Source organism: Bufo bufo, chromosome 4, assembly GCF_905171765.1.
Source record: "Bufo bufo chromosome 4, aBufBuf1.1, whole genome shotgun sequence".
Lineage (NCBI taxonomy): Eukaryota > Metazoa > Chordata > Amphibia > Anura > Bufonidae > Bufo > Bufo bufo.
The window spans coordinates 595,003,800-595,147,978 of record NC_053392.1 but is presented as its reverse complement, the minus strand read 5'-3'; the positions used below and the strand labels follow the sequence as shown (position 1 = coordinate 595,147,978).

Here is a 144,179-nt window from a genome sequence, read left to right as displayed (position 1 = left end):
CAGTCGCAAATGGCAACAAGACTAAAAAGTCTTGTCGCCATCTGCAAATTTTAAGGCGCATTGGTGACCATTTTGGTCGCCATCTGGAGCCCTGTGCCCCATGGTGGCTCTGCCCTAAGGCTCTTTCCAGTTCCTAATAATTCAGAAGTGTTAGTGAGAGGGTTCATAGAAGTTTGAAGTATAGGTGATAACCTCAACTTTATGATCAATACTGTAGGACACACGGAAGTGGCAACAATTGTGTGCTAGTAAACAGACCCTCATAGAAACTATGTGCCCCCCAAATTGTCACCAGTATCTGACAGTGGAATGAGTCATCAGTAGCCAGTGAAGGATTGTAATCTGTGAGTCTTCTCTGCTTTATGTAGTGGTTACTACTCACCTGGGTGGTTATCTGGGGGAATGTCCTCTATGATCTGCTCATCACTCCTCATATATGTATCTTCAGCCTTAATATTGGTCAGATCTTTACCCAGATTCAAAAGCTGTGAAACAAATATTTTAACAATCAGCAGACTGATGGAGAAGTCGTGTAGAAGTGTCCAATGTTCCCACTAACTTCCCTCTCTTTCTGCCCAGTGGTTCCGGCTGCTGAAATAACACTGTCCTGCCACAGGCTGAGGTCTGCCCCATGCTGATAATGGCACTCTGTCCATAAGCCATGCACACACACGCTCTTAAAGGGCCAGCATTAGAGCACCCTAATCTCTCCTAGTCAGGGGAAGGTGTCAGAGCAATAGGTTCTAATAAGCTAATTTCATGCAAATTTGTCCCAATAGCTCATTTGCTTGTGCTGTGTACAGACTTCTGAATTTGGCCCTCTGCTGCTTGACCTGACCCTTGCCTAATCTTTGTTCTGACCCTGAGCTGCCCGCCCTAACATCAGATTGTTTATCAGACTACGTATACTCTGCCTTTCCTGACCTTGGCCTAGCCCTACCTATGGTTCTGCCGGATCCACACCGGTGTCTCTTGAACCCCGAGGGTCAGCAGTCACTTGTACAGAGACTACATACAGAGGTAGCAGTCTGATGGTTTCCCTGCAGCACAGTCCATAGATAATACGGTTAGGGGTAGCCCCAAGTCGAATGTGTTCAAGAGACACAGTGGATACACATCTGATTTGGTTCTTTATCTGACACAAATATCTCCCTGCAGGTCTTTTGTACATATCCAACCTTTTGGTTCATTATTTCAACCAGCAGTCTCCACAGCCAGAAAACTGTGAGAAGATTCAGATGACATGTAATGTCCATGGTCAGCTATAATCCTGTCATCTTCACCTTCCACGTTGTAAACGTTTGAAACATATAATACTGGTAAGAAAACAAGACTAAAGATCTTCACAGCCTTCTATAGATCATAGGGAACATTTCATGAGACTTTATTTCTATCTACCTGATCATCCTGTGGGACATTGTGATGTTCTTCTAAATCGTCTTGCAGACGAAGAGGACTGGGACGTCTCTCCGGTGTTGTTCTCTCTTTCTTAACTATGGGAAACAGATCCCGTGACTAAATTAATTTCTTTACACACAAATTACAGAATGTGTGTATTTAGCCATGTCTATTACCTGGTGGCTCATAATCCTCCATCATGACATGCTTGTATACATCTTTGTTTCCTTCTAAATACTCCCTCTCCTCCATGGAGAAATAGACGGCGACATCCTGACACCTTATAGGAACCTGACAACAGAATGATACAGTCACCCAGATCCCTTCATAGTGTTACTGTATAATGTCCCGTCATCCCCAGCGATGTCACCTCTCCAGTCAGCAGCTCAATGATCTTGTTGGCGAGTTTTAGGATCTTCTCTCTATGGACTTTCTCATGTATCAGAAGATAAGGTGTCGGCCCAGTGATTGGGCTCAGGATTCCTCCCCGTCCTTCAGGTACCGGGGTCTGACAATGCTCACTAGAGGTCTTCTTCACTACTGTGTATTCCTAGTTATGGAAAGACGCAGTAATAAATATCACTCCATACATCTCCAGAGTCCCTCACCTCTCCGGTCATGTCCATCTGTTAGTAACACAGAGAAGATGATGTAATGTGACATCATCAGAATCTCTCACCTCTCCAGTTAGCAGGAGGAGGATCTCTAGGGTGAGATTTATTATACTCTCTGCCATCTTGTCCCCATCCCTATCCATCGCTGATGGGTCAACCAGGAGAATGATCTTATATAGGAGATATACGCTGAGCGGATTCTATATTGTAGGAACCTGAATGGAAAGAAGATGAGCCTATGTAAAATCATACAAAATACCATATAAAAATATAATTACTGGAGATAAGAAGAGGAAACACTGGAGGAAAGTGTATCAATGCAGATCCTCCATGTTTCAGGTGAAAGCATGTCACACCTTCATATTACCACTATAGACAATTACAGGTCACAGCGGTAATACCAGTATAAAGCTGTAATCTGGTAGATCACTTCATAGATCTAGAGCTCAGACTGCCCTAGTCCTATCAGTTGGGATCACAAGAATTAAACCCAAATACAGATGGTCTTGGAGCTATTAACAAAATATATACAGTACAGACCAAAAGTTTGGACACACCTTCTCATTCAAAGAGTTTTCTTTATTTTCATGACTATGAAGGCATCAAAACTATGAATTAACACATGTGGAATTATATACATAACAAACAAGTGTGAAACAACTGAAAATATGTCATATTCTAGGTTCTTCAAAGTAGCCACCTTTTGCTTTGATTACTGCTTTGCACACTCTTGGCATTCTCTTGATGAGCTTCAAGAGGTAGTCCCCTGAAATGGTCTTCCAACAGTCTTGAAGGAGTTCCCAGAGATGCTTAGCACTTGTTGGCCCTTTTGCCTTCACTCTGCGGTCCAGCTCACCCCAAACCATCTCGATTAGGTTCAGGTCCGGTGACTGTGGAGGCCAGGTCATCTGGCGCAGCACCCCATCACTCTCCTTCATGGTCAAATAGCCCTTACTTTCAAAGTTTTCCCAATTTTTCGGCTGACTGATTGACCTTCATTTCTTAAAGTAATGATGGCCACTCGTTTTTCTTTACTTAGCTGCTTTTTTCTTGCCATAATACAAATTCTAACAGTCTATTCAGTAGGACTATCAGCTGTGTATCCACCTGACTTCTCCTCAACGCCACTGATGGTCCCAACCCCATTTATAAGGCAAGAAATCCCACTTATTAAACCTGACAGGGCACACCTGTGAAGTGAAAACCATTTCAGGGGACTACCTCTTGAAGCTCATCAAGAGAATGCCAAGAGTGTGCAAAGCAGTAATCAAAGCAAAAGGTGGCTACTTTGAAGAACCTAGAAAATGACATATTTTCAGTTGTTTCACACTTGTTTGTTATGTATATAATTCATAGTTTTGATGCCTTCATAGTCATGAAAATAAAGAAAACTTTGAATGAGAAGGTGTGTCCAAACTTTTGGTCTGTACTGTATACAATCCTCACCAACTAGTATCTTTAAAGTTTTTGTGCCCAACCAGGTTCTGGGCACAAGAAATTTTAAAACACCAGTTATGTATTCAAATTATTGAAATGTAGTCCTTCCGCCCACTTTGATGCCAGTTATTGCGTCCAGAACCTGCTTGGGTCCAGGCTGAACTGAGATGAGTGGGGGCGTCACCCGCTGTATGCCGACGGTGTGAGATCAGCGGCCCAAAGTCATTTAACCCTTTAAATCACACTCTTATGTCCACTTTGATGCCCATTCGTGTTCCAGTCATTTCTGTGGCCAAGCTGCTTTCAGCTGATTTGTCCTCTTTTCTTGAACTAATGTTCCCCACAAAACCTCCCTGACTGTAAACCTGTCCCTAATCCTGACCCCCACAGGAGACCGCACAGAACATGGAGAGGACGCCCCGCAGCCCAGCACACAGGACACTTACCTGAACCTTACTTATCACCACCGCCTATCTCAGAGTCACATAACCTCATCACATGACCTAAATCTCTCAAGAGCCCATACATTCTAGGCTTTACGAAGAGGAAAGTTTAGTGGGATAAAGGACCTTTTAATATGTCATGACCATGTGATCCTGTGTGGGAGGAGTCAGGCTCCAGGCTGTGTTGCTGGAGGAGGTGAAGGACCTGGGATGATGTTATGACCATGTGACCATGTGTGGGAGGAGTCAGGATCCTTGTGGTGCTGTTGTTAAGTGGTAAAGGACCTGTGATGATGTCATGACCAAGTAATCTTGGGAGAAGCCTCAAACTGCGGCCCTCCAGCTGTTGTAAAACTACAACTCCCACAATGCCCTGCTGTAGGCTGATACCTGTAGGCTGTTCGGGCATGCTGGGAGTTGTAGTTTTGCAACAGCTGGAGGGCCGCAGTTTGAGGATGCCTGTCTTACGTTCTAACAAGAATCACAATAATGGGGTATTTCTGCCCCTGTGTACTGGATAGATGGAATTCTTAATTTATTTAAATAGTCACCCTGAGCCTACATAAGGACATCTAGCCCCTCCTACCTTGTGTTTTTTTTCTGTCCTGTGTTGACTTGTACAGATGTTTTTTGCTTTGACTATTGGTTTCTTGTTATATTTCAATTTTTTTTTCGCACTATGATGATTGTTTTGGGGGGTGTAGAAGCAAGTCTAAGTGCCCTTTGGCATTTTTGACATGTTGGTTGGAGGCCCTTCATTTTCAGCATTTCTTAGATAAGTATTTTCCTAAGAAGATCAATATTGTAAGAAGATGAATTTTCTTCTGTGTGTATGTCTGCATTTGTATTCTTAAAAATCATTCTGGGAACTGGGGGGGGGGGGGGTCATTTATCAAACAGAAATACGGCTAAATTAGGCAGGTCTAAAAAAGGGGGCGAGGTGTGGGCGCCTGTTTTAGTAATAGAAAATGGTCTAAATGTAAGCCAGCTAGAAACACTTGAACACATTAACTACTAAATATCCACACTGTATATATATATATATAAATAATAATAACAAAATACAGGTCCCAATAAGATGTTACTCTTTGTTTAATTCCCACTAATCCCCCTGTATCGTTTTATTCCCATTAGTTCCTCCATATATTTTTATATATATATAAAAATAAAAAAATGTGAAAATCCATATATAAAAAAAAAACATCTATGTATTTATCTATTTATTTTATTTGTATATTTATTGATCTATTAATTTATTATGGCTTATTACAGCACATTAATTAACATAGTACTCGAAGTAGTAAAGTACATTAGACCTAAGGTCATGACGTTTAATCCTTTAATGGTATTGCGTATAAATAATCATAGAACTCAAGAACCCCAAATCACAACCCCTCTCACACCATCTCAGACCCTTATCTTATTGTATTTCTCTCTGTACATCTTCTCATAACGTGCATAGATCCCATGACTACCATTGTATTTCTACACTCACATGATCACACAGGGGAACCACATATACGGTATACAAAAATATGAAAATGAGAAAAAAATTGAAAAAAAACGAGGCAAACTATTAGGTTATTTTATTTCACTTTTTACACATCGTCTTTGAATTCGAAACAAACCTCCCCCCAAAAAAAGCCACCACAATGACTTTTTTTTTTAAGAGGCTCTTTTATATGCCCCAACAACAAATTTAAACACTATTTTCCTGATAAAGACGTGATAAACTGAGACCGAGCAACCAAGGAAACCTTATAGGCCGGAAAATGAACATGTGTTCCAGCTTGGAACGCACCACCACCGAAATCCAATTTCCGGACCTGCGCACAGGCCGCCGAGTCACTCCAGGAAGAAGCGCTATACTCAAAGTTCCTGGGCATGCGCACGAGATAGAGATGCGTTCCAGACTGACACGTAATAAAATGGCCCCCACAATCACCAGATCTCCACCCAATAGAGCATCTTTGGGATGTGGTGGAACGGGAGCTTCGAGCCCTGGATGTGCATCCCTCAAATCTCCATCAACTGCAAGATGCTATCCTATCATATGGGCCAACATTTCTAAAGAATGCTATCAGCACCTTGTTGTATCAATGCCACTTAGAATTAAGGCAGTTCTGAAGGCAAAAGGGGGTCCAACACCGTATTAGTATGGTGTTCCTAATAATTCTTTAGGTGAGTGTATAGTCCCATGTAAAGAACATCATCCCCTCCCTAACCGCCTTCAACATACAGCCCCATGTAAATAACATTACCCCTCAACATTGAGTCCTGTGTAAATAATATCACTCCCTTCCACAGCCGCCTTCAACATATAGTCTCATGTAAATAACATCACCCTGCCCTAGCAACCTCCAACATGCATTCCCATGTAAATAACATCACCCCTTCAATTTTCAGTCCCATGTAAATAACTTCTCTCCCTTCAGCCCTAACATACAGTCCCAGTTAAATAACCACAACTCTCAGCATTGCTCTGCCTCTCCCTTCCCTTACCTCTCCTCATGTAGCAGCTTCTTCCCAGGACTTCTCTTCACTGCTGAGCCGTCCTCTCCTGCACTGGGCACATGATGATGACATCATCGCAGGTCCTTTTCAGCTACTGCATTTAGAACTGATCACATGTAGTGTTGAGCGAACTTGTGTTTTAAGTTCGGCGTCTAAAGTTCGGGTTCGGGTTATCGAAGAATCGCGTTATGGATCCATAACGCGATTCTTCAATAACCCGAACTTTAGACGCCAAACTTAAAACACAAGTTCGCTCAACACTAATCACATGACCTGTGATGTCACCACAGGTCCTTCAGCTCTTGCAGGACATTAGATTCAATTGTATTGCTGTCCTGAGGAGGGCAATACAGTTATATCTAACAGGCAGGCAGGACATTCGGGGCCTGGGACAAAACATCAGGGGCCCAGGCCCGAATGTTTTAACCTGTCATCCAGCAACAAGCACAGCAGAACCTGGTCATGTGATTAATGACTCCTCCTACACTTGATCACATGATTATGATGTCATCACAGGTCCTTTACCTCCTCCAGCAACACAGCCTGGAGCCTGACTCCTCCCACACAGGATCACATGCTCATGTCATCATGAAAGGTCTTATAGCCCACTAGTCCCTTTCGGTAATGCCTAGAATGTATGGGCTCCAGAGAGCTTTCGGTCACGTAACGAGGTTAGTCTAAGACATGTGGTGGTGAAAAGTAACGTTCAGGTAAGTTTATTTTATGCACTTATATAGCGCTATTATATTCCGCAGCGTTTTACAGATTAGCATCAGGCTGTCCCCAATGGGTCTCACAATCTAAGGTCCCTCTCAGTAGGTACCCGGAGGAGACCAGAGAACCTGGAGGAAATCACACAAACACGGGGAGAACATACAAACTCCATGCAGATGTTCTCCTCTGTGTTGGGGCTATGGTACTTATAACTCCATGTTCTGTGCGGTCTCTTGTGTGGGTTAGAATTAGGAACAGGTTTAGAGTAAGGCTACCGCCCCTAATGTATACCAATATAAAATGCCCCCATAACTGCTTCTAGGGGGCCCTCTGCGGGTGTGCCACTGATTGGTGCAACCCCTCCCCCATACGTGTTGTATTCAGCAGGGCAGGTAGGTGTGTAGTCACCGCCATTGTCTGTCAGGATTAATGGCGCAGAGGTGTCATTAACCCCTTCACCTCCAGCTCTCTGCTCTAGGGTTATCGCTGGGTCACTATTCACACCAGGAGGCAGTTAAAGGGGCTCTCTGAGCACAAACCTCCTGGGAATATTATCTCGATGGTGTACGGCGGGATGAGTTTTATACCGCAGCCGTTATCTACGTGCTATATGGCGGAATTATTTTTTTACTGTGCGATGGACGGAGATGAAGTTGGTTCCTTATTCATCAGTTTTTCATTCATTCGTAAAACTCTAGAGAGACAGATAATCAGTTTCTTGTATTTACTAGACATTGAATGAACAGGATAAGTGGGGAGTTTATGTTACTATGGCGAGTAAAAGCTGTAAATGTCGTTGCGCGCTGTAGTTATGGCGAAACTTGTGACTTTTTGGACTTCCCGTCACTTTTGAAAAGTAGTGTTGCGAGGGCAGGGAGGGGTCTGTCTATATTCATGCCAGTTTTCTGACATAAAGATGGAAGGCATTGGTGTTGCGTCCGTTTTTTCACTGACGACTGATACTAAATGCTTTGAAAATTTAATTTTCAGCTGAGTAACATCTGTGAATTATGGATGACACACAGATGGCAAAAACGGACACGTGGACCAACCGCAGATCGTTCACAGACATCTTCACGGATTAAATAAGGACGCTTTTTTCATAGACATAATACTGAAACGGAAATGTCAATGAGGCCTAATTCACACCCAGTGTTCGGTCAGTGATTTCCATCAGTTATCGTGAGCAAAAACCAGATGCAGATCTTTCCATTATAACTTATCTCAGTGGAGGCTTCCCTACTGGTTTTAACTCGCCATTAGCGCTCATGCACATAACCGTATTTTCTTTCCGCGTCCGTTTTTTTTGGGCGGAACCATTCATTTCAATGGGTCCACAAAAAAAAACAGAAGTGACTCCGTGTGCATTCCGCTTCCGTATGTCCGTTCCGACAAAATATAGAACATGTGGTATTCTTGTCTGTTTTGCGGACAAGGACAGGCATTGTTACAATGGATCCATAAAAATAACGGATGCAATACGGATGTCACAAGGATGTCATCTGTTTTTTTTTTTTGGATCCGTGTTTTGCGGACTGTGTGAACTTAGCCTAAGAACTCTTTCACACGAGCGAGTTTTCCGTCAGAGTGCGATGCGTGAAGCAAACACTCATCATCTGGACTGAATCCTGACCCATTCATTTCATTGGGTCTGTGCACATGAGTTTTTCATGCATCATTCCTGCGTTCAGGAAAAATCGCAGCATGTTCTATAGGGCTTATTAGCATGACCATATGTATTTTGCGGTCCGCAAAAAACGGATTCGCATAAAATACGGATGACGTCTGTGTGCATTCCGTATTTTGTAGAACGGAACAGCTGGCCCCTACTGGAACAGTCGTATCCTTATCGGTAACGCGGACAATAATAGGATAAGTTCTATTTTTTTACGGAACGGACATACGGAAACGGAAAGCACACGGAGTAACTTAGTTTTTTTTTCAGACCCGTTGAAATGAATGGTTCCGCATACAGTCAGCAAAAAATAACTAAACTGAATGAACACAGAAAGAAAATACATTCGTGTGCCTGAACCCATATTCTGAGTTTTTCACGCAGCCCTGGCTCCATAGAAGTGAATGGGGCTTAGGTGAAAAATGTATCGCATCCGGATACAATGGGGGGAATTTATCATGAGGGGAAAATTTGAAGTCAGTTTTGCTTGAGTCTGGGTCGGAGTACTTTATGCCACATTTTTCAAATGTTTCATGTTACTTGATAAATTTGTCTTAGGGCTTATTCACACAACCGTGGTTTGGGTTCCGCATCCGAGCTGCATTTTTTGCGGCTCGGGTGGGGACCCATTCACATCAATGGGGCCGCAAAAGATGCTGAAAGCATTCCGTGTGCTGTCCGCATCCGTTGCTCCGTTCCGTGGCCCCGCAAAAATCATGAGTCATGTACTATTCTTGGCTGTTTTGCGGACAAGAATAGGCATTTCTATAAAGGGCCGTCCGTTCCGTTCCGCAATTTGCGGAAGGCACACGGGCAACATCCGTGTTTTGCGGATCCGCAATGTGTGAACAAGCCCTTATCTTTAGACCGAACACTTTTGTCTAGAGACGCTCCTCCAGTTTTCCTCCTCCTGGAGAGAGACTGCGATCTCAATGATAAATCTGGAGCGGAAACTCATTAACATAACTAACCACACCCACTTTCCACCCACATTACAAAACTGGAGTGAATGGTGTAAAAATGCAAAAATTCGCAAAATTTTGCGCCTACTCTTACGTTTTGTGCAAGAGAGTGCAAAAAGTCGCAAAAGCCCTGTTTTTGCGACTTTTTGAATCCAGAATTCTGGAGTGAAGGTATGAAAAATCAGGGCCAATGTATTTTTCACTGATGGTTGCAAGGAGGCATTTATTATTCAGTTTTCTTCACGCGGATGAAAAACGCATCAAAAACTGATTGCACTCACAGGGAAAAAACTGAAACATTGAATGCAATGTTTCGGACAAAAACTGACTGAACTTGCGTGCAAAACTATCTGATTTTTCCTGCACAGACCCTGAGAGAATTGTTTGTGTAAAATGACACATAAACAATGAATCTATTATATCAGTACTGCTTGACCGTTATCGACTTGGGGCCCTCGCAATCGATTTAGGTACAAATGCACATTGTCATTGCAACACCGCAAATGTATAAAGCAATGTGCTAATATATTATACAAATCTTATTTTAACTTAATCGATGTAATTGTCCTTGTGTAACGTGATATTAGTCGCTATAAGGTTAGTTGTACTGTCACTTACTTGTTCCTGCCGGATATGACTGTTCATATCAGAACGTTGATGTATAATACAAAGCCGTTGCACACGTTTCTTAAAGTGGTGGTCTCACTAAAGCAGATTACATTTATCATGGCACTTACTTATGTATTGTAACTTTGCTGGCTTGATTCTTTTTTCCATCACATTATTCACTGCTTGTTTCCATGGATACGACCACCCTGCAATCCATCAGTGGTGGTCGTGCTTGAAAACAATAGGAAAAAGGTCTGGCATCTCTGGTGGCTGGGTCCATGTTAGTGGAGGTAGGTCAGTGCTTTTTGCTATAGTGTGCAAGCACGACCACTGATAAAAAGGCGTCGGCCTAGAATAAAGCTCTCATGTCCTCTTTTCTCATGTACGTTGTCTCCTCTTATGTCCCCCTTCCTTATGTACATTGTGTCCTCTGATGTCCCCCTTCCTTATGTTCGCCGTCTCCTCTCGTGTCTCCCTTCCTTATGTACGCCGTCTCCTCTCATGTCCCCATTCTCATTTTCCCCTTCCTTATGTATACTGTGTTCTCTCATGTCCTCCTTCCTTATGTACGCTGTCTCCTCTCATGTCCCCCTTTTTTATGTACGCCGTCTCCTCTCATGTCTCCTTCCTTATGTACGCCGTCTCTTCTCATGTCTCCTTCCTTATGTATGCCGTCTCCTCTCATGTCTCCTTCCTTATGTACGCCGTCTCTTCTCATGTCTCCTTCCTTATGTACGCTTCCTTATGTACATTCTTTATGTATGTCGTCCTCTCATGTCCCCCTTCCTTATGTATGTTGTGTCCTCTCATGTCCCCCTTCTCATTTTCCCCTTCCTTATGTATACTGTGTTCTCTCATGTGCTCTCATGTCCTCCTTCCTTATGTACACTATCTCCTCTCATGTCCCCCTTTTTTATGTACGCCGTCTCCTCTCATGTCTCCTTCCTTATGTACGCCGTCCCTTCTCATGTCTCCTTCCTTATGTACGCTTCCTTATGTACATTCTTTATGTATGTCGTCCTCTCATGTCCCCCTTCCTTATGTATGTTGTGTCCTCTCATGTCCCCCTTCTCATTTTCCCCTTCCTTATGTACACTGTGTTCTCTCATGTCACCATTCCTTATGTATGTCGTCTCCTCTCATGTCCCCCTTCCTTATGTTCGCTGTCTCTGTATATATGTTTGTCCCTATTTGTCTGCTGTGCTCCATCGTGGTAACTTAGCTGAAGGGAGCTATGAATCCTGGTAAGGTTTGCTCACTACTTCTCCCCTGTGGGGGTAAAACTGTCCTATCAGAAGAGAGGAGGCAGTTACCGGGGAGATAAGATGCTGTGGTGAGGAGATGGATCTGGATGTGAGGAGACGGGGGAGTCCTGACTAGATTACAGCTGATCTTCAGTGATGGAGGAGCTGAGGGGAAGACTATAGAGCTGTACATGAATATTGGAAATAGCAGCTGAAGGAGAGAAGCCATTATTGAAAAAAGGGAAGACCAGTGACTGGGAACTGAGGAGAAGCGATACAAGGGAATGAGACGCTCAGCCATATATACCTGTACAGTGAGGCTGATGCCAGGATAGAGAAATTACCTCAGTTCTGCTCTTTATAATTTTTCTTTGTGTAAGCCGTGTACCGGGGTGGGGTTTCCAGAATACAGTGAAGTCACAAACAAGGAAAACAACTCCACCACCAGCTTTTGGCAAGATAGAATTTTACTTAAACGTGGTAATGAACACAACCACAAATGCTGGGAACACACAATAAATTTACATAAACCCAGCCCGAAGGCTGAGACCCTTGCAGCACGGTGCCCTCCGATGGATGCAGGAGTAAAGCGGGGTAATTTACCTACTGGCGGGCATGGCTAAACCACCAAACTTTACCTGTTATTACCCCAAAAAAGCAAGAATAACTGCATGGGTGTGTGGTGCGGGCTAGCCTGCGGTGCAGCACAACAGCTTACAAAGCTCTACTGTATTCACCCTCCCATAACTGGTCTTGTAGAACGTGCCTAAGTATTCCTTCTGAGCAAAACGCCAGCCTGGCTTGAGTTTGTGGGAAACTTATCAGCTCTCCAGTAGTGTTGATCACGAATATTCGAATTTCGAATTTTTATCGCGAATATAGGTAGTTCGAAAATTCGCGTAAATTTCGAATATAGTTATATATATTCGAAATTTCGAATATTCGAATTTTTTTTCGATTATTATTATTTTTTTTTTTATCAGTACACATGATCCCTCACTGCTTCTAGCTTGTGGGCCAATAAGAAGGCTGCAATATACTTGACTTTAGGAGTAGTAGTGTTTGCGAATTTTGCTCTATATTCTTTTTTTTTTTATATATTCGCTATATTGCTATATATTCTTGTTTTAGAATATTACGAATATTTGAAAAAACTAAGTTATAGCAATATAGAGAATATTCCAAAAAAATCAAATAGAGCAATTTAGCTAATATAGTGATATAATCTTCTTTGTCTAATAGTTGTAAGTTGAAAAATTCGCAATAAAAAATTCGAATCCGAAAATTCGAATTCCGAAAATTCGCATATTACACAATCATTACCTTTCCGATTTTTTGAGTAAAAAAAAATCGTGAATTTGCGAATTTTTGACGAATATTCTAAAAATTATTCGCGAAATATCGCGAATTCGAATATGACCCCTGCCGCTCATCACTACTCTCCAGTGTGAAATGTCACTTTAAAGTTATGGAGTCCTTGCAATGAACAATAACAACACTTGTGGCCTGACACAAACAGACACCCTAACTAATTAACTACACTACTATTAACTGGTCTCAGTCTCTAGGCGCCAACACTGGGATGAGGTGTGTGCACGATCTTACTGACCAGAGTCTGCCTCCGCTGGTGACTCTGAACTGAACAAATGCCTCTCCAACAAGCATGCGGTGCCGCAGTGTATGTAGCTTTGCTCCTCAGCTCTCATCAGTGTTCCTGGAAGCAATCCTTGTTCCTCTGGACAGGATCAGGGTCTTGGACACAATCCGCTTCACTTAGCTGCCACTCTGGTCACTGAGGTAGGCTCTCACACCTGGATGCTGTCAGATCCTCTACTGACAGTTCCTCAGTTTTAGCTCCCTCTAAGATGGCTGCTCTCTTTCTCTTGCTCTCCAGGCTCTGTGTAACCCCACCTCTCATGAATATGGACATATATGCAGTCTGTAGCTGTGTTTAGGAAACAGTAGCATCTTGTGGCCAAACAGCAGAATGTCAGTCCAGATCATTTAATTTAATCTACACAAACAGTGTTCAGACAAGGAGAGCTGTTTCCCCATCTCACATTTGGATAAACCGTTTTGTTGGAAGCCTTCATATAGTGACTGAATGTGAATAAAAGTCAGTCAGATTGTCAGTACTTCTTCAGTAAAGGGGTCTTTAATGTATAATAATCACCACAGAATCGCAATACCACTGCGACCTGTAATTGTCTATAGTGGTAATATGAAGGTGTGACATGCTTTGACCTGAAATATGAATAAACTGGCTAGATAAGATATTCAACATCTACGCTTTATTATGTCCTCCAATGTTTCCTCGTCTCTTCTCCAGTAAATGTATTTTTATATAGTATTTTGTATGATTTTACATCGGCTCATCTTCTTTCCATTCAGGCTCCTACAATATAGTATCCTCTCAGGGTATATCTCCTATATAAGATCATTCTCCTGATTGACCCATCAAGGATGGATAGGGACAGGGACAAGATGTCAGAGAGTATAATAAATCTTACCCTAGAGATCCTCTTTCGACTTACTGGACAGGTGAGAGATTCTGATGATGTCACATTACATCATCTTATCTATGTTACTAACAGATGGACATGACTGGAGAGGTGAGGGACTCTGGAGATGTATGGAGTGATATTTATTACTGTGTCTCTCTATAATTAGGAATACACAGTAGAGAAGAAGACCTCTAGTGAGCATTGTCAGGCCCCTGCGTTTGAAGGACGGAGAGGAATCCTGGGCCCAATATCTAGGCCGATACCTCACATCCTGATACATGAGAAAGTCAACAGAGAGAAGATCCTAGAGCTCACCAGCAAGATTATTGAGCTGCTGACTGGAGAGGTGACATCGCTGGGAATGCAGGAACATTATACAGTAACACTATGAAAGGATCTCGGTAATGACTGTATCATTCTGTTGTCAGGTCCCTATAAGGTGTCAGGATGTTGCCGTCTATTTCTCCATCCAGGAGTGGGAGTATTTAGAAGGACACAAAGATCTATACAAGCACGTCCTGATGGAGGATCACCGCCCCTTCACATCATCAGGTAATAGACATGACTAAATATACAGTCAGGTCCATAAATATTGGGACATTGACACAATTCCAACATTTTTGGCTCTATACACCACCACAATGGATTTGAAATTAAACGAACAAGATGTGCTTTAACTGCAGACTGTCAGCTTTAATTTGAGGGTATTTACATCCAAATCAGGTGAACGGTGTAGGAATTACAACAGTTTGCATATGTGCCTCCCACTTGTTGAGGAACCAAAAGTAATGGGACAGAATAATAATCATAAATCAAACTTTCACTTTTTAATACTTGGTTGCAAATCCTTTGCAGTCAATTACAGCCTGAAGTCTGGAACGCATAGACATCACCAGACGCTGGGTTTCCTCCCTGGTGATGCTCTGCCAGGGCTCTACTGCAACTGTCTTCAGTTCCTGCTTGTTCTTGGGGCATTTTCCCTTCAGTTTTGTCTTCAGCAAGTGAAATGCATGCTCAATCGGATTCAGGTCCGGTGATTGACTTGGCCATTGCATAACATTCCATTTCTTTCCCTTAAAAAACTCTTTGGTTGGTTCTGCAGTATGCTTTGGGTCATTGTCCATCTGCACTGTGAAGCGCCATCCAATGAGTTCTGAAGCATTTGGCTGAAAATGAGCAGATAATATTGCCCGAAACACTTCAGAATTCATTCTGCTGCTTTTTGTCAGCAGTCACATGATCAATAAATACAAGAGAACCAGTTTCATTGGCAGCCATACATCCCCACGCCATGACACTACCACCACCATGCTTCACTGATGAGGTGGTATGCTTAGGATCATCAGCAGTTCCTTTCATTCTCCATACTCTTGTCTTCCCATCACTCTGGTACAAGTTGATCTTGTTCTCATCTGTCCATAGGATGTTGTTCAAGAACTGTGAAGGCTTTTTCAGATGTCGTTTGGCAAACTCTAATCTGGCCTTCCTGTTTTTGAGGCTCACCAATGGTTTACATCTTGTGGTGAACCCTCTGTATTCACTCTGGTGAAGTCTTCTCTTGATTGTTGACTTTGACACACATACACCTACCTCCTGGAGAGTGTTCTTTATCTGGCCAACTGTTGTGAAGGGTGTTTTCTTCACCAGGGAAAGAATTCTTCAGTCATCCACCACAGTTGTTTTCAGTGGTCTTCCGGGTCTTTTGGTGTTGCTGAGCTCTCCGGTGCGTTCCTTCTTTTTAAGAATGTTCCAAACAGTTGTTTTGGCCATGCCTAATGTTTTTGCTATCTCTCTGATGGGTTTGTTTTGTTTTTTTCAGCCTAATGATGGCTTGCTTCACTGATGGTGACAGCTCTTTGGATCTCATCTTGAGAGTTGACCGCAACAGATTCCAAATGCAAATAGCACACTTGAAATGAACTCTGGACCTTTTATCTGCTCATTGTAATTGGGATAATGAGGCAATAACACACACCTGGCCATGGAACAGCTGAGAAGCCAATTGTCCCATTACATTTGGTCCCTTAACAAGTGGGAGGCACATATGCAAACTGTTGTAATTCCTACACCGTTCACCTGATTTGGATGTAAATACCCTCAAATTAAAGCTGACAGTCTGCAGTTAAAGCACATCTTGTTTGTTTCATTTCAAATGGTGGTGGTGTATAGAGCCAAAAATGTTAGAATTGTGTCAATGTCCCAATATTTATGGACCAGACTGTACATGCCCCTTCATTATTTACAGTATATGTAAGGAATGAATTCAGTCACTGTATGTTTTTCCTACAGTTAAAGAAGAGAGAACAATGCCGGAAAGATGTCCCAGTCCTCTTCTTCCACAGGATGGTTCAGAAGAACATCACAATGTCCCACAGGATGATCAGGTAGATGGAAATAAGGTATCGTGTAAGGTTTCTTATGATCTGTAGAAGGGGTGTGCAGATCTTGTGTTCACTCTTGTTTTATCCAACAGTATTTTATCTTTTATCCTTGTATAATGAGAAAGGTGGACATGGCCGTGTAAGATGGTGAATTATTACTACTAATTGTAATTATTAATATTGATAAGCACCACTTGTAGCTCAGGGTTTCCCTAGTATTCCCTACCTTTCCCCTGTATAAACGTACGTTCTGTTTCCTATCACTTTGCACAGTGAATCACAACATGGTGTAAAATAATGTGTTGTCTAACAAAATAATCCTACACAATTACCTATTACACAGTACACTTATTTTACACAATATGCTTTGGTATAAAATATATATTTACCCAGTAAAATTCTGCCTGTCTATGTACACATTTTATGTCTCTATATATCTGCACATTCTATCTATCTATCTATCTAGCTATCTATCTACACATTTTATCTATCTATATACATATAGGCAAAGATAATTAGATTGTAAATGTCTTGGAACACTTTTTCCTTTACAGGCACGATTACAGCTGACCATAGACATTACATAGTCATGGTTAGAATAAGGAATCAACAGGTTGGATTTATGCAAGAGAACTGCATATATTTTGCTCATCTAAAACATTCCACATGACTTCTCTACAACTGTCTGCTGACCTTTACTATATTTGTTTCACAGCTTTTGAACAATATTAAGGCTGAAGATACATATGTGAGGGGTGATGAGCAGATCATAGAGGACTTTCCCACAGATTACCACCTAGGTGAGTAGTAACCACTAAATAATGCAGAGAAGACACAGATTCTACTCATTCACGGTTTACGGATTATCAGGGGCAAACTGGCCATAGACCCCACAGGGAAACGTCTTGGTGGGCTGATGACAAGTGGGCCACCTGAGTCCTCATCATGGTTGCCAGCAAGCTAACTGATGATCTGATGCTCCTAGACTTAATTAAAGCTGAGAATATTAAGTACATATGACATTGGTGGTGCCACCTACTTGTGTTGGCTCTTCTTTCTGTGAAGTTGGACCCGCCTACAACATGGGGTCACTTTCATTGTTTTCCAGTCCGCCCCTGCTGATTACTCATTCCACTGTCAACTACTGGTGGCAGTTTGGCAGGCATAAACTTGACAGTTTCCCTTTACTAGCACAGCATTGTTACCACTACACAGGGTCCCAAAGTATTGAACAGAAGCTTCTAACTGCTATGAACCCTCTTTCAGTAGTACTTAGAGGATTCACTTACACGTCATAATTTTGGGAAATTGAAAAGCCTTACGGCATAGCGACTACGGGGGCAGGTTGAGCAATCATAATAAAAAGGACCTCAACTAAGCATTGCAGCTGCCTGTCAATATAGATATCAGAATGTCTTGGCATAAAGAAGTAATTACAGGAAATAATATCCCCAGTGGTCAGTGACAACTTACTGGCCATTTTGCTAACCCCCTGATGCTAATGACTTCAGTCCTTTCCCCCACCCTTTTCTGGGGCACTTTATATGGTGCTCCAAATTATCTGATGGCAGCTGTCTAATAGCGGTCCCCTTGTTGACTCTTCGGGTGAGCACTTCTACATTTACCTTACACTGTATGTTATCGAGGTCCTAGACATAAATTCTAAACTCACTGGTGCCCTAGGTTCCTCATCCAAACAGGGGGGACCATTTATTCAGTATTGCATTCACCTATGGATTACATTAAATAGTACAAAATTCTTAAATGAAAACCTAACTTTTATTATTCCAATAAAAAATATTTCTCGTCTGTGTCATTGGCGGACACAGCAAAGACCTTGGGTATAGCTGTTGCCACTAGGAGGCGGACACTAAGCAAAAAGTGTTCAATTCTCCCACCAGCTATACCCCTTCCTGTGGGCACTGAGCTAACTGACATCTGCTCTGCAGGTCTTTTAACACAAAACAAACTAACCACCTACCTGGAACCAGGGTGGAATTATTTTGTGGAGGACCACCAAATCCTCCACTGCCCACCAGCTGTGGGCCTTCAATGCCCCTGTCTCTGGTCCTACCCCACCAAAGGGAGCAACCTGGGAGGCTGAAGGACCCTGCTAGACTCAAGGCTGAACAAGTCACTCGTCTTCTGGGAACGGAAGTTAGGTGAGTATGTAAGACACCCCCTCTCCAATACCTCGGTCCATCCATGCACACCATGTTTCCTCTGTAGCTGGCCGGGGCACTACTATCCCCATCAAGCCTTCCCTTCTGTACCTTTTATGTGTTACCGGCCCCAGCATACTGTTCTCTTCCTAGATGCAGTGCAATCTTTTCCTAGGTCCACTGCTGGCAGACCGGGGCTCGTGTTTCTCCTGGTCTGCACATGTTACAGACGCCCCCCTCCTCCCATCCCCTCAGGCTCGTCCTCTCTCTGGCCTCACCGCATTCCTTCTGTCGCATAGAAGCGGCGCTTCATCAACTGGCAGGAAGCCGGTTTCCGACGGTCGTTTCTCCGACCATGGTAAGCCTGACGCCACCTTCCATTTCCGATCTGACTGGCACTTCCTTTACTTCCGGCTTGGTGGCCCTCACTTCTGGCTGGCATGCAGCTCTACTCCAGCCCCTGGCTTCATCTTTCAGTAGGCCATGGCGCATCATCAGCGTTTCTTCCCACTTCATATGCTCCTCCCAGGGGGGATGTGGCCTTCCGCAGCCACCAACCACAGCTCAGTGCACCAAGGCTTCCTCCTTGGATTGGCCTGGATATCTGCCTCCACCTCCGTTCCGGCTCCTCCTCTTCATCCTCCTGGCTTGGATGAAGACACACGTGCTCTGACCTGCTCCTGAGACCCTTGGTTCTTCAAACGGGTAGGCTCCGCTCTTGGCAGCACCTCTTAACCATCTATATCTCTCCTGTAGGGTCTTGACTCATTTTGTTAGGTGAAGGCTGTTTATTCTGGGTTCGTCGTCCTCACTATTCACTTTTACAAAGTTCTATAGGGTGCATACCTTCGCATCCTCCGAAGCGGCTCTTGGCCACAGGGTGCTGCAAACAACGGTGCCTTGACAGTATCCACAATTCTACAGTATTCGCTTATCTTCTAACCCTTAGGGACTGCTCTAGAACGTCCCAAGGTCTTTGCTGTGTCCCCCAATGACACTGAAACAAAACTGAGAATATGTATCAGATTTTACCAAAACAGCAAGCTATATTGTCAGCAGATAACCCCAGTTGTGTGTAAATTAATTGGGACATGGAGGTGAAAGTCATTGATACTCATTGAGATGGTCTTTGTATTTTTTAAACTTTTTACCTTCTGATGTGGAGATTGATATCACTCCCTAAAAGCGCTCCAAAATTATTACTTTGAAAGAAAATACTAAAATGCCCGTTCTGGAACTCTCAAAAGTAGTTGGTGTGGGGAAATCAAATGTTTCAAGAATTGTAAAACTAGATAAAGTGTTGAGTCCAAAAGAAACTTTGAGGAAAGCACACTGTGAAAGAAACAGGAAGACTACTCCACGAGATGATGCTCCAATTTAAAGAATAAGTATCAAGAATCCTCAAAAGACATGCAAGGATATCAAGAGAAATAGTATCACATGGGGTTGGTGTCCATGCCTCATGGCTATAGGGTTAGACAACCTGTCAAGAAGAAACTTTTAACTGCCACATCAAGAAGTATCACTTGTCATGTACAAAGAAACATCAAGATTGAATTGCGAAATTGTTTTTTTTCCCCCTGATTTAACGCACTTTGAAGTGCATGGGCATAGATGAAGGTTAGTTTGTCACTCGCCTGGAGATCCTCTTCATCCTGACCACATCAAACATGCACCAAAACACCCACTCCATCCCATTAGGGACATAATGAACATTTAAAGGCTATAGGCAATTTTACTCATGTTGGGCTAAAAATAATTTTTTGAATTGGTCTTTATTAATTGATTTCAGCAATTTTTGTTATACATGCGGTTAAACCCCAATATATTTGCAAACTGTCCTTCTTGAGCTCCTTCAACTGACACACTCATGTGAAGCCTTTCTGATCTCCTGATCTTATAAACGCTCATTATAGCTAAACTATTATCAAACTAATAAAAATATGGCTAAGGCCCCTTTCACACGAGCAAGTCCCACGCATCAGACTTGCAGGGTGTGTCAGGGAGAGCACCCGTCCTGACCTCCCAGCACTGATGGGGTTGCATGGCATTATATTGATTTATGATGCCATGTAACCCTTACAGTTCTGGAATGTATTGGATAACACTTAAGGGTTACATGGCATCATAAATCAATATAATGCTATGTGACCCTGTCAATGCTGGGAGGTCAGGACGGGAGCTGCTGCATACTCACGCTGCGAGTCGGATGCTTGGGACTCACTCACCTGAAAGGGGCCTAAAGCCCCTATCACACCTGCAGATAATCGCTTTGTATGAACACTTGTCAGCAACAGTCTGGCAGTGTAATACCGCCGCCGATTACCCGATGAATGAGCAAACTCGTTCATCAGGCAATCAGCATCTTTCAGCATGCTGAAATATCACAATTTGCTAGTGGCAGATAACTAGACAGCATGGGGGGCGAGTGATGGCATGATGATCGCTCCTCCCCATTCTGTGGAGGAGATCGCTGCATGTAATAGCAGCAGTCTCCTCCGATAGCAAGCAGGCGATTACTGGAAAGGAACGCTTCCCTCCCAACAATCGTCTGCAGAATCTGCATGCGTAACAGGGGCCTTAAATAAGTGGTTATAAGATCAGGAGATCAAAGATTAGGCTTTACATGAGCCATGGAATGCAGGGAGGACATTCTGCAAATGGACTGATTTAATTTAATATATTGCAAAAACTGCTGAAAAATTGTAATAAATACCAATTCACAATTTTATATTTTAGCCCAAAATTTGTAAAATGCAATCATAAAATTGCCCTGAAGGTCAGGAGGGAGCATTCTGTCTACACATGTAGCACAAAGGAAGGCAGGAAGCTTGGGCCACAGTTTTCCCCTCCAAGGAACCTGAGCCTCTACAGTAAGGGAAGAGGTAACTGCTTACTATATGTGCCTGCTATGTGTGTGTATAGAAGAGACTGTATGAGTGTGTGTGTATAGGAGACGATGGGTATGTGCTTGCACAGAAGGATGTATCCTCTCTCCTGTTTGGCTTAGGCCAGGTGGAAGTTACGGTAGTTGTACAATCATCAATTAATGATAGAGGTTTGTTAGGTATCATTTTAAATAGCTGCAAGTAACCCATCCTAGAATGTCAGTAGGACGAGTTGCATCCACTTGCAGGGCTTCCTGGGAGGTGGTCGGGACCACTCTACAAACTGCGCTTGGAGCCTTACTACACACCGCCTTCTCTTTACGTTGCTCAGCTTTCCAAGATGGCATCATTACAATCTGCTGTAGAGTAGGAACTCTTCTCTACAATAGATAAGACATTTATAAAGCTGGAATTCATCCTACCCAATGAAGCCATATCTTGTTTGATCGTGTCTAGTAAGGGAACAAGGGAACTTAGTTAAGTTGATATAACCGTGATATTGATAGTGGGATGGCTACTCTTAGATTTTGAATGTTTAAGGGAGTGGAGAGCATGGGCTGGGATGTTCAATGGGAGTATTTGAGATTTTGTCTCATTCACCTTGTAGTAGATAGGCGACCATATTCTTTGATTAAAGAAAGTGCGGTTGGTAAAGCTTTCTGCGGAGAGAGGATAGGGTCAGAAGTACATCATCTGTATATAGGGATATGCAGTGCTGTCTGTCCCCAATATGGAATCCTGAGATTTCTGGGTGTAGTCTGATTGCCTGAGCGAAGGGCTCTATAGCTAAGATGAAGATCAGAGGTGAAAGGGGGCACCCCTGACTCGTGCCATTTGTTAAATAAAACGGTGACGATAAGGCACCGTTTAAGAATACTATTGCCGAAGGTTTGGAGTATAAAGCCCTTGTAGCAGTGATAAAGGATTCTCCCAGTCCCATGGTCTCCAAAACCGAGAAGGCGAACGACCAGTTCAGGCAGTCGAATACCTTCTCGGCCTCAAGAGTCACCAGCAAGGTCCCCTCCCCTCTCCGATTGATGTAGTCAATCAGATTTAGGGCACGATGGGTGTTATCTGTAATTTGTCGGCCCTTGACAAAACCTGTTTGGTCCTGATCTATCAGGAGAGGCAAGACCGCTGACAGTCTGGTAGCTAAAATCTTGGCGTATATTTTAAAATCTGTATTAAGCAGAGAAATGGGACGGAAATTTTGAGGCTTGACAGGAGGCTTGCCGGGCTTTCGTGAGGCCACTGTCGTCACTTCAAGCATTTCATTAGGGAAGGATGCTTCTTGAAAGGCTTTGTTAAATCCTGACGTTAGGTGAGGTACCAAAGGTTCTTAAAAGGTTTTTAAATAAAGATTGGAGAGACCGTCTGGGCCTGAAGTTTTGTGCAAGGGGAGGGAATTAATTGTTTTGGCCACTTCAGCCTGGGATATGGGAGCAGACAGAAGTTTGCTTTGTTGGGAGGATAGCGATGGGAGATTTAGATTATTCAAATATGCGCAAATATCTGGAGTGGGTGCTATATACGTTTCAGCTGAATTCTGCAGATTATATAGTGTCGAATAATACTCCACAAACTGATCTGCTATTGCTGTCGGGTCATATAACTTACAACCAGTGGTAGAGTGGATAATATAGGGGATTCTGGACTTTGCCGCGCGTAATTTAAGGCGACGGGCGAGCAATTGTCCAGCCTTGTTATCCTGGGCATAGTAGCGGGCTTTTATTGATCTCAAGTTTTTCTCGTAGTTAAAGAGAAGGCACTCCTTAAGTTGTGTGGGAGTGAATTTATGTGGCCCTATCTGAGGAGAAGGATTTTTTGTTTGTTTGGCTAGTTGAGAGAGGATATTTAGCATTTTTTATTCTCTCTGCTTTCTCACCTTGTGGCCTAGTTTGATAAAGATGCCCCTGATAAAGGCCTTGTGGGTGTTCCACAAACTGTAGGGACTTGAGACTGAATTACTATTTAAGCTGTAATCTTCAGTGAGAGCTTTGGCGAACTCAGCTTTGTGAACCGTATTCGAGATAAGGGCTACAACCCCATAGGGTATCTCTAATATTTTAAGTTTCTTGGACAGAGTGGGATACGCAGACCACTTAATCACTCCTGGTGGATTTTGTAACTAGCTGTAAGAGTGATCTACATACTAGGAATAAATCAATGCGTGAATATGTCTTATATACAGGTGAAAAGAAGGAATAATCTCGTTCAGAGGCATGTTGGAGTCTCCAGATGTCGTACAGCTCTTCACGACTCAACAAAGGAGAGAGGGTACGATACTTGAGGTGGAGTCTACCTCCGCATCGGGCACTAGGTTGAAGTAACCACATAAGATTCAAGGGGTTCTGCACTTTGTTTAAACTGATTATCTATCCTCTGGATAGATCATCAGCATCTGATCGGTGGGGGTCCGACACCCGGGACCCCCGCTGATCAGCTGTTTGAGAAGGCAACGGCGCTCCAGCAGCGCCGCGGCCTTCTCACTGTTTACCGCCGGCCCAGTGACGTTACTACTAGTATCAACTGGCCTGGGCGGGGCTAAGCTCCATTCAAGTGAACAGAGCTTAGCCGCGCTCAGGCAAGTTGATACAACTCGTGACATCACTGGGCCGGCGGTAAACAGTGAGAAGGCCGCGGCGCTGATCGGCGGGGGTCCCGGGTGTCGGACCCCCGCCGATCAGATGCTGATGATCTATCCAGAGGATAGATCATCAGTTTAAACAAACTGCAGAACCCCTTTAAATAGCCTTTTATTATTTTCTCAACCTTAGCTTTATTAAGGAAATGAATTTGATGTTTGGTGCATAAATGGCAGCTATAGTGTATGAAATGTTTATACTTCATGCAATGATGATGCATCTGCCATTCACATATGATATAATGGTATTGGGTCAAAAAGCAATAGAGTTGCTGAAGGCAAGAATAACACCCCTCTGCTTTTTACGGAAGTGAGACTGAACGACATGTGGGTATAAATGTTGACGAATCCTATGGGCATCCTTAGTGACAACATGTTACTCCTCTGCACATAATATGTCTGCTTTTAACTCCTTAAGGACCGGGCTCATTTTCACCTTAAGAACCAGGCAATTTTTTGCCAATCTGACCAGTGTCACTTTATGTGGTGATAACTTTAAAACGCTTTAACTTATCCAGGCCATTCTGAGATTGTTTTTCGTCACATATTGTACTTCATGACACTGGTAAAATGGAGTAAAAAAAAATAATTTTTATATATAAAAAAATACCAAATTTGCCAAAAAGTTTGAAATTTGAAAAATTTGCACATTTCCAAGTTTCAATTTCTCTACTTCTATAATACATAGTAATACCTACAAAAATAGTTATTACTTTACATTCCCCATATGTCTACTTCATTTGGATCATTTTGGGAATGATATTTTATTTTTTGGGGATGTTACAAGGCTTAGAAGTTTAGAAGCAAATCTTGAAATTTTTCAGAAATTTTCAAAAAAACACTTTTTAAGGACCAGTTTAGGTCTGAAGTCACTTTGTGAGGCTTACATAATAGAAACCACCCACAAATGACCCCATTCTAGAAACTACACCCCTCAAGGTATTCAAAACTGATTTTAAAAACTGTTAACCATTTAGGTTTTCCAGAATAATTAAGGGAAAATAGAGATACAATTTAAAAATTTCACTTTTATTGCAGATTTTCCATATTAATAATTTTTTTTCCAGTTACAAAGCAAGGGTTAACAGCCAAACAAGGCTCAATATTTATGGCTCTGATTCTGTAGTTTACAAAAACACCCCATATGTGGTCGTAAACCGCTGTACGGGCACACGGCAGGGCGCAGAAGGAAAGGAATGCCATACGGTTTTTGGAAGGCAGATTTTGCTGGACTGTTTTTTTGACACCATGTCCCATTTGAAACCCCCCTGATGCACCCCTAGAGTAGAAACTCCAAAAAAGTGACCCCATTTTAGAAACTACAGGATAGGGTGGCAGTTTTGTTGGTACTAGTTTAGGGTACATATGATTTTTGGTTGCTCTATATTACACTTTTTGTGAGGCAAGGTAACAAGAAATAGCTGTTTTGGCACTGTTTTTATTTTTTGTTATTTACAACATTTATCTGACAGGTTAGATCATGTGGTATTTTTATAGACCAGGTTGTCACGGACACGGCGATACCTAATATGTATACTTTTTTTTTATTTATGTAAGTTTTACACAATGATTTCATTTAAAAAATAAATAAATCATGTTTTAGTGTTTCCATAGTCTGAGAGCCATAGTTTTTTCAGTTTTTAGGCGATTATCGTGACGGTTTGATTGGAACTATTTTGGGGTGCGTATGACTTTTTGATCGCTTGCTATTACACTTTTTTGTGATGTAAGTTGACAAAAATTGTTTTATTTAGCACAGTTTTTATTTTTTACGGTGTTCATCTGAGGGGTTAGGGCATGTGATATTTTTATAGAGCCGGTCGATACTGACACGGCGATACCTAATATGTATACTTTTTATTTATTTATGTAAGTTTTACACAATAACAGCTTTTTTAAAACAAAAAAAATTATGTTTTAGGGTCTCCATATTCTGAGCCATAGTTTTTTTATTTTTGGAGTGATTGTCTCAGGTAGGGGCTCATTTTTTGCGGGATGAGGTGACGGTTAGATTGGTACTATTTTGGTGGGCATACGCCTTTTTGATCGCTTGCTGTTGTACTTTTTGTGATGTAAGGTGACAAAAAAATTGTTTATTTAGGACAGTTTTTATTTTTTATTTTTTACAGTGTTCATCTGAGGGGTTAGGTCATGTGATATGTTTATACAGCCGGTCGATATGGACGCAGCGATTCCTAATATGTCTACTTTTTTTTCCCTTCCTATTTTTTACCAATTTTTTTAACTTTATTTGGGGAAAATGACATTTTTGTTTATTTTTACTTGAAACTTTAAATTTTTTTGGAGGAAATTTTTTTTTTACTTTATTTTTTGTCCCACTTTGTGACTTCAACTTTTGGGGGTCTAATCCCTTTTACAATGCATTCCAATACTTCTGTATTGGAATGCATTGGCTTTATGAGTAATACAGTGTGTATTACTCATACAGCTTCCGGCCTGTGAGATATAGGGGGCTGGATCTCACAGGCTCGTCACCGGAAGGCAGCGCCGATGCCTAAGGAATGTCATCGGGTCCCCCCTACAGCCGCATGGGGACCTGATGGCACCGCCGCACGCAACCTATAGTAAAAGCCGCAAACCGCAAGTCTGAATTGACCTGCGGTTTGAGGCGATCGCCGTCACGGGGGGGGGGGGGGTTACGGGACCCCCCCCGCGCATTGACCCAAGGTGCCTGCTCAATGATTTGAGCAGGCACCTTGTTCCGATCACCGCCTGCCGGGCGGCGGTGATCGGAAAAACACGTGACATACCGGTACATCATGTGTCCTTAAGTACGGGGACATCATGCCGTACCGGTACGTCATGTGTCCGGAAGAGGTTAAATGTGTCGCCTAAGACCATAAGTTGGAGCGCTTTTGAGGGTTATTTAGGCCCCTAGCATTTAAGGAAACTATATTAAGAACCATGAGGAATTCTGTAAAAGCATAAGTTGTTGATCTGACATGTAGGGCTAACTGTTATGAGCCAGCCACACCACCACATCCCATCATCATGTATGCCTCCAAGACTGTGAAGTGAGAAATAGTTAGAAAACATACAAAATGAACTCAAAGAACAGGTAAAACGAGAAAATGAAATGGACCAAAGAAGGTCAAAAACCGGAGTATACTCAGTTACCCCAAGGGGGGTATGTAATCTGGACTTTTTTTTTGGGGGGGGGGGGGGGGGGGGGAGTCCTGGTTGATACTAGTCACTGAGAAAAGACTCCATGGCACCTTAGGAAATTTTCCATATCAATGTTTGGTTCCCCTCTTGGCACTTACAGTATGCCATTCCGGTTCCAGATGATGTAGGGGGGGATGGTGAGTTTCTTCTGGGGATGAGACTGGAATGTTCCACCACCCCAATAAATGACGACCCTCATCAATGGAGGCAATGCTGTGTTGCTTGACGTTATGGTTGATAATCAGCTTCACAGGGAAGCCCCACATACATGATTTTATGATCCCTCAGAGAAATGGTGACAGGAGCCAGCAAACGCCTCTGGCGCAGTGTGGCAGAAGATAAATCAACATAGAGTTTCACCGACTGATAAGGTGCTGGCAGCTCTGGGAGTTGACGGGCCGCTGACAAAACAGTCTCTTTGGTCTTATAGAAATGGATCCTGGTTAGAGTTTCTCTAGGAGCTGTTTCTGGTAGGTGTCTTGGTTTAGGGATCCTATGAGCCCGATCAATAATCAAATCGTGAGTGGAACAAGAGGGTAGGAGCTTTTGCATGAGGGATTTTAGATAGTTTGTGAGATCAGCGGGCCCAATATCCTCCGGGATCCCCCTGAACTTAATATTATAATATTATTCTGCCTGGAGCGATCTTCTAGGTCGTTTTCCTTAGCTTTAATGCGGTCAATGTCACTGGAAATTTCCTCCTAGTTATCTATAAGCTGATTGTGGGAGACAGCAAACTCTTCCATTTTAGACTCCACGTGAGAGAGTCTGGAGTCTAAGCCTGTGATGGAGGATTTTAGTGGTACTAGTAGTGAAGAAAAGTCCCTGTGTAGTGCTGTGCTGAACACTATCAACATATTTTTCAGAAGGGTGCCTGAAGTAGGGGGTATCAGAGGTGATAAACTCCTGCAGTGCAGTTGAGATATAGTCAGTGGCCGGGGACCCTGGGCTCACCTCTTCTAACATTGTCTGAAGTCCGGATCGCTGTTTCGCAGGGCTCTTCACTACAGGGGAAGATGGCGCCCGCATTCCCACGTGGTCTTGGGAAGGAGAGGCCCCGACCGTGCCCGCACTGTTCGATCCTCCAGCAGCAGGACTGGGGCTAGCAGGTGAGTAGCGCTGCTGGTTGGCGCTCAGAAGAACTTCACGATGCCCTGGTGGAGAGGGTGCATGGACCGCTACAGTGTGAGGTGAGGGTGGGTCATACGCGGCTAAGACAGGTGGCGCTGCATCCACGCCATTCTCAAAGTAAAACTTGAGCCTGCTTTGCTTTGCATGGGATGTCTTCCCCCTCGGCATCTTAGGCAGGCTTAGCTGAGGAACCAGGCACAGTTAACAGCGGTTATGCGGTGGGGGAGAGGGGAATTAGCTGTGGTAATGTCAGGTTGTGACGGAGCTAAAGGTTCATGCGGCCATCTCGTTCGGCTGCCAGTATATAATATATTTGATAGATGACTTTCAATATCAATTCCTCTGGTGGACCCCAGTCCGACACTGGTTACACTTGTTCCAAAGCTGTGACTCCTTTTGTACATGACCATACTGCTCCTCTGCTCTGGTGTGTTCTGTGCTACAGTGCATGTAACTGTCAGTGTGAGATGGACACCACCTAATATCTCTGACTCACAGATCACTTCATGATTCTCCACTGAGCATTTCACTAGAACAGTAGGGCGATGGACACACTGAAACATGAACCTATGAAGATGCTGGCTTCAACACAAGAGTGGAAAATACAAATGATCAGCCTGGTGACCCAACATGGTCCACCACGGTCAGAAAGTAGTTTAATTTTTATCCATGCCTTTTAATTTGAATGTTTATCAATATAAGGTTAAAGGGGTTGTGCAAGAATGGGGTTTTTGTCAAACCCTCCATTCTGCCGGACCTGCAAAGGGAAGATCACTTACCTGCTTCCCAGCGCAGAGTCCCTGCTCCTACTTCTCCTGGCTTGCGCTGTGCTCCAGCAATGTCAACATCTGGTTTGGCAGCTCCAGTGTCAGAAGAAGGAGCTGGAAGCCAACGCTGGGAAGCAAGTTAGTGAGCTTCCCTTTGCAGGTCCAGCAGAATGAGGGGGGGGGGGGGATCCATTCTTACACAATCCCTTTATTATTAATTTTAAATAATATAACTTTAATCAGATTTATTCTTGGCAGATGACTGTACTGGGAACTCAGAGAAACATCTGATATCCTTAGATTTTAAAGCAGATTATTTTGGTGTCAGAGAAGATACACATGAAGAGCATGCCATTATCCCAGATGTACCCTCAGACTTTCACAGCAAAGATCTATCATCAAAACCTTTGGATAGGTTTCAATCCTCTGATTTATCACAGACTGTTAAGCAGAATAAAAGACACAGAAGTGTTCAACATCAAAAAACTCACACAGGAAAGAAGACCATTTCATGCTCAGAATGTGGAAAACATTTTAACTATAAATCAAAACTTGTTAAACATCAGAGCATTCACACAGGGGAGAAGCCATTTTCTTGTTCAGAATGTGGAAAAAGCTTTCTTCAGAAATTTGATCTTCGTAAGCATCAGAGAATTCACACAGGGGAGAAGCCATTTTCATGCTCAGAATGTGGAAAAAGTTTTCACCGAAAATCACATCTTCTTTACCATCAGAGAATTCACACAGGGGAGAAGCCATTTTCTTGTTCAGAATGTGGAAAAAGCTTTCTTCAGAAATCTGATCTTCGCAAGCATCAGAGAATTCACACAGGGGAGAAGCCATTTTCATGCTCAGAATGTGGAAAAAGTTTTAACCAGAAATCAAATCTTGTTAAACATAAGAGAATTCACACGGGGGAGAAAAAATTTTCATGTTCAGAATGTGGAAAAAGTTATTACCAGAAATCGGATCTTCATAAGCATCATCGAATTCACACAGGGGAGAAACCATTTTTATGTTCAGAATGTGGTAAAAGTTTCCCCCAGAAATCAGATCTTCTTCAGCATCAGAGAATGCACACAGGGAAGAAACCATTTTTATGCTCAGAATGTGGGAAAAGTTTTCACAGAAAATCACATCTTCTTAACCATCAGAGAATTCATAGAGGGGAGAAGCCATTTTCCTGTTCAGAATGTGGAAAATGTTTTAACCATAAATCAAATCTTGTTAAACATCAGAGAATTCACACAGGGGAGAAACTATGTTCATGTGCAGAATGTGGGAAAAAGTTTCAACAGAGATTGGATTTTAGTAAGCATAGGAGCACTCACACAGGGAGGAAACAATTTTTATGCTCAGACTGTGGGAAATGTTTTCGCCGGAAATAACCAATTCCTGATCAAAGAATTCACACAGGGGAGAATCCATTTTAATGCTCAGATTGTGAAAAAACATGTTATCCATAAATCAGATGTTGTTCTACATCACAGAATTCACACAGGGGAGAAGCCATTTTCCTGTTCAGAAGGTGGTAGACATTTTAAATCACATCTTGTTAAACATGAGAAAATTTACACAGGGGAGAAGCCATATTCATGTTTAGAATGTGGATAATGTGGGAAAAGATGACTTTATCACATAAGAAAATTTACACAGGTCGAAGCCATTTTTGTGCTCAGGATTGCTCCTAGAGGCTAAATTTGCATAAAATAAAAGTTCGCTTTTCACAAAAAATGAGGCAGCTAGAAAGAAGGGACAAAGACTGTTGGCTTCAGCTGATATTAGCACATGTCTAAAGTCAGCCAGTTTAATAACCATGTTCCTGATGGCAAAAGCCTTTTAACTTCACAATTCGTTATTTCATTCTGGAGAAAAAGTACTTTTACTCCATATACAGATGAGCAGTTAAGGCTAAATGCACACGATCAGGATTGTGTGCAGATTTTCAGCGTGGATTTGCGTGCAGAAAATCCGCATCGTAGGTCATGTACATTGTATTCTATGAGAATTTGAAATTCTCAATGCACACGATGCAGGTTTTTTCCACGCAGATTTTGACTTGCGGTGTGGATTTTAAAATCCGCAGCATGTCAATTTTATTTTATTTTTCCTGACCGGATTTTCTTCATTCACTTAGTAAAATCCGCACCAAATTCGCATGCAAATCCACACCAATTGATGCGGATTGACCGCATGGATTTGTCTGCAAACACTTGAGGATTTCAGTGCGGATTCTCTGCACATGAATCCTTAACGTGTGCATGTACCCTAAAGGGGTTGTTCACTTTAGCAAATAGCATTTATTATGTAAATAAAGTTAATACAAGGCACTTACTAATGTATTGTTATTATCCATATTGCTTCATTTTTCCATTACATTATACATTGATTATTTCCATGCAATGCAAAAGTGAATCCAGCCAGTAAAGGAAGCAATATGAATAATAACAATACGTTAGTGTCTTGTATTAACTTTCTCTACATGATAAATTACACTTCCTGAAGTGACACAACCCCTTTAAAGGAGTTATCTGTCACTAACAAATATTCCCCTGTACGCTGGGCCCCTCATACTGATTCTACTTACCTGGTTCCCCCCTCCCCTCGCTACTCCTGGTCCCCGCACCGACGCTGCTGCTTCTCCCCGTGCACAGATTAAAACATCCAGTGTCGGGGGGGAGCAGGGGAGTGTTTAGACCCCGCCCTCGGTGCACTTCACTGCTTGGTTGCAAAAAGATTAAGGCTACGTCTACACGACGACATTTGTCGCGCGTCATTTTGTTGCACTAATCTCGCGCGACAATATTTATAATGGCAGTCTATGGTGTCGCACTGCAACATGCTGCGACTGCGACGCAACAGTCGCAGAAAATCCATTCGAGATGGATTTTTCTGCGACTGTTGCATCGCAGTCGCAGCATGTTGCATGTTGCAGTGCGACACCATAGACTGCTATTATAAATATTGTCGCGCGACAAATGTTGCAGTGTAGTTGTGCCCTATTTGTCGCGCGACAAATGTCGTCGTGTAGACGTAGCCTAAAAGTACTTTTTCTCCAAAATGAAGCAATGGATTGAAAATTGAAAGGTATCATTAGATTCACCTGAGCTAGTCTTACAAGGCCATGTGCCGGGTTTACCAGTGAATTTCCTGCTGACAGACTGCCTTTAAAGAATTCAGCAGGAAAGTAATCACATTTTTAATCAACAAATAATACAAGATAAAAAAAAAAAGTTACCGTCAAAGGCCTCATGCACACGACGGGGTTCCGTTGTTCCGTGATCCGTTTTTGTTTCCGTGTGTCTTCCTTGATTTTTGGAGGATCACCAGACATGAAAAGTGAAAAAAAAAAATCTAAGTCAAGTTTGCCTTGCAAATGATAGGGAAAAAAACGGACGCGGACGACAATCTTGTGTACCTCCGTGTTTTTTCACGGACCCATTGACTTGAATGGGTCCGCGAACCGTTGTCTGTGAAAAAAATAGGACTGGTCCTATTTTTTTGACGTACTGGAAACACGGATCACGGACGTGGATGACAAACGGTGCATTATCCGAGTTTTCAACGGACCCATTGAAAGTCAATGGGTCCGCAGAAAATCACGGAAAACGGAACAACGGACACGGAACACAACAAAGGTCATGTGCATGAGGCCAAAATCACATGTCATCCAAGAGAGAGGGAAATTAGCTAACTGGCTATTAAGTCTGCCTACACATGATGCGATCCTGGCAGTGGGATTTGCCTGCAGCTCACCGCTAATTGCTGGGATGCATCTGTTTCAAATGACATGTATAAGCGCTCCCTGGCAATTATCAATGAGCCGCATGCATATCCTGTTGCTGAGGTGACATTAAAACACTAAATACGATCCAGATAACGCACCTATATGTCCACCATATGCAGAGAATATTTTCCATTGAAGGCAATGTGTCACCAGGATTTTGCTTCCCTTTCTAAGAGGCCATGCAGGGTCACTTACTTTGTTTCCTATAGTAGTTTTCTTAACCCTTACGTGCACCGTGACATATAGTTATGTCATGGCGCACAGTAAGGAGTGTGGCGCACGCTGACGCGCTGAGCCTGCTCTATACATGGTGGGGACTGGTTGTCTAATAAAGCCGGCACCCAGCCTCCGTGACTGGGATTGGCGACTATGCGATCCTGGTCATTAAATCCCTCAGCTGCCTTAGTTAATTGTGACTACTAGGGATGAGCGAACTTCAAGTTTTGAAGTTTGGGTTCGGGTATATGCTGAATTGCGTTATGTATGCGGTTACCACGGAGCAGAACACAATTCCATGACGGAATGTTTTTAGAGGCATTCCATCATAATAGAAGTCTATGGCCAGCACAACGGGTCCAGTGGTTAACATTGATGACCTATCGTCAGGATAGGTCATCAATATCTGATCGGCGGGTGTCAGACACCCGGCACCTCCACTGATCAGCTGTGAGGCGAGGAGGAGGCGGAGCACCAGTGGAGCTTTGGCGTAGTGTTATTGCACTTGAATGGAGCAGCTACTTGTATTACAATGCACTTCCGAGACGAAGTGCAGTGTCATTAAGAGGAAGAGGCCCTCACATATGGGGCACCATCTCTTCAAACAGCTGATCAGACATTGATGACCCATCAGTATTAACCGCTTGATAACCCATTTAAAAGAAGAGAAATTCAAATTTTGAAAATTGTAAATTTTACAAAATTTTCTGTAAATTTGGGATTTTTTTTTATAAATGGTAATAACATATCGCCCGAAATTTACCCCTAACATTAAGTATGATGTGTCATGTAAATACAGTCTTGATGGAATAAGTAAAAGCATTCCAAATGTACTTATTGCCACTGATAAGTGCATGTCAGATTTTAAAAATGGCGCTTCGACATTTGGTTCAAACTGGCTTTAGCTGGACGGGGTTACTATAACGTGTGGGCATCAGTTAAACAATAATATCATGTTATATTAACTACTGATTGTACAACAGCTGATCTTATTCCACATTATGCGTCCCCATCATACTGTATTATCACTTTCACCACTTATTGCTGCTCCATGTTAACGGTTTACACCATAGGCGACTATACCAATAATTATACTTTCCTGGCATAAGTTATTGGATACACGTTGGTGCAGATACTCCTGGACATATATTTCTGATACTGCCTTAAAATAGGTTTTCAAAGTCCGCACAGTGCTTTAGAAAAGTGATAGATTTATGTATTACAGATGCATTGGGTATGTGTATGCATGTTTGAGTAATGCATATATATAAGTAATTTCTTGGTGCTTCATGGTAACAAATCGATATATTTTTTTTTTCTTCCTGAAATGGCAGCTACACGTGTTACAAAGTGAAAGTAAAACGCTCATGAATCCCTGATCACCCATAAGGCCATGCAGACAGCCAATCAGCAGCTAGCCAGTCCCTGTGAAGTCATAGCCCTTTAAAAGCCTCATCCCACGTGATCTCCATCATTTTACAGTGAAGTGAGCATAGGGACAGGAGTGACCAGCGCTAGGGTTGGTGTGGAATATTGGATAGTGAGACTGCAGGGACAGTGTAGGGAGAATGCAGGGACAGTGTGTCCCCCCTTGGTTAATAGATAAGTAATTGTATTACACCTTGAATCTCAAATTGGGGTGATTAAGCTGTCTAATACTACTGCTATAGGGGTGTCCATATTGTTTTATAGATAATCATTTCTATTATGCCTTGAATCTCAGATAGGGGTGAGTATGTTAACACCACTGCTATTTGTTTATGCCCCTTGGTTAATATATAAGTAATTCTATTACGCCTTGAATCTCAAATTAGGGTGAAAAAGCGGTCTACTGCTATTGGGGTGTCCACAATGTTTTATAGATAAGTAATAGCAACATAGCAGCCTATTAGAGGGGCATAGTCTCACTGCGATAGTAATAGCCACACACCAGCACACAGAGGATGGGACCCCAGTAATTGCTATGCATCTTTAGCTGAGTTCATTGTAACACCATGTAAAGGAGGGCCACAGTATCACATAACATTGTGTGGTTCTCTATCGGTGTTCTCTTTGTTCTAGTATTGGTGGAGACAGCGTGCCACTTTAGGAGTATACTCACCTTGTTATGCCACCCACTCTGTAATGCGTCTATATCAGCGTACGGTTTTGGGATAATCCAGATATCTAGAATGTTCCGCTGTCCTACACATTATCTGCCTATCCTCACCCAGCTAACCTGAATGGTTGGAACCCCCTCCTTTAACCACTTCAGCCCCCAGTGCTTAAACACCCTGAAAGACCAGGCCACTTTTTACACTTCTGACCTACACTACTTTCACCGTTTATTGCTCGGTCATGCAACTTACCACCCAAATGAATTTTACCTCCTTTTCTTCTCACTAATAGAGCTTTCATTTGGTGGTATTTCATTGCTGCTGACATTTTTACTTTTTTTGTTATTAATCGAAATTTAACGATTTTTTTGCAAAAAAATGACATTTTTCACTTTCAGTTGTAAAATTTTGCAAAAAAAACGAGATTCATATAGAAATTTTGCTCTAAATTTATAGTTCTACATGTCTTTGATAAAAAAAAAAATGTTTTGGTAAAAAAAAAATGGTTTGGGTAAAAGTTATAGCGTTTACAAACTATGGTACAAAAATGTGAATTTCCGCTTTTTGAAGCAGCTCTGACTTTCTGAGCACCTGTCATGTTTCCTGAGGTTCTACAATGCCCAGACAGTACAAACACCCCACAAATGACCCCATTTCGGAAAGTACACACCCTAAGGTATTCGCTGATGGGCATAGTGAGTTCATAGAACTTTTTATTTTTTGTCACAAGTTAGCGGAAAATGATGATTTCTTTTTTTTTTTTCTTACAAAGTCTCATATTCCACTAACTTGTGACAAAAAATAAAAACTTCTATGAACTCACTATGCCCATCACGAAATACCTTGGGGTCTCTTCTTTCCAAAATGGGGTCACTTGTGGGGTAGTTATACTGCCCTGGCATTCTAGGGGCCCAAATGTGTGGTAAGGAGTTTGAAATCAAATTCTGTAAAAAATGACCTGTGAAATCCGAAAGGTGCTCTTTGGAATATGGGCCCCTTTGCCCACCTAGGCTGCAAAAAAGTGTCACACATCTGGTATCTCCGTACTCAGGAGAAGGTGGGGAATGTGTTTTGGGGTGTCTTTTTACATATACCCATGCTGGGTGAGATAAATATCTTGGTCAAATGCCAACTTTGTATAAAAAAATGGGAAAAGTTGTCTTTTGCCAAGATATTTCTCTCACCCAGCATGGGTATATGTAAAATGACACCCCAAAACACATTCCCCACCTTCTCCTGAGTACGGAGATACCAGATGTGTGACACTTTTTTGCAGCCTAGGTGGGCAAAGGGGCCCATATTCCAAAGAGCACCTTTCGGATTTCACAGGTCATTTTTTACAGAATTTGATTTCAAACTCCTTACCACACATTTGGGCCCCTAGAATGCCAGGGCAGTATAACTACCCCACAAGTGACCCCATTTTGGAAAGAAGACACCCCAAGGTATTCCGTGAGGGGCATGGCAAGTTCCTAGAATTTTTTTTTTTTTGTCACAAGTTAGTGGAAAATGATGATTTTTTTTTTTTTTTTTTTCATACAAAGTCTCATATTCCACTAACTTGTGACAAAAAATAAAAACTTCCATGAACTCACTATGCCCATCAGCGAATACCTTGGGGTCTCTTCTTTCCAAAATGGGGTCACTTGTGGGGTAGTTATACTGCCCTGGCATTCTAGGGGCCCAAATGTGTGGTAAGGAGTTTGAAATCAAATTCTGTAAAAAATGACCTGTGAAATCCGAAAGGTGCTCTTTGGAATATGGGCCCCTTTGCCCACCTAGGCTGCAAAAAAGTGTCACACATCTGGTATCGCCGTACTCAGGAGAAGGTGGGGAATGTGTTTTGGGGTGTCATTTTACATATACCCATGCTGGGTGAGATAAATATCTTGGTCAAATGCCAACTTTGTATAAAAAAATGGGAAAAGTTGTCTTTTGCCAAGATATTTCTCTCACCCAGCATGGGTATATGTAAAATGACACCCCAAAACACATTCCCCACCTTCTCCTGAGTACGGCGATACCAGATGTGTGACACTTTTTTGCAGCCTAGGTGGGCAAAGGGGCCCATATTCCAAAGAGCACCTTTCGGATTTCACAGGTCATTTTTTACAGAATTTGATTTCAAACTCCTTACCACACATTTGGGCCCCTAGAATGCCAGGGCAGTATAACTACCCCACAAGTGACCCCATTTTGGAAAGAAGAGACCCCAAGGTATTCGCTGATGGGCATAGTGAGTTCATGGAAGTTTTTATTTTTTGTCACAAGTTAGTGGAATATGAGACTTTGTATGAAAAAAAAAATCATCATTTTCCACTAACTTGTGACAAAAAATAAAAAATTCTAGGAACTCGCCATGCCCCTCACGGAATACCTTGGGGTGTCTTCTTTCCAAAATGGGGTCACTTGTGGGGTAGTTATACTGCCCTGGCATTTTCCAGGGGCCCTAATGTGTGGTAAGTAGGTAAATGACCTGTGAAATCCTAAAGGTGCTCTTTGGAATATGGGCCCCTTTGCCCACCTAGGCTGCAAAAAAGTGTCACACATGTGGTATCGCCGTATTCAGGAGAAGTTGGGGAATGTGTTTTGGGGTGTCATTTTACATATACCCTTGCTGGGTGAGAGAAATATCTTGGCAAAAGACAACTTTTCCCATTTTTTTATACAAAGTTGGCATTTGACCAAGATATTTCTCTCACCCAGCATGGGTATATGTAAAATGACACCCCAAAACACATTCCCCAACTTCTCCTGAGTACGGCGATACCAGATGTGTGACACTTTTTTGCAGCCTAGATGCGCAAAGGTGCCCAAATTCCTTTTAGGAGGGCATTTTTAGACATTTGGATACCAGACTTCTTCTCACGCTTTGGGGCCCCTAGAATGCCAGGGCAGTATAAATACCCCACATGTGACCCCATTTTGGAAATAAGACACCCCAAGGTATTCAATGAGGGGCATGGCGAGTTCATAGAAATTTTTTTTTTTTGGCACAAGCTAGCGGAAATTGATATTTTTAATTTTTTTCTCACAAAGTCTCCCTTTCCGCTAACTTGGGACAAAAATTTCAATCTTTCATGGACTCAATATGCCCCTCACGGAATACCTGGGGGTGTCTTCTTTCCGAAATGGGGTCACATGTGGGGTATTTATACTGCCCTGGCATTCTAGGGGCCCTAAAGCGTGAGAAGAAGTCTGGAATATAAATGTCTAAAAAAATTTACGCATTTGGATTCCGTGAGGGGTATGGGGAGTTCATGTGAGATTTTATTTTTTGACACAAGTTAGTGGAATATGAGACTTTGTAAGAAAAAAAAAAAATAATTCCGCTAACTTGGGCCAAAAAAATGTCTGAATGGAGCCTTACAGAGGGTGATCAATGACAGGGGTGGTGATCAATGACAGGGGTGGTGATCAATGACAGGGGTGGTGATCAATAACAGGGGGGGTGATCAATGACAGGGGGGTGATCAGGGAGTCTATATGGGGTGATCACCAGTGTCATTGATCATGCCCCTGTAAGGCTTCATTCAGACGTCCGGATGCGTTTTGCGGATCGGATCCATCTATCAGTGCATCCGTAAAAATCATGCGGACATCTGAATGGAGCTTTACAGGGGGGTAATCAATGACAGGGGGGTAATCAATGAAAGGGGGGTGATCAGGGAGTCTATATGGGGTGATAACCACAGTCATTGATCACGCCCCTGTAAGGCTTCATTCAGACGTCCGGATGCGTTTTGCGGATCCGATCCATCTATCAGTGGATCCGTAAAAATCATGCGGACGTCTGAATGGAGCTTTACAGGGGGTTGATCAATGACAGGGGGGTAATCAATGACAGGGGGGTGATCAGGGAGTCTATATGGGGTGATCAGGGGTGATCAGGGGCTAATAAGGGGTTAATAAGTGACGGGGGGGGGGGGGGTGTAGTGTAGTGTAGTGGTGCTTGGTGCTACTTTACTGAGCTACCTGTGTCCTCTGGTGGTCGATCCAAACAAAGGGGACCACCAGAGGACCAGGTAGCAGGTATATTAGGCGCTGTTATCAAAACAGCGTCTAATATACCTGTTAGGGGTTAAAAAAAACACATCTCCAGCCTGCCATCGAACGATCGCCGCTGGCAGGCTGGAGATCAACTCTCCTACCTTCCGTTCCTGTGAGCGCGCGCGCCTGTGTGCGCGCGTTCACAGGAAATCTCGGCCATCGCGAGATGACGCATATATGCGTGACTCTGCGCAGGGCTGCCACCTCCGGAACGCGATCCTGCGTTAGGCGGTCCGGAGGTGGTTAAAAAAAAAAAAAACATATTTAGAAATAAGCTGTTTGTTATTTTACTTAATATGCCTACTGAAGAAACCAGCCAGCAGCAGCACATGGGTCAGAACCTGAACCAGCAGGTGGTGGCATAATTGGAGTGCACCCTGTCACCCCAGATCCAAGATCCCCTGGACTACTGGGCATCCAAACTTGAATTGTGGCCGCAACTGGCCGAGTTTGCCCTGGACAAGCCTTCCTGCCCTACCAGTAATGTGGCAGCAGAGCGGGTGTTTAGTGCGGTGGGGAGCATATTTACCCCAAAGAGAACTCTCCTTTTAACACAAACTGCAGGGAGATTAACGTTTAGAAAGATGAATCGGGCATGGATCAGCCAGGATTTCGACACAGCGGTGCCTGATGCATCAGACTTGATCATTCTGGCAGTAATGTTCTGACTGTAGTGTCTTGCTACACCAAAACATTGTGAAAAATGGCCCATTACTACTGGCCACGTGCTTCACTATTCTGATGCAGCCACCCGTTTGATGTCACATATCTGCTGCCACCGCCTTGTGCTGTTACTGCCACTTCTGTTTCCCCCTCCCCACTCTGACTGACCACTATGTTGACTCCTCATGCTGTTGCCACCCTCACCACTCTGTAACTGGGCCACTGTGTTCACTCCTCATGCTGTTGCCAGCCTGACCACTCTGTGACTGGGCCACTATGATGACTCCTCTCGCTGTTGCCACCCTCAGGATGTGATCATGATTTGGAAGCCAAAAGCAGGAGTTGGTCCAAAACACAGAAGACATGCAAATATTCCTTCACATGTCATCTCTGTTTTGGATCCACTCCTGTGTTTGCCTTACCAGTACTGATCAAATGCTGATGCAAAAAACGGACCAAATGCTGAGTGCTTGATAGAGGCCATTAAAGTCCTGCATGTCGGACTTCTTTATCCTCTGAGTAAAACCAATGTCAGACGCACATGGCCCAAACTCATGCAAATTGAGTATGAGGCCTGTATCCCATGGTCAGCATTTAGCATGAGGATTTGATCATGATTTGGAAGCCAAAAGCAGGAGTGGGTCCAAAACACGGAAGACATGCAAATCCTGTTTTTGCCTTCCCAGTACTGATCAATTACTGAACAAATACCGAGCATGTGAAGGTGGATGCTCAAAAGACAGGATCCGTTTTTTGTTTTTTTTTGGTTCTTCTGAAGGACCAGAAGAAGGGAAAAATAAACTGTTACATCCACATAAATGACACCAACTCCACTCTGTCATGGGGTCACTACTTGTATCGGTGTTCTCAAGCATTCTATGTGAAAACAGGAGATGGTGTAAAATGAGACAGCTCTTTCACTCTACACTGGAATTTGAGTAGGTAACGCAATAACTTATCTATCAATCAATGTGGACACCTCACGATTTGGTCGAATCAATGTGTAACACACAAGGTTCTCTAGCAATTTATGTGGAAACAGAAGACTGTGTAAAATGAGACTGCTCTACGGTAGAATCTTGGGCCACCGCGTGGTTAAGTACATTATACCTGACGCAAACATTGACCTGTAAGGTTAAGTTCACACTTCAGTTATTTGGTCAGTTAATTCCAGCAGTTACTGTATGGTTAGCCAAAATCAGGAGCCAATCCTACTCTCAGATAAGGTATCCTGAAAAGATCTGACCCGTAACTGACCAAATAAGTGTGTACTGAGCCTAATAGTGATGCACGCCAATAAGCACATCTATATTCTTTATGTGACCTGCCTATCATGCTGACACACAGTGTCACTACCAGAACAGACTAGCTATGCATGTTGCTGCAATGCACAGTGATCTACACTGACATACACTCTCCCTGCAGGCCGGGATAAAGCTGATCTAATGCTTTTCATTATGAATTAATTCGGAGAAAAAGAAAAAATTCTGAAAATTTAGCAAAGTGTCCGAATCTCTAGTATTGCATGTATAACGTGGATACAACTATAAATCTTAAAGGGAACCTGTCACCGGGATTTTGGGTATAGAGCTGAGGACATGGGTTGCTAGATGGCCACTAGCACATCCGCAATATCCAGTCCCCATAGCTCTGTGTGCTTTTATTGTGTAAAAAAACCGATTTGATACATATGCAAATCATATCTTACTTGTGTGACCAGAGAAGAGTCATATTTTCAAGCTCTGACTCATCTCAGGTTAATTTGCATATGTATCAAACCGTTTTTTTATACACAATAAAAGCACACAGAGCTATGGGGACTGGGTATTGCGGATGTGCTAAAGGCCATCTAGCAACCCATGTCCTCAGCTCTATACCCAAAATCCCGGTGACAGGTTCCCTTTAAAGCGGTTGTCCGCTTTTTCTTTTTTTATATACTGATGACCTATCCTCAGGACAGGTCGTCAATATCAGATCGGCAAGGTCAGACTCCTGGCACCCCCGCCGATCAGCTGTTTGAAGAGAAAGCAGTACTTGTACAAGAGCTGCCTTCTCTTCATTGTTTTCCTGCTCCTGGCTCCTTCCTATTCACTTGAACAGATCTTATTACTTAATCTGATATTGATGACCTATCCTGAGGATATCATCAGATTGATGACCGATCCTGAGGATAGGCCAAACAAAATCGATGGCAGCATGTCCTTCAACGATTTCTCTAATATTCAAAACGAGTCCATAGAAAATGTACGAAAAGTGCCAAAGATTGTGCAACGTTTGGACTATAACATAATCTTTCTCTGTTATAGTCAAACCGTTGAACGATCTTTTGCACTTTTTGATTGATCCTTGATGGATATGCTGCCATCGATTTTGTTTGGATTATCTAAGGGTACTTTCACACTAGCATTTTTCTTTTCCGGCATAGAGTTCCGTCACAGGGGCTCAATACCGGAAAAGAACTGATCAGGCATATCCCCATGCATTCTGAATAGAGAGTAAGGCTGTGTTCACACGAGTGAGATTTCCGCGCGGGTGCAATGCGTGAGGTGAACGCATTGCACCCGCACTGAATCCGGACCCATTCACTTCTATGGGGCTGTGCACATGAGCGGTGATTTTCACGCATTACTTGTGCATTGTGTGAAAATCGCAGCAAGCTCTATATCAGGGGTACTCAACTAGTTTTATTAAAGGTCCACATACCTGGGTCTGCAGTCAGGTGAAGGTCCGAGCTGAACGCCAACAGTAAAGATGCCATGCGATCATGTGATACATGCGCGTGGGGCGCTCTGACGTTATAGTGGAGCGCCCCGGGTAAGTCCCAGAATTAGTAATGGCCACATTAGTGCCCCAGTAAGAATAATGTCCCCATTAGTGCCCCCAGTAAGAGTATTGCCCCCATTAGTGCCCCCCCATTAATAATAATTTGCATTCACCTGGCTGCGGTGAACATTCGCTGCTGACTGCAAGCTCAGGACCGGTGCTCCAACGTGATGACGTCTTGTAGGTCCTGTCCTGAGCTTCTAGTCAGCAGGGAGTGTTCTCCACAGCGTGAGCAAATGGAGGTGGAGGTACCGTAATATATATATTTTTTTACTAGCACAAGTAGCGGTGGAGGTAAAGGCTGTACTAATGGGCGTTCCATGATGGAAGCGCTCATTAGTAAGGGTACTTTCACACTTGCAGCAGGACGGATCCGACAGGCTGCTCACCCTGTCAGATCCATCTTGCCACTACTTCGCCGTGCCGCTGCTCTGTGCCCATTGACTATAATGGGGATGGGGGCAGAGTTACGGCGCAGCACGGTGAGAGGCCGCCAGACTAAAAGTACTACATGTCCGACTTTTTCGTCTGGCGGCCCCCTCAATATAATAAACATTGGTGGCGCAGTGCGCCCCCCTCAATATAATAAACATTGGTGGCGCAGTGCGCCCCCCTCAAAATAATAAACATTGGTGGCGCAGTGCGCCCCCCCATCACCCCAGTATAATAAACATTGGTGGCGCAGTGTGCCCCCCCATCACCCCAGTATAATAAACATTGGTGGCGCAGTGCGCCCCCCCTCAATATAATAAACATTGGTGGCGCAGTGTGCCCCCCAATATAATAAACATTGGTGGCGCAGTGTGCCCCCAATATAATAAACATTGGTGGCGCAGTGCGCCCCCCCTCAAAATAATAAACATTGGTGGCGCAGTGCGCCCCCCCCCCCCCCACCCCAGTATAATAAACATTGGTGGCGCAGTGCGCCCCCCTCAAAATAATAAACATTGGTGGCGCAGTGTGCCCCCCCATCACCCCAGTATAATAAACATTGGTGGCGCAGTGCGCCCCCCCAATATAATAAACATTGGTGGCGCAGTGTGCCCCCCAATATAATAAACATTGGTGGCGCAGTGTGCCCCCCAATATAATAAACATTGGTGGCGCAGTGCGCCCCCCCTCAAAATAATAAACATTGGTGGCGCAGTGCGCACCCCCATCACCCCAGTATAATAAACATTGGTGGCGCAGTGCGCCCCCCCATCACCCCAGTATAATAAACATTGGTGGCGCAGTGCGCCCCCCCAATATAATAAACATTGGTGGCGCAGTGGGCAGTGCCAATGAGGGTTAAAAAATAATTTACTCACCTCCTCCAGTTGATCGCTTAACTGCCGGTCTCCAGTTCTTACTTCTTTCTTCAGGACCTGTGGTGACATCACTGAGCTCATCACATGATCCATCACCATGGTAATGGGCCATGTGATGAGCTCAGTGACGTCACCACAGGTCCTGAAGTAAGAACTGGAGACCGGCAGTTACGCGATCAACTGGAGGAGGTGAGTTAATTTTCTTTTATTATTTTTAACCCTCATTGGCACTTCCCACTGAGCCACCAATGTTTATTATAATGGGGAAGGGGGGGGGGGCGCACTGTGCCACCAATGTTTCTTATACAAATACAGGAGGCGGGTGCTGGAATCAAATAGCCGGCACCCGACCTTTGTGACAGGGGGCTACGATCAGCTACAATTAACCCCTCAGGTACCGCACCTGTAGGGTTAACTCAACTGCAGCTGATCGCAGCCCCCTGTCACAGAGGTCGGGTGCCGGCTATTTGATTCCAGCACCCGCCTCCTGTATTTGTAATACAGGTCAGTTTTCTTCATTGGTGGCGCAGTGACCACAGCCCCTCCCCTCCTCCTCCTCCTGCCTCTTCTTATTGGCAGCGGCGGGGGCAGCAGCAGCACAGGGGGGAGGGAGAGACTCCTCCTGCGCTGATGAGAACTATCAGCTCCTGTGCCCGTCGCTGTATTGAGCAGAGCTGCCAGAGTGTGCAGGAGGAGGAGCGCTACATGTGGAGGAAGCCCTGTCTCACTGCGCTGTGGGACAGGCGGAAGTGCGCCGGTAAGCTCCTCCTCCTGCACGGCACAGTGTGCAGGAGAGGAGCAGCGCTCTGAAGGATGGCCGGGGTCCGGACAACTGGCGGCCGCGGTCCGTATTTGGACCGCGGTCCGCCAGTTGAGTACCCCTGCTCTATATTATGCGTTTATCACGTTGATAAAGAAGTGAATGGGGCTGCGTGAAAATCGCAAGCAAGTGCGGATGCGGTGCGATTTTCACGCATGGTTGCTAAGATGACAATCTATTCACTGTATTATTTTCTCTTATAACATGGTTATAAGGGAAAATAATAGCATTCTTTAATACAGAATGCTTAGTAGAAGGTCAATTGAGGGTTAAAAAAGAAAAAAAAATTAACTCACCTCCTCCTCTTGATCGCGTAGTTGCCGATCTCTTCTTACTTCTTTAATCATGAGCTGCCGGCTAAAGGACCTGTGGTGACGTCACATCACATGGTCCAATCACATGGTCCATCACCGTGGTGATGGACCATGGGATTGGACCATGTGATGAGCTCAGTGACGTCACCACAGGTCCTGAAGAAAGAACAGGAGACCGGCAGCTACGCGATCAATTGGAGGAGGTGAGTTAATTTTATTTTTTTAACCCTCAATTGACCTTCTACTAAGCATTCTGTATTAAAGAATGCTATCATTTTCCCTTACAACCATGTTATAAGGGAAAATAATTACATCTACACAACCTTGAACCCAAACCTGAACTTCAGTGAAGAAGTTCGGGTCTGGGTACCACATTCAGTTTTTTATCACGCGCGTGCAAAACGCATTGCACCTACGCGATAAAAACTGAACAACGGAACGCAATCGCAGTCAAAACTGACTGTAATTGGGTACCTACTTGCGTGGGTTTGCCGCAATGCACCCGGGACGCATCCTGAGCCAAAACGTGAAACCCGTGTGAACTCAGCCTAATCCGTTCAGGATGCATCAGGATGTCTTCAGTTCAGTCATTGTGACTGATCAGGCAAAAGATAAAACCGCAACATGCTACGGTTTTATCTCCGGCGAAAAATGAAAAATTTTTACCCATAGGAATGCCGGATCAGTCCTTCCGGTCTGCGCATGTGAAAAAAGATACAAGACAGATCCATCTGTCCGCATGACAAGCGGAGAGACGGATCCGTTCTCGCAATGCATTTGTGAGGCAGATCCACATCTGGATGCGCCTCACAAATGCTTTCAGTGACATCCATATCGGCAGATCCGGCAGGCAGTTCCGACGACGGAACTGCTTGCCGGATCACACTGCCGCAAGTGTGAAAGTAGCCTAAGGAGCAAACGTAGAGGATCGGTGGTTGCTGACTGGCTGGGCATTCCGAAGGAGGTCTGGAAAGTATACTAGTGCTACTCTCACACTGCTTTTTCTACGATCCTGAGGATAGGTCATCAATATATATAAAAAAAAAAAAAAAGCAGACAACCCCTTTAAATGTCACTGTATGGTATCTGAAGAGACATCTGTTCTGTGGATACATCCTGAGCATATCTATTAGAGCCCATAAATATGATATGAACAGAGCATTATAAGTACAGTACATGCCGCTATTATTTATATGTATGTGGTACAATAACATGGTTAGCACTCCAGCTCTTAACTCAAATTTCTTAACTCATCGTGTTATCTTGAGACAAAAGCAATTGAAGGTGTTTGCTTAGATAAAACAACTTAGAAATCTCAGAAAAAAGGAGTGTTAACTCCTTCATCCGTATACTACATACAGTATGTGAGATAGATAGAAGGTGGGCTTTCAGTATCAGTTTCTCTGGTGGGTCCAGTGTACCCCAGTCCGACACTGGTTACACTTGTTCCAAAGCCGTGACTCCTTTGTACATGACCATACTGCTCCTCTCCTCTGGTAGGTAAAGTATATGTATCCGTCAGTGTGTGAGAGACGGACACAACACATTTCACTAGAACAGTAGGGCGATGGACACACTGAAATGTGAACCTATGAAGATGCTGGCTTCAACACAAGAGTGGAAAATACAAGTGAACAGCCTGGTGACCTAACATCATCATCTACTGGTCTAATGTTAGATTGTGATCTGTTTTTCCACCACGGTCAGCAAACAATTGAATTTAACTCCACACCTTGAAATTTGTATAATAATGTTATAAAATATCACTATAAGGTTAAAAAGGGGTTTTGCAAGAATGGGGGGGTTTGTCAAACTCCTGCATTCTGCCGCACCTGCAAAGGGAAGATCACTTACCTGCTTCCCGTCGCAGGCTCCCTGCTCCTCCTCCGCTGGGCTCCAGCATTATCAACATTCAGTTTTGCATTGCCACAGCAAATTACAGGCAGCGGGGGCTTCAGGCTTCCCTTGTGACCACTTTTCATGACACAAGGGGCGCCTGACACTGCCGCATCCTGTGTTTGGCTGCTGCAGTGTCGGGCTTCGCTTGCATCATGACAAAAGGTCACATGATCGCCTGACACCACTGCCTGTGATTGGCTGTGTTAATGTCAAACTGGATGTTGACATCGCTGGAGCCCAGCGGAGCAGCACAGGCTAGAAGGAGGAGCGGGGAGCTTGCACCAGGAAGAAAGCTTCCTTTTGCAGGTCCAGCAAAATGGATGGGAAGAGCGGGTTGCCAAAATGCTCCCATGCACAACCCCTTTAAGGTTATATTAAAACTTACTAATAATAGATTCATTTTTGGCAGATGACTGTATCGGAAGCTCAGAGAAACATCTGATATCTTTAATTATTAAAGAAGATGATTGTGGTGGCACAGAAGATACACATGAAGAGCATGCAATTACCTCAGATGTATCCTCAGCTTTTCATAGCAAAGATCTATCATCTGATCCTTTGGATGGATTTCAATCTTCTGATTTAACACAGACTGTTAAGCAAAATAAAAGTCACAAAAGAAGTGTTCAACATCAAAGAACTCACACAGGGGAGAAAGCTTTTTCATGCTCAGAATGTGGGAAATGTTTTCACTGGAAATCACATCTTCTTAACCATCAGAGAATTCACACAGGGGAGAAGCCCTTTTCTTGTTCAGAATGTGAAAAACGTTTTAACCGTAAATCACATCTTGTTAAACATAAGAAAATTCACACAGGGGAGAAGCCATTTTTATGTTCAGAATGTGGGAAATGCTTTATAGATCAATCACATCTTGTTATACATAAGAGAATTCACACAGGGAATAGGCTATTTTTATGTTCTGAATGTGGGAAATGTTTTATGGATAAATCACATCTTGTTGTACATGAAAGAATTCACACAGGGGAGAAACCATTTTCATGCTTAGAATGCAGGAAATGTTTTACAGATAAATCAAATCTTGTTAAACATCAAAGAATTCACACAGGGGAGAAACCATTTTCATGTTCAGAATGTGGAAAACATTTTAACCGTAAATCACATCTTGTTAAACATAAGAAAATTCACACAGGGGATAGGCTATTTTCATGTTCTGAATGTGGGAAATGTTTTATGGATAAATCACATCTTGTTATACATGAAAGAATTCACACAGGGGAGAAACCATTTTCATGCTTAGAATGCAGGAAATGTTTTGCAGATAAATCAAATCTTGGTAAACATCAGAGAATTCACACAGGGGAGAAGCCATTTTAAAGGGTTTCTGTCACCAGATTTAACCCTATTAAACTGGCTGACATTTGCAATAACATGGTTAACACTCCAGCTCTTAACTCAAATTTCTTAACGCGATGAGTTATCTTGAGACAAAAGCCATTGAAAAGCAATTGAAGGTGTTTGCTTAGATTAAATAAAACAACTCAGAAATCTCAGAAAAAAGGAGTGTTAACTCCTCCATCCGTATACTACATACAGTATGTGAGATAGATAGAAGGTGGGCTTTCAGTATCAGTTTCTCTGGTGAGTCCAGTGTACCCCAGTCCGACACTGGTTACACTTGCATCATGACAAAAGGTCACATGATCGCCTGACACCACTGCCTGTGATTGGCTGTGTTAATGTCAAACTGGATGTTGACATCGCTGGAGCCCAGCGGAGCAGCACAGTAATGCACAATTTTAACTTTTATAATATGCTAATTAGCCTCCAGGAGCAGGGGGGGAGGCGTTGCCCATGCTCCTAGAGGCTCCGTTTGCCCACCTAAAGTCACGCCCTGCCATCCTTGATTGACAGGGCCAGGCAGCGCTCCTCTACGGTTGGCCCTGTGTGCTGGGACTGCTCATGTACGAGATTTATCCAGCATACAGGGCCGGCCGGAGAAGACGAACGCTGGCCCTGTCGCTCAAGGACAGCAGGGCGTGACTTGAGGTGGGCGAACGGAGCCTCTAGGAGCAGGGGCAATGCCCCCCGCTCCTAGAGGCTAATTAGCATATTATAAAAGTTAAAATTGTGCAGTAACGGGGGCATCCGGAAGCATAAGATTAGGAGAGTAAGGGTCTGCTGACATTAGCACATCGCTAACACGCTTAAATCTGGTGACAGAAACCCTTTAATGTTCAGAATGTAGTAAATGTAGCAAAGATAAGTTATTTCTATTACATTAGAAAATACACACACAGGCAAAGCCATTTTTGTGCTGTCAGGATGTCAGTTAAAATTGCACGTCAGAGAACTTACACAGGAAAAATATTTTCATGTCCAAAATGTGGGAACTGTTTTATCCACACATCACTTCTTATTTATCTTTTTCTAATGTTTTTATTTAAGGTTGACATAAGAAAAGAAAAAAAAACATACATTTTAATAAGAGCAGTAATATTGATCAGTATTATTTATGACACGTATCTGGTGATGGTCCCAATGCAAGCAAATAGAGCAATATATTAAAGTCATTTCGTCAACCTTCCGACATCTGTCGGTTTTTTAAGAGGGAAATGAGGGTTGGGGGGGGGGGGAGGGAAGGGGAAAGGATGGACATGGGGAAAAAGTGGTGAAAGAACCATTACAGAATTCTCTGCAAACCGCAGATTAGATCATATCCCTGATATAGGCAGGTCATTCAATAAGATTCGTGTCTGGTACCAGGAGGTGAGCTGGAAACATTCCTGAATATATCTCCTAACCTGGAGGGGCAGTATGTCTATAAAACTCTCCCAGCACGCAAAAAATTGCTTCACGTGGGTCTCCTTTTTTGAAGACGCCTCTACCCAATCCATCTTCATTAAGAAGGAGAGTTTCTCGAGAAATAACTTAAATGGTGGGGGTGTAGGATCGAGCCATGTATGGAGGATGGTCTTGACCCTTGCTATTAGACATAGTAGTTTCCGGCTACCAGGGGTGCACCGAGTTGTGGTTGAGTCAATGTATCCAAAAATGGCCCATATAGGGTCCAAAGGTGCTGCTGACATCAGATGGGTGGTGGTAAATGTATGTATTTTACCCTAAAACGATTGTATCTCCGGGCATAACCACAAGCAATGAAAAATGTCTGCTCCTGCCTCACCACAATGGAAGCAGCCATCTGACTCAAAGACGCCCATACGATGGCCCTGTACTGGAGAAATATTTGTCCGGTGATAAATCTGTAGGGTCATCTCCCGGTAGCGACTGTCTGGCAAATAGCGGAGATTGCGTTCCAGGGCCTGATACAAAGTGGACATCGTTAGTTGTGGGATATCGCTGAGCCACTTAGTTATTGCCCATTGCCCTTGACTATAATCAAGAGGGGTATTTAGAAATTTGTAGTAACTGGTGGTATGTCCCCTGTAAAGCCAGACTCCATTCTTGAGGACATCACTTCTTCTTAACCCGTTTGCTACTAGCGCCGTATATGTACGACGCTGGAGCGATGGGCAAACATTGCGAGTGGGCATCATGGCTAGCGGGAAGCTCGCACTTCCGGGCTTCTTACCAGCATCCTCTGCGGCCAATGAGGATGCCGGTAATTGATTTCAATGCACTGGGTCTCGCTGAAGAGACTCAGGACATTGAAGCTGCAATTCTTATTTTGCCCAGCAGGTGGCAGGCCAACATAAGAAATGAGCAATTCTGGACAATTAATGGATCTAAAAAATCCATGATTGTTCAGAATAAAAAAAATGGATTTTGTAGGCTCAAATACTTAAAAATCATAATAAAAAAGTAAAAAAAAAATTAAAAATATAAAAGTTTAAATCACCCCCTTTCCGTAGAATAAAAAATAAATAGATAAATAACAAATAATATAAACATCATAGGTATTACTGCGACCAAAAACGCCCGTACTATTAAAATATAAAAATATTTTTCCAATACGGCGAATGGCGTAACAGAAAAAAGGGTCAAAATGGCCAATTTGCCATTTTTTCCATATCTACTGATCAAAAAGTCACACACACTCCAAAATGGTATCAATAAAAACAGCAGATTGTCCCGCTAAAAAAAGCCCCCAAACGGCTCAGTAGATATGACTATAAAAAAGTTATGGGGCTCAGAATATGGTGATGTAAAAAAACTTTTTTTTTAGCAAAGTTTACACTATTTAGACATAAAAACCTGTACATTTGTGGTATTGTTGTAATCATACTGACTCAAAGAATGAAGGGCACAGGTCAGTTTTGCTGCAAGCAGAACACTGTGGAAACAAAACCAGTAAAACGGTGAAGGAATTGCGTTTTTTTTCCAATTCCACCCCATTTTGAATTTTTTTCCCACTACATTGTATGCCATAATTAATGGTGGCATTAGAAAGTACAACTTGTCCCGCACAAAAAGCCTTCATACAAGCTATGTAAATGGAAAAATGAAAAAGTTATGTCTCAAGAAAGATAGGGAAGAAAAATGAAAACGCAAAACCAAAAAAACTCTGGTATTCTAAGGGTTAAACATTAAAGGCAGCCTATCACCAGGAAATTCATGGTTGCACCAGGCGCAATGCTTTGTACAGCTAGTTCATTTAAAAGGGGTTGTTTTACTGCAGCAAGTGGCATTTATTATGTAGAGAAAGTGAATATAAGCAATTTACTAATGTATTGTGATTGTCCATGTTGCCTCCTTTGCTGGCTGGATTAATTTTTCCATCACATTATGCACTTCTGATTTCCATGGTTACGACTAGTGTTTAGCGAATCAAAGTTAACAAAGATAGATAACCTATTTGGAAACAGAGGTCTCATTTCAGTGTGTGTGGGGTGTCTACATTGACCTTTATCAACTTATTTTACATATACAGTTACTGTACAATATGTCCAACAGATGCCTAGGCCAGGGACGGATTAAGTGCATGATAGTCCCGGGGCTGTCTACCCAACTTGGGCCCCTAACTCCATTTTAGTTTAGTTTTTTTTGTATGAAGAGGCTGCGGTGCTTCGTGAGCGCCAGTCTCTTCCTAGGCCATATGACATCTTCAGACTAAGAAAAATACCCCAAATTACCCTAAATTGGGTCCTAAACTGAAAAATTTGGTCGCCAAATTTAAAAAACATATAATTATAATAAAAAAGACATGAAGGAGAATACAGCACCACATACCTCTTACATCCAGTGACATCTCTTCCTAGGCCATATGACATCTTCAGACTAAGAAAAATACCCCAAATTACCCTAAATTGGGTCCTAAACTGAAAAATTTGGTCGCCAAATTTAAAATACATATAATTATAATAAAAAAGACATGAAGGCGAATACAGCACCACATACCTCTTACATCCAGTGACATCTCCTGTCATGTAGACCTTCTCTTTCCTCTTCTCCCCCATTAGACTGCCATGACAAATTCTTTCAGCCACATCTCGTCTTGTAATACAGACACGTTAGATTTCTCAATTTTTCCATCAACCCCCCCCCCCCTCCATCCTGGTGTCCCGACAATGTCATCCTGCTGCCACTCCCAATATTGTGCCCCCCAATGCCCCAGGTACTATACTGCTGAAAAAATAGTGACCCCCAGTAGACATAATTGGGGTAATTTATCAAACTGGTGTAAAGTAGAACTGGATTTCCAAAGGAGCTGTCAAAAATAAACGGTGGAACCTGATTGGCTGCTATGGACAACTAAGCCAGTTCTACTTTACACTAGTTTGATAAATTACCCCAAATGTCTTATAGTGTCCACAGCAGCTATAATGTCCCCTAGAGTGCCCCCAGTAATAATAACACCCTATATTGTGCTCAAGGTAATAATCCCTGTATAGTGTCCCCAAAAATAATAGAATTGCCCTCCAGTGCCTCCCCAATAGCAATGCCCCTATATAGTAATTACCCCATAGTAATTTCCCCCAAACTTCCCCCACGCAGTAATTTCCCCCACACTGCCCCACATAGTAATTTCCCCCACACTGTCCCATATAGTCATTTCCCCTACACTGCCCCTATATAAAATAATTTCTCCCACACAGCAATTTCCCCACACTGCCCCACATAGTAATTTCTCCGACACTGCCCCCACACAGTAATTTCCCACACATAGTAATTTCCCCCACACAGTAGTTTCCCCCACACTGCCCCCACATAGTAATTTGCCCCCACACAGTAGTTTCCCCCACACAGTAGTTTCCCCCACACTGCCCCCACATAGGAATTTGCCCCCACATAGTAATTTCCTCCACACTGCCCCCACATAATAATTTCCCCCACACAGTAGTTTCCCCCACATAGTAATTTGCCCCCACAACAATTTCCCCCACACCCCAGTTTCCCCCACACTGCCCCCACATAGTAATTTGCCCCCACACAGTAATTTCCCCCACACTGCCCCCCACACAGTAATTTTCCCCACACAGTAGTTTGCCCCCACACAGTAATTTCCCCCACACTACCCTCACACAGTAATTTCCCCCACATAGTAATTTTCCCCCACACTGCCCCCACATAGTAATTTCCCCCACACTGTAGTTTCCCCCACACTGCCGCCACATAGTAATTTGCCCCCACACAGTAATTTCCCCCACACTGCCCCCACATAGTAATTTCCCACACACAGTAATTTCTCCCACACTTCCCCCACACAGCAATTTCCCACACACAGTAGTTTCCAACACACTGCCCCACATAGTAATTTCCCCTCACACAGTAATTTCCCCCACACTGCCCCCACACAGTAATTTCCCCACAGAGTAGTTTCCCCCACACTGCTCCACATAGTAATTTCCCCCACACAGTAGTTTGTCCACACAGTAATTTCCCCCACACTGCCCCCACACAGTAGTTTCCCCCACACTGCCCCCACATAGTAATTTCCTCCACACTGCCCCCACACAGTAATTTCCCCCACACTGCCCCCACACAGTAATTTCCCCCACACTGCCCCCACACAGTAATTTCCCCCACACTGCCCACACACAGTAATTTCCCCCACACAGTAGTTTCCCCCACACTGCCCCCACATAGTAATTTGCCTCCACACAGTAGTTTCCCCCACACTGCCCCCACACAGTAGTTTCCTCCACACTGCCCCCACATAGCAATTTCCCCACACTGCCCCACATAGGAATTTGCCCCCACATAGTAATTTCCCCCACACTGCCCCCACATAATAATTTCCCCCACACAGTAGTTTCCCCCACACTGTAATTTTCCCCACACAGTCATTTCCCCCACACTGCCCCCACATAGTAATTTGCCCCCACAACAATTCCCCCCACACCGCAGTTTCCAACACACTGCTCCCACATAGTAATTTGCCCCCACGCAGTAATTTTTCCCACACTGCCCCCACACAGTAATTTTCCCCACACAGTAGTTTGCCCCCACACAGTAATTTCCCCCACACTGCCCCCACATAGTAATTTCCCACACACAGGAATTTCTCCCACACTTCCCCCCACACAGCAATTTCCCCCACACAGTAGTTTCCAACACACTGCCCCCACATAGTAATTTCCCCTCACACAGTAATTTCCCCCACACTGCCCCCACACAGTAATTTCCCCACAGAGTAGTTTCCCCCACACTGCCCCACATAGTAATTTCCCCCACACTGCCCCCACACAGTAATTTCCCCACAGAGTACTTTCCCCCACACTGCCCCACATAGTAATTTCCCCTCACACAGTAATTTCCCCCACACTGCCCCCACACAGTAATTTCCCCACAGAGTAGTTTCCCCCACACTGCCCCACATAGTAATTTCCCCCACACAGTAGTTTGTCCACACAGTAATTTCCCCCACACTGCCCCCACACAGTAGTTTCCCCCACACTGCCCCCCACACAGTAATTTCCCCCACACTGCCCCCACACAGTAATTTCCCCCACACTGCACCCACATAGTAATTTCCCCCACACTGCCCCCACATAGTAATTTCCCCCACACTGCCCCCACACAGTAATTTCCCCCACACTGCCCCCACACAGTAATTTCCCCACACTGCCCCCACACAGTAATTTCTCCAACATAGTAATTTCCCCCACACTGCCCCCACATAGTAATTTCCCCCACACTGCCCCCACATAGTAATTTCCCACACACAGTAGTTTCCCCCACACTGCCCCCACACAGTAATTTCCCCCACACTGCCCCCACATAGTAATTTCCCCCACACAGTAATTTCCCCCACACAGTAGTTTCCAACACACTGCCCCCACATAGTAATTTCCCCACACACAGTAATTTCCCCCACACTGCCCCACACAGTAATTTTCCCCACACTGCCCCCACACAGTAATTTCCCCCACACTATAATTTCCCCCACACTGTAATTTTCCCCACACTGCCCCCCACATAATAATTTCCCCCACACTGCCCCCTCATAGTAATTTCCCCCACACAGTAGTTTGCCCCAACACAGTAATTTCCCCCACACTGCCCCCACATAGTAATTTCCCCCACACTGCCCCCACACAGTAATTTCCCCCACACTACCCCACACAGTAATTTCCCCCACACTGCCCCCACACAGTAATTTCTCCCACATAGTAATTTGCCCCACACTGCCCCCACATAGTAATTTCCCCCACACTGCCCCCACATAGTAATTTCCCACACACAGTAGTTTTCCCCACACTGTCCCCACACAGTAATTTCCCCCACACTGCCCCCACATAGTAATTGTCCCCCACAGTAATTTCCCCCACACAGCAATTTCCCCCACACAGTAGTTTCCAACACACTGCCCCACATAGTAATTTCCCCCACAGAGTAGTTTCCCCCACACTGCCCCCACATAGTAATTTCCCCCACACAGTAGTTTGTCCCCACACAGTAATTTCCCCCACACTGCCCCCACACAGTAGTTTCCCCCACACTTCCCCCACACAGTAATTTCCCCCACACTTCCCCCACACAGTAATTTCCCCCACACAGTAGTTTGCCCCCACACAGCCCCACATAGTAATTTCCCCCACACTGCCCCCACACAGTAATTTCCCTTACACTGCCCCCACACAGTAATTTCCCACACACAGTAATTTCCCCCACATAGTAATTTGCCCCACACTGCCCCCACACAGTAATTGCCCCAACACAGTAATTTCCCCCACACTACCCCCACACAGTAATTTTCCCCACACTGCCCCCACACAGTAATTTGCCCCACACAGTAATTTGCCCCACACTGCCCCCACACAGTAATTTTCCCCACACTGCCCCCACATAGTAATTTGCCCCACACTCCCCCCACACAGTAATTTGCCCCACACTGCCCCCACACAGTAATTTCCCCCACACTGCCCCACATAATAATTTCCCCCACACAGTAGTTTCCCCCACACTGTAATTTTCCCCACACTGCCCCCCACATAATAATTTCCCTCACACTGCCCCCACATAGTAATTTCCCCCACACAGTAGTTTGCCCCAACACAGTAATTTCCCCCACACTGCCCCTACATAGTAATTTCCCCCCACACAGTAATTTCCCCCACACTGCCCCCACACAGTAGTTTCGCCCACACTGCCCCCCACACAGTAATTTCCCCCACACAGTAGTTTGCCCCCACACAGTAGTTTGCTCCCACATAGTAATTTCCCCCACACTGCCCCCACATAGTAATTTCCCCCACACTGCCCCCACATAGTAATTTTTCCCCACATAGTAGTCCCTCCCATAATAATTTGGCCTCACACAGCCCCCACATAGTTATCCTTCCATAATCATTTCCCCCCACATAGTAATTTGCCCCAATATAGTAATTTCCCCCAGATGTACTCGATGTCTCTTAATATGTCCTCCTGTGTGTCCCCACCCCACATGTTCCCTAAAGTAGGAACATGAAATTAAATTTAAAAAATGGGGAAAAAATTAAAAGCTAAATGCTCACCTATGTCCAGGGCCACGCAGAGGAGGGGAAGGCATGATGAGGCAGGCACGCACACGTCACAGTGCTGCGTCCCTGCACAGGCGCGCAATGATGTAATCACGCCCGCGTGCGCTGGGATTTCACTACCACATAGGCTCCAGGCCTACTAGGGAGTCACTCCGTGTCTCTTGCACAAATAGCCAGATGCATGCAGAGAGATGACCACTGGCTCTCCACAATGTTAGACCCTCACTACCGGTCCAAAATGGGGGCCTTTTTTTTACACCTTCTGGGAGGAATGAAAAACTCAACTACTAGCGAGACATTCTCTGTATTCGGTTGGTTGCTGCCCACGTACGCCATCGCCCAGCTTCATGAAGGTCTAACCGGGGTGACCCTCTGAGCTCACGCTCCACTTCCATTACTGCTGGAGAGGGGGAGAGGCAGCACAAAATCCATCAGCAGCAACTTAAAGGGGTTGTCTCACTTCACCAAGTGGCATTTATTATGTAGAGGAAGTTAATACAAACCATTTACTAATATATTGTTATTATCCATATTGCTTCCTTTGCTGGCTGGGTTAATTTTTCCATAAAAAAAGGGGGTTAGTCAGCACCTCCCAGTGCGCAGGTGCACGCTGCCATGGCAAAGACCTAGGGAAAAAAGAGACAATGCAGCAGCACCCTGCAAATCAGATAAAGTACAACAATGCCATAGTCACAAAAATTATAGTGCTAATGCTACGCTTATTTATAAAGTGAGATGCTTGGCCAATGCGTTTTGTACAAAACACTACAGTACAGCACTATAATTTTTGTGACTATGGCATTGTTGTACTTTATCTGATTTGCAGGGTGCTGCTGCATTGTCTCTTTTTTCCCTGGGTTAATTTTTCCATCACATTATTGTTTCCATTGTTACAGACCACCCTGCAATCCATCAGTGGTGCTTGCACAATATAGAAAAAAGCACTAGCATATATGCACTCCCATGGTCCCGGCCATCAGAGAGGTTAATGCTTTTTCCTATAGTGTGCATGTACGTCCACCACTGATAGATTGCAGGGTGGTCTATCTTCATTCAGCAGGACCTGCGCTGACGTTACCGCGCTCACCACGTGGTGAGCGCGATTACGTCATCAAAGGTCCTTTGGCAGGTCCTGAAAGAAGAAGATGCCGGCTGCGCGAACAAGTGGATGAGGCGAGTTAATTATTATTATTTTTTTAACCCCCCATGCCGCATTTTAGTAAGCATTCTGTATTAAAGAGGACCTTTCACCATAATAAAACCTCGAAACTAACTATACAGACGTGTAGAGCGGCGCCCAGGGATCTCCCTGCACTTACTGTTATACCTGGGCGCCGCTCCGTTCGCCCGGTATAGCCTCCGGTATCTTCATAGTTAGGCTCCACCCAGGGGAACCTGACACCGTCTCTTTCTCCTATGCTATAGCGCTGGCCAATCGCAGCGCTCAGCTCATAGCCTGAGAGTTTTTTTTTTCTCTCAGGCTATGAGCTGAGCGCTGCGATTGGCCAGCGCTATAGCATAGGAGAAAGAGACGGTGTCAGGTTCCCCTGAGTGGAGCCTAACTATGAAGATACCGGAGGCTATAACCGGAGAACAGAGCGGCGCCCGGGTATAACAGTAAGTGGAGGGGGATCCCTGGGAGCGGCTCTACGCGTCTGTATAGTTAGTTTAGAGGTTTTATTATGGTGAAAGGTCCTCTTTAAGAATGCTATTATTTTCCCTTATAACCATGTTATAAGGGAAAATAATACAGTAAATTGACTTATCAATTTACTAACATCATCTCCTAGCAACCATGCATGAAAATTGCATTGCAACCGCACTTGCTTGCGGATGCTTACGATTTTCACGCATCCCTATTCATTTCTATGGGGCCTGCGTTGCGTGAAAACCGCAGAATATAGAACATGCTGCTATTTTTACGCAAAGCACAAGTGATGCGTGAAAATCACTGCTCATCTGCACAGCCCCATTGAAGTGAATGGGTCCGGATTCAGTGCGGGTGCAATGCGTTCACCTCACGCATTGCACCCACGCAGAATTCTTGCCTGTGTGAAAGGGGCCTAAGTGTGCCTGCACATGATGAGACCCTGGTAGTGGAATTTGCCCGCAGCTCACCACTAATTGCTGGGATGCATCTGTTTCAAATGACTTGTACAAGCGATCCCTGGCAATTAGCAATGAGCCGCATGCGTATCCTGTTGCTGAGGTTGGATTGTGTACGGGCAGCCTAAGAAATGTATGCAATCACCAATAAATGTCTGTTATTAAAACAGTAAATAAAATCCAGATAACGCACCTATACACCACTTTCCAAATTTCTATGCAAATTATATTTTCGTCTGATTTTCCTAAATGGTCGATGCAAATGACAGTCATCAACCATTAGAGTATAATTTTAATTTTATAGAACAATCCTCCCAATGATAATAGTATTTTTTTTTTAACGCCTCAAAATGTACTGTTCCAAAATATTATGCATAACAGAATTTCAAAACATTTTATAGGTTGTAAAGAACTGAAAAATTGATTTTGCAGCATTAAGAGGTCACAAGTACGGAAATCAAAAATAATTTCAAGCAAAAAGATCTTACCAGATCAACCTAGATGTTAACATAGGACTCCTTCTTTGATATCACCTCCACAATTCTTGCATCCATTTAACTTGTGAATTTTTGGAGCACTTCTGCTTGAATTTCTCTGCAAGATGTCATAATTGCCTCCCAGATCTTCTGTTTTGATGTGAACTGCTTCCCACCCTTATAGATCTTCTGCTTGAGGATACTCCAAAGGTTCTCAATAGGATTGAGGTCACCGGAAGATGGTGGCCACACCGTGAGTTTCTCTACTTTTATGCCCATAGCAGCCGATGACACAGAGGTATTCTTTGTAGCATGAGATGGCGCATTGTCATGCATGAAGCTGATTTTTGCTACAGAAGGCACGGTTCTTCTTTTTGTACCATGGAAGAAAGTGGTCAGTCAAAAAATGTACTTTGCCAAGGTCGGTTTCACACCTTCTGGGACCCTAAAGAGGTCTATTAGCTCTCTCCCCATGATTCTGGCCCAAAACATGCCACCTACTTGCTGATGTTGCAGCCTTGGTGGGACATGTTGGCCATCCACCAACCATCCACAACTCCATCTATCTGGACCATCGAGGGTTGCACGGCACTCATCAATAAACAAGACTGAAAATTAGTCTTCATGTATGTCTGGGCCCACTGCAACTGTTTCTGCTTCTGAGCACTGGTTTGGATGGACGAATAGTAGATTTATGCACAACTACAAGCCTCTGGAGGATCCTACACCTTGAGGTTTATGGGACTCCAGAGGCACCAGCAGCTTTAAATACCTGTTTACTGCTTTGTAATGGTCTTTTAGCAGCTGCTCTCTTAATCCAATGAATTTGTCTGGCAGAAACCTTCCTCAATATGCCTTTATCTGCATGAACCCGTCTATGCTCTGAATAAGCCACAAATCTCTTCACTGTACGATGATCATGCTTACGTTTTCATAAAATATATAATGTTTTATCATAATTATCAATTACACCAGTGGTCCGCACTGATCACATGGCAACACGGCGCAAGGGCCACAAGGGGACAGCATTAGCAGGCAAAGGGGTGAGATCACTGCTCAGGACAATCACCACAGCTCCACATCAAGAAGACCTAAAAGGTATACCCAGGGCAGTTTCTAGGGAAATTTACCAACAGGGCGAACATCAAAAAAAGCGCCCCGCCCCCTCCCGATTGTGGGCGGATCTCTGCCATACCCCATTGTAGTTGATGGGGGCGGCGGACATTCAGTCTGCAGTGCCGGATCCAGTAAATTCCCGCAGGCTGGAACAACCTGCCAGAATCACTAACGCAGTTGTGAAAGTAGCCTAATACAGAGCCACATACTCTTACATCCAGTGATGTCTCCTTTGATGTAGATGTTCTCTTTCTTTATCTTCTCGATTCAGACCAGACCGCCATGATGATTTCTTTCAGCCATCTCTTCTCTCTGCAGAGTTTGACAGACATCTTAGTTTCCTACTTTTCCATCATCCTCCCACCTTCTCAACATCCCATCATGCACCCCCAAAACTATACTGCATAAACTGATAAACCCCCCGAAAATACTAGTTACACACAGATAGCGCCCCCTTCAATAATTATTGGAACACAATGCTCTAAAAAATAACTGCACCCAGCAAATAGTGTCCCTGACACTAATAGTGTAACCATAATGTCCCCCAAAAACAACTGTGCTAAGCTGATACTGTGCCAGGGTGCCCCCGTAGTAATACTGCTCCCAAAAATCCCAAAAATAGTGATAATTCTGTGCCAGAGTGCACTTAGTAGTAATAGTGCTCCTACAGTGCCCCCAACAGTAATTGTGTCCCAGAAGTACGGTAATAATGCTCCCATAGTCCCCCAGTTGTAATAAAGCCCACCATAATGCCCCTGGTAGTAATAATTCTATTTATAGTGTCCGCCAGTGAAAAAAATGCACCGTTGTGTGTCAGTAAAAAAAGACAAAAAATAAAAATAAAACATCTTAGTGCCCCCAGTAGAGCCAATGTCCCCAGAATGCCCTCATGTGTTGACCCGTACTGTGTGCCACTAGAAAAAACACTTAGTGCCCCCAGTTGAGCTTAGGTGCCCATAGTGCCCCTATAATTTGTGACAGTATAAAATAATCCTATATAGTGCCCCCAGAAGATGCCCCATAGTGCTCCTTCCCATAGTGTTGTCCATAATGTGCCAGTATAAAATGCCCCTATAGACTGTCCCACATAGATGCCCCCATAATGCTCCTCTCCCCCTTCCCCATAGTGGCACCAAAATGGTTGCCAGTATTAAATACCCCTATATAATGCCTCCATAGCGCTCTTTTTCCCCACTTCTCCATAGTGCCCCCCATAATGCGTGCCAGTAAATAGGGCCCCCAGTAAATGGCCCCATAGTGCTCCTTTACCGCCACTTCTCCATAGAGCCCCCCATAATGAGTGCCAGTATATAGGGCCCCCAGTAGATACGTCCCCTCTTCTCCATAGTGCCCCCCATATTGTGCCAGTATATTGGGCCCCCATAGTGATTCCCCTTTTCTCCATGGTGCCCCCCCATATTGTGCCAGTATATAGGGCCCCCATAGTGCTTCCCCTCCTCTCCATAGTGCCCCCCCCCCATATTGTGCCAGTATATTGGGCCCCCATAGTGCTTCCACTCTTCTCCATGGTGCCCCCCATATTGTGCCAGTATATAGGGCCCCCATAGTGCCCCCTCCATATTGTGCCAGTATATAGAGCCCCCATAGTGTGCTTCCCCTCTTCTCCATAGTGCCCCCTCCATATTGTGCCAGTATATAGAGCCCCCATAGTGCTTCCCCTCTTCTCCATAGTGCCCCCCATATTGTGCCAGTATATAGGGCCCCCATAATGCCCCTCCATATTGTGCCAGTATATAGGGCCCCACCCCCCTTCTTGCCACAGTATACTATAAATAATAAAAACAATAAACACATATACTTACCTTATGCTGCTTAGAGATGCGATGCAGGCCTCTTCCGGCCTGTGTCCCGTTCTGTACGGCTCAGGCTGCATGATGACGTCATTGCGCCGCCTGCACCGACCTCTGATAGGCTACAGGTACTAGGCCTGTAGCCTATCAGAGGAAGGGCCAAGCGAGACGCCTCTCCCCTGCTCCTCCGCACCATTCATCTGTATCGCTGTCCTGAGGACGGCAATACAGATGAATTTGGAGATGAGCGCTTCCACAATGGAAGCGCTCATCTCCACTCCTGATGCCTCCGGACAGAAAGAGCCCCCCTCCAGCGCTGGGCCCTGCTGACGGCGCCCCCTTTTCTGTCCTGAGGGATGCGCCCCGTGCGGTCGCACCGCTCGCCCGCCTCTAGAAACGGCCCTGGGTATACCCCAGGAGTAGCTGGTGCTGGAGACTTTACCACCTCATGATGGTTAGTTACTTTGATGTAAAATGTATGAATCCTGGGACAGGAAGTGTCTTTAAAATAGTTGAAGCAATCTTTTTTACTCTAAACTTTGGTGACTGACTTGCATCGAGTGTAATACTTCACTATGAGCAATATCTTACACCCAATAAGGATGTTCCCCTCTGCGGCAGGCATACACTTTTGCTAAATTATTTGTACAGGTTGCTTAATCCACCCTTCCACCTTGGGATGTGAGAAACTACACAGGTGGTCCAAAGTGTGTGGAGTGTGCTCAGACACCGAAGGCTTCCCCTGTATACTGATGCCATAGAGTCCATGAAGTCCTTTATAAGAATAGTCACCTCTACAGGTCTTTCTCTACACCTCTCTTGCATCTAGTCCACTTTATGGAGATGTTCTGGCTCTATTTTAGTTGGTACCAGGTCCAGGATGAGCTGGCTCATTAACTTTCCATTTTTGTTCTCCCCTCTCCTAGCCCTAGGCTAGGCTCCAACTCCTAGACTAGCTAAGGCTACTTTCACACTTGCGTTCAGAGCGGGTCCGTCTGCTGTCTGCCCAGACGGATCTGCTCCTATACTGCAAACGTTGGGATCCGTTCAGAACGGATCCGTCTGCACTATAGTTCAGAAAAAATTCTAAGTGTGAAAGTTAGTCAGACGGATCCGTCCAGACTTTACATTGAAAGTCAATGGGGGACGAATCCGTTTGAAATTGCACCATATTGTGTCAACTTCAAACGGATCCGTCCCCATTGACTTACATTGTACGTCTGGACGGATCCGTTTGGCTCCGCACGGCCAGGCGGACACAGAAACGCTGCAAGCTGCGTTCGGATGTCCGCCTGCTGAGCGGAACAGAGGCCAAGCTGAGCCATCCTGATGCATTCTGAGCGGATCCGCATCCACTCAGAATGCATTGGGGCTCTACGGATCCGTTCGGGGCCGCTTGTGAGAGCCTTCAAACGGAGCTCACAAGCGAAACCATGGGTGTAGGAACCCCCAAAAATCTGGGGGGGGGACAGCATTTTTGCTCGCCGGGTATAAACTTACAGTTCTGAAGACTCAGGGGTGCTGACAGGCTTGGCCGGGCAGAAGGAGTGTGGGAGACTGTGAGGCCTTTTTCTCCAAGCTGCTCCGGATCAGTGCTCTGGGCTCCGGGCTGGAAGTAGCCACAATAAGAAAAAAATATTTTTCATTACACCTCAGGTCAGACCACCAATCAGACCCCCAATGTTAATCAGACCTCAGATCACACCTCAGCTCAGACCCCAATATGAATGACCCCCAATCAGACCTCAAATAAGAGCCCCATGCCTCATAGCAGCCCCCAGCGCCTCTCATCAGCCCCCCAACGCCTCTCATCAGCCAGTAATAACAGCCCCCCCTCAATCATGTGCCAGTAATAACAGGGCCCCCCCAATCATGTGCCAGTAATAACAGCCCCCCCCCCCCAATCATGTGCCAGTAATAACAGGGCCCCCCCAATCATGTGCCAGTAATAACAGGGCCCCCCCAATCATGTGCCAGCAATAACAGGGCCCCCCCATTATGTGCCAGTAATAACAGGGCCCCCCCCAATGATGTGCCAGCAATAACAGGGCCCCCCCCATTATGTGCCAGTAATAACCAGGCCCCCCCATTATGTGCCAGTAATAACCAGCCCCCCCCATTATGTGCCAGTAATAACCAGGCCCCCCCATTATGTGCCAGTTATAACCAGGCCCCCCCATTATGTGCCAGTAATAACCAGGCCCCCCCCCATTATGTGCCAGTAATAACCAGGCCCCCCCATTATGTGCCAGTAATAACCAGGCCGCCCCCCCCAATCATGTGCCAGTAATAGGGCCCCCCCATTATGTGCCAGTAAAAAAATAATTAACACTTATACTTACCTCTTTGGAGCGATGCGATGCAGGACTCTTCCGGCCTGTGTCCCGACTCCAGCGCTGTACGGCTCAGGTGGCGCGATGAAGTCATCGCGCCGCCTACGCCGGCCTCTGATAGGCTGCCGCCCTAGTAGTGCCGGCAGCCTATCAGAGGAACAGGAAAGGGACACACCTCCCTGCCCTGCTCCTCCGCAGCCTTCTGTTTGTATCGCTGTCCTGAGGACGGCGATACAAACAGTCAGATCACTATGGAGATGAGCACTTCGCTTCCACAATGGAAGCGCTCATCTCAGTGCCTGCCCCGCCGCCGCCGCACACACTGCCGCTGGGGGGGATTTGACCAAACCTGTCCCCCCCCCCGCATTATTTCCTGGGGGGGATCCGTTCCCCCCGCTTCCTACGCCCATGAGCGTAACCCCGAACGCTAGTGTGAAAGTAGCCTTAGACTGGCAATAGAATGTTCTGCCCTCTCTTATATAGCGAATGACATCAGCACCATCTAGTGGTGGCGAAGAATATGGCTTGTGATTACCATGTGTATACAGAAAATACAATATAAGTATATATTACATAAAAATATATTATTTAAACTTTCTTTTGGAGTTCACAGTACAATGCAACTCTCGGAGCGGGATGCTGCAATTAGATGCATAAATCAGTGCCCCCTTAGCTCCACGTTGCTTCTTATAATACGGAGCAGGTGTCACTGTGACGAGCAGGGATTTCTTCTCTGGCCTCTCAGCCCCATATGTTGAGTGATCCAGAAAGCTTGACACAATGCAGTCTTTTCCCAATATCTGCATATAGGCAAATGGCAACAATGATGATAATAGGAGTAGTAGTCCCTGAGCTCTTTCTGAACACTTTGCATCCTTTCCAGGCGTGCACAGGTAGGTGTCCCAGACTACAAACCATCCACACACATAGCAAGGAATTGTGGAAGGTGCCAGAGACTATAAACCATCCACATGCAAAAAGTCTCACGTTCAGCTCTGTAATTTCCGACCGACGGATACAGATTGTGACATGGTCAGCCAAACGTAAGTGTGAACGGTGCCTTTGACCGGTAATCCTTCCACAATCAGCAAAGTCCATAGGAAGCGCGAATACCTTGCCAGCACGCACGGCCTTGTCATTCTAGACAGTCTTTGGATATCGGTTCCTCCTTCCCTCAAGGATTCTCTACTTGTGCATTTGCAGTTCTCGTTGAACACGGACGTTGTTTGTTTCTTTGTCCGTTCCGTTTTTTTTGCGGATAGGATGCGGACTCATTAATTTTAATGGGTCTGCAAAAAATGCGAACAGCACACCGTGTTCTGTCAGCATCCGTATGTCCGTTCTGTAGCCCTGCAAAAAAAATAGAACATGTCCTATTCTTGTCCGTTTTAGGCATTGTTACAATGGATCCGCAAAAAATAAATAAACGGATGTCATCCGTTTTTTTTTGCGGACCGCAAAACACATTCGGTCGTGTGCGTGTAGCCTAAAGCTGAGTTTCAATAGCAACATCCAAACAGGTGGTCAACCAGGCTCTGAGGCTGCTGCCTCTCTCCCAGGTTAAGCTACTGCTAACACTTGGCTGATACAATACTGGCTAGAAAGCTTGTTCCTCAGACAGAAATGCTAGATCCCTCTGCTGAGTAAGAGCATGATTAACTAAACAGTGCCACCTGCAGACAGCTTTTGAGAATACATACAAGGCATAATACAAAGAATAAACAAATAAAGGGCATCTGTCAGCAGTTTTGTACCTATGACACTGGCTGACCTGTTACATGTGCGCTTGGCAGCTGAAGGCATCTGTGTTGGTCCCATGTTCATATGTGCCCGCACTGCTGAGAAAATGATGTTCTGATATATGCAAATGAGCCTCTAGGAGCAAAGGGGGTGTTGCTGTTACACCTAAAGGCTCTGTTTTCTCTGCAACTGCCGCGCCCTCTGCACTTTGATTGACAGGACCAGGCAGTGAAAATGTCTTCACGCCAGGTCCTGGAGAGCGTGTTACAGTTGCAGAGAGAGCGGAGCCTCTAGCTGTAACAACAATGCCCCCATTGCTTCTAGAGGCTCACTTGCATATATTAAAACATCATTGGGCTTTGGTTCTGTATTTATGTAGTGATCTTGGTTCTGGTGCTGTATTTATGTAGTGATCTTGGTTCTGGTGCTGTATTTATGTAATGATCTTGGTTCTGGTGCTGTATTTATGTAATGAGCTTAGTTCTGGTGCTGTATTTTTGTAAAGAGCTTAGTTCTGGTGCTGTACTTATGTAATGATCTTGGTTCTGGTGCTGTATTTATGTAGTGATGTTGGTTCTGGTTCTGTATTTATGTAGTGATCTTGGTTCTGGTGCTGTATTTATGTAATGATCTTGGTTCTGGTGCTGTATTTATGTAATGAGCTTAGTTCTGGTGCTGTATTTTTGTAAAGAGCTTAGTTCTGGTGCTGTATTTATGTAATGATCTTGGTTCTGGTGCTGTATTTATGTAGTGATGTTGGTTCTGGTGCTGTATTTATGTAGTGATCTTGGTTCTGGTGCTGTATTTATGTAGTGATCTTGGTTCTGGTGCTGTATTTATGTAGTGATGTTGGTTCTGGTTCTGTATTTATGTAGTGATCTTGGTTCTGGTGCTGTATTTATGTAATGATCTTGGTTCTGGTGCTGTATTTATGTAGTGATCTTGGTTCTGGTGCTGTATTTATGTAGTGATCTTGGTTCTGGTGCTGTATTTATGTAGTGATGTTGGTTCTGGTTCTGTATTTATGTAGTGATCTTGGTTCTGGTGCTGTATTTATGTAATGATCTTGGTTCTGGTGCTGTATTTATGTAGTGATCTTGGTTCTGGTGCTGTATTTATGTAGTGATCTTGGTTCTGGTGCTGTATTTATGTAGTGATGTTGGTTCTGGTTCTGTATTTATGTAGTGATCTTGGTTCTGGTGCTGTATTTATGTAGTGATCTTGGTTCTGGTGCTGTATTTATGTAGTGATCTTGGTTCTGGTGCTGTATTTATGTAATGATCTTGGTTCTGGTTCTGTATTTATGTAGTGATCTTGGTTCTGGTGCTGTATTTATGTAATGATCTTGGTTCTGGTTCTGTATTTATGTAGTGATCTTGGTTCTGGTGCTGTATTTATGTAGTGATCTTGGTTCTGGTGCTGTATTTATGTAATGAGCTTGGTTCTGGTGCTGTATTTATGTAGTGATGTTGGTTCTGGTTCTGTATTTTTGTAATGAGCTTGGTTCTGGTGCTGTATTTATGTAGTGATCTTGGTTCTGGTGCTGTATTTATGTAGTGATCTTGGTTCTGGTGCTGTATTTATGTAGGGATCTTGGTTCTGGTGCTGTATTTATGTAGTGATGGTGGTTCTGGTGCTGTATATATGTAATGAGCTTGGTTCTGGAGCTGTATTTATGTAATGAGCTTGGTTCTGGTGCTGTATTTATGTAGTGATGGTGGTTCTGGTGCTGTATTTATGTAGCGATGTTGGTTCTGGTGCTGTATTTATGTAATGAGCTTGGTTCTGGTGCTGTATTTATGTAATGAGTTTGGTTCTGTATTTGTGAGTTAAACTTACATCTGATGCTATCTATCTGCGTTGAAGGCTCCATTCGGGGGCCTCTGCCACAGATTCTGTCAAAAAGATCTCAAGGTAAAAAAGCAGCATCCCAAACATAAACTGAACAAACCTGATTGTAGTGACTGGAGTCTGTTCTGCTCCGTTTTCTTTAATTATGTGCTGAATCTGGCACTTTCCATTCTGCTCTTATAATGGAGTGTACAAATCTTACTATATATTGTCCAGTATGCAGTGAAGAAGGGCTTCGTGTTATTTGGGAGGCCCCCAATGAATGCAGTGCTTCGTACACCTGGAAACCTTAATGTAGCCCTGGATACAGTCACAGCACTGCTACATACACACAATAATTACATCAGGTGTAGGTGTAGCACTGCTGTAAAACTACAACTCCCAGCATACACACTTGTCTTCGCAGAACTCCTACAAAAGTAAATAAAGCATGCTGGGTATTGTAGTTTCACAACAGCTGGAGTGCCGAAGGTTTCTGACCCTGTATTACATCCTGATGCCACATAAACTGCAGGTCATCCAGAACAGCAGCACCTGGTCATGTGGTCACTGACTCCTTCCACATATGATCACATGGTCATGACATAATCACAGGTCCTTTACCCCCCCTTCTAGCAGCACAGCCTGGAGCCTGACTCCTCCCACACTTGATCACATGGTCATGACATCATCACAGGTCCTTTACCCCTTTTAGCAGCACAGCCTGGAGTCTGACTCCTCCCACACGTGATCACATGGTCATGACATCATCACAGGTCCTTTACCCCCCTTCTAGCAGCACAAACTGGAGCCTGACTCCTCCCACACGTGATCACATGGTCATGACATCATGAAAGGTCTTATAGCCCACTAATTCCTATCGGTAATGCCTAGAATGTATGGGCTCTGGAGAGCTTTCGGTCACGTAAGGAGGTGAGTCTGAGACATGCGGCGGTGATAAGTGAGGTTCAGGTAAGTGTCCTGTGTGCTGGGGGCGGGGCGTCCTCTCCGTGTTCTGTGCGGTCTCCTGTGCGGGTCAGGATTAGGGACAGGTTTACAGTCAGGGAGGTTTTGTGGAGAACATTAGTTTCTAGAACAATCTGGGGGCGGGGCTCCATCCTCTCAGAAGCCCATACATTCTAGGTGCGCACATGTTGTGTCCAGCAGGGCAGGTAGGTGTGTAGTCACCGCCAGTGTCTGTCAGGATTACTGGGGCAGAGGGGGCATTAGGGTTGTCACCTTTCCCAACAAAAAATACCGTTCAAGTAAAGCCACACCCCAAAGGGGGTGTGGTTATGGGGGCAAGGCTTAATACAGGGTGTTAAGTCGCTGTCTTACTGTGGCTCCCAGTAATATTATTGCCCCCATTAGTGCCCCCCCCCCCGAATTAATTTCCCCAATAATAGTAATGCCCCCGTCAGTGTGCCCCAGAATTAATAATGTATAACGTTAGTAGTAATGCCCCCCCATTAGCTTACCCCAGTATAAATAATAGTGCCCTCAGTAATAGTAATGCCTTCATTAGTGCCCCTCAAAATTAATAAAGCCCCCATTAGTGCCCCCACTAATAGTAATGCATCCATTACTGTGCCCCAGAATTAATAATGCCCAACATTAGTAGTAATGCCCCCAGTAAGAGTAATGGCCCCATTAGTGTGCCCCAGAATTAATGCTTCTCATTAGTGCCCCCCAGATTTAATAATGCCCCCAGTAAGAATAATGCCCCCTATTAGTCCTCCCAGTAAGAATAATGCCCCCTATTAGTCCTCCCAGTAAGAATAATGCCCCCTATTAGTCCTCCCAGTAAGAATAATGCCCCCTATTAGTCCTCCCAGTAAGACTAATGCCACCGTTAGTCCTCCCAGTAAGACTAATGCCCCCGTTAGTCCTCCCAGTAAGACTAATGCCCCCGTTAGTCCTCCCAGTAAGACTAATGCCCCCGTTAGTCCTCCCAGTAAGACTAATGCCCCCGTTAGTCCTCCCAGTAAGACTAATGCCCCCGTTAGTCCTCCCAGTAAGACTAATGCCCCCGTTAGTCCTCCCAGTAAGACTAATGCCCCCGTTAGTCCTCCCAGTAAGACTAATGCCCCCGTTAGTCCTCCCAGTAAGACTAATGCCCCCGTTAGTCCTCCCAGTAAGACTAATGCCCCCGTTAGTCCTCCCAGTAAGACTAATGCCCCCGTTAGTCCTCCCAGTAAGACTAATGCCCCCGTTAGTCCTCCCAGTAAGACTAATGCCCCCGTTAGTCCTCCCAGTAAGACTAATGCCCCCGTTAGTCCTCCCAGTAAGACTAATGCCCCCGTTAGTCCTCCCAGTAAGACTAATGCCCCCGTTAGTCCTCCCAGTAAGACTAATGCCCCCGTTAGTCCTCCCAGTAAGACTAATGCCCCCGTTAGTCCTCCCAGTAAGACTAATGCCCCCGTTAGTCCTCCCAGTAAGACTAATGCCCCCGTTAGTCCTCCCAGTAAGACTAATGCCCCCGTTAGTCCTCCCAGTAAGACTAATGCCCCCGTTAGTCCTCCCAGTAAGACTAATGCCCCCGTTAGTCCTCCCAGTAAGACTAATGCCCCCGTTAGTCCTCCCAGTAAGACTAATGCCCCCGTTAGTCCTCCCAGTAAGACTAACGCCCCCGTTAGTCCTCCCAGTAAGACTAACGCCCCCGTTAGTCCTCCCAGTAAGACTAACGCCCCCGTTAGTCCTCCCAGTAAGACTAACGCCCCCGTTAGTCCTCCCAGTAAGACTAACGCCCCCGTTAGTCCTCCCAGTAAGACTAACGCCCCCATCGGTGCCCCCCAGAATTAATAATGCCCCCTTCTTAAAAAAAAGAAGCCCTCTCCTCCTCCATTTGCTCACACTGCAGTGGAAACTCTGGACAGGACCTGCGCTCCAGCGTGATGACGTCTCGCAGGTCCTGTCAGGAGCTTCCAGTCAGCAGCGAGTGTTCACTGCAGTGCGAGCAACTTTTAACACAAGTGGGGGAGGTAAAGGCTGTACTAATGAGCGCTCCACAATGGAAGCGCTCATTAGTTAACCGTCCATATAGGAAAACATCAGCAATTAATATTGCGGGTAGAAACAAAATTATAGGCACCAGCAGGGCCACTAAAATACTGGCTTTGCCGGTGAGATACCGGCCGGGTGGCAACCCTAGGTGTCATTAACCCCTTCACTACCTGCTGTTGAATTAATTAATTATTCCTTATTTACATCAGGAGGCGGTTGAAGGGGTTTTCCGAGCACAGACCTCCCGGGAGTATTGTCTCTACGGTGTACAGCGGGATGACTTTTATTCTGCAGCAATTCTCTATGCTGTATGGCGGTGTTATTTCTGTACGGTGTGACGGACGCAGCAGAAGTAGAATGTGTTCTTTCAGCGAATAAACTCCACATATATCCTGTTCATTCCCCATCTAGGAAGCGCAGGGAACTCAGTATACACCTGTATATGTGGAATATATGTTCTTCCCATGTCTAACAAATACAGGGAACTGATTACAGTGAGGAACAGAAGGGTTTGAACACCCTGCGATTTTGCAAGTTCTCCCACTTAGAGATCACGGAGGGGTCTGACATTCACATTGTAGGTGCATTCCCACTCCGAGAGACAGAATTAAAAAAACAAATTCAGGAAATCACATTGTATGATTTTTAAAGAATGTATTTGTCTTGCACTGCGGAACATAAGTATTTGAACACCTGAGAAAATCAGTGTTAATATTTGGTACAGAAGCCTTTGTTTGCAGTTACAGAGGTCAGACGTTTCCTGCAGTTCTTGACCAGGTTTGCACACACTGCAACAGGGATTTTGTCCGACTCCTCCCTACAGATCTCCTCTAGATCTGTCAGGTTTTTGGACTGTCGCTGAGCAACACAGAGTTTCAGCTCCCTCCAAAGATGTTCTATTGGATTTAGGTCTGGAGACTGGCTAGGCCACTCCAGAACCTTCATATGCTTCTTACGGATCCACTCCTTGGTTATGCTGGCTGTGTGCTTCGGGTCGTCATGTTGGAAGACCCAGCCACGACCCATCTTCAATGCTCTGATTGAGGGAAGGAGGTTGTTGCTCAAAATCCCACAATAAATGGCCCCATTCATCCTCTCCTTAATACAGTGCAGTCGTCCTGTCCCCTTCACAGAAAAGCACCTCCAAAGCACGATGTTACCCCCCCATGCTTCACAGTAGGGATGGTGTTCTTGGGATGCAACTCATCCTTCTTTTTCCTCCAAACACGAAGAGTGAAGTTTAGACCAAAAAGTTCTACTTTGGTCTCATCTGACCACATGATTTTCTCCAATGCCTCCTCTGGATCATCCAGATGGTCATTGGCAAACTTCAGACGGGCCTGGACATGTGATGACTTGAGCAGGGGAACCTTCCGTGCAATGCATGATTTGAAACTATGACGGCGTAGTGTTCTACCGACAGTGACCTTTGAAACTGTGGTCCTAGCTCTCTTCATGTCATTGACCAGCTCCTCCCTTGTAGTTCTGGGCTGATTCCTCACCTTTCTTATCATCAGTGATACCCCACGAGGTGAGATCTTGCATGGAGCCCCAGTCCGAGGGAGACTGACAGTCATCTTTAGCCTCTTCCATTTTCTAACAATTGCTCCAACAGTTGATCTATTTTCACCAAGCCGCTTGGCAATTGCCTCGTAGCCCTTTCCAGCCTTGTGGAGGTCCATAATTTTGTCTCTGGTGTCTTTTGACAGCTCTTTGGTCTTGCCCATGGTAGTAGTTGGCATCTGACTGTGGGGTGGACAGGTGTCTTTAAAGAGCTCAGGCAGGTGCTACTAAGTTAGATTTATGAGTGGAGTAGAGGTTGACTTTTTAAAGGCACAGTAACATGTCTTTGAGAGCCAGAATTCTTGCTGTTTCTCAGGTGTTCAAATACGTTCAAGATATAAAAAATTTTTTTAATCATACAATGTGATTTCCTGATTTATTTTTTATTTTTTTTAAATTGTGTCTGAGTGGGAATGCACCTACAATGTAAATTTCCGACCCCTCCATGATTTCTAAGTGGGAGAACTTGCAAAATCGCAGGGTGTTCAAATACTTCTGTTCCTCACTGGATATATCTTGTTCATTCCCTGTCTAAGGCTTTATTCACACAGTCAGCACAGCATGTTTATCAAGCTTGCCTGTTTTTGGCCATAAAATTAGACAGGAATTTTTCATTAGTCTGCCTTTCCTTTGCCGAGCAGTTATTAAAAGTCTCACAGTTGATTAATTAGATTTGGCATAATGTCCTTAGACTGACCTCTGGTGGTTGTTTTTCAGGGCGACATATAAAGTCGTATGTGTCCAGTGAAGTACCACTTTTAATGCAAAAAGTTGCAATTCTCCACTAAAAAAAGATGTAGAAAAATACGCCAGCCCTGGAGTGCGGTAGAAATTAGTCTGTTTTTGCTACAAGTTCAGGGACAAATAAGGGCGCACCTACATAAATAGGTTGTAGAAAAGTCTCAAAAGTTAGAAAACTTCTGAATTAGTCAAAAAAAAATCAAAATAGCCTGATGAGGAGCAAAAGTTTTAAAAACAAGCGCAATTTCAGTAGTAAATGCAACTTAAAAAATACGATTTTAAAACAGCACTAAAACCAGGCGCAAACACTTTGGTAAATGTGCCCCAATGTTCGGTCAGTGATTGTGAGCCAAAAGCAGGTGCGGGCCTAAACTAAGAACAGGTGCAGATCTTTTCCTCGTCTCTGTGGAGGCTCCGCTCCTGGTTTTGGCTCGCAATCACTGATGGAAATCATTGACGTGTGAATAAAGCCTCATTCACACGTCTGTGTCAGTGCTCTAATATGTGAGTAGGTGGTCAGTGATGCATCCGTGAAGCTGTCCGTGAAGGATCCTGTGAGGGATACCACCCCTCGCGCCCGCTTGATGTCAACTACGTCGAGCTCATGAGGTGCGGTATGGTCCCTGGTTACGAAGTTGTGACGTTACGCCCTCCTGGAGGAGCATGTAAGGTCAGCTTGGTACAGTTTACACAGACACCTCCTGTCCACGCGGGCACAGAGAGGCAACAAGCTGAGAGAGCCTTTTCACTGCCGCAGTGAAACGGCGCTTTCTCAGCCCGCGTATCTGCCACCAGCTTCTCGTTTGATATAAGCCCAGTCCGCTAACGGGATTATATAGGGTGAGAAACTAACCTGCGGTAGCTTATAATTAGTCCGAAACACGGACGTGGGGATTCGTGATCGAGATACAAGACAGCACCAGATTAAATTATATATTTAATCGCCTTAAGGGCACACTAGATATAACACTATACACACACAGAATATATACAGTGGTCTGAGGTTACAAATACAGGTAAAATGGTATAAACAGGATTACACAAAGTTCAAGTCAGTTACCGGGTAGATGAATGTTCCTTTGGGTTATGGTTAGTCCTTTGCTGTATTCACATGGAGGGCAGTGATGTCAGCCCTCTAAACACATGGCACGATGTGACCCTCCTTCAGAGAAAAGACACGCCTGCTTTCTGGCACAAGCCTTTTAACCTGTAGCCGTTCCCTCCCGGCCTTTGGGAGCGGTCCACCTTCCCCTCTGCTGGGCTGGCAGCAAATGACCCACAAAACCCTTTAGGGTTCGTAGCTCCAGGCCAGAAGGTCACAGGGAGATGGTTCTGGGACCAACGGATCCGCCTGGGTTCCGGCTACCAGTAGAGTCCAAGCATGGTACCGTTATTGGGTTTCTGTGGGGAGATATGTATATCTCCCTTCCCTGGCATTCCACCACCAAACTAAGACCATGGGCATGTTCATCGTGGCCTCCGGGACACAAATATGTATCCGGTTTGCGCCTGTGATCGCCGGGCGATTCATAATTCCTTATAAATCGACGGTTCCATGCTGTCTGCTAGATTTGATTGAACTGGGGAATGGCTTAGACCCCCTGCAGGGAGGTTTTCCTGCAGGATCCATGCTGTCTGAATGGGGTGTGAAATTGTAAACAAAGGTGGCCTGCAAGAAGTTCCCTGCCATATGGCTGAGGCTTTGAAGCAAGGCACTCCTGTGGAGTTCCCTACCTCTATCTTTCAGCAAATAGCGGGTGTGGGGACATGGCTGACAGTAAATATTAATCCATATTTCTCACAGATCCGTGTTGGGTCCGTTTTTGGCTGTCCATGTTGCATCCGTGTTTCATTGACACTGAACAGCTGAAAAATAATTTTCAAAGAGTCTCTTCTTAATGATTCGTGAAACAGGAATGCAACACGGATGACATCCGTGTTGCATCCGTGGTTTTTACAGACCCATAGACTATAATGGACGTGATGGATCCCTGAACACAGAGAAAATAGAGCAAAACACTGACCCACGGACTGTGCTAAAACACTGATGTGTGAATACACACATTAAAATAAATGTGGAGAACACGTACAGCACACGTCCGTGAAACACTGACGTGTGAATGAGGCTTAAGGGCTGTATTACACTGGCTAATGAGCATTTGCATAAACGCTCATTAGCGATCATCTTGCAGTGTAATAATGGCGCCAATTGCATGTTTGCTCGTTCATCGGGCAGTTCTGATTTTTAAGCATGCTTAAAGATTAGCACTCGCTAGCGGCAGATCGTGCTGTCTAATAGCGATCTGCTGCCGGCAAGCCACTATACAGCATGGGGACGAGCAATGGCATAACAATCGCTCCTCCCCATGCTGCGGAGGAAATCGCTGACTAGCAAGCGATTGCCTGGGGGAACGCTTCCTTCTTGACAATCGCTTGCTTAATCGGCCTGTGCAGGTTTAGGCTACATTCACACTAACGTATATTGTTTCTGTGTCCGTTCCGTGTTTTTTTTTTTTTTTGTGTGGATTGGATGAGGACCCATTAATTTCACTGGGTCTGCAAAAAATGCAGACAGCACACGTAGCCCAGCAAAATATATAGAGCATGTCTTATTCTTGTCCGTTTTGCGGACAAGGATAGGCATTGTTACAATGGATCTGCAACAAAAAAAAACGGATGCAACACGGATGTCGTCCGTATTTTTTGCGGACCGCAAAATACATACGGTCGTGTGGATGTAGCCTTCAGGTCACACTTCAGTTATTAAGTCAATTATTTCTGTCAGTTAGGGCTCATTCAGACGGCCGTATGTTGCTTTCTGCATCTGATCCGCAATTTTGGTGGATGGAAATTCTCCTCCCCTCACGACCGACCGACTGGGTCTACAGTACGGTTTCTTCCCTATGTTTTCTTACCGCAACGGTTTAATATTTCTTATATCATTTAAGAGTTTTCACCTACTGCAAAACATGTTCCTATCAGTGTTTTGTTTCTCCTATTTGCCCATCCTGTCTGTCTACCCCATCCCACAACTTGGTCCTTGTCAGCACAACAGGATTAGAGCAATACATATAGGAGTAAATAATGATTCACACATGAGGCTTTCCTATCTATGGATTCAAGCATCTTGTTATGGTGCACTCTCCCTTGGATATTATGAGATTCTATCATATCACCCCCTACACCCCATTATAATTCTGATATGGCTGATGTTAAAGTCTGTACCTTTTTCATGTAAAAGGGTTGAACGCACCAGCAATGAGGAGCCAAATTTTCAGATTCTTGAACAAGCATAAAGTAAGAATAGCCTTGTTACAGGAAACAAACTTTCGACATAAACATGTTCCTATCTCACCTGCAATATAACCAGTGGTTTCACAGCACATCGCCTCGATCAGCTTCCAAAGGGGTTAGTATAGCTATACACAAGTCGATCCCCTTTGCTCGGCGTTCGTCCCAAATTGACCCTGACGGGAGATATATCTTTCTCAAGGGATTTATAGGCTCACAGATGTTTATCTAAGTTTAGTTCTGCTCAGTTAAAAATATCTTTAATTTTATAGATGGGTAATAGGCCAAAATAGCCCTAGTGTGAATCCCTTACACAGACTAATACTGTGTCAGATGCTTCCACAGAAAAACAAAAAATAATATTTTTTTCCATCAAGGGCCAAAATGAAAGGGGAGGTATATAAGTAATGCTAGTAGGGGTATATGAGTCCCCTTATCACATATCGCAGAGGGAGAAGCCTTAAGGACAGATTAGTACATAGCCACTATACTGGCCCTTCAAAAGAAGGCACTTGGCTGGATAGAAAACCAATGGGGGTCTTTAAATGCGGCACTTGTAAGGCTTGCAACTATATCCGTACTACCAAGACAGTGACTTGTTCGGCCACGAACCCTACTCGTATAGTAAAAGTCTTTATCAACTGTAAGACCAAGGGAGTGATCTATATAGGACAATGTACAGTCGTGGCCAAAAGTTTTGAGAATTGCATAAATATTGGAAATTGGAAAAGTTGCTGCTTAAGTTTTTATAATAGCAATTTGCATATACTCCAGAATGTTATGAAGAGTGATCAGATGAATTGCATAGTCCTTCTTTGCCATGAAAATTAACTTAATCCCAAAAAAACCTTTCCACTGCATTTCATTGATATCATTAAAGGACCCGCTGAGATCATTTCAGTAATCGTCTTGTTAACTCTGGTGAGAATGTTGACGAGCACAAGGCTGGAGATCATTATGTCAGGCTGATTGGGTAAAATGGCAGACTTGACATGTTAAAAGGAGGGTGATGCTTGAAATCATTGTTCTTCCATTGTTAACCATGGTGACCTGCAAAGAAACGCGTGCAGCCATCATTGCGTTGCATAACAATGGCTTCACAGGCAAGGATATTGTGGCTACTAAGATTGCACCTCAATCAATAATTTATAGCATCATCAAGAACTTCAAGGACAGAGGTTCAATTCTTGTAAAGAAGGCTTCAGGGCGTCCAAGAAAGTCCAGCAAGCGCCAGGATCGTCTCCTAAAGAGGATTCAGCTGCGGGATCGGAGTGCCACCAGTGCAGAGCTTGCTCAGGAATGGCAGCAGGCAGGTGTGAGCGCATCTGCACGCACAGTGAGGCGAAGACTTTTGGAAGATGGCCTGGTGTCAAGAAGGCCAGCAAAGAAGCCACTTCTCTCAAAAAAAAACCATCAGGGACAGATTGATCTTCTGCAGAAAGTATGGTGAATGGACTGCTGAGGACTGGGGCAAAGTCATATTCTCCGATGACGCCTCTTTCCGATTGTTTTGGGCATCTGGAAAAAGGCTTGTCCGGAGAAGAAAAGGTGAGCGCTACCATCAGTCCTGTGTCATGCCAACAGTAAAGCATCCTGAGACCATTCATGTGTGGGGTTGCTTCTCATCCAAGGGAGTGGGCTCACTCACAATTTTTTCCAAAAACACAGCCATGAATAAAGAATGGTACCAAAACACCCTCCAACAGCAACTTCTTCCAACAATCCAACAACAGTTTGGTGAAGAACAATGCATTTTCCAGCACAATGGAGCACCGTGCCATAAGGCAAAAGTGATAACTAAGTGGCTCGGGGACCAAAACGTTGACATTGGCCTGGAAACTCCCCAGATCTTAATCCCATTGAGAACTTGTGGTCAATCCTCAAGAGGCGGGTGGACAAACAAAAACCCACTAATTCTGACAAACAAGAAGTGATTATGAAAGAATGGGTTGCTATCAGTCAGGAATTGGCCCAGAAGTTGATTGAGAGCATGCCCAGTCGAATTGCAGAGGTCCTGAAAAAAAAGGGCCAACACTGCAAATACTGACTCTGCATAAATGTCATGTAATTGTCGATAAAAGCCTTTGAAACGTATGAAGTGCGTGTAATTATATTTCACTACATCACAGAAACAACTGAAACAAAGATCTAAAAGCAGTTTAGCAGCAAACTTTGTGAAAACGAATATTTGTGTCATTCTCAAAACTTTTGGCCACGACTGTACTTGTCCTAAAGATTATATTGGTAAGACTTTCAGAGAAATGAGACGGCGCGTGTGCGAACACATAAATAATATAGTTAAGCACAAGGATACACCTATCACCAATCATATGAATGAACATCATAATGGTGATTTGAAATCCATAGTTTTCTCTGCACTTGAGACTGTTCCTCTACCTTTAAGGAGAGGCGACTGGGACCGGAAAATCTTGCAAAAAGAAACAGAATGCATATACCGTTTTCGATCCCAGTCGCCGAGTGGTCTCAATGAGAGACTAACCTACACTTTCTTTTTATGACCTGCTTTCTCTCCCTATCTACTCAATACAAGAGGTAGAGGCAGGATTATAGAGTTCAAAGCTGTACCCTATGGCACGTGAAACGGCTTTTTTTTTTTTCTGATGACATATATCAATCGTCATGTATCGTTTTGGGACAGGACCTGGTCGTCCACCATATAATGGAGGCCCCGCCCTTCTCCCACCACCAATGCTTTTATATATAATATTTTCCTTGTATATCCATTTTCACAAAAATACAAAAAATACTCTATTACCCGTCACAGTTTAACTTTAGGTGCGCTCCAGTAATAATTATATATATATATATATATATATATATATATATATATAATTTGTGGGAGGAGCTGGGCGAGAAATGGAATAGGCATGCCTATAGACTGTCCCCACCCGACTGGCTGGAGTGTGCCCGATGCCAGCGACGAGGTAAGGCCTGAATAAGTGGGCCACCCAAGAGGAAGGAAAGAAGAAAGGGATGGGAGGGAGGGCAAGAATCGGGCGCCCTTCTGCTTGTGGGAGGGGGTTTAAATAAGGTAAGTGCGCCCCTCCCACAAATACAGGCTGCACGCAGCCTTCAATACTTGTGGGAGGAGCTGGGCGAGAAATGGAATAGGCATGCCTATAGACTGTCCCCACCCGACGGGCTGGAGTGTGCCCGATGCCAGCGACGAGGTAAGGCCTGAATAAGTGGGCCACCCAAGAGGAAGGAAAGAAGAAAGGGATGGGAGGGAGGGCAAGAATCGGGCGCCCTTCTGCTTGTGGGAGGGGGTTTAAATAAGGTAAGTGCGCCCCTCCCACAAATACAGGCTGCACGCAGCCTTCAATACTTGTGGGAGGAGCTGGGCGAGAAATGGAATAGGCATGCCTATAGACTGTCCCCACCCGACTGGCTGGAGTGTGCCCGATGCCAGCGACGAGGTAAGGCCTGAATAAGTGGGCAAAAGAGAACCGGCAAGTGCAGGGTATAACATATTTATTGCAGTATGGTGCGACCTATAATGCCAAGGAACGGAAGGCTCGGGATACTTCTGCCCGTGGATTCGGGATGTACCTTGAGAAGCAGGATGACCTCCACCGACCCATCTTGCGGATAATGTGCGCTGGTACCTGGTGACCGGAAGCTGCGGACGCGGCCCCTATCCGAAATGAGTGCCCGGATATCGTGCTAGGGTTGTAACCCAAACCTGCGGCCAGGGTGCGGATGTTGGAGATGAACATGGTAGAAGACAGGGGTTTCCCGTTGACCGGGAGCAACGGGCCATCTAAGGCGGGAGATTGAAGGGAGGCCAGGAGCTCCTGGAGCACCTTGATAGGACACCAACAGTTAGATGTAGGGTAGAATTCCACCTCCGTGGGGGGACCGGTTTGACTGGTCTTTGAAAATGGAATAGACAAAATAAAGTGGTCGGAGTGCCATGCGAGATGCCGTCTTAGCAGGGTCGTTCGGGAGATGGAGCTGCAGGTGAATTCCCCGGGCCTGAGGAACCCATAGAACCCGAGATACATGGCTGCCTTCGTGACGATGCTTGCGAATTGGCCAAAAGGAAGACCATCCAGTGCTACGGATAACCTGCGGAAAAGCTCACCTGAGACCGGTTGCCTGCGCACCTGGACTGCCGTGCTGACTCTCTGAACACCCCTGAGGGTGGCTTTGATGGCTTGATTTGAAAAGATGGATCCGGCAGAGGGTTCGCTGAGCATCCGGTGGTGCTGGATGCCTGCCAAATACAGCTTGATGGTATTGTAAGAGAGGTGGCGGTGGGAGTGGCAATGGGCTATGAATGCCATGATGAAGGTGACCTCGTCTATGTCCCCCTGCGGATGAGTGTCAGCAAAACGTCTAAACATGCTGAACCCGGTGTCATAATTCCTGGCGGTGTTGGTGGCTAGCGACCGTCGGACCAATGACTGCGCGGTTGCAATCAGGGGCTCTAGTCCAGCAGGAGGGCGCTGTAAGATGGAGCTGGGACGCCGACGGGATCTGCCTCTGGGAGTTCCTGGAAGAAAATATCGAGGTTAAAGCGGGACAGGGCGTCAGCCGCCACGTTCTGCGCTCCCTGGATGTGGACCGCAAAGACGTGGAAGTTAAACTCCAAGGACAGCCAGACCAGCCTACGTAACATAGACATCATCCTGAGATTTCTAGCCCTCCCCTTGGATATCACTTCCACCAGGACCTGACTGTCTGTCCTCAAGACGACTGATTTGTTTGCCCAGAGCGGACCCCAGCCGCGGGCAGCCGCCACAATGGGGTATAATTCTAATAGCGGCGAGGACCTCATGGCCCCTGCCTCGGACAGGAGCTCCACCGGCCAGCTGCCGACCAACCAGTGCGGATAGAAGATTGCCGGGAGCCCGCGGCGTCAGTGTAAACCGTGGGGGAAGCTGCATTTGGGGATGGCACGAACAACGAAATGCCATTCCACCCGGTCAGGAAGGTTTGCCACATCTGCAGATCCGCCATGGCGGGACCATCCAGCCGGACGGTGGAGTCCTGATCCGGAGCGGTCGGGAGGAGATTGAGAAGCCGCGAGATGAAGGACCTTCCCTGTGGCATGATTTTGAAGGTACAAGTAAGGTAGCCTAACAAGGACTGGAGCTCCTGCCTGGACAAAACTCCAGAAGAGGCCGCGGAGGAAACGGCGGCCCTGACCTTGGCCAGCTTGGTCGCGGGGAGGCCAGAGTAATGCCCAAGAAGGTAACCCCAGTGCCTGGACCCTCTGTCTTGGCGGATGCCACCGGAACCTCGAGCCTGGCGAACAGTTGGAGCAAGTTCCTCAAACCTGATGGGGGCCCTTGGGGCCTCTCGATGATTAGGAAGTCATCCAAGTAATGAATGACCATGTCCATCCCCCCATGATGGACAAGGATCCAGTGTAGGGCACAGGCGAACTTGTCGAACAACCACGGGCTGCTTTTGGATCCAAATGTGAGGCGGTTAGCAAAATAAAACCCGTCTGCCCAATGCAACCCATAATACTGCCATAACTGAGGGAGGATGGGGAGTAGCTTGAAGGCGTCCGCAATGTCGGCCTTGGCCAGCCAAGCCCCTTCCCCAGCCAGCAGGATGAACTGAATGGCCTCGTCAATGGATGAATAGGACATCGAGAACTCCCCTGATGGGATCAGGGAGTTGAGACTGGGGATCGGCGACATGTGTGGAGCAGACAAGTCGTAAATTAGACGCTTTTTATTTGATGCCTGTTTGGAGACTAGGCCGATAGGATTGATCCTCCACTCGGCAAAGGGAATCGTTTCAAACGGGCCTAGCAGGAACCCTTTGCGGACCTCGTCCTGTAACAGAGTGGCCACGGCCTCCGGATCCTGCATGGCCGACTGTAGGTTCCTTCCCTCCCAGGAAACCTGAGGGAGGGCAATGAGCCCTGTATTGAAACCCTTCTCCAAACCGGTGATGAGGAACTCCACCGACCGGCGATCGGGGTGATCCTGCAACAGGATGCCCAGGAGCTCGACGTTGACGTCGGTCAGTCATAGAGCCTTACGTTGCCTCTTCGGGCAGCTGGAGCGGGGGTGGGCCCTGAAGCAGAGGGAACACACATGTAGAGCTCTACAACTGTTGAAATTACAGCCCCCGGCATTAAAGTTGTTGCAGACCTGACTCTGGCCTAAGAAAGTAATGGGCCTGCCCAGCTTGTCAGTGGAACCCTGGGAGCGTTGCGTGCCAGAGGGGCCTGGCTGGGAGCCTTCTCGGGCCGGGATGGGAAAGTTGGGGCACCAGTCGGCCGTGTGCTGGATGGACTGGCACGCCGCGCACGTAGGGGCCTGCAACCCGGCAAAATGGCGGCAGAACAGCTCCATGTCTATGTCCGCCCAGTCCGTGGTGAGCTGGAACTGAGCGAGGGCGGCTGCCGCTTTGGCTGAAAAAGACCTATGGTAGTCATAGAAGTTCTTCCCCCCGTATTTGTAGCCTAAGTCAGTGACTTGGTATAGGTAGGAGTCCAGCTCCTCCCGTCTGTGTGGCTGGACGCCGCAGATGGTATCCCGGTAGAGGCTGAATGCCAGGACGAACTCGGGGATCGACAGCTTCCGATTCAGGCGGGTATCCTTGGCCCGTAGGACCACCGAGACCTCCCCGCAATTGATGACCTTATTCTCTGCTACGTCTAGGGACGCAATGAGAAGGGACGCGAGGTTGACGTCCCTCCCCGCCAGGATGTCCCTTTTAAGGCTTTCTGGGATGTAGTGCGAGGGGGCAATCTTGGGTCTGACATGGACTGTACCTGGCGCCAAATCCCGGGACGTGGATGGCAAGACCGGAAGGGCTGGAGAAGGCAGGGCCGGAGGAGTCCGGGATTCCCACTCCCCCATCCTAGTCTGGATGTCCGCGACCGAACCTGCCAGACTGGCGATGGTGGCCTGTAACTGCAGGAGGGTCAGCTGTATCGATGAGGGAGAAGGCTCCTCACTTGAACCCGCTGGTGCTGTCATCAGGAGCCGGTACAGCTCCGCCTTTCTTGCGGTGGCAGGATAGTGAATCCCTCTGCGTCTAAGCTCTGCTATCAGCTTCGGAATGGTCCAGCTCCTCAGGGAGGGGTTGCTGGTGCGGCCTGACACGGAGGTCCCGGGCAAGGACAGATTATCCTCCGACTCAGGGACCTGCGACATCTTCAAGCTGCATGGAGGAGGTATGAAGGTGACAGATGAGACTTCCTTCCCCCTCCCCCGGATGCCCGACCGAGAGCTACAGGGGAAAATAGTTCTCTTGACCGAACGGTGTTGACCGCTACTTACCTTAAATGAAAGGGACCACGCTACTGACTTCTGTACCGAGGCAGAGACCTATGAACGGGAGTTTATGACAACGAATAGCTAACGCAGTGACAGGTCGCAGCACAGCCTTGGCTGTATCTTACCTGAACCGAGAAAATAGGCGCACCGACCGTGGTTTGCTTGAAGCTCTGGTGGACGGGGATCTGCTTTATAAAAAGATAAGCCGTGTTTTACCGATGCACGGCGAGAGCCGTGACCTGCTGGTCCTTTAGACAGTGATCCAAACAAACACAAACCCTGAGCGATTCCGGGAGGTATCGCCCTGAGTGGTTCAAGGCGACACTGTCACGAGCGATACAAGGGGACCTTGCCCCTGAGCGTTTCAGGGGCCATTGCGCCCGAGCGAATCAGGGAACCATTGCACCTGAGCGATTCAGGGCACCTGAGCGATTCAGGGGACCATTGCACCTGAGCGATTCAGGGAACTATTGCACCTGAGTGAATCAGGAAATTATTTGTGCCTGAGCGATTCAGGGACCACCTGCCTGATGGAATCGAGAACCATGGCACCAGGGCGACTTACGGACACTGTACCTGGGAAACCCGAACATTGCCCGTGAATTAACAGGGAAAAACAATGCACATGAGAGAATCAGGAAAACATTGCACATGAGTGAATTGAGGGACCTCCCTGGGTGATACCTGGACGAATTGTGCCTGAGCGATTCAAGGACGACTTTGCGCCTGAGCGATTCAGGGACGACTTTGCGCCTGAGCGATTCAGGGACGACTTTGCGCCTGAGCGATTCAGGGACGACTTTGCGCCTGAGCGATTCAGGGACGACTTTGCGCCTGAGCGAATCAGGAAAGACATTGCGCCTGCGAATCAGGGAAGACATTGCGCCTGCGAATCAGGGAAGACACTCGCGCCAGCGAATCAGGGAAGACACTTGCGCCTGAGCGATTCAGGGAAGACACTTGCGCCTGAGCGATTCAGGGAAGACACTTGCGCCTGAGCGATTCAGGGAAGACACTTGCGCCTGAGCGATTCAGGGAAGACACTTGCGCCTGAGCGATTCAGGGAAGACACTTGCGCCTGAGCGATTCAGGGAAGACACTTGCGCCTGAGCGATTCAGGGAAGACACTTGCGCCTGAGCGATTCAGGGAAGACACTTGCGCCTGAGCGATTCAGGGAAGACACTTGCGCCTGAGCGATTCAGGGAAGACACCTGCGCTTGAGCGATTCAGGGAAGACACCTGCGCCTGAGCGATTCAGGGAAGACACCTGCGCCTGAGCGATTCAGGTAAGACACCTGCGCCTGAGCGATTCAGGTAAGACACCTGCGCCTGAGCGATTCAGGTAAGACACCTGCGCCTGAGCGATTCAGGGAAGACACCTGCGCCTGAGCGATTCAGGTAAGACACCTGCGCCTGAGCGATTCAGGTAAGACACCTGCGCCTGAGCGATTCAGGTAAGACACCTGCGCCTGAGCGAATCAGGGCACCATTGGACAGACGCGGGGAAACTACCAACAGGGTGGGCCGGGTAGGGTAAATGCTGTTGCTTCTGGTGCCCAGTCTTGACAGAGGATCAAAGGTTCCCCTTTAAATTTTTTTTTTATTTTTTTTCCCCAGCCGGTGTTTAGCAATGACTCAGAGTTTGAGCGGCAATTAAGGATTGTAGTAGTCTGACACAAATTGTAACTCCCCTTGTTGCTGGCAACAATTTTAACAGAGGGTGTACTCATATGGCAACGTAACACCCCCTAATGACCGTCCGTTCTGAGGTGCAGACCCAGGGATATTGCGGACCGCCCCCTCCCGGCATGACACCACGGACACTGGCCGTTGCGCTGTGGAACCCCCCCCCCCCTTTCCCGGTATGACATAAGACACTGAAAAGCTATTTCCCCCCCCCCCCGCGCCCATCCCTGGTATGACATCAAGGAACACTGTAACCCCTCTTTCCCGCCCCACAACATGGTGACCGCCGTGATCTTTGCCACATGGTGCGCACCAAGCCGCATGGAACCCATGTGGATGCTGTGTGTATAGCGGCGCCGCCGCAGCTGCAGAGCGGGAACCGGCAGCCGCCGCGCTGTCCGCTTACCTCCCGGATGCGACGGAGCTGCCGGTAAGTGAGAGTGGTACGAGGTGCCGGTGGCAAGCGTGTCTGGCCGGGCCGCAGAGCGGTGATACTTACGACGGCGATGCTGCTGGAGGCACGGAATGACGAACCGACGGAGACGCGACCGGAAGTGACGTCAGGCGCTGGATGCTGCAGAAGCAAGAATCGGGCGCCCTTCTGCTTGTGGGAGGGGTTTTAAATAAGGTAAGTGCGCCCCTCCCACAAATACAGGCTGCACGCAGCCTTCAATACATATATATATGAATCGTCTTACATATATATGTGTAATACATGCGCTCTGAATCTCTGATGGCATGTGTTTACCTTTGACCATATCAACATAGTGACATGTGCGCTCCAAATCCCGGATGTGACGCGACTATGCGTCCCAAATCCCGGAAGTGACGACATTCTGCGTCCCAAATCCCGGATGTGACGACATTCTGCGTTCCAAATCCCGGATGTGACGTCATCGTAATCGTCACATGATCCACTTGTACCGGAAATGACGCCGGGTAATTGTCTAAGGCGCCGATCTTTAAATAAGAAGCGCAACAAGACAAACGCTAGCCGTATTAGCTGCCTCATCAGTCAGCGTACGCTCTGTCCAAGTTCCCATCAGTAAGTAAAATACTTTAATATAGGTGTATATAACTATGAGGAATATACTGTGGGTAATGATTATTTTACATTGTGACCTTCAGGTGTATCTTTGATGTGGAGAATAGTATCTGGACCTAATCACATATGGGAGCTAAGTATCTTTTTTTCTTTCTTGACTACTATCTATATTGCACAACTTCAGTATTACCCCCTGATGAACCGCAGTCGCGTTAGAAACGTGTCGGGGTTTATGTATTTCTATACAACACTATATTTCTAAGTGTCCGTCCATGAGCATCCTCAGAGACTATCTCATTAGTCTAGGATATAGGGCAATTTAGGGGCGCAATAGGTTTAGGTACGGGGACAGGGCACCTCCACCATCAGGAGGTGTCCCTGGGCTGAGCAAGCCATAGGGTCATAACTAGGGACAAATCCTTGACCCCTGTCTACTCAAACGACCCATATACCCCTACTAGCATTACTTATATACCTCCCCTTGCATTTTGGCCCTTGATGGAAAAAAGGTTGTTATTTTTTTGTTTTTCTAATTAAAGTTACTTTTAACTGAGCACGTCTAAACTTAGATATTTAATTACCTACGTGTGTACTATTGATCATCATATGATATAAATTTGTTACTTTCTCACAGATGTTTACCCTGGGTAATATATATGCCCCAAACGTTAACCGGGTTGACTGGATATGTAAGGTATTGCTGATATTCAGAGATTTCGCAGAAGGTTCCACTATCCTGGGCGGAGATTTGAATGTAGCACTAGATCCATCGGTGGATTCCTCCGGCCTCTCCACTTCCATCTCCAAGCTGACTCTGGATAGCTTGCGGGCATCCCTGGCGGACTCTACACTAGTTGATGCCTGGCGACTGTTGCACCCTAGGTACAGGGACTACTCCTTTTTCTCCCACCTCCTGAATGACTCCCCAGAGATATCTAGAGGACTATTATGAGAGGCCGGTTATTAGGGGGACACTTCATAGCTCTAGGGGCCCTTATTTATAAACTTAGACAACAAACCTGTTTAAAGCTACAAGATAAGATTGCACAATTAGAGAAATCCCACAAAAATAAGTTATCCCCTGATGTGCTTAAGCAATTAAACCAGGCACGTACAGAATTGAAAAACGTATTAAATGCTAACACCGCCAAACTGTTTCTCTCCACCCATTTCAAATACTATGCCCACGGAAACAAAGCTTCCAAACTATTGATGGCGCAGATTAAGTAGAGGAAATTGTACAAGGCTAATTACCAGGATCTTCCTAGACAGATAGAGACTAATCTACAATCATGGGACATACCTTATGTCTACTGGTTTGGGCGAAGAGCTTTACTGAAAACTGTCATACTCCCCAAAATACTTTACGTGATGCAAGTACTACCCATTCCAGTCCTCCTGGCCTTCTTCCAGAAAATTAAGGAAAATTATTTCTTCCTTTTTATGGAAAAGACTGTCTGATAACTTTTTAATACAGCAAGTAAGGAAAGGAGGGTTAGGCCTACCAGATTCTAGAACCTACAACAAAGCGATACAAGGGACCAGATGTCTAGATTGGCTTAAAGCCTCCAGTGATAGACTAGATATTCAGGTTGAAAATGCTATGAGCCCCATAAACCTCAGATCGGTACTAGTCACAAAAAAAACTCTTTTATATATAAGAATATATATAACACGCTAACAAAGAACACCTTGCGCTATTGGCACAAATGTGCCCTCTCAGACTCTCAGCAGGCCTTTAGAGATACCCTCCCTCCTGACCCCCTCAACATGCAAATCCCACTGCTCAACCTATGCCCTCGGGGATCCCTGCCTAACGATCAAGGGCTCACTTCCAACCCACAACTTGAAAGACTCTCTTCCACATCCAACATATCATTCATTATCTTAAACCATTTGCCTCTTCAATCACTGCAAACACTGAACACTCTCTGTTCGAGAAACTACTCCCTACTTTTATCTAAGATTCAAATGAACGACTATTGATTTATACCCAAATGGGAAAGAGATCTAGGGTTCAGACTTTCAGATTGCGAAAAGACAAAGCTCATGTCGATGACACCAAAAATTTCTAGATGTGTAAAGTTGCAGGAAAATGACTACAAGGTCCTTTACAAGATGGCACTACATGCCCACCAAAATGAATGCTCTTTTCCCCAACAGCGACCCTATATGTTGGAGGTGTGGAGGTGAGTGAGGCTCTTATTTTCATATTTTGTGGCAGTGCACCAAGATAAGGGATTTTTAGACACAAATCTGTGCTCAACTGTCTTTGATTTACCGGTCCCACTTTCCCAGTCTCCCCTCGGATTTGTTTGTTAGGCCTCATGACGGAAGTTCAAATCTCCCCTACGCAACAGCATCTAACTCAAATACTACTAGGTGCAGCCTGGATTTTAGTGGCTAGCCAATGGAAACAAAGGGTGTTCCCCGCGATTCAACATTGGCTAAATAAAGGGGACCAACTCTATCACTTTGAGCAACTGGCCTACTGGGAACTCCACTCGCCAAATAAATTTGAGGCCATATGGAATCCTTGGCTGAAATACAGAGGCCTTGACCCAGATATTCAGAACTCTATATAACCTATGGGAGCCTGCAAGTGTGTATAGCACAACCTTCATGCCACTTTGTATTCTAACATTCCTGACAGGAACAATTCACTTTCCTTATACTACCCTCCTCCCTACCCATAAGTTTATATAGTTATTATATCATATTGAATGGATAATACTGTGTCTAACTGTACATGACCTTTATCTAATTGGCTGTGAGAAGATATTATCTCTCTCTGTGACATGGCGCTAATAGGTCATGTTGACCACAATCTGTATGTGTACTATGTCTTTCACAATAAAAATATGTTATAAAAAAATAGTCACAGAGGATGCCATAGGAGCCAGTTCTCACCCACAATTTGAAGTCCTATGGGTGGGGGATTGCCTCGCATATATACTGAGTTGTGCTCTTAAGGTACCACCAGCAGGCCAGTGCTCCAGACAAAAAAAATAAACAGGAGCCATTGGCTTCTAAACTGAAAAATTTAGGAGCCAAATTTAAAAAAAATTGTCGCCAAATTGAAATTATATATAACTATCTGAAGGACCCGGCTTGGCTCGGGTATATTTAATCTATTTCATTTAATGTTTGTGTCGTTAAAATATATTGACACTATCCACTATAACAGTGACATCTACAGCACCCCAGCCCTTAACACTGACCCCCACCATTCCTTTAAAATTGGACCTCCACAGCAGCCCACCCCCTTAACTTTGACCTTTACAGCAGTGAGTTTCACAGCACACCACCACCTTGACAGTGACCTCCACGGGGGCTCGCCCCCTTAACAGTGGCCTTTACAGAAATCTGCCCCTTAACACTGACGTCCATAGTGGACCATCCCCTTAACTGTGACCTCCACAGCAGTCTGCCCCTAGGGTGGCCAGAAGTCCAGTTTTAGGCCGGACAGTCCGCCTTTCAGACTCCCTGTCCTCCGTCTGGCGCCGGGCCTGGATGGATACAAGGATGTCCTTTTGAAAAGCTCACTCTCAGACAGCAGCACTGTGCTGTCTGAGTGTGAGCTGCAGGAAGAAAGTCACCGTTCCTCCCACCCCTGCAGCTGACAGAAGTTGATTTTTAACTTTATTTTTTCAATCCCTATCAGAGGGGGCGTGGCCTAACCAAATCAGTGGTGTGGCTTAGCGTGACCTGGGGGCGGGGTTTTAAGTTCGTCTTTTGAGGGTGGACACATTGTGGCAGGGGGGTGTCTGGGCTCCTTCCTGCAAGAGTGACGCCCCTCTGGGCACCTTACTGGCTCATTTGCAAACCAAATAAACTGGATTTTCATAGGATAAAAACATCTATTGCTGGAACTAAGGCACATCTTGAAATAAGGTACTAAGTGCTATTAGGCCATGGCTTTACTTTAATAGCGATTATCCTGGCGACATATTTCCTTTAAAGCTGACCTACAGCAGTGAAGAAAAATAGCTGGGTTGCTATGTAAACCTGGAGTAAAACTGTGTATATGGAGGCTATCTATTGGCTGATAAGGGTCATGTGACCAAGCTTCTATTGGCTAATGCATTTTTTGGGAATATCTCAGGAACGGTACGTCCTAGAGAGCTGAGACCTGATCTAAAACCTTCCCTTACACCTGATGTACCTGTGTGCCAAATTTCGTGATTGTAAATGCGACAGTGCGGATTCCTTTAGTGGACACACATACACACACACACCATACACTCAGCTTTATAGATTAGCATATGATAAATAAATAAAAAGACTTGGAGAAGATGAGACACTGGTCACAGTAAGGACCCTGCACTACATATAGGAGAATACAGCACCACATGCCTATTAAATCCAGTGACATCTACTGTCATGTAGACCTTCTCTTTCCTCTTCTCCTCCATTTGACCCAGACCTCCATGACAGATTCTTTCAGCCGCATCTCGTCTCTACAGAGTTTTACAGACCTGTTAGCTTTTTTAATTTTTCCATCAACCCCCCCCCCCCATCCTGTTGTCCCAACAATGTCATCCTGCTGCCATTCCCAATACTGTGCCCACGGTGCTCCCCAATGCCCCAGGTACTATATTGCTGAAAAAATAGTAACCCCACTAGAAATAATGTCCCTATAGTGTCTACAGCAATTATAAATGCCACTTAGAGTGCCTGTCACGGATGGTGTACAGGAAACAAGACAATGCAATACAATAATGACTCACTGGATCCATAACTAAGGAACAAAAGGGAGACCCCTACATGAGACCTGCCACTCTCCCTAATTGCTCAGCCTATGCGAACACCCCAAAGGTGGATGGGCGCATATCCACGTACCTCGGCTATCTAATACATGAAGACCTACAATAGTGAGGGGACACGACCACCGGCTCCCTACACTAGACACGGAGGGAGTCAGGGTCACCTGAAAATCCAGCAGACAGAAAATCACAAATAAAGGAACAGCACTTATCTTGCAGAGGACTGGGAAATAGAAACAGCAAGCACACACACACTTCAGGAAGTTGTATAAGCCGCAACCTAATGCATCATGGGGTGGAACTTAAAGGGAAGCAATCAGTCCAACTGCATGACAGCTGAGATAGACTAACGAGATGAACTTAACCAAAACAAAGAAACTCAAGGAGGAGGATCTGGAAAGCTCCTGTCAGAGCTTCTCAACTGTCTGGTTGTGACAGTACCCCTCCCTCTACGAGTGGACTCCGGACACTCAGGGCCCACCTTCTCAGGATGGGATCTATGGAAAGCCCTGATGAGACGAGTGGTCTTAATGTCCGTCACTGGGCCCCACATCCTCTCCTCAGGACCATAACCCTCCCAATGAACGAGGTACTGGAGGGAACCGCGGACAAGACGAGAATCCACAATCCTAGAGACCTGAAATTCAAGATTTCCATCAACCATAATCGGAGGAGGAGGCAAAGGCGAGGGTACAATAGGTTGAACATAAGGTTTCAATAAGGACTTATGAAAAACATTATGGATCTTCCAAGTCTGAGGAAGATCAAGACGGTAGGCAACAGGATTGATGACAGACAGGATCTTGTAAGGTCCAATAAACCTAGGACCCAACTTCCAGGAGGGAACCTTCAATTTGATATTCTTGGTAGACAACCACACCAGATCACCAACATTCAGGTCTGGACCAGGCACACGTCTCTTATCTGCCACACGCTTATATCTCTCACTCATGCTCTTTAGATTATCCTGAATCTTTTGCCAAATAGATGACAAAGACGAGGAGAATCTGTCCTCATCAGGTAAACCAGAAGACCCCTCTCCCGAGAAAGTCCCAAACTGCGGATGAAACCCATATGCACCAAAAAATGGTGACTTATCAGAGGACTCCTGACGACGGTTATTTAAAGCAAACTCAGCAAGGGACAAAAAAGAACACCAATCCTCCTGATTCTCCGCCACAAAACAGCGCAGATATGTCTCCAGATTCTGATTGACGCGCTCTGTCTGGCCATTCGACTGCGGGTGGAAAGCAGAAGAGAATGACAACCGAACCCCCAAGCGAGAACAGAAAGCCTTCCAGAATCTGGAAACAAACTGCGTGCCCCTATCAGAGACTATGTCTGAAGGAATACCATGCAATTTGACAATGTGGTCAATAAATGCCTGCGCCAGCGTCTTAGCATTGGGCAAACCAGGAAAAGGGATGAAATGCACCATTTTGCTAAAACAGTCCACCACCACCAGAATCACAGTCTTCCCCGAGGAACGAGGCAAGTCCGTTATGAAGTCCATGGACAGATGTGTCCAAGGACGGGAAGGAATGGGTAAGGGAAGGAGAGGACCTGATGGCCGTGAATGAGGGACTTTGGCACGAGCGCAAGTCTCACAAGCTGCCACAAAACCCTCAACCGACTTACGAAGCGCAGGCCACCAGAATCTCCGAGCGATGAGATCCAGTGTGGCTCTTGCCCCCGGGTGCCCAGCAAGGACCGTATCGTGGTGTTCCTTAAAAATCTTGTGTCTCAAAGCGAGAGGCACAAACAACCTCCCAGGAGGACAAAGATCAGGAGCCTCTGACTGGGCTGCCTGCACCTCTGCCTCCAATTCAGGAAAAAGAGCAGAGACCACCACACCTTCAGCCAAAATGGGACCCGGGTCTTTAAAATTCCCACCTCCCGGAAAACAACGTGACAGGGCATCTGCCTTCACATTCTTAACCCCAGGGCGGAACGTGACAACAAAATTAAACCTTGAAAAGAACAAAGACCATCTGGCCTGTCTCGGGTTCAGACGCTTGGCTGACTCCAAGTAGGCCAGATTTTTATGGTCAGTAAACACGGTAATAGGGTGTCTGGCTCCCTCTAGCCAATGGCGCCATTACTCAAAAGCCAACTTGATGGCCAACAATTCCCTATCTCCCACATCATAATTTCTCTCTGCGGAGGAGAGTTTCTTCGAGAAAAGGCACATGGTTGCCATTTGGCAGGAGAGGAACCCTGAGACAAGACCGCACCCACCCCTACCTCAGAAGCATCAACCTCAACTATGAAGGGTAACGAAATATCAGGTTGTACCAGGATGGGAGCGGAAGCAAAACTCTCCTTGATATTAGAAAAGGCCTTACGCGCCTCTACCGACCAGGAAGAAAAATCTACCCCCTTTCTGGTCATATCAGTGAGTGGTTTAACACAGAGGAATAATTCAAAATAAATTTCCTGTAATAATTGGCAAAGCCCAAAAAACGCATCAGCGCCTTCTGATTCTCAGGAAGCTCCCACTCAAGCACAGCGCGGACCTTCTCGGGTCCATGCGAAAACCAGAAGCGTAGAGAAGAAACCCCAGAAATTGAATTTCTGGAACCGCAAACACACATTTTTCCAGTTTCGCGTATAATTTATTCTCCCGCAGGATGAGCAAGACCTGACGTAAATGTTCCTTATGAGTCTTGAAATCAGGAGAAAAAATCTAAATGTCATCCAAATACACTAATACTAATTTTCCCATTAAATGATAAAAAATGCTGTTCACGAAATGCTGAAAAACGGCTGGGGCATTCATCAAACCAAAAGGCATAACCAAATTCTCAAAATGGCCCTCAGGGGTATTGAAAGCCGTCTTCCATTCGTCTCCTTCTCTGACCCTGACCAGGTTGTATGCCCCCTCTTAGGTCTAATTTGGAAAAGACTTTAGCCCCAACAACCTGGTTAAACAGGTCCGGGATCAGAGGAAGCGGATAAGGGTCACGAATAGTGATACTGTTCAGCTCCCTGAAATCCAGACAAGGTCTTAAAGAACCATCTTTTTTCTTAAAGAAAAAACCAGCGGCAACAGGTGACTTCGAGGGCCGTATGTGTCCTTTTCTCAGACTCTCAGAGATATAAGCACGCATAGCGACCCTCTCAGGTTGGGAAAGATTGTATAAACGAGATTTAGGCAGCTTGGCGCCTGGGATGAGATTAATAGGGCAATCGCACTCCCTGTGCTGGGGCAAATCCTGAACTCCACTCTCAGAGAAGACATCCGAAAATTCAGAGAGGAAAGGTGGTACAGTCTTAGTAGAAACCTCAGAAACAGATGTCATGAGGCAATTCTCTCTGCAAAAGTCACTCCAACCATTTATTTGCCTCGCTTGCCAATCAATGGTGGGGTTATGTTTAGTGAGCCAGGGTAGCCCCAACACTAGAGGAGTAGGCAAACCGCTAAGGACGAAACATGACACATCCTCAACATGAGCATCACTCACAATTAAACGGATATTGTGAACTATGCCCTTTAATGATTTCTGAGAAAGTGGAGCGGAATCAATAGCAAAAACAGGAATATCCTTTCCCAAAGTGCATACCTGGAAACCATGAGTTATTGCAAATTGATTATCAATGAGATTGACAGCTGCTCCACTATCCACAAAAATCTCACAAATAATGCTCTTGCTCTCTAGCGCCACCCTAGCAGGCAGGACAAAACTGGAACTACAAGCAAACGGAAAACCTTCAATTTCCGCCTCAACCCTGCCAATAGTAACAGACGGAACATTTTTAAAAGATTTTTTCCTTTTTGTTTCTTTATTACTCCCAGAAGACTGCCTGAATCTCCTAGAGGGACAAACATTTGCCAAATGATTTATACCTCCACAACAAAAACAAACCCTCCCATGCGGGCTGAATCTTCTATTGTCAGAGGCAATCAACCCCAGCTGCATGGGCTCCTGCTCAGAAGGGGCTGACAGCGACTGAGACCCCTGCGCACAGAAAGAGACCGCTGCACTGTCCCGGGACTGAGTATGACAGGAAGGAGAGATCTCTCCTCTCTCTCTAAGACGCCTGTCAATACGAACGGCCTGAGACATAGCAGAATCCAAGGAGGTAGGTCTCTCATGAAAGCAAATGCATCTTTCAATCCCTCTGAAAGACCATGGCAAAATTGACTTCGGAGTGCAGCATCATTCCAACCAGTATCAGCTGCCCATCTCCGAAATTCTGAGCAGTATATCTCTGCGGATTGTTTACCCTGGCATAACAGACGTAGTCTAGACTCAGCCAGAGCAATACGATCCGGATCATCATATATCTGACCCAGGCCTAAAAAGAATTCATCCACTGAACGGAGGGGCCGTGCCCCCTCCGGCAGCGAAAAGGCCCAGGATTGAGCGTTACCCCTGAGCAGCAATATAATGATCCCCACCCTCCGTTCTTCATCACCAGAGGAATGGGGAAGAAGGCGAAAATGGAGTTTGCAAGCCTCTCTAAAACGCACAAAATACTCACTACCCCCGGAGAACGTATCCGGGAGCGAGATCTTAGGCTCAGAACAAACTCCATGAACGCAAGCTGAACCGGTCACTTGAAACTGAGAAAAAGTCTTATGGAGATCAGCTACCTCCAATGAAAGACCCTGGAAGCGCTCAGCCAAAAGTGAAACCGGATCCATGCTTGAGACGGTTTAGGCGGCTTATAATGTCACGGATGGTTTACAGGAAACAAGAGAATGCAATACAATAATGACTCACTGGATCCACAACTAAGGAACAAAAGGGAGACCCCTACATGAGACCTGCCACTCTCCCTAATTGCTCAGCCTATGCGAACACCCCAAAGGTGGATGGGCGCATATCACGTACCTCGGCTATCTAATACCTGAAGACCCTACATAGTGAGGGACACGACCACCGGCTCCCTACACTAGACACGGAGGGAGTCAGGGTCACCTGAAAATCCAGCAGACAGAAAATCACAAATAAAGGAACAGCACTTATCTTGCAGAGGACTAGGAAATAGAAACAGCAAGCACACACACACTCCAGGAAGTTGTATAAGCCGCAACCTAATGCATCATGGGGAGGAACTTAAAGGGAAGCAATCAGTCCAACTGCATGACAGCTGAGATAGGACTAACGAGATGAGAACTTAACCAAAACAAAGAAACTCAAGGAGGAGATCTGGAAAGCTCCTGTCAGAGCTTCTCAACTGTCTGGTTGTGACAGTGCCCCCAGTAATAATAATAAAACCTTAGGTTAATTCCCCCCTCACTGCCCTCACGTAGTAATTTTCTCCCACACTGCCCCCATATAGTAATTTCCCCACAGTAGAAATATGCTCCATAGTAGTCATTTCCCCCCATACTGTCCTCTAGTGCCCGCCTTCCGGCAAGTAATGTCCCCCCAGTGCCCCCCTTAAGGCCAGTAATGTCCCCCCTGTGCCCCCCTTATGGCCAGTAATGTGCCCCTAGTGCCCCCTTTATGGCCAGCAATGTTGGCACTAAAAATAAATCTAAAATCTTATACTCGCCTGTGTCCTTTTGCTGGCGCTCACTACGGTAGCTGCTGGTACATCCCGGGATGGTGGGACGCAGACGCGCACACCTCACTTCTGTGCGTCCCGGCACAGAAATAATCACGCCCGCCTGTGCTGGGATTTCATTACTAAATAGACCTCAGGCCTGTAGCATAGGTGATCAGAGGCGGGGCAAGGAATTATTGGCTCCCATGCCCCGCTGCAATATTCAGCTACAGTGCGCCAGCCCTGTCGCAAATGGCGACAAGGCTAAAAAGTCTTCTGGCCATCTGCAAATTTTAAGGCGCATTGGCGACCCTTTTGGTCGCCATCTGGAGCGCTGCAGGCATTTCTCTCTAAAGGAAACTAGCCGTGGTCTAAGTTTCCAGAGTTTGTCATTTTTTTGTGGGTCTTTTGACACTGTGAGGTTGTTGACAAAATGCAATGATGTTGGAATGATGTATGGAAGCCTTCAAGGACCAAAAAACCGACGCGTTTCGGAAATGCCTGTTTCCTTCGTCATAAATAAACAAGACTCCAGCGTAATTTGCAAGTTAGTGTTATTTTTATTGGAATTGCGGCTTCAGCGTAACGTTTTGGCCTATTGGCCTTCTTCAGACTGCCGTAAAATACAAGATATATTGTTACAGTATATATTACATACCATCGGGAGAACATATACATCATATTTTCATGTACAGCAATATATATCTATATATATATATATATCATAGAATTTCATCTATAAATTATACATATGGGTCAAAAATTGTTTCCTTCGTCAGGGATGATCATCCCTGCCATATATCAATTTGACTACCATCCTTACCCAACGTTGTAAAACTACAACAAAGACATATCAAGCTGAAGATCTAAGTTGGTGCATGCATTCAACAATAATTTAGTAATTACATCTTCTAGACATTCTAATAATCACAAAAAAAAAATCAGGGATTTTGCTTAGGGTACTTTCACATTAGCGGCAGGGGGAGTCCGGCAGGCTGTTCCGGCGGGTGAACAGCCTGTCGGATCCGTCCTGCCGCTAGTTCACGTGTGCCCCTGGACTGCCGCTCCGTCCTATTGACTATAATGGGGGCGGAGTTCCGGCGGCAGCATGGCAGCGCACGGCGAGAGGCAGCCGGACTAAAAGTACTGCATGTTGTACTTTTAGTCCGGCTGCCTCTCGCCGTGCTGCTGCCGGAACTCCGCCCCCATTATAGTAAATGGGGACAGAGCGGCAGTCCGGGGGCACATGTGAACTAGCGCAGGACGGATCCGACAGGCTGTTCACCCGCCGGAGTCCCCTGCCGCTAGTGTGAAACTAGCCTTACTTCAGTGTTTGAGCTATCCACTTCAGTGAAGGAGGGAGATGTGCATCCAGGAAAGTTTGCAAGTTATATGACCTTCATGGCCTGATTGGTGAGACCTATTTACTCATCTACCATCCAATGGTATTACAAGGCTAAACAGTAAGACCTAATGACTATGTAACATAAGGTCTTACAAGAAAAAAACATTTGCAGGTTTGTTTTTGGTTACAGCTAAAAGTGATGTTGTAACAACTGTTTGCAACAGTGGCCCTTACAGGGTTAAACCTTGAGATTTCAACTGATAGGACTGGGCAGTCTGAGCTCTAGATCTATCAAGTGATCTACCAGATTCCAGCTTTATACCTGTATTACCGCTGTGACCTGTAATTGTCTACAGTGGTGATATGAAGGTGTGACAGGCTTTGACCTGAAACATGGAGGAACTGCCTGATAAGATATTAAACATCTACACTTTATTATCTCCTCCAGTGTTTCCTCTTCTTATCTCCAGTAATTGTATTTTACATGGGTTCATCTTCTTTCCATTCAGATTCCTACAATATAGGATCCGCTCAGTGGATATCTCCTGTATAAGATCATACTTCTGTTTGACCCATCAAGGATGGATAGGGACAGAGACAAGATGGCAGAGAGTATAATAAATCTCACCCTAGAGATCCTCCTCAGGCTTACTGGAGAGGTGAGAAATTTTGATGTCACATTACATCATCTTCTCTATGTTACTAACAGATGGACATGACTGGAGAGGTGAGGGACTCTGGAGATATATGGAATATTTATTACTGCGTCTCTCCATAACCAGGAATACACAGTAGTGAAGAAGACTTCTAGTGAGCATTGTCAGGACCCTGTGTTTGAAGGATGGAGAAGAACCCTGAGAACAATCTCTGGGCCGACACCTCACATCCTGATACATGAGAGAGTCAATACAGAGAAGATCCTTGAACTCACCAACAAGATCATTGAGCGTCTGACTGGAGAGGTGACATTGCTTGGAATGAAGGGACATTTATACAGTAATGCTATAAAGGTAATGACTGTATCGTGTTGTCAGGTTCCTATAAGGTGTCAGGATGTCGCCATCTATTTCTCCATTGAGGAGAGGGAGTATTTAGAAGGACACAAAGACTGTACAAGAGCGTCATGATCATGGAGATCACCAGCCCCTCACATCATCAGGTAATAGACATGACTAAATACACACGTCCTCTCATTATTTATATGTAAGGAATGAATTCAGTCACTGTATGTGTTTCCTACAGTTAAAGAAGAGAGAACAACACCGGAGAGATGTCCTAGTCCTCTTCTTCCACAGGATGATTCACAAGAACACCACAATGTCCCACAGGATGATCAGGTAGATGGAGATAAGGTCTCATGAAAGGTTCCCTATGATCTGTAGAAGGCTGGGAAGATCTTGTGTTTAGTCTTATTTTATCCAACAGTATTATGTGTTTTATCCTTGATTATTCTTGTTATTAATACTAATAATTATTAATAATGAGCATCACTTGTACCTCAGGGTCACTAGGAGTAAAACTTGTTTCCCTAGTATTTCCTACCTTTCCCTGTATAAATGTACGTTCTGTTTCCTATCACTTTGCACAGTGATTCACAATGGTAAAAATAAATGTATTGTGTAACAACATAACACTACACAATTACCTATTATACACAGTACACTAATTGTACACAATATACTTTACAATAAATCTACTATCTATCTACCAAAGACAATTAGGTCTTATAACACTTTACTGTACAGGCATGATTACAGCTGACCATAGACATTACACATGGTTAGAATAAGGAACCAACAGGTTGAATGTATGGAGATATTTGGGTCAGATTTATTCCTGCTGTCGTTTAATCTGTTTGTCATGATAATTAATGATAATTTTTGGTCATCTAAAAGGTTCCACATGACTTCTCTACAACTGTCTGCTGACCTTTTACTATATCTGTTTCACAGCTTTTGAACAATATTAAGGCTGAAGAAACATATGTGAGGGGTGATGAGCAGATCATAGAGGACATTCCCACCGATAACCACCCAGGTGAGTAGTAACTACTACATAAAGCAGAGAAGACTCACAGATTCTGCTCCTTCACTGGCTACTGATGACTCATTGTATAGTCAGGTAGTGGTGGCAGTTTGGGAGGCATAAAGTTTGACAGGTTCTCTTTACTAGCACACCACTGTTACCACTACACGGTGTCCCAGAGTACTGAACAGAAGGTTCTAACTTCGTTGAACCCTCTTTCAGTAGCACTTACAGAATTCACTTACACTTCATAATTTTTTGGAATTGGAAAGAGACTTATCAGGATATCACAATGTCCTGGCAGAAGGAGTAATTATATGAAAAAATATCCCCTGTGGTCAGTAACAGCTGTGCTGTTATGCTCACCCCCTTCTACTAACGACTTCAATGTTATCCCCATCTTGGCCCACTCACTGGAGCCCTCAGTTTCTCATCCAAACAGGGATGAAGGAACTGTTTAATCAGTAATTTAGTCACCTATGGATTACATCGAATAGTCAAAAAATCTTGCATGAAAACTTAACTGAGGATAGGTCATCGATATTAAAAGCCTGGAAAACCCCTTTAAAATAGGTTTTCACAGTCAGCACAGCGCTTTAGAAAAGTGATAGTATTATAGCACTAGATTTGTGTATTACAGATTATACATACACTGAACAAAAATATAAACGCAGCACTTTCGGTTTTGCTCCCATTTTGCATGAGCTGAACTCAAAGATCTGAAACATATTCTACATACACAAAAGACCCATTACTCTCAAATATTGTTAACACATCTGTCTAAATCTGTGTTAGTGAGCACTTCTCCTTTATCAAGATAATCCATCCCACCTCACAGGTGTGGCATATAAAAGGTGCTGATTAGACAGCATGAATATTGCACAGGTGTGCCTTAGACTGCCCACAATAAAAGGCCACTCTGAAATGTGCAGTTTGATCACTCAGCACAATGCCACAGATGTCGCAACGTTTGAGGGAGCGTGCAATTGGCATGCTGACTGCAGGAATGTCTACCAGCGCTGTTGCCCGTGCAATGAATGTTAATTTCTCTACCATAAGCCATCTCCAAAGGCGTTTCAGAGAATTTGGCAGTACATCCAACCGGCCTCACAACCGCAGACCACATGTAACCACACCAGCCCAGGACCTCCACATCCAGCATGTTCACCTCCATGATCGTCTGAGACCAGCCGCCCGGACAGCTGCAGCATCAATCGGTTTGCATAACCAAAGAATTTCTGCACAAACTGTCAGAAACCGTCTCAGGGAAGCTCATCGTCCTCATCAGGGTCTGGACCTGACTGCAGTTCGTCGTCGTAACCAACTTGAGTGGGCAAATGTTCACATTCGATGGCGTCTGGCACGTTGGAGAGGCGTTCTGTTCACGGATGAGTCCCGGTTTTCACTGTTCAGGGCAGATGGCCGACAGCGTGTGTGGCGTTGTGTGGGTGAGCGGTTTGCTGACATCAACATTGTGGATCGAGTGGCCCATGGTGGCGGTGGGGTTATGGTATGGGCGGGCTTATGTTATGGACAACGAACACAGCTGCATTTTATTGATGGCATTTTGAATGCACAGAGATACCGTGATGAGATCCTGAGGCCCATTGTTGTGCCATTCATCCACGACCATCACCTCATGTTGCAGCATGATAATGCACGGCCCCATATTGCAAGGATCTCTACACAATTCCTGGAAGCTGAAAACATACCAGCATACTCACCGGACATGTCACCCATTGAGCATGTTTGGGATGCTCTGGAACGGCGTATACGTCAGCATGTTCCAGTTCCTGACAATATTCTGTAACTTTGCACAGCTATTGAAGAGGAGTGGACCAACATTCCACATGCCACAATCAACAACCTGATCAACTCTATGCGACGGAGAAGTGTTGGCCACACCAGATACTGACTGGTTTTCTGACCCGACCCCCCCAGTAAGGCAAAACTGTGCACATTTCAGAGTGGCCTTTTATTGTGGGCAGTCTAAGGCACACCTGTGCAATACTCATGCTGTCTAATCAGCACCTTGATATGCCACACCTGTGAGATGGGATAGATTATCTCTGCAAAGGAGAAGTGCTCACTAACACAGATTTAGGGTCCATTCACACGTCTGTAGTATATTGCGGATCCGCAATACACCCGGCCGGCACCCCCGTAGAACTGCCTAATTGCGGACAGGAATAGGACATGTTCTATTTTTTTTTCCAGAGCCGCTGACTGGAAGATCGGCGGCGCGCTCTGAAAATGCGGATAGCACACTGTGTGCTGTCCACATCCATTCCTGCCCCATAGAGAATGAATGGGTCCGCACCCGTTCCGCATTCTACGGACGTGTGAATGGACCCTTAGGGTACTTTCACACTAGCGTTATTCTTTTCCGGCATTGAGTTCCGTCCTAGGGGCTCAATACCGGAAAAGAACTGATCAGTTTTATCCTAATGCATTCTGAATGGAGAGCAATCCATTCAGGATGCCTTCAGTTCAGTCCTTTTGATTTTTCAGGACGAAGATAATACCGCAGCAGTACAAAATTCCGGAACACTTGCCGGAATGCCGGATCCGCCATTTTTTCCCATTGAAATGCATTAATGCCGAATCCAGCTCCGAGTGTTCCTGCAAAACGGATCTGGCATTGCGGTCTGAGTTCAGCTCATGCAAAATGGGAGCAAAACCAAAAGTGCTGCGTTTATATTTTTGTTCAGTGTATATTATGTATAATATATATATAATATGAGCAATGTGTATAGAGGTGTAATGAGTATGTACAACGTGTATACAGTGTATGCGTGTAATTCATTGTGTATCATGTAAATGTGTATGTATCTATGTAGTATGCATTTGCATGTGTGTAATTTGTATTATGATGTATCTTTATATGTGTGAGTAAACATATATTTTACTATATAGGTTGTGTTCATTTATTTTTTGCCAAAGTAAACGGAAAATGTTTCCATAGGGTTATATTATCCAGACAGAGGCCAATATAGTGTGCTTTTGGTCTTCATTCGGCTTATATACAAGTATTCTATACAACTATAGCCAGTAAAAAATGTTAAAGAAATCTGTTCATCCTGGATATATTTATTGGATAGAGCCCATAAATATGATATGAACAGAGCATTATATGTACAGTATATGCTGGTATTATTTATATGTATGTGGTACATGTGCAATAATATATTTACTACATCTGTGAGACAGATAGAAGGTGGGCTTTCAGTATCAGTTTCTCTGGCGGGCCCCGTGTACCCCAGCCCGACACTGGTTACACTTGTTCCAAAAGTGTGACTTCTTTGTACATGACCATACTTCTCCTCTCCTCTATTGTGTTCTGTACCCATCAGTGTGTGAGACGGACACCACCTAATGGCATTGCCTCACATATCCCTTAATGATTCTTCACTTAGCATTTTACTAGAAAAGAGAGGTGATGAACACCCTGAAATGTGAACCTATGAAGATGCTGGCTTCAACACAACAGTGGAAAATACAAGTGAACCGTCTGGTTACATAACATCAAGATCTACTGGTCTACTGTTAGGGCCCAGGCACATGACCATGTGCTGGCCGTGCCCTTATTACGGCCCGCAAACAGCGGGTGCACAATATACGGATACCGGCTGTGTACGCACCGTATAACGGATCGGAAGCACTAAGGAGTGCTCCCATGGGTTTTCTGTCCATGCCTCCGCACCACAAAAAAAAGTAGTGCATGCACTCCTTTTTTGCGGTGCAGACCATTGGATGCGGATCACGAACCCCATTCAAGCTAATAGGTCCGTGTCTGCATACAGAGGCCACACGGTCGGTGCCCATGCATTGCAGACCAAAGCACGGGCCCAGCCGGCACACAGTCGTGTGCATGAGCCCTTATATTGTGATCTGTTTTCCTACCACTGTCAGTCAATAATTGGATTTTGCTGCATGACTTGTAATTTGTATGGAATTTTTATATAGAAACGTAAAAAAATATTAATATAATAAGGCTATATTATTATTTTTTTAATGATAAAACTGTATTCTTGGCAGATGACTGTACCAGGAGCTCAGAGGAACATCTAATATCTTCAGATTTTAAAGCAGAAGATTGTGGTGTCACAGAAGATGAACATGAAGAACATGCTATTTTCCCAGATGTATCGTCGGCCTTTCACACAAAAGATCTATCATCTGATTCTTTGGAGGGGTTCCGATTTTCTATTTTATCACAGACTGTTAAGCAAAATAAAAGTCACAGAAGAAGTGTTCAACATCAAAGAACTCATATAGCAAAGAAGACTTATTCATGCTCAGAATGTGGGAAATGTTTTAACCATAAATCAAATTTTGTTAAACATGAGAGAATTCACACAGGGGAGAAACCATTTTCATGTTCACACTGTGGGAAATGTTTTTCAGATAAATCATGTCTTCTTAGCCATGAGAAAATTCACACAGGGCTGAAGCCGTTTTCATGCTCAGAATGTGGGAAATGTTTTAATCAGAACACAGATCTTCGTAAGCATCAGAGAATTCACACAGGGGAGAAGCCATTTTCATGCTCAGAATGTGGAAAATGTTTTAACCATAAATCAAATCTTCTTAACCATCACAGAATTCATACTTCGGAGAAGCTATTTCCATGTTCAGAATGTGGAAAATGTTTTAACCAGAAATCATATCTTGTTAAACATCAGATAGTTCACACAGGGAAGAAGCCATTTTCATGTTCAGAATGTGAAAAACACTTTAACCATAAATCAAATCTTGTTATACATCAGAGAATTCATACAGGGGAGAAACCATTTTCTTGTTCAGAATGTGAAAAATGTTTTAACCGCAAATCACATCTTGTTAAACATGAGCGATCTCACACAGGGGACAAGCCATTTTTATGCTCAGAATGTGGGAAATGTTATACAGCTAAATCACATCTTGTTAAACATCAGAGAATTCACACAAGGGATAAGTTATTTTCATGTTCTGAATGTGGGAAATGTTTTATAGATAAATCACATCTTGTTATACATGAGAAAATTCACACAGGGGAGAAGCCATACTCATGTTTGGAATGTGGGAAATGTTTTATAGATAAATCACATCTTGCTGTACATGAGCGAATTCACACAGGGGAGAAGCCATTTTCATGTTTACAATGTGAAAAATGTTTTAGGCGTAAATCACATCTTGTTATACATGAGAAAATTCACACAGGGGAGAAGCCATTTTCATGCTTAGAATGTGGAAAATGTTTTACAGATAAATCAAATCTTGTTAAACATCAGAAAATTCACACAGGGAAGAAGCCATTATAATGTTTAGAATGTGGTAAATGTGTCAATCATAAAGCAGATCTTGTTAGACATCTTGAAATCAGAGAATTCACACAGGGGAGAATCTATTTTGATGATCAGAATGCAGGAAATGTAATAGAATTGTCAAGTTTATTTTATTATTATTTTTTTTTTAAACTAATACCTTAGTATATAGTCCAGCTCAAGGAGATGCCATTGCCTCCCCCCTCCCTTCAAATTGTCACCTCCATTGCAAAGCTGTGTTCTGGCACTTAATATGCTAATTATAAAAATTGGTAGAAGGTGGAGGGGACTTCAGCTCTCCTCAGTGGGCATCTCCTTCTTCCTAGATGTGACACCATCTTATCGCAGAGGACCGCTTCACAGCTAAGGAGAAGAGGAGCTGTTCTTGTGAGATTTACTTGTTTTGTGTTTAGAATAGAGAACGCAAACTATTCTTGTGAACAGGTAATCTTCTCCCTAGCTGTGAAATTGTTAAATGGTCTGCTGCAATAGAGCGCCGTCACAGCAAGTGAGAAGGAGATGCCCACTTAGGAGAGCTGAGGTCTCCGCCACCCTGTACCAATGATAATAATTTGAATATTAGGGACCAAAACATAGTGAGGGGCACAGCATTGCAACGGAGGGGGACAATTAAAAAAAAGGGGCAATTACATCTCTTGGACTTAGACTATATACTAAGGTATCTGTTTTAAGAAAAAACAAAACCTGAAAGGTCCTTTTTTAAGTACAGCGATGATGGGCCTAAGCTACTCCTGTCAGCCCCTCCCTCTCCTTCTTGATTGACAGGTCCAGGCAAGATGACTATGCTGGAACCTGGCTGTCAGTCAAAAAGGAGAGGGAGGATCAAAGGTGCACAGAGAGTTTAGACCCCGCTCTTGGTGCACTTAACTGCTTATTTGCAAATAGATTCAAAGTACTTTTTTTTACTGAATGAAGCATGGATTGTATTACATTCAGCTGAGCTAGTTATACAAGGCATTGTACCTTTAAAGTGTAATTGCCGTTCTATTTTTATTTGTGTAATGTACAGGGGCAGTGATGTTAACCATTTTTGTAATATACTTTAATTATTGAAATCATACATTTCTATTAGAAAATTGGCTTTAAAGTGGCCCATTTTGAGCCTTAGCAACGCTAATAAAATCCAGATAACGCACCTACTGTATATATCCACTATGTGCATAGAATATTTTCCATTGAAGGCAATGTGTCACCAGGATTTTGCTGTGCAGGGTCACTTACTTTGTTTCATACAGTTTTCTTAACCCTCAAGTGTACTGCGACATTCGGTTTATGTCATGGTGCATTCTAAGAAGTATGGAGCAAACTCTGTACACAGTGAGGGCTGGCTGTGTAATACAGCCGGCACCCAGCCTCCATTAATGGCATCGGCAATCATGCTGATCCCACTCATTTAATCCCTCAGATGCCTTGGTCAGTTGAAACCACGGTATCTGAGCCGCTGTGAAAAATTGACACTTGATTTATAAGTTCCTCAGTTCTAGCTGCTCATAGCACCTCCATCTGGATACAATTGGCATTGGGTTGACTTTTATATGGGGAGCAGTTTCTGATTTCTAGCGTTTTCCAGACTAGACGTGGCTGACTGGAGCTTGAGCCTGCTAAAGTTAGAATCCAGCGCTATCACGCAAAATCACCTGGCATCTCGTGGCTCATAGTTCCTGCACCTTTTGCATGCTCTCCAGAGCACTTGTCACTAGTGATGAGCGAATTTCTCAAAAATTTGATTCGGCTGGTTCGCCGAATCTTCCGAAAAGATTCGATTCGATCCGAATTTATTTGTGGCGAATCGTGTTAAAAAAAACAGCTATTTCCCGGCTGCAGAGAACCTGTATAGTGGTGTAGAACACTGTCCCTTGCAGTAACACACATAGGGAGTCTGCTGTGGTGAAACAATACTGTGAGTCAGTATGAAACACACATGACAGGCGTTGCTCTTAGAATCACTACACACTTCACTTATTTGGGCAGTTATGGGGCCAAAACTGACCAAATAACTCAAGTGTGAACTCAGCCTTACAGGTCAATGTTAGCGCAAGGTATAAAGAACCGTGCAGAGGCCCAAGATCCTACTATAGTGTTAAAGAGTGCACTCCTTTTACACCATTGTCAGCTGATTCCACATAGATGTCTACAGAACCTGTTCTATTAAACGCTTATACAAGTACAGCCCCCCGACAGAGTGGAGAGGGTGTCAGCAGTAAGTTTGTGTTGACATCACTGATTGTTTTGCCCTTCCTCTGATCCGTCAGAACAATAACCCCCAAAAAATGGATCCTGTCAGTTGAGCCTTCACTCGGTTAGGATTTGATCAGTAATCCATCAGTATTGCTAAAGCTAAAAAAAACAGGAGTGGATCCAAAACAGTGATGACACGTGAATGGAATATTTGCATGTATTCTGTGTTTTGTACCCTCTCTTGCTTTTGGCTATCAAATCATAAACCAATTCTGATGGGACCATACAGGCCTTACAGCTGCTACATAGACAGGATCCATCTTGCGTCTCATTTTTCCTTCCTTTTCACAGTTCAGAAGGGTCAAATAAATGATGATGTCAACAAGGCCAAACAGGAACACTAGTGGCCCAGTCACAGAGTGGGGAGGGAGGGAACAGCATGAGAAGTCCACGGAGTGGCCCAATGACATTGTGGTGAGGTGGCAGCAGCATGAGGAGACCACGGAGTGGCCCAGTAACAGTGTTGAGGTAGCAGCAGCATGAGGAGACCACAGAGTGGTGATGTGGCAGCAGCATAAGGAGACCACAGAGTGGTGATTTGGCAGCAGCATGAGGAGACCACAGAGTGGCACAATGACAGAGTGTGGAGGAGGCAGCGGCATGAGGAGGCCACAGACTGGCAAGGTGACATAGTGTGGAGGTGGCAGTAGCAGCAGCATGAGGAGGCCACAGAGTGGCCCAGAGACACAATTGTGAGTTGTCAGCAGCATGAGGAGACCACAGTGTGGGCCAGAGACAGAGTTGAGGGTTGGCAGCATCATGAGGAGACTACAGAGTGGCAAGGTGACATAGTGTGGAGGTGGCAGCAGCAGAATGAGGAGGCCACAGAGCGGCCCAGACACAGTTGTGAGTTGGCAGCAGCATGAGGAGACCACAGAGTGGTGATGTGGCAGCAGCATGAGGAGACCACAGAGTGACCCAGAGACAGAGTTGTGAGTTGGCAGCAGCATGAGGAGACCACAGAGTGGTGATGTGACAGCAGCATGAGGAGACCCCAAAGTGGCAATGTGACAGTGTGGAGGTGGCAGCAGCATGAGGAGAGCACAGAGTGGCCCAGTGACATAGTGTTGAGGTAGCAGCAGCATGAGGAGACCACAGAGTAGTGATGTTGCAGCAGCATGAGGAGACCACAGAGTGGTGATGTGGCAGCAGCAACATGAGGTGACCACAAAGTGGTGATGTGGCGGCGGCAGCAGCATGAGGAGACCACAGAGTGCTGATGTGGCAGCAGAATGAGGAGACCACAGAGTGATGATGTGGCAGCAGCATGAGGAGACCACAGAGTCGTGATGTTGCAACAGCATGAGGAGACCACAGAGTGGTGAAGTGGCAGCAGCATGAGGAGACCACAGAGTGGTGATGTGGCAACAGCATGAGGAGACCACAGAGTGGCCCATAGACAGAGTTGTGAGTTGGCAGCAGCATAAGGAGACCACAGAGTGGCAAGGTGACATAGTGTGGAGGTGGCAGCAGCATGAGACCTCAGAGTGGCACAATGACATAGTGTGGAAGTGGGTGGAATTAACAGTACCCGCTGATGGTGAGTGTAAGAAGGAGCACTTGGCATCAGATGTGTGGCAGCATCAGAATGGTAGCTTAGGCAGGTACCCAGAAGAAACCGGTCTCTTTTGTCAAGGTTTGGGTGAAGCAGCATGGATGATCTAATCTGATGCATCAGGCATTGGTGGGTGGAAATCTTGGCTGATCCACACCTGATTCATCTTGACAAAGGTCAGTCTCTCCACATTTTGGGTGGACAGGCGAGTTCTCCTTGGGGTAACTATGGCCCCTGCAGCACTAAACACCCGCTCTGATGCAACACTACTGGCTGGGCAGGGCAAACTTGGCCAGTTGCGGCCACAAATTTAGTTTGGCTGCCCAGTAGTCCAGCGTATCTTCAATGTGGGGTGGCAGTGTGCTGTCCAAGTATGCCACCACCTGCTGGTTCAGGTTCTGCTCCAGGTCTAGCTGCTGCTGCTGGTGAGTAGTTTCTTCACTAGGCGGGCGAAGAAAGCTGCTCATCAGACATTCTAGATTTAAGCTGCTGCTGATGGAGCTGGTACTGCTACCCCCCCCTTCCCCTGCCACAGCAGCCATGGCAGTGGAACAAGAGCGCAGAGGGCCCCCTGTTCAGACCTGCGAGAGGATGGACAATGGCGCAGATAGGCAGTGGCCAACTGACTACATAGGATGTCTCTATAGTAGTTCAGTTTGTCCTCCCTCTCAGCAGGTGTAAAAAAGGCCCCTATTTTGGACCGGTCCAACAAGGTGGAGAGCCAGAAGTCATCCCTCTGCCGAATGGTGACAATTTGGCTGTCACTACCCAAGCAAGTGAGCATGCAGCGCGCCATTTGCTCAAGTGACTCGGAGGGACTCCCTGCCTCCATCTCCATTGCATACTGCCACGGTGTGCCTGGGTCATCTGCCTCGTCTTCCTCATCTCCCTCTTGCTCCTCTGGCTGCTCCTGCTCCTCCTCTCCTGTCACCTGTGTAGAAAAACCACCCATTTCACTACACATTGCTTGTGCTCCAATGTCCTCCTCCTCCAGTTTAGCCCCCACAGGGCTCATGTGGCCGTGAGATGTAGGCGCCACATCTCCAGTACCCTGACCAGCCAGATTTACCAGCATCTGTTCCAGGATATGAAGCAGTGGAATGACGTTGTTCATCCAGTAGTCTTGGCGACTGACATAACATGGCATCCTCAAAGTGCCTGAGCAAACGGCAGGTGTCATGAATGAGCTGCCAGTGGCTGACATCAAAGTTACACAGGGGAGTACTCCTGTCCGCTTGGGTCATCAAGAAATTGTTTATGGCCTTTCTCTGATCATATAGTCGGTCCAACATATGGAGGGTGGAATTTCAACGGGTGTAAACGTCGCATATCAGCCTATGTTGGGGGGACACTGTTCTGCCGCTGCAGCTCAAGAAGGGTTTGCTTGGCGGTGTAAGAGTGGCTGAAGTACATGCAAAGTTTACTGGCCATTTTTAGGATGTCTTGCAGATGGGTGGAAGACTTCAGGAACTGCTTGACAACCAGATTGAACACGTTCGCCATGCAGGGCGCATGGCTCAGCCCTCCTTTACGCAGCACTGACACCATGTTCTTCCCATTGTCGGTTACAATGTTACCGATTTTGAGTTGTCGCGGAGAAAGCCAGGATTCAATTTCTTGATGAAGGACAAGGAGAAGTTCCTCCCCTGTGTGACTCTGTTCGCCCAGGCAAACGAGCAGTGGCGTCGCCAAGCAAGGGGGGGCCAGAGGGGGCCACGGCCCCCCTACATCACGCTGTGACCCCCCATCTGAAATGCCCCCCTAACTGAGAAGCGGCTGCAGGGCACACAGAGATGAGCGCTTCCATTGCGCTAATCTCCATAGTCATCTCCTCAGGACAGCGATACAGATGCCTGTACTAGTGCAGCGGGGCAGGGGAGGGAGAGCCGTGTCCCTTCCCCTTCCTCTGATAGGCTGCAGGCACTAGGCCGGCAGCCTATCAGAGGCCGGCGCAGGCAGCGCGATGACGTCATTGCGCCACCTGAGCCATACAGCAAGGGGACACAGGCCTGCATTACATCGCTGACATAGAGGTATTAGTGTTTTTTTTTTTTATATATGTAAAATTGTTTTACAGGCACATTAGGGGGGCTCTTGTTACTGGCACATTGGGGGGGGCACATGATGAGGGGGGCTCTTACTGGCACATTTGGGGCTCTTGTTACTGGCACATGGAGGGGCTCTTGTTACTGGCACATGATGGGGGGCTCCTATTACTGGCACATGGGGGCTCTTGTTACTGGCACATAGGGGGGGCTCTTGTTACTGGCACATGGGGGGCTCTTGTTACTGGCACATGATGGGGGGGCTCTTGTTACTGGCAAATGATGGGGGGGCTCTTATTACTGGCACATGGGGGGCTTTTATTACTGGCACATGGGGGGCCCTTGTTACTGGCACATGGGGGGCTCTTGTTACTGGCACATGATGGGGGGCTCTTATTACTGGCACATGGGGGGGCTCTTGTTACTGGCACATGGGGGGGGGGCTCTTGTTACTGGCACATGGGGGGGGGGCTCTTGTTACTGGCACATAAGAGGGCTCTTGTTACTGGCACATAAGGGGGCTCTGGTTACTGGCACATGGGGGGGCTCTTGTTACTGGCACATGATGGGGGGCTCTTGTTACTGGCACATGATGGGGGGCTCTTGTTACTGGCACATGATGGGGGGCTCTTATTACTGGCACATGATGGGGGGCTTATTACTGGCACATGATGGGGGGCTTATTACTGGCACATGATGGGGGTGCTCTTGTTAGTGGCACATGATGGGGGGGGGCTCTTGTTACTGGCACATTGGGGGGGCTCTTATTATTGGAACATTGGGGGGCTCTTATTACTGGCACGTGATGGGGGCTCTTATTACTGGCACGTGATAGGGGGGCTCTTGTTACGTGCACGTGATGGGGGGGGCTCTTATTACTGGCACATTGGGGGGGGCTCTTATTACTGGCATGTGATTGGGGGCACTTATTACTGCCACATTATTGGGGGCACTTAATACTGCCACATTATTGGCACTTATTCCATAACAGTATCATCCACAGATCCCCCTCCCTAAAACAGTGTCATCCACAGGCAACTAGGACATGTTGAAATCTGAGTTGTTTTTTTTTTAAACCACAGACACAGGACTTTTCTTCTCTGTTGCGGTGGGGCAAGCTAACGTAGCGGCAGATGATTTGTCTAGGGGTAACCTGTCACACTTCTTTCAGGTCACTCCACAGGCAGACCGCACACCGGCAGCGCCCGCTATGAATTTGACCGCGCAGCTGCAGTGGAAAAGGACAGAGGAGGGGGGTAAAAGGGCGGGCAGAGGCGCACGGAGGGCGGGGTTATGAGCCGTTGAGGAGGTGCTGCCTGGGGCTCGGAGGATTGAGACGCCGCCCTGGGCACTTGAGAGGGCTCATTAACATAATGTTCAAAGTTCATTTTTGGCTAAAAGAAAAGTCCGTTTTCCACAACAAAGGTACCGTTTTTAAGTTCTGGGTGGCACATATAACACTATTTGATCAGTCTAATATGCCCAAATGTGGTGACAGACTCCCTTTAAAACATCCCAATCTACCATCATTGTTTTCAGCACATCCTATCAGAATGTTACGCTGGGGTATACAGAAAGGCTCTGCTGTCACCCGTCCTTCCCGGCAGCCATTTACGGGGAAGATGTTCAGGTCCTTATCTGATATGTTGCCAGGATATCCTTTTGGCGAATATACTAGCTTACTGATAAAGACAACCATGTATCTGGCTTTCTATGGCTTCCTCAGACCAGGCGAATTCACCTGCGCTTCGAGGTGTAAAAATTATATGAGGAAGAGTCAGCTCTCTTGGGACGGGTCATGCTACATCCTTGCGCTAACTTCCACAAAGACAACACACCCAGGACAGCTGACTGAAGTTAAATACTTTCCTACTGGTAACAAATGGTGTCCTGTGAGAACCATTCGAGAGTGGTTACAGTTTATTAAGGAAACCCCGGGTGAGGCACCTCTGCTTCGGTTAGGTTCTGCTCCTTTTAGTTGCACAAACTTCCTCAAATTCATACGTATTCTGTTGAGGAACATTGGTGTCGACCCCAGCTCGATCACTGGGCATTCTATGCGCATTGGAGCGGCCTCCGCCGCATCTAAGCACAAGGTCCCGGTACATGTAATTAAGAAGTTAGGCAGGTGGAAGTCGGCTTGTTAAGCCCTATATATACCAAACCCGCAGGTGAAATGTCTAGTGCCTTCAGTAATCTAGTTTGTAATTGTAATAAACATATAACATTTAAGCTATGTTTGTGATTTTTGGCCCCTTTAGCCTACCTCGTACAGCAGTCTCGGCACACCTCTACTGCTTTTGAAGTAGGTAGGTCGGTAGGTCTCCACACACTAGACGACCCGAATACAAATGATTCACTTTGGAAAGTTCACATTGCCTGAGAAAGGCTTTCAGGTTGGGCCGAACACATCGCGTCACTTATGGGTGAATAAAGATACCACTTTTTATTGCTTCTTTGGAGTCCTGCTCTATTTTTTATTATTCATTTGGGTAAGCTTTTTCCCTTTGAGCTAGCACCCACCTTTTCCCTTTTGGTTGTTGCTGCAATACTTTTACCTCATATACATGGGTGTAGGAAGCGGGGGGGGATGGATCCCCCCAGGAAATAATGCGGGAGGGACAGGTATGGTAAAAAAAAAAACAGCGGGGCAATGTGTGCGCGGCGGCGGGGCACTGAGATGAGCGCTTCCATTGTGGAAGCGCTCATCTCCATAGTGATCTGTTTGTATCGCCGTCCTCAAGACAGCGATACAAACAGACGGCTGTGCGGAGGAGGCAGGGGAGAGGTGTGTCCCCTTTCCTGTTCCTCTGATAGGCTGCAGGCACTAGTCCGGCAGCCTATTCAGAGGCCTGCCAAGGCCCTTTCAGTCTTTATCAAGCCTTGATAAAGACTGCAATGAGCAGTTGAAACGTTGCAAGAGGGGAATAAAGCGGGTCTTTTCACTTTTTATATTGGAGTGCTGCCTCTTTTTTGGAGAACAACTATATATATATATATATACAGTTGCAAGAAAAAGTATGTGAACCCTTTCTTGTATGATTATATGGATTTCTGCACAAATTGGTCATTAATGTGATTTGATCTTCATCTAAGTCACAACAATAGACAATCACAGGCTGCATAACTAATACACACAAAGAATTAAATGTTACCATGTTTTTATTGAAAACACCATGTAAACATTCACAGTGAGGTGGAAAAAGTATGTGAACCCTTGGATTTATAACTTCAACCAAACGTTTCTGGAGTTGCCAGATCAGACGTGCACAACGGTCAGGAGTAATTCTTGACCATTCCTCTTTCACAGAACTGTTTTCAGTTCAGCAATATTCTTGGATGTCGGTGTGAATCGATTTCTTGAGGTCATGCCACAGCATCTCAATCGGGTTTGAGGTCAGGACTCTGACTGCGGCCACTCCAGAAGGCGTATTTTCTTCTGTTTAAGCCATTCTGTTGTTGATTTACTTCTATGCTTTGGGTCGTTGTCCTGTTGCAACACCCATTCTTCTGTTGAGCTTCAGCTGGTGGACAGATGGCTTTAAGTTCCCTGCAAAATGTCTTGATAAACTTGGGAATTCATCTTTCCTTCGATGATCGCAATCCGTCCAGGCCCTGAATGCAGCAAAGCAGCCCCAAACCATGATGCTCCCACCACCATACTTCACATTGGGGATGAGGTTTTGATCTTGTTGTGCTGTGCCTCTTTTTCTCCACACATAGTGTTGTGTGTTTCTTCCAAACAACTCAACTTTGGTTTCATCTGTCCACAGAATATTTTGCCAGTACTGCTGTGGACCATCCAGGTGCTCCTTGTGCAACTGTAAACGTGCAGCAATGTTATTTTTGAGACAGCAGTGCTTCCTCTGTGGTATCCTCCATGAAATCCATTCTTGTTTAGTGTTTTACGTATCATAGATTCGCTAACGGGGATGTTAGCATATGCCAGAGACTTTTGTAAGTCTTTAGTTGACACTCTAGGCTTTCTTTTTCACCTCATTGAGCAGTCTGTGCTGTGCTTTTGCAGTTATCTTTACAGGACGGGCACTGCTAGAGAGAGTATCCGCAGTGCTGAACTTTCTCTATTTATAGACAATTTGTCTTACCGTGGACTGATGAACAGCAAGGGTTTTGGAGATACTTTTATAACCCTTTCCAGCTTTATGCAAGTCAACAATTCTTAATCACAGGTCTTCTGAGAGCTCTTTTGTGCGAGGCATCATTCACATCAGGCAATGCTTCTTGTGTAAAGCAAACCCAGAACTGGTGTGTGTTTTTTATAGGGCAGGGCAGCTGTAATCAACACCTCCAATCTCATCTCATTGATTGGACTCCAGTTGGCTGACAGCTCACTCCAATTAGATCTTGGAGATGTCATTAGTCTAGGGGGTTCACATACTTTTTCCACCTGCACTGTGAATGTTTACATGGTGTGTTCAATAAAAACATGGTAACATTTAATTCTTTGTGTATTATTAGTTTAAGCAGACTGTGATTGTCTATTGTTGTGACTTAGATGAAGATCAGATCACATTTTATGACCAATTTGTGCAGAAATCCATATCATTCCAAAGGGTTCACATACTTTTTCTTGCAACTGTATATATATACAGGGAGTGCAGAATTATTAGGCAAGTTGTATTTTTGAGGATTAATTTTATTATTGAACAACAACCATGTTCTCAATGAACCCAAAAAACTCATTAATATCAAAGCTGAATATTTTTGGAAGTAGTTTTTAGTTTGTTTTTAGTTTTAGCTATTTTAGGGGGATATCTGTGTGTGCAGGTGACTATTACTGTGCATAATTATTAGGCAACTTAACAAAAAACAAATATATACCCATTTCAATTATTTATGTTTACCAGTGAAACCAATATAACATCTCAACATTTACAAATATACATTTCTGACATTCAAAAACAAAACAAAAACAAATCAGTGACCAATATAGCCACCTTTCTTTGCAAGGACACTCAAAAGCCTGCCATCCATGGATTCTGTCAGTGTTTTGATCTGTTCACCATCAACATTGCGTGCAGCAGCAACCACAGCCTCCCAGACACTGTTCAGAGAGGTGTACTGTTTTCCCTCCTTGTAAATCTCACATTTGATGATGGACCAAAGGTTCTCAATGGGGTTCAGATCAGGTGAACAAGGAGGCCATGTCATTAGATTTTCTTCTTTTATACCCTTTCTTGCCAGCCACGCTGTGGAGTACTTGGACGCGTGTGATGGAGCATTGTCCTGCATGAAAATCATGTTTTTCTTGAAGGATGCAGACTTCTTCCTGTACCACTGCTTGAAGAAGGTGTCTTCCAGAAACTGGCAGTAGGACTGGGAGTTGAGCTTGACTCCATCCTCAACCCGAAAAGGCCCCACAAGCTCATCTTTGATGATACCAGCCCAAACCAGTACTCCACCTCCACCTTGCTGGCGTCTGAGTCGGACTGGAGCTCTCTGCCCTTTACCAATCCAGCCACGGGCCCATCCATCTGGCCCATCAAGACTCACTCTCATTTCATCAGTCCATAAAACCTTAGAAAAATCAGTCTTGAGATATTTCTTGGCCCAGTCTTGACGTTTCAGCGTGTGTGTCTTGTTCAGTGGTGGTCGTCTTTCAGCCTTTCTTACCTTGGCCATGTCTCTGAGTATTGCACACCTTGTGCTTTTGGGCACTCCAGTGATGTTGCAGCTCTGAAATATGGCCAAACTGGTGGCAAGTGGCATCTTGGCAGCTGCACGCTTGACTTTTCTCAGTTCATGGGCAGTTATTTTGCGCCTTGGTTTTTCCACACGCTTCTTGCGACCCTGTTGACTATTTTGAATGAAACGCTTGATTGTTTGATGATCACGCTTCAGAAGCTTTGCAATTTTAAGAGTGCTGCATCCCTCTGCAAGATATCTCACTATTTTTGACTTTTCTGAGCCTGTCAAGTCCTTCTTTTGACCCATTTTGCCAAAGGAAAGGAAGTTGCCTAATAATTATGCACACCTAATATAGGGTGTTGATGTCATTAGACCACACCCCTTCTCATTACAGAGATGCACATCACCTAATATGCTTAATTGGTAGTAGGCTTTCGAGCCTATACAGCTTGGAGTAAGACAACATGCATAAAGAGGATGATGTGGTCAAAATACTCATTTGCCTAATAATTCTGCACTTCCTGTATATATATATACACACACTGTATATAATTGTAGTAACCCCTGCACTGCCGGGCTATATATATTATTATGTCCACTTCTTACTTTCGACGTTGGCAGTACATATCTCACAAAGGAAGACTCGTGTGCTGATCTTGATTGTTGGGTATATGAGGCGTGTGATCGGCTGCCTGCACACATATCCCTCTTTGCTGTCTGATGAAATTGCCCAATTTACACCGTAGTTTTCACACAGTGGACGGCACTTGGTGGCAAAAGAGAAGGACCCTCACACATATTAGATACACATGCTTATGAATCTGCAGGGATGGTGACGATGACATCATGGATCAAACTTGTCAACCATACAGACACAACATGGACGTTCTTGTACTAAATAATCCAAAATGAGCAAATTATGTATCTAAAAATAAAAGGGGGAGATTTTTCAAATAGGTGTAAGGTAGAACTGGCTTAGTATCCCATTGCAGCCAATCAGAGTTCACTTTTTCTTTTCCAAAGGAGCTGTGAAAAATAAAGGGTGGAATCTGATTGGCTGCTATGGGCTACTAAACCAGTTCTGCTTTACAGCAGTTTGATAAATGTCCCCCAATAGCTTTTTTTATTTTATTTTTTATTCTAAATTTTGTTATTATCAGTCTAACGACAAGCAAGATGAGTTTGAGGAAGAAATATATTTTGATTCGGACTCTGATTACATTCCAAAAGGGGGGTACTTACATTTTTCTATCCTTTATTTGTAAGGTAAAGATCAATTTTGACTGAATTATTATTCTAAACTTTTTTTAGCCAGGTACTCCCTCCCAAGAAGAACCGGATGAAGAAGACATGGCCGTTAGTGAAACAAATACTACGACTATTCTTCCTACTATTGTGAGCATTTTATTAGTTATTAAAGGGGTTCTGAATTTATTTTAAACTGATGACTTGTCCTCTGGAGAGATCATCAGCATATGATTGGCGAGGGTCCGACACCCGGGACCCCCGCCGATCAGCTGTGTGAGAAGGCAGTGGAGCTCCTGGAGCGCTGCTGACTTCTCGCTGCTTCCCTCAGGCCCAGTGATGTCACGACCAGTATCACTGGCCTGGCCGGGGCTAAGCTCCATTCAAGTGAACAGAGCTTAAACGCACCCAGGCCAGAGATACTGGTCGTGACATCACTGGGCCTGAGGGAAACAGCGAGAAGTCAGCGGCGCTCCTGGAGCACTACTGCCTTCTCACACAGCTGATCAGCGGGGGTCCCGGGTGTCGGACCCTCGCCGATCATATGCTGATGATCTATCCGGAGGACAAGTCATCAGTTTAAAAAAAATGCATAATGTCTTGAGTCATGAAAATTAGGATTATGAAACTGGCTGACTTGTTGCATTTGCTCTTTGCAGCTGGAGGCATCTGTGTTAGGGGGAGTTCGCACTTGCGTTATGGCATTCCGTTATAGTTTCAGTTTATAACGGAATATCCAGACATAATGCAATATGTAAGCTTTACTAGGCATTCTGTTTTGATTCGTCAACAAGCATAACGAATCCTTCTGGTTTCCAATATGCAGAACGGAAAACAAAGTCCTGTCGACAGGAAACCAGACGGATCCTTTATGCTTGGCCATAGTCTTCTATTATGACGGATCAAAACAAAATGCCGTTTTGATTTCCGTCTTATGTATTCCGTTATTTTCCATTATAACCATGTTATAACGTAAAGCCAAAACGGAATGCATAACGGTGATGTGAACAAGTCCTTAGGCTGCTTTCAAATCAGCATTTGCTCCTATAATGGCGCACAAGAACAGATGGATTCAGCACATAACTGAGTAAAATAGACCCCACAGACTGTAATGGGTTCCTTTAGATTTCAGTTCAAGTTAAGTATTTTATAGTCGAGACAAAAGTACTGCATTCTGGACTTTTGTCTCCAAAATACTGCCCTGAAAAGAAACCTAACGGATCCTATTACAGTCTGTGGGCTCTATTTTACTCAGTTATGTGCTGAATCCATCTGTTCTTGTGCTCCATTATAGGAGCAGAAGAAAGGAAAGGCGAACGCTGATGTTAAAACAGCCTTATTGCCTGCTTCATATGTGCCAGGATGTTTTTTAGAAAAGTCATATATCAATATGTGTCAATCCACCTCTATAAACACTTTTATCGTTAGAGTAAGGGCTCTTTCACACTTGCGTTCTTTTCTTCCGGCATAGAGTTCCGTCGTCGGTGCTCTATGCCGGAAGAATCCTGATCAGGATTATCCTAATGCATTCTGAATGGAGAGAAATCCGTTCAGGATGCATCAGGATGTCTTCAGTTCCGGTACGTAACGTTTGTTGGCCGGAGAAAATACCGCAGCATGCTGCGCTTTTTGCTCCGGCCAAAAATCCAGAACACTTGCCGCAAGGCCGGATCCGGAATTAATGCCCATTGGAAGGCATTGATCCGGATCCGGCCTTAAGCTAAACGTCGTTTCGGCGCATTGCCGGAGCCGACATTTAGCTTTTTCTGAATGGTTACCATGGCTGCCGGGACGCTAAAGTCCTGACAGCCATGGTAAAGTGTAGCGGGGAGCGGGGGAGCAGTATACTTACCGTCCGTGCGGCTCCCGGGGCTCTTCAGAGTGACGTCAGAGCGCCCCAAGCGCATGGATCACGTGATCGCATGGACACGTCATCCATGCGCATGGGGCGCTCTGACGTCATTCTGGAGCGCCCCGGGAGCCGCACGGACTGTAAGTATACAGCTCCCCCGCTCCCCGCTCCTACTATGGCAACCAGGACTTTAATAGCGTCCTGGGTGCCATAGTAACACTGAAAGCATTTGGAAGACGGTTCCGTCTTCAAATGCTTTCAGTACACTTGCGTTTTTCCGGATCCGGCGGGCACCTCCGGCAACGGAAGTGCATGCCGGATCCCAACAACGCAAGTGTGAAAGAGGCCTCACATCTAGAGACTCATCTATATCAGCAAATTACTTGACCCCCAATGTTGGCATTGCATGGCACAGTGGGTCTAAGTGAAGAGGGCAGGTGCCTCCCGAGATGAATCTCCTGTGCACCTTTTGTTCATAGAGGCTGATTAGCACATTTTTAAATATTACATTTATCAAAAATGCAGCCCACATGTGAAATGTGAATAACACAGAGGCCTTTCACTGAACAGAGGACTCCAGTTTCAGGAGCACAAATTTGAATAAAGATCCCTTTTCCCTTTATCTATTCTCTCTGTATTATTCTTTAGGTTTCCAAGCTCTCCTGGATAGATTAAAAAGTATGGTATCGAGGAAAACCCCTAAACCCTTGGTGCTTCATGAATGACCCTCAGTGGGGTCCAGACAAAGATAGACCACGCCCACTTGAAGACACTGAAGGAGATTGAAGGAACCTCAGTGGGTGTCAGTGTGTGGAAACTGCAAGCAAATGAGTTCCTTGGAGAAAGCAGATTCTTAAGCCAGCACCCCGAATGACCCAACAAGAATTTGAAAGAATTGAAAACACGTAAGACTAAATTTTGTATGATTCTAAGATAAATATCGCGCACATGCCTTCTGGCCTCTTTCCACCATGGGCGTTGGCGATTGGGGCCGGATGCGTTCAGGGAAAAATGGTGCGATTTTTGACACTAAAACAAGTCAGTTTTCACTGTGATTGCGTTCAGGGTTTGCGTTTTTCCGCGCGGGTGACATGCGGATTTTTCCGCGCGTGAAAAAAAACGCAACCATCCTTTTGAGTCACATGTTCATTATCCAGACATATAAATACCCCCCAGCATGCTCTTCTTTTTGGGAAGCTCCATTTTGTGGTAATAGAAGCCTGTTGTGTGTTGATTTTGTTCCTTAGCAGGATGTCCTGCTTTCTCCTTATCATATACTGACCATGTTGCTTTGCACTGGCTGGTATCCCGTTGCTTTGGGGAGCGGGAGAGAAAGTATTGAGGAGAACCGCAGAGGAAGAGAATGTGGGTTCATCCGATTATGGCGCAGAGGGCTAGTAAAGGTCAGTTTGCCAGCCTGTATTCCGACCTTTGTGCGCACCCTGACAAATTTTTTGCCTTACCTGCCGAATGTCCATTTCAACCTTTGATCGGCTTTTGGCGGAGTTGAGGCCTGGGTTGACCTTCATGGACACCAACATGCAGCGTTGTGTTTCTGCAGAGGAACGGCTCATAATAACTCTCCGGTAGGTAAAATAGTGTGTAGTTATAAAGACATAAAACTGAATATTGTGGATTATAGATGATGTTTTCAGTGCGTGCCTCAGCCCCCGGCAAAAACTAGTGCAAGCACACTTTTTGGGGGCGTACACAGATCACATACCCCTTCAAGTTGAATGGTCTGGATCTGTCTGCAGCATGCGCATGGATGCTGCCATGCATTTGGGGCCGCAAATAGCGGTCCCCCACTGCACATAACGGCAGCACAAGTTCGTGTGCCTGAGCCCTAAAAGAGAGTATGGTTACATGGTTTTCATACTTATGTTATTTTTTCTGTTTCCCTACAGATTTTTGTCCACGGTGAATTCTTTTTCGTCACTCCACTTCGAGTTTCGCATGGGGACCTCAACCATAGCTGGCATAGTAAGGGGAACCTGTGCCACTATTTGGTTGCGGCTGCCGTGCTGCCCACAACCCAACAAGGCAGCAGTGGCTAAATATTGCAAAGGGCTTCCTGGAGAGGGCACAATTTCCCAACTGTATTGTGCCCTTGACGGGAAGCACATTACGGGTGAAGAAGCCACCAAACTCAGGGTCCCGTTTCTATAATTATAAGCAGTTTTTTCTCTTGTAGTTTTGTTGTCCTTGGTGACACAAACTACAGGTTTATAATTGTAGATAACGGGGCCTATGGAGTTCGGCAGATGCTCGCATCTTCCGGGCTTCCAGAATGAGTCGGTGGCTTCAGACCAAACCAACTGGACATTCCCCAGCCAGCTCCTCTTCCTGGATCCTCTGGAACCACCTGCACCCTTTGTCGTAGTTGGCGATGAGGGGTTAGCACTCTCTCAAACCTCATGCGTCTTTTCCCCAGGCGAGGATTGGATACGAAAAGGCAAACCTTCAATTATCACCTAAGCCGTGGCCGAAGATATGTGGAAGTGTGCCTTCGGGATCTTAGCCAGCAAATGGCGTATCTTTCTTTCTGCCATCCAGATGGCCCCGGAAAATGTAAACACAGTCATCAAAGCATGTGTAGTCCTCCATAATTACATTCGTTATATATGAGGCTACTCAGGATGAAGATACCCAAGCCTTTACAGCACAAGACCATGGAGAGCCTCTCAACTCGGAAGAGCTGGTTCAGCAGGACTGAGGTGAGGGATTATTTGCAGATTATTTTTCTTCTCCAGCTGGTTCTTTTCCTTTTACTTCCCGCCAATCTTCCCGCAGTGATACCTAAATTTATTTTGAATTTCACTCAGATGACTATATTAGAGTGGATACATCCTGGATGGATATTTTTTTTAGTTAGTTTGTTCATATTTTTGAAGTTAGGGACTCGCAAGACATATGAGGACCCTTTGACGTGGGGTTGCGAGCTTACATATTTGGCAGACATCCGGGGGGAGATTTATAAGAATGTGCGAAATATACCAATAGCTGTATATTCTATTGATATTTCTCCACAATATGTTTATTATAAATGTCTGTGAAATATGGACTAATACCTCATTAATAGGAACCGAGCAATGTGATGTGTTATATATTAGCAAAATCATCAATAACGTAATTTGTGGTTAAGGGAAACACAAATAAACAAACATGACCAAGTACACCACACTATGCTCAAATCTAGTGAAGAGTGTGAAAGGTGACCTCCAATCCAGGCGGGAGCCTCGCCATGACAGGTGACAGTATGAGCAAGTCCTCATGTATGTAAACTCATACGCTGGAACCTATTCCCTGCTCTACTGTCCCAAGGCCAAATATAGAGAGCAGGGGATGAAATATCCCTTACTTTTCACCGTGAAGGGCCCATCGTCTCCTGAGACCGCGGCAAAACACACAACTAGGAAAATCAGGAGAACTTAGCTTGAGATGAGCGGGGCGCACAGGATACCCAAACAACCATCATTGGACTGCGATAAGGTAATTTTGCTGAGCTAAGTACACCCTGAGAGGCGAAAGGAAGTGGGCCTCTTCACAGACCCAAGCACCATCTGTGTAGAGGTGTGATCCCCCCCACAACCACCAGAAAATAAACACCGAAACACCTGTCAGATGCACTTCACGTGTCTCTAGTCCAGTGTTGGAAAAAGTGTGGCTCTACAGCTGTGGCTAAAATACAACTCCAACCATTCCCTGCTGTAGGCTGATAGCTGTGTAGATAACCAACAAAGCAACACTGAGAACTATTAAGCTAAAAAGGTATATTTTTATTAGACATATGGTTAAAAACATAGACAAAGAGATGACAGACAAGTGCAAAATAGTGCAGTACAATCCCGGGAGAGTTAATTCAGTATAATAGAGTAATAAGGTAAGCGACCCAAAAAATATATATATATATAAATGCCTGTATATAAGAGGACTCCTATACAAGAGCTACACTTGAAAAAAGTCCACAGTGCAAATAAATGCATTCAGTATGAAAGTGCAAGTGCGTATATCAGTTGTGACTAGGGGACATAAGGTATAAATCCTCAAGTGTGGCTCTTTCCAAAAGTGCAATTGTATCTATACCGCTATAAGTAACAAGCGGTAAAGTGCAAGTGCAATATAGGAGATAAGAGGTGAATAGCAAGACCATGTATGGTACAAAAAAAGGCAAAGGGCCGCAACAATGATAGTGAAACATGCGGTCCAAACAAAGCAAGGTCACATACCGTTATGGAAGTAACAAGTCCACAGGAAGACTGCACACCCCGACGCGCGTTTCGATTTGAAACCTTCCTCTGGGGGTACAGACTTCCCACTGGAGAGCTGATACTTGAATACCCATGCCGCCAATCCAAAACCCGTTAGGGGATCATGTGATATCCGGGAGACTAATTAGTCGGGAACGCAGGTCAACTGCGCAGAGGCCAATTGCGCTAGTATAGCTGCGTCCTTTGACCAAAGGACCTTTCATGACGTCAAACGCATCATGATCCCACGAGATGTTCGAGAGCCGCGTAGTGGCCAATCACGCAGGCGGCGAAGTCAGGGGGATGGATTATACGGTCATACATGCTGGTCACATGGTCTCCCAGGGTTCGACCCACCAGAAGAACGGAGGTAAATATCGTAAGTAATAAACAGATAAATAAATATATATACATTAGTGTTATAAATATCCACAAAGTGCATAGTGCATGTTCTGTTGGATAATAGTTAATTAATCGCTAAACTAAAGTGTTAATAAGAGACCCGAGGGTCATAGGTAAATATATATCTAAACATATACAATAATATACAGGAATAAAAGTGCATAGTGCATGAGGCCTGGGGCCTGAAACAGTGATACAGGAAAAAAGGGAAGGGGGGGGGAATGACTGCACATGGAATAGATTGGGTCACGGCCACAGGACCTCCCAAACATACCGGGACCCACGATAAGGTCTCAAGCAGAGGGAGGTCGTGTGGCAGGGAGTCAAAGAATTCCAGAGGGCGATCTGCAGTCACGGGGTCTCCCAATGATGCGGCGGCCAAAACAACCAAAAGTGTAGGCCACCCCAGCAGAGGGGGACCGCGCGACGGAGTGAAGGGTGAAAATATTAAAAGAACACTAAAAAGTCGCGGGATCACCAAATGGTGCGGCGGCCGTTAAGGGGATGCCCACCAGATGGGATCGCGCGACCAAAAGCTTCCAATAAGTGAATGGTGACTATGAAGGGGGCAGGTTGAGTCACGGCCACAGGATCTCCAAGAATGCCGAGACCAAATTAGAGGACTCAGGCAGAGGGAGGGTGTGTGACAGGGAGTCACGAAACCCAAAGGTGGAACACGGTCATTGGGGTCTCCCAATGGTGCGGCGGCCGGGATAAAAAGGAGGGGCCACCACAACAGAGGGGGACCGCATGACGAGTGTGAATGAAGGTGAAAGTGAAATTGAAGTTAAATGAGTCGCAGCCACAGGGTCTCCAAAAAGAACATGTGGTAGCCTAAACTAGGACACCCACAAAAGGGGACCGTGTGGCGGAGAGTCACAACCACGTAAGTGAAATAACCTACTACATGCAATTGTAGCATGATGCATCACAAGGAGATAAAAGTGAGTGAATAAAAAACAAAACAAATTGAAATTGGATGTGAATAGTTAATACTTGGTAAAATACAGGAAAAACACCAATATATATATTACATGATGAGATGAACAAAGATACAAAAAATATACATGTAAACCCATAAAGGGAGTGGAGAAAGTGACACTGATGTTTCAGTCTTCAAATTGAATCTTCAATAAGTATAGATAGTCCATGTCCAAAGACATCTATGAGGAGGGAGAAGCAAGTATATTAGCCTAAGTATGGAAAGGACAGCATTAATATCAGAACTCTCCAGTGGGAAAGTATGCAAACACTATATAGACATAGAAAGATAATAAAAAGCTTTAAGGGTAAATAACTGTTAAAAAATGTATAAGTCTACATATTCACTGTAGGAAGGGGGCATAAGACAGGGCATCATTGAGGCCTTTAGGTTGTATCGTGTCCAGGGTCCAGATCCACTTTGTTTCTAATTGTGCCAGACGTTTCATCAGGTTGCCACCGCGCATACCCAAATCAATATGGTCTATCCCACAAACCTTCAAAAGGGAGGGGTCACTGTCATGGAACTTTTTAAAGTGTCTTGCGATAGGCTTCAAATCGTCCACATCGGTGGAATCATTTGATTTCAGGATGTCCCGAACATGTTCGCGGACTCGTACCTTCAATTCCCTACTAGTCAGTCCCACATAAATTTTTGGACATGGGCAGGTGGCATGGTAAATTACCCCTTTAGTTACGCATGAGATGTGATGCGTGATCTTATATGTTTTGGTCTGCGTGGAGTTCATAAACTCAGTGGTCCTCACGATATTGTCGCAGGCCACACATTTCCCGCAGGGGAAGCAACCCCATTTTGGTCCTTTTGACCCAAAAATTGTGCCCTGTGCCTGGGGGGCGTAATAGGATCTCACCAGGTGATCTCCTAAAGTTTTCGCCCTCCTAGGCACAACAGATGGATGTGTGGGTAATATTTTTTCCAAAATTGGGTCTGCCCTCAAAATGGGCCAGAATCTCTCCAGGATTCCTCGCATGTGTTGCCATTGTGAATGATACGGAGTGATGTATCTTACCGTATCAGTTGTTTCCTTCTTTATTTTGGGATAGATGAGGTCTTGTCTTGCCAAATGTTTGGCCCGATTGTACGCTCTCTTTACTGATCTTTTACTGTAGCCTCTCTCCAGGAAACGTTGGCACAAGATGTCTGACTGGATCTCAAAATCCTCGTCGGTGGAACAAACTCTCCTGATCCTGATAAATTGACCAGTTGGTATGGCTTTAATTGTCTGTGGAGAATGGGAAGATGACGCATGTAAGAGTGCATTCACAGCGGTTTCTTTTCTGTAGATGTTAGTTTGTAAGTAGCCTGATGATCACTTTTAATTAAAACGTCCAAAACTCAATTTGTTTGATGTTATATTTATAAGTCAAATGAATATTGTACTTATTCTCATTGAGATTTTCCATAAAGGACCCCAAGGCTTCAGAAGTGCCTTGCCAAATAAAGAAAACATCGTCGATGTACCGGGCCCAAAAAATGACCCGGTCCATCGATAGCTGTGTAGGCAGTCTTGGCAGGCTGGGAGTTGGAGTTCTCCAACAGCTGGAGAGCCGCACTTTGCCCATCCCTGCTCACTGCTATCTGATATTCTCTGTGATGTCCCAGGAGACTATGTTTTTTTGTCTAGTAGGAGTATTGTGGCTACTGTACTACATATTATTAATGTAATGTTGAAATAAAAGTGTGTACATTGTAGTACATGATATTTTAATGACGGACATGTATTCTGAAGATGTTGATTAAAGAACGTATTTGGCTTTGTGTACTTGAAATAAAGGGTATAGTTATTTAAATACTGTAAAACACATTCCAATACATCCATAGTGTACATTGTGTGTGTAATGTATGATAATAAAAAGTATCCCGAGGGAGATGTGGAATGAGTCTGTAAACAATAACGTTAAATAATAAAGTGTTCATTAAGAAAAAGCAGACAAGTAAATGACCAAAATAAACGTGTTTAATAAAGATTATCTGTTTCACCTTTATATTTTTTGCTGATAGGACCTCCTGTCCTGTGCAACATAACTAAATAAAATACACAAAAAAAAATTATAACTGAACAAAACGTGTGGGCGAGGATGTGCTGTGGGCCATGGTAAGTGGCATGTGAGGAGGGACCTGGCTGTGGCGCTGGCATACTCTGTGAAGATGAGGGGCCCGGTTGCTGGTTAGCGGCCTCTCCACTGTATGTAGGCCCATAATGCTGAGGTGGGGGGCCATAGTGTTGCCCTTGAGGAGGGTATTGGGATGGCTGTGGGTACATTTGCGGAGGTGACCTTGGCACAGGCCCACTGGTGTTGCCATATATCCGCCAGTACTCACAGGCCCTAAAAAGATCCGAAGGATCATTAGGAGGAGTGGCTGCCTCCAGAGCAATACTGATTACCGATTGGATACGAAAGTATCGTTCTGGAGGCAGATTCCGAAAGTGGATGGCCAGACTCCTTGCGTAGAGGTCAAAAGTGTCCTCATGGCGAGCACGATTGAGGTACTCAAGCACCTGCAGGTTTACTGAGGTGTCCACAGGCTGGGCTGGTCTCTTTCGGCGTGTGTGGCCTGCCAATGCTGCTTCAACTTCCACAGGAGGGGGAGCAGTCGCTTGGGACGCACTGGATGCTCTCCCTTCTTCAACATCAGTAGGAGGTGTCGAGGATGGCCCTTCTGCCTCACAGGCACTGGAGTGCTGCTCCAAAGGCTCCTCCACGTCCTCCTCAAGGTTGTCCTCCGTTCTATTAAAAAAGGTGGAAAAACATTAGTGGACAGTTATCAAATGGGTGTCATGTGTTTCTCGGACATTCCTCCGTTAATTTATCCAAAATCCAAAACTAACTAAATAAAAGAATGATACTGGTTGCTATTGGCAACTAAAGCCAGCTATACTTGACACAATTTGAAAGAATCCACACCATTATATGAAAAATACATTTAGCACTTTTGGATACAATCTGCACAAAAAATATATAGGCGCATACACATGACAGACGGGATATTATTACATAATATTTCTTATACACCAAGCCCACATCAAAATTGCATTGAAGGCTCAAATTATAGTTAGCTTATATATACGTAACATCATATTATTCACATTACTATAACATCATTTGTAGATTATGAAAATATTACTTACGGACGCAAATCCATTATGGCACGCAGGAACATAAGCTGCTCCTTATACATACATGGCCGCTTCTTTGAGAGGCCAGACCCACTGCGGCTATGTACCATTTCCTTGCGGCACTGGTCTCTGCAGCTCCGCCATCGGTTTTTCAACTCTTCAACTGAAATGTGAAAATATAAGAAAAAAATATTAACATTCTCTGTACTGTTTGACATGTACTAGGACACATACTACAGGATACCACATGTACTAGGACACATACTACAGGATACCACATGTACTAGGCCACATACTACAGGATACCACATGTACTAGGACACATACTACAGGATACCACATGTACTAGGCCACATACTACAGGATACCAACATGTACTAGGACACATACTACAGGATACCACATGTACTAGGCCACATACTACAGGATACCACATGTACTAGGCCCACATACTACAGGATACCACATGTACTAGGCCACATACTACAGGATACCACATGTACTAGGCCACATACTACAGGATACCACATGTACTAGGACACATACTACAGGATACCACATGTACTAGGACACATACTACAGGATACCACATGTACTAGGCCACATACTACAGGATACCACATGTACTAGGACACATACTACAGGATACCACATGTACTAGGCCACATACTACAGGATACCACATGTACTAGGACACATACTACAGGATACCACATGTACTAGGCCACATACTACAGGATACCACATGTACTAGGCCACATACTACAGGATACCACATGTACTAGGCCACATACTACAGGATACCACATGTACTAGGCCACATACTACAGGATACCACATGTACTAGGCCACATACTACAGGATACCACATGTACTAGGCCACATACTACAGGATACCACATGTACTAGGACACATACTACAGGATACCACATGTACTAGGCCACATACTACAGGATACCACATGTACTAGGGACACATACTACAGGATACCACATGTACTAGGCCACATACTACAGGATACCACATGTACTAGGCCACATACTACAGGATACCACATGTACTAGGCCACATACTACAGGATACCACATGTACTAGGCCACATACTACAGGATACCACATGTACTAGGCCACATACTACAGGATACCACATGTACTAGGACACATACTTTAGGATACCACATGTACTAGGCCACATACTACAGGATACCACATGTACTAGGTCACATACTACAGGATACCACATGTACTAGGCCACATACTACAGGATACCACATGTACTAGGACACATACTACAGGATACCACATGTACTAGGACACATACTACAGGATACCACATTAGATTACAATTTGAACTTACATAAAGCATGACGATTCTTTTCGGACGTCTTGCCCCACACATTTGAAAAAAGCTCCTGCGTAACCTCCTGCCAGGCAGCTTCCTTTTTGTAGCGGTCGTGGTACTCCACGGAGCGTGTGTCCCAAATGCAGGGCCTCTCCTGCACCAGGATAATCATTCGCTCCACATCAAGTGGTCTGGGGATTTTCGGCATGGTAGACAAAATAGAACTGCAGGGGCTGGGATAAATGTTTGGATCTGCTCCAGACTTGAAAAACGCTCAGCAGATCCTTGAAAAAGCCAACTTCCTGGGTCATGTGACAGCCCAGTTGCTAAGTTACATCCTTTTAAATTGAAACGCAACGCAACGCAATACATCCGCATGCACTGCGTGTTTCACGCAGCCCCATTCACTTCTATGGGGCCTGCATTGTGTGAAAAACACAGAATATAGAACATGCTGCGATTTTCACGCAACGCAGAAGTGATGCGTGAAAAACAACGCTCATGTACACAGCCCCATAGAAATGAATGGGTCCGGATTCAGTGCGGATGCAATGCGTTCACGTCACGCATTGCACCCGTGTGGAAAACTCGCTCGTGTGAAAGAGGCCTCTCCCTTCTTTCTACTGCTGCTTTGCCATAGACATAGCAGCAGCGGGCAGGAAGAGAGACGGGATATGTGTCTGAGATGGGCATGCTATCGTAAGTTTACCAACCTAGTTTATGGTTTTCTTGGAAAGGGTCACTGCATTCCTGTGCCTTCTTGTGTCGTTTCGAAGATAAGAGAATTGTACCCGAACCACGAGGGGAACTATACAGGATTCAGATGATACTCAGAGTACGCAACTGGTGACCTGCAAACTCATCTGAATTTCTAACTGTTCAAAAAGTGGAGTATCAGCATGAGAGGTTCCCAGTAAATCAATACAAAACTGATTTTATTCCCTGTTGTCCTTTTTTTTACTTTTTTGTTAAACTTACAAAATAAAGATAATAAAGTAATATGACTGTGATTGAATTATTTCATTATGCAAATGAAAAGCAAAGAGTAATAATAAAATAAGTACAATGCAGTATAACTTTAATAGTGTCAGACATTTCTGTCAATTTGAACAGTAACATGAATACTGGAGAAACTAATAAATCACAACAGTTATTAATAAATTGAAATTCTTCAATAATAGTCTAAAGTTTTTTTCCCTGTAAGTATTTTCTGAACGCCTTAATGTTGCCTTATCATTTAGTTTTTGTTTGGTTTAGACACGGATGCTATATTTGCTGGGAGGTCCAGTCTAGCTGACCTCTATGTTGGGACAGTTTCTTCACGAACTATTCTCATCACTTCTTCTATTATTTCTGTCATAAATTCTTGACTTGTTGGCGCATATAGAGCTTTAATGATCCACAATTTTCTTGCCTTTGAAAACCCAAGTCGAGTTTTATCACTGCAAGAGATCTTTTAACATTGTGATCTAAGGCTGCCATCTGTGAACATGCCAACATCCCATCATAAAAATAATGAATGCGCTTGGGTCGGTACTTGAGGCATACACTATGGTAGGTTTCGAGTTCACCAGTGTGACAGAAGTAGTTCATTTGTTTTATGGCCCGAATAAAGTTTTTGTTCTCAACAATGGCCTGAAGTGTATTAAAGGTAGGAGATTTTGGGAAAAGCCATTTTGTTTTTTCGTCAGTTTGTGGGACTATTGGAGGATGTACACATGAGTTGTAGGAGTCGGGACTACACCACTCATGTACATTCACGACATGTTGCAGTAATGATTTCCATTTTGTTACTAGTTGCTCTCCATCCCCACCGTAGGTGGTTTTTAATTGGTTGCACCCAATTCACCAAAATTGTACTTTCTTTTTTTTACCTTACTTCCAATAGACTTTGCCATGTGCCACACATCAAATTGGTGTTTAACTGATTTATATTTGTCTCGCATTATTTTACGAATTGAAATGTGCCTATCAGTGGCAATTATGTTGATATCAACTCCACTGTTAATCAAATAGTCCACATTTTTTTCAAAGGCAATTTTTTCTAGAGACACTGAGTGGAGGAACTATCTGCTCTACAGAAAAAGAAACTATTTTCTGCCCATCCCCTATCAAACACAATGTTTTATTTTTCAACTCCTCTAGGACTGCAGTTTGTTCTTTTTGCCACTGTATATCAATAGCAGGAAACAGATATCTCCTTTGATTTTTGAAAAAAGTCGTTTGTCCAACGCATCGCAGCTTCAAAATATCAAAGAATAGTCTCGTCTTCTGAAAACTCAATCCACTTAAAAGGACAGCAGATGCGATTAAAACGTTCCCTAATGGCTGCTTTTTATGTTTAGGTTGTGAATTCCAAAGTTTTAATTCATGTCCATTAGAACATTTGACTTCTATAGAAACCATACTCCCAGTGTAACGCTTCTTGAACACCATAAGGTTGCATTGACAATTTTTTTTAGACTGACACTTCACCATCATTAATAATTTCTTTAGTTCACATTCAAAAACTACAAATTTTTCCTCTTTTGCATGATTTGAACACTCAGTGTCTAAATCCTCAAAATTGTTTTTTTCTTTTTCAATTTAGTCTTCGCAAGAGGTAATTACAGTATCATCAGTATCCTCATTGCATTGGGAAATATGAAAGTTGACATCACTGGGGTCTGTAAGTGGTATACAATCAGATAAACCTTCATCTAACCAAGAAAAAGATGTGTAATCATGTTCCTTCAAAAAACAAGAAGAGTGAGAATTACACTTTTTAGCTTTAAAAGGTGTAGAAGTAGAGATTTTACCATCATCCTTGAAAAAAATAGGCATAATGTCTTCTCTATCTCTAAAATCAATCTCCTTCTCAGTATAATCTTGGTTTCTTGAACATTAGCCTGATGTCCTGCGATCATCATCTTCTTCCAAATGCGATGATGATTCACAAGCCCAGTTTTCCCGCTCTATCATTGAAACTGTAGCTTCTTGGTCAATCGCTGGTGCCAAATCAAGTGTCAAATTACACTGTATTTTGCGGTGTTTTTTTGGATCAATGTCTGGGTTTGTATATTTCTACAGTTTCTATGGTGGTCTGTATTCACTGCAAAGTTTTTTTTTAACTTATGAAGTGGTCTGTGTTTATCCCTTTTTCCATTTTTTTAATGAAAACATATGGAGGAGGTTTTGTTAGACCTAATTTTAAAGTATTGGAATAAGAAGCCTGGTTTTGTAGACTAAGGGGTAATGAATTTGTCTCTGTACACTGAGTGGTATTTGACCGAATGCTGTCTGTTGTCCCCGTAAGTTTTGTATGGTCATGAGTTTTTATTTTTTTGGGGGGTGGCAGAAGAACAGGCTCAACCATACTGTGTAATAGTTGTCCAGAAGACATTAGCCTACTTCGGGTTGAGGTATAATTCGTTGTTGAAGTAGTTGTGGTCATAATGGTGGAACAAGCCGTATGTGATACAGTACAGGTGGTTGTTGTCACAGTTGTACTGCAGGTATTAGGGTTTGCTTCACCTGTCCCTGAACTGAGTTGTTTTTTCTTACTGTGCAATTCAGTAATTTTCAATTGGTTGAAAACAGTTGGAAAAGCGTCTGCCTTAAGACTACGTCTTTCTTCAGTATAAATATAGTCTTGTATTGTAAAGTGTAACGAGCACATTCTGTATACGTCGTTTACTTTGCCATATTGAACTGCTTGGACCATAGAATCAAGATTATCAGCAAATTGTCCTGTCTGTACAAGCCATTTGCGTATTTTGTGTTGCTGGCTCGGGAAGACATGGAGGCTAATATTTGGATCATTTTTATAGATGCTAGATGTACAACCCTTTACAATACAGGAAGGCATTCTAAATGTAAAAAATATATATATATTATAATTTCTTGTAAACATAATATTTTTAATACTTAGCTTACTATTGTTAACTATTGAACATATTTACTTTCTGTTAGAAGACAGGGGTTCCTGCGTTTGTATATATTTTACTTGATTTTGTTGTTTGCCTAATTTTCCAAAATATGGTCCTAATAGATAGACCTAGAAGCACAAGTCGAAAAATGAAATCTAATATACACAATCATGATTGATTTTTTTTTATAATTTACAACTTGTTGTACAGGCTGTCAGTTTTGGTGGATGGCCATCTTGGTAGGTTTTCTGTTGTGCCATACTCCTTCCATTTTTTTAATAGATTAAACCAGTGGTGCCCAACCATTTTTCTTCTGGGGGCCGCACTAGACATGGAATTAATTTTGCGGGCCAGAACATGGTAGCTCTGCCAGAAAGAAAAGCAATCATTATTTAAAACGGAAATTACATTTAGATAACACAGTGTTAGAAAGAAACCAGAAATAATTTGTGCACTCACCATTTGATGTACTTTCATGACGTCCACAGATGTTTTCCAGAAACCAGTTTTGAAATGTTCGGGTCAAAGTTTGTCACGTTGATTCTCAGCACAGAATGCGTATGATCGTCTGTAAGCCGAGCGTGTGAGACAGGTTTTGCTCTCTTTAGCACTGAAAAAGTTTGTTCACACACATAAGTACTTGCAAAAGTTGTCATCATTCTTTGTCCTAGGTTTCGCAAATTTGGAAATGTTTGTGGACATAGCTGGGCATAAAAGTCTGGTAGTGCTTTTTCTCAAAATTTGTCCAGTAGTGACGTCCGGGATTGTAAGTCAATCAGTTCCAGCTGTAAATCACCTGCTGCAGTGGAAGTGTCGACTGAAAATGGATTTTTGAACAAACGAATATTATTCTTCATGTGGTGAAAATCTGCAAACCTTTCTTCAAAATTTTCACTTAGCAGCTTAAGAAGCTGAACCATTCTTCCTTTTGGAAGCGAACATCATGTCTTCCTGATGTAGTTCAGCACATGTTGGAAAGTGCAACAACTGTTCTCTTTCAGCTTGTTGTATGAACAATTTCAATTTAGCTTGAAATGCATTTATGTCTGCATACACATGACAGATTAGCTTGTTTTTGCCTTGCAGCTTAGATTCAGTTCATTTAAATAAGCTGTCAAATCGCACAAGATTGCTAAATCCCAGAGCCGTGATGGATCGCTAATCTCGGGAACTTGTTTTGATTTTTCAGCCATGAAGATACAAATCTCATGTCTCAGGTCAAAAAAGCGTTTCAGCACTTTGCCTCGACTCAGCCAGCGGACTTCACTGTGATAGACAACATCTTCATGTTCAGATTCAACTTCAATGAGAAATTCTTTGAAAGTCCTGTGATTCAGTTCATGTGATCGTATGAAGTTTACACATTTAACGACAACCTTCATAACATGTTCCAAGGTCAACTGCTTCCCACAAAGATTTTGTTGGTGAATTATGCAGTGGAGCTCCAGTGGTGGGGAACCATTGGATTCTATCACTTTTATGACGTATTCTAGCTACCAAACCACTGTGCCGTCCAACCATGCTTCTTGCACCATCTGTAGTCACTCCTATTAACTTGCTCCAGTCCAGGCCAAGCTCGTCAATAACTTCTGATACTTCTCTGAACAAATCTTCACCATTGGTTGTTCCATTCATGCTTTTCATCGCTGCCAGATCTTCAATAACTTCAAATGTAGAGTTTATACCACGAATGAACACAAGCAATTGAGCAGTGTCACTTACGTCTGTAGACTCATCAGCAGCAATTGAAAACATTTCAAACCGGCTTGCTCTTGTCCTCAGTTGCAGCATAAGATCGCCTCGTGATTGTCATTCGTGACAGGCTAACCGCTTCAATTAAACTCTTTTTTTTCTGGGCATAATTCTTCCACTACAGCCAAGATGCACTTTTTCACACATTCACCTTCAGAAAATTGTTTGACTTCCTTACTCAATATATGAGCCACCCGAAAACTTGCACGAACGGCTTGATCGTTTTCTTTTCTCTTTTTATTGAACATTTTTTGTTAATCCATCAACTTCTTCGCGCAATTTGGCAATTTTCTGTTCACGGCACACACCAACATATTGGTCATAAGTTATCTTGTGTTTGCTGTCATAGTGTCCTTTGATATTGTGCTCCTTGAACACTGCAACAGTCTCCTTACAAATGAGGCTTAAAGGCTTATTGTCTTTTTGCACAAAAAAGTACAAATTTGTCCACTTCTCGTGAAAATTTCTGCACTCAGAATCGACTTTACGTTTCTTCCCTTTTGCCATTTTCTACAGTTGGTGCTGCTCAAACCTCCCAAATTGAGTGGCAAAACTTTCTTTTTGGAATCACCTTTAAAATTTAATAAGGAAAGAAATATTTTGCATTATATTGGAGTTCCATGGTATATGAACTACTTATCAATAAATTAGGCCCCTATTTTGGTGTAGTTTCACATAGCAGCCACTAGATGGTGATGGGGCGCAACTTAAAAAAGTATGACCAGGCAGACCTATATAGATTTGCTCTATATATGCAGCACAGACAACTTGTATGCATACCTCCAAACCCTCCCAGATCTGGCAGGACAGTTCCTGATTTTAGTGGCTGTCCCACTGTCCAGGAATGGCTGAACTATGCCCACTCTCAGCTGTCATTTATAGAGTGCATAGACAGCCTGTAACGGTCAAGCAGGGAGCCGTCTGCTCCACCGTACAGCGTAGTTGCTCTCTCATCTGCGTGATGCAGTCAAACATCCCACAGCTGGGCTGTGCAGGAGACACAGACCAGCAGCTGAATGTGTGACAGTATCCTGCTGCTGGGGAGCACAGTTCATCAAAGGAACTAGGTGATTATTTACTGATTTTTTTTTTTTTTAATTCCTGTGAAGGGGGCACATGGGAGCATTATTACTGTGAAGGGGGCACATACCTTCACATAGCAAGACTAAGGAGTGGGATGCAGGAAACTCTCCACAAATGCCTTTGGGTGCAGCATTACAAGTTCTCTCTCCCTCATTAATATTACTAAGCTGGTGAGGAGCGCTTCCTGAGGAGCAACCCAGACGGCCCCACGGACTTACTAAAATACACTTCCCACCACTACTACACCTCGCCTATCACATCCCTCCACAGAACTCCTGCTCCCTTCCAACTCGTCCTCACCTTCTCCGACGTGCTCTGATGCCTGGCTGAGAGTCCAGATGAGGTCTGTACCAACTGGTGTGGGGAGATGGGGTCTCCAGTCGCTGCTGAAAATAATTGTAACGCAACACTGCAGCGGGCCAGGCGTGTCCCTTCTTCTTCTTCAACTGAGCGCAAGCTCTGCCTCTGGTCACTGCGCAGGCCGAATGACTGTGAAGGGAGCAGATCTGAGCTTTATTACTGTGAAGGGGCCACACGTGACCATTATTACTGTGAAGGGGGCACATGCGACCATTATTACTGTGAAGGGGGCACACGTGACCATTATTACTGTGAAGGGGGCACACGTGACCATTATTACTGTGAAGGGGGCACACGTGACCATTATTACTGTGAAGGGGGCACATGTGACCATTATTACTGTGAAGGGGGCATATGTGACCATTATTACTGTGAAGGGGGCACATGTGACCATTATTACTGTGAAGGGGGCATATGTGACAATTACTACCAGTGTCACAATTCCAACCAAGACCAATGAACACCACTCATGTCATGGCCTTCTTAAACAACAAGGAGGGGTTCCCTTCTTACCCCTCAAAGCCATGTACTGCCAGAACCCTATAACTTGGACAACACTGGCCCTTCAAGATCCCAACTCTCCTCGATAAGTGTACCAGCCACACTCACAGGGGCAACCCTACTGAAACACTTCTCCTTGGACCACTGTCGCCTGTGCCGCCATTAACAGCCCTTCCTTCCTCCGTACAGTCCGTTCACAAGGACCGACATAGCGCACGAATGACACTGCACTTCCCCAACATGGAGCCCTCCACAGCACAGTAGGAGTCCAGCACTGCCGGGAAGGACAGCGGTGAGAGAAGTCCACACACACAAGGTACGGCACAGGGGCCACACGGTCACAGAAATATTACACTCACTGAATCCTGTAGGAGTCCAGCACTGCCGGGAAGGACAGCGGTGAGAGAAGTCCACACACAAGGTACGGTGCGGAGTCCACACACTCACAGAAATATTACACTCACCAATTCTGTAATGCGCCACTGCAGCCGCACAGGTGTGTACCTCCTTCTTCTTCAACTCGGCGCAAGCTCCGCCGCCCATCACTGCGCGGGCCGGATTACACAGCTTCGCGGGCTGGATGTGGCCCGCGGGCGGTAGGTTGAGCACCACTGGATTAAAAAGTTCTCCACGAGATGTTCAAAGCTTTTGATATTATTTTAAAACATAACCTTGATTTACAGTTCACCACAACTATCCCTGACCTGTCTGGCGTGTTCCTTGATTTTCATGATGCTTTTTAATCAATAATGTTCTCTAACGAACCTCTTAGGCCTTCAAAGAACTGCTGTACCTTGTTTGCATTTCCGTGCCCTTATTTCGTCCATGAAAAAAATAACATTATTTATTCTGTGCGAATGTCCGTGAAGGATCCGTGTGTGATCTGTATGTCCGTTTTTACCATCAGTGTGTCATCCATAATCCATTGACATTGTTCAGCTGAAAATTCTTTTCAAAAGCATTTTCCTATTTGTCTTCAGTGAAAAACAGACGCAGCTTGGATGCTATATGTGTTCTCTCCATGATTTTTACAGGTCACTTTTGGTCCAAGAAAAGGATCAAAGTTGTATATGCTGCCCTTTTTTTTAACTATGCATGGAACTTAAAATTTATCGGAAATGTGAACACAACCTAGATTTCCTATGTGTCAGTATGCTGTCTGCATTAAATGCTGACCACATACATATGTAAAAAATTTATGTGTGGATTCCCAATATACGGGCCTGGCCTTGTGAATGCTGTATAACGGATGTGGACCCATCAATTTAAATGGATCCACCATCTGGAAGATATGGTGCTGTGCAAAGGCACCGAACAGAAGCCCACGGAAGTAATACAGTGCTTTCGTGGGTTTTCAGTCCATGCCATCAGGAACACAAAAAAGAAGTGCATGTACTACTCTTTTGTGTTGTGGAACCGTCGGATGTAGTTTGTGTGCCCCATTCAAATGAATGCACCCAAGTCCACAGACAGCAACCGCATGGATGGTGCCTGTGCATTGTGGTCTGCAATAAACTACGGTTGTCAGAATGAGAATGAATTACACACAGGTTAAAGGGGTTGTCCGGGTTCAGAGCTGAACCCGGACATACCCTTTTTTTCACCCAGACAGCCCCCCTGAGGCTAGCATCGGAGCATCTCATGATCCGATGCGCTCCCGTGCCCTGCGCTAAATCGCGCAGGGCCAGGGCTTTTTTGTTTTCAATAACACACTGCCGGGCGGTAACTTCCGCCCAGCAATGTGTTCGGTGACGTCACCGGCTCTGAGGGGCGGGCTTTAGCGCTTCTCTAGCCGTTTTACTGGGGTCCCTAGCCGTTTTTACCGGGGTTCCTGTCAGCCCCATGGAGAGCCCCGGTACGTCACCGGAACTCCTAAAAATGCCTTTGCCCTGCGCGATTTAGCGCAGGGCAAAGGAGAGCATCGGAGCATGAACTGCTCCGATGCTCATGTCAGGGGGGCTGCCGGGGTGAAAATGGAGGGATGTCTGGGTTCAGCTCTGAACCTGGACAACCCCTTTAATTAGGCTGATTTCACATCTGAGCTTGCCTTTCTGCAGATGGGAAGTCAATTTGGTTACTTCTTAAAGGGGTTCTGCAGTTTGTTTAAACTGATGATCTCTGGATAGATCTTCAGCATCTGATTGGTGGCGGTCCGACACCCGGGACCCCCGCCGATCAGATGCTGATGATCTATTCAGAGGATAGATCATCAGTTTAAACAAACTGCAGAACCCCTTCGAGGCAATCGGTCATAGTGGATTTTATTTAGAGGTATTAGGGTACTTCCACACTACTCCAACTCCGCTCCGGCCCTATTCACTATAATGGGGGCGGGACGGAGGCCCTGGCCACAGCACGGCAAACATGCCGAGAGGCGGCCTGAGTAAAACTACGATATGTCAAAGTTTTATTCCAGCCGCCTCTCGGCATGTTTGCCATGGTGCAGCCGGAACTCCAGCCCCCATTATAGTGAATGAGGCCGAAGCGGAGTCCCGGCCGCATGCGTGCCCTAGCGGCAGCACGGATCCGACAGGCTGTTCACCCGCCGTAACAGCCTGCCGGAGAACATTGCCTATATCCTTTAGACTGTCCGGATCTAGATCTGTTGGGAGCAGCGCGGTCTTTTAATATTTTTTTAAATATTTTATATATACACACACATAGTGTGTGTCTATATATATATATATATACATACACACACCATATAGAATGTTTATATATATATAGATATATATACACCATATAGAGTGTGTGTGTATATATATATATATATATATATATATACAGTACAGACCAAAAGTTTGGACACACCTTCTCATTCAAAGAGTTTTCTTTATTTTCATGACTATGAAGGCATCAAACCTATGAATTAACACGTGGAATTATATACATAACACACAAGGGTAAAACAACTGAAAATATGTCATATTCTAGGTTCTTCAAAGTAGCCACCTTTTGCTTTGATTACTGCTTTGCACACTCTTGGCATTCTCTTGATGAGCTTCAAGAGGTAGTCACCTGAAATGGTCTTCCAACAGTCTTGAAGGAGTTCCCAGAGATGCTTAGCACTTGTTGGCCATTTTGCCTTCACTCTGCGGTCCAGCTCACCCCAAACCATCTCGATTGGGTTCAGGTCCGGTGACTGTGGAGGCCAGGTCATCTGGCGCAGCACCCCATCACTCTCCTCATGGTCAAATAGCCCTTACTTTCAAAGTTTTCCCAATTTTTCGGCTGACTGACTGACCTTCATTTCTTAAAGTAATGATGGCCACTCGTTTTTCTTTACTTAGCTGCTTTTTTCTTGCCATAATACAAATTCTAACAGTCTATTCAGTAGGACTATCAGCTGTGTATCCACCTGACTTCTCCTCAACGCCACTGATGGTCCCAACCCCATTTATAAGGCAAGAAATCCCACTTATACCTGACAGGGCACACCTGTGAAGTGAAAATCCATTTCAGGGGACTACCTCTTGAAGCTCATCAAGAGAATGCCAAGAGTGTGCAAAGCAGTAATCAAAGCAAAAGGTGGCTACTTTGAAGAACCTAGAATATGACATATTTTCAGTTGTTTCACACTTGTTTGTTATGTATATAATTCCACATGTGTTAATTCATAGTTTTGATGCCTTCAGTGTGAATCTACAATTTTCATAGTCATGAAAATAAAGAAAACTCTTTGAATGAGGTGTGTCCAAACTTTTGGTCTGTACTGTATATATACACACATCATAGAGTGTAAAAAATAAAATAAATATATATATATATATATATATATATATATATATATATATATACAGTGTGTATGTATATATATATATATATATATATATATATATATATTAGTGTGTGTATATCTATCTATATATACAGTGCTGCCCATAATTATTCATACCCCAGGCAAATTTTGACTTAATTACTTGCTGGTTGAATAAAAGTAATTTTTTGACGGGAAAATGACATGGGTGTCTCCCAAAGATAATAAGACGATGTACAAGAGGAATTATTGTGGAAAAAAAAAACATTTCTCAGCTTTTATTTACATTTGAGCAAAAAGTGTCCAGTCCAAAATTATTCATACCCTTCTCAATAATCAATAGAAAAGCCTTTATTGGCTATTACAGCAATCAAACGCTTCCTATAATTGCAGACCAGCTTTTTGCATGTCTCCACAGGTATTTTTGCCCATTCTTCTTTAGTAGAGTTGAGCGAACACCTGGATGTTCGGGTTCGAGAAGTTCGGCCGAACTTCCCGAAATGTTCGGGTTCGGGATCCGAACTTCGTCCCGAACCCAACCCTATTGAAGTCAATGGGGACCCGAACTTTTCGGCACTAAAAAGGCTGTAAAACAGCCCAGGAAAGGACTAGAGGTCTGCAAAAGGCAGCAAAATGTAGTTAAATCCCCTGCAAACAAATGTGGATAGGGAAATGAATTAAAATAAAAATAAAATAAATCAAAATTAACCAATATCAATTGGAGAGAGGTCCCATAGCAGAGAATCAGGCTTCATGTCAACCACCACTGGAACAGGCCACTGTCAGATATTTAGACCCGGCACCCAGACAGAGGAGAGAGGTCCCATTGCAGAGAATCAGGCTTCATGTCATAGCAGAGAATCAGGCTTCATGTCAACCACCACTGGAACAGGCCACTGTCAGATATTTTTAGGCCCCGGCACCCAGACAGAGGAGAGGTTAATTCAACTTTGGGTTGCCCCGCAATATAATGGTAAAATGAAAATAAAAAAAGGATTGAATGAGGAAGTGCCCTGGAGTAGAATAATATATTGTTAAGGGGAGGTAGTTAATGTCTAATCTGCACAAGGGATGGACAGGTCTGTGGGATCCATGCCTGGTTCATTTTTATGAACGTCAGCTTGTCCACATTGGCTGTAGACAGGCGGCTGCGTTTGTCTGTAATGACGCCCCCTGCCGTGCTGAATACACGTTCAGACAAAACGCTGGCCGCCGGGCAGGCCAGCATCTCCAAGGCTAAAAGGCTAGCTTTGGCCACGTGGACAATTTGGAGACCAGAAGTTGAATGGGGCCGAACCATCAGTCAGTACGTGGAGGGGTGTGCACACGTACTGTTCCACCATGTTAGTGAATGTTGCCTCCTGCTAAACACGTTCCGTATCAGGTGGTGGTGCAGTTAGCTGTGGCGTAGTGACAAAACTTTTCCACATCTCTGCCATGCTATCCCTGCCCTCAGAGGAGCTGGCTGTGACACAGCTGCGTTGGCGACCTCTTGCTCCTCCTCTGCCTTCGCCTTGGGCTTCCACTGGTTCCCCTGTGACATTTGGGAATGCTCTCAGTAGCGCGTCTACCAACGTGCGCTTGTACTCGCGCATCTTCCTATCACGCTCCAGTGTAGGAAGTAAGGTGGGCACATTGTCTTTGTACCGGGGATCCAGCAGGGTGGCAACCCAGTAGTCCGCACACATTAAAATGTGGGCAACTCTGCTGTCGTTGCGCAGGCACTGCAGCATGTAGTCGCTCATGTGTGCCAGGCTGCCCAGAGGTAAGGACAAGCTGTCCTCTGTGGGAGGCGTATCGTCATCGTCCTGCGTTTCCCCCCAGCCACGCACCAGTGATGGGCCCGAGCTGCGTTGGGTGCCACCCCGCTGTGAACATGCTTCATCCTCATCTTCCTCCCCCTCATCCTCCAGTAGTGGGCCCTGTCTGGCCACATTTGTACCTGGCCTCTGCTGTTGAAAAAAACCTCCCTCTGAGTCACTTCGAAGAGACTGGCCTGAAAGTGCTAAAAATG

At 44.9% G+C, this 144,179-nt stretch overlaps 1 protein-coding gene and 2 long non-coding RNA genes across 4 annotated transcripts; 2 read left to right on the top strand and 1 right to left on the bottom strand.

Annotated features, from left to right (window-relative positions):
- Positions 1-14,610: 14,610 nt before the first annotated feature.
- On the top strand, positions 14,611-17,322 carry LOC120999580. The gene is made up of 3 exons (XR_005778568.1): positions 14,611-14,666; positions 16,404-16,498; positions 17,211-17,322. It is a non-coding gene; the product is annotated as an uncharacterized LOC120999580 (long non-coding RNA).
- A 52,076-nt stretch (positions 17,323-69,398) lies between these two features.
- Positions 69,399-105,172, top strand: LOC120999568. 2 transcript variants are annotated; one of them, XR_005778553.1, is made up of 7 exons: positions 69,399-69,480; positions 99,262-99,411; positions 99,535-99,714; positions 99,787-99,911; positions 99,995-100,089; positions 100,705-100,789; positions 104,816-105,172. It is a non-coding gene; the product is annotated as an uncharacterized LOC120999568 (long non-coding RNA). The 2 variants fall into 2 exon arrangements; XR_005778554.1 differs by having other exon boundaries at positions 99,995-100,104.
- A 13,232-nt stretch (positions 105,173-118,404) lies between these two features.
- Positions 118,405-131,284, bottom strand: LOC120999326. Its single transcript, XM_040430194.1, has 5 exons — positions 130,820-131,284; positions 129,474-129,624; positions 128,483-129,072; positions 122,152-122,243; positions 118,405-118,485 (listed from the first exon to the last, which is right to left on the bottom strand). The coding sequence occupies exons 1-5, from the start codon at positions 131,010-131,012 to the stop codon at positions 118,405-118,407; spliced, it is 1,107 nt and encodes a 368-aa protein (XP_040286128.1). The 5' UTR covers positions 131,013-131,284.
- Between the last annotated feature and the right edge of the window lie 12,895 nt (positions 131,285-144,179).

What these genes read in the sequence shown, in the direction of transcription:
- LOC120999326 (XM_040430194.1), bottom strand. Translation starts at nt 131,012, where the DNA reads ATGCCGAAAATCCCCAGACCACTTGATGTGGAGCGAATGATTATCCTG. An exon ending in AAAGAATCGTCATGCTTTAT is followed by an intron (nt 129,625 to 130,819) that starts GTAAGTTCAAAT and finishes TTCACATTTCAG; the next exon opens with TTGAAGAGTTGAAAAACCGA. An exon ending in GGGCCCCTCATCTTCACAGA is followed by an intron (nt 122,244 to 128,482) that starts GTATGCCAGCGC and finishes GTTCCTCTGCAG; the next exon opens with AAACACAACGCTGCATGTTG.